General features: G+C 42.4%; 2 protein-coding genes across 8 annotated transcripts; both read right to left on the bottom strand.

Moving 5' to 3' along the window:
* Window positions 1-11,434: 11,434 nt before the first annotated feature.
* On the bottom strand, window positions 11,435-113,611 carry MTCL1 (microtubule crosslinking factor 1). Of its 7 annotated transcripts, XM_058038923.1 has the most exons (16): window positions 113,476-113,607; window positions 101,927-102,151; window positions 100,265-100,423; window positions 60,207-60,266; window positions 52,988-54,313; window positions 51,895-52,050; window positions 44,375-44,467; window positions 41,300-41,530; window positions 39,519-39,707; window positions 33,278-33,445; window positions 29,176-29,424; window positions 24,800-25,105; window positions 22,527-22,558; window positions 19,333-20,887; window positions 15,696-15,753; window positions 12,606-12,695 (listed from the first exon to the last, which is right to left on the bottom strand). In XM_058038923.1, the coding sequence occupies exons 2-15, from the start codon at window positions 102,122-102,124 to the stop codon at window positions 15,715-15,717; spliced, it is 4,761 nt and encodes a 1,586-aa protein (XP_057894906.1). In that variant the 5' UTR covers window positions 102,125-102,151; window positions 113,476-113,607; the 3' UTR covers window positions 12,606-12,695; window positions 15,696-15,714. The 7 variants fall into 7 exon arrangements, with proteins under 7 accessions (XP_057894899.1, XP_057894890.1, XP_057894873.1 ...); XM_058038916.1 differs by lacking the exon at window positions 15,696-15,753 and having other exon boundaries at window positions 11,435-12,695; window positions 113,476-113,611; XM_058038931.1 differs by lacking the exon at window positions 44,375-44,467.
* On the bottom strand, window positions 113,188-114,360 carry LOC131083565 (microtubule cross-linking factor 1-like). Its single transcript, XM_058024409.1, has one exon. It carries the CDS (start codon window positions 114,358-114,360, stop codon window positions 113,188-113,190), a length of 1,173 nt encoding a protein of 390 aa, XP_057880392.1.
* Window positions 114,361-127,859: the final 13,499 nt, after the last annotated feature.

The following is a 127,859-nucleotide window of genomic DNA, read 5'->3' on the forward strand; positions in this document are numbered from 1 at the left end:
GAACAGGTGCTGATGAAGGTATTGCTAAGTTCTCACCTTCCTCAGCTCTCTGCACAGCCTGTGAAGTAGCAGAAGTACTTTTTCATCTCCGTAATCCTTGTACTGTTCATCTTTATCAAGCAATGCCAGTTAAGCTACAGGCTTCAGGTGCAGCCACACATAGGATGGCTCAGTTTGGTTTTTTTTACCTGGACACTTAGCACAGCTTAAGTAGTCTTTCTTCTTTTCAAATGTAATGTAAAATGGAGTATGACACCCCTGATGAGTAGTTTGGATGCCAGTCTCAAAGGCACCATGAAATGCCATCCTTCAGGCCCGAGCAGCTTTGTGTCCTGCCCTTGCACTGCTGCTCAGCAGGAGCAGGGAGTGGGTTCTGTTTCTGGGCTCTGGCACAGGGATTGATTTGCTGTGAGAGCCACAGAGCTGTAAATGCTGCCAGCTGGGGGCCCAGTGGGAGCCAATTTCTTTATACTCTGCATGCTGCCAGGGCCTGATCCCATATCCTCTTCCTTGCTAAATCCCTTGTGTGCTTTGTGTACATGCAGCATGGAGAATCGGGGCCCAAGACCATGGAAGAAAGGGAAGCTGAGTTCTGTGAAGAAATTACAGATTTACCAATACTTCTAGAGCCTAAGCAGAGTAACTGGCCAGAGTTACTGAATCACACAAAGAGAGGAAGATGCAATCTATAATATTCCATATCTGCCTTCATTTCTATCTGTAATTTGAATGCTTAAGACTTAAATGAAGAATTATGAAGAAATATGAGGGTGACATTTGAGAGGAGTGGAGAAATTATTATTAATTTTGCTCATTATTAATAAACAGAGCAAAATTATGTATAATGATGAAGAATGTTCTAAACCCATGATCTTTCTGCCCTCCTCAAATATTAAGGCAAAAAATAGGCTTCTCTTCTTGATACTAAAGGAGAATAAGGTTGGAATATCATAGGTGAACTGCTCAGCCATAAACATACGAGGATAATTTAGAACATTTTGTCTTTTAAAATTGTGCCCTGATCTTATTGAGAATATGTGGAGGAATTGTTTGATGCTTTGACACTACTAACAGCAAACCTTTCTCATTTCCGAGAACAGCACTGGATTTCCAGGAACAGTTTTGCCACATTTCCCTCTAGAGGAAGCCAGTGCCCACAGAATCGATGCTGGAGTGCTTTCACTGTGCTCAGCAGACAACAGGCACTGCATGAATCCTCCTTTTCCATGCCAGGCCCTGATGTGCTGAGTGACGACAGAGCTGGGAAGGACAGCTCTGCAGGTACTGAGGACTCTTTCAGCAGCTCAATCAAAGCCTGTCCCAGCTACTTTGCTATGCTGGTTCTCACCATAAAGAGTATAAGCAAAGCTTCTGGGCACAGACAAAAACCTGGTGCTACCCACAGAACTAAAAGGAACATTAAACAAAGCTGACCTTTTAGTTTTGTTCCTTCTTTTTGCTTTAAACTCAGGTCCCACTCTCAGTGCAGGAAGCATAAAGAAATGGTTCAAGGTGATTCCAGATTTCACTTTCCCAACCTGCAGCACCCTACTTGCTGTACAAACAGCTCCACACAATGTCCTGCTCCTTGCCAAATTGGCCTTTAGATGTGCTGAGTGGTGGCAGGAGGCCAGCACCACCTTTGAGACTGATGTCACTGCCAGTCTGTGACATGCCTGCAAGCAACACATTTTGTAAGGATCCATGCTCCTCAGTCACCGCTGATACCAGTTCTCATTTGGGTTTAAATCCCTCTGTATGGCAGAGTGCCACCTGCAACTCCCAGGAAATCCTCAAAGATGTTGGCTGAACTGAAAGGTGTTTTCCATCATTGTAGTCAAGGCATGTGCATATTTCACACTCTGGGTGCTAGGAAAACAGTTAAAATGTGGGATTTATGGTGCTGCTGTTTTGTGCTGTCCTTTTTGGCAAAAATGGGAAACATCTCCCTTGTGTACCAGGCATGCAGCACAGCAGCCTGGTGGGAGTCAGGTTCTCTCCTCTGCCTCTGGGGAGCTCAAGAGAGGCAGCAGTGAAAGCCCATGGCCAGGATCCTTGCAGCCAGGGCTGCTCTCCTCATGGAGAATGCCCAGCGGCACCCAGAGCTGGTCTCTGGACAGTTTTGCCTTGAACAGGATGGTGCAGCCCAGGGGAATCCAGTCCAGGTCAACAGCAGCTGGAGGTTATGTCTGTGGCTGTAACACTCTGCTCTCACTGGTGAAGCTTTAGACATTATAAGATGAGGCTCACTAACTTCCTTAAGGAATTTACCAACTAAATTATTTGGCAATGCGAAGACACCAGCTCCATAACACCAGAGGATGCTCTCCTCCTGCAGACTCACCTTCTCTAGCCTGATGGCCCCTTCTTGCTTCTTGGAAAAACTCACAGGATTTGGAAACTTTTATTAAACCTTGCCATTGATCCACTGGAAAGGCAGCCTGGTGTACTCAATGCCGCCTAGGAAGGAACAGGAACTGGTGTTTTCCAAACCCTACTGCACCTCCTTAAATAAATAATTTAACATCTAAATGCCTCAGTTTCTCAGCTGGAAGAACAACAACCATCACAGGAGAGCAAACAAACTTCCATATGTTCCCAAGAAGCAAATGGCTGTGTAAGCAGTGCCTGAGCTCATATAGAATCTGAGCAGGGAAGCCAGTATCAAAATTCAGGCAGGTACATGCAAAGCAGGCTGACAGTCAGACACAGTCCTGCTGAGTTCTTCACCTTGGCCCCTGGAATTTGGATGAACAGCTGTAGTTTCTTACATCTGCCGTCACTTATTTTCTCTGTGATGCTGCCTGACCCCTCCTGCTCAGACTTGCTGAGCTCTCTGGATTAGCACCATTTCCACTGCTGGATTTTCCATCCAAGTTAAAAAAATACAAATTCTTCTTCACAGAGAGCACACACATCTAGAAAAAATGGGCAAGAGCATTCCTGTCTTCAGTCATGGGACACAGACAGCTAAAGGGCACCCAGCCTGCATTATGACAATAACTAGAAGCTGATAATTTCTTGCACAGCATGGCTACTGCATTAATGTATTTCCTGAATGGCTATGGATATTCCCTATTCAAAGAGGCCAGGTTCCAAAAAGCTCCCTGTAAATATGTTTCTCTCACTGCCAAAAACAGAGAGACAAAGAAATTCCTTTCTCCTGCCTCTGCTTGCTTAAATTTAATTAGTATCAAAATTTCTTCCTGTACTAAGGAAATGGCTTCTTCTTCTCCAGGTCACTCCAGCACAACAGACACTGCTATAAAAACAAATTCCCAGCAAAATGCTGTAATATAGAGAAAACTCCTCAAAGCTGGTAACTGGTATATGATAATTGGCCAAACTCTTTGGGTCCACATTATCAGATACTGTATGTACCAGCTACAGCTAAAACTCATGTAATACTCCAGATTTTCTGTAACCACTCAGTCACACTGGTCACCAGGAGTGTCTGGTTGTTTTTGCTGCTAAAAACAACGAACACCTTCCTGACACAGCTGTGGTGTGTCCAGGAGAAAGGTGAGATGTGGCTGGGCAGCCCCTTCAGGGGACCCTCCTAAGCCTCAGCCTCCCCATTCTTGCAGAGCGAACCCCAGAACTCCCTGCCCAAGGTGTGAGCCACATTTTCTTTCATCTTCCCCTCTCTGAGAAGCTCACAGGGACATGTGTGTGCTTGTGTAATTGCCTATTTTTCAGGGTGCATGCATAAGGAAAGCAGTCTCCAGCGCACACTGGTCCCTCCGGAGGGAGATGACGAGCAAGCACGTTATGAGACAGATGTACGTCATGCTGCTTATTAAACCACAGCATGGTAGTGCTCAAATACTGAAGTGGCAAGAGTGGCAGGACTGAGTAGAAGAGGGAAAATTATTTTCAGGTGTCTGTTTCTAATAACAGCATTTTCAGAGGGGGTGAGCACACAAAACGTCTTTGATTTTGTTTGGGACATAATGTTCCATTCCCATTGCTCATTTGGAAAACGCTGGGACAATTGAGGGCAGCTCTGCCTCAAGTGGTCCCTTCCCATGCAATGCAGTTTTTCCAATCAGGTGCCCCTTGAACTTTTCAAAACCTCCCAGTGAACACTAGTGCCTTCCTAACATTGTTTTCATCTTGCTGCGAAAGCTGGTTTGAGAAAATCAGCCAATAGTCTAAACTCCAGTGAACATGGTTTAATCTGAGATTTATGCCCTTTCCCTCTGCTTTCTAATCCATAAAGCATAGGAACATTTAATTGCTGTTACATATGGCTTTTGAATATACAGCTGAGGGCATAGGTGTTCCAGGGAAGGTTTTGCAAAACATCTGCTCTGTGAAAGCAGTGCCTGCCTGTTCTAAGGAGCCATTGTGCCATAGCCCTACAGAATTTGTCAGATGTTTTACATTTTTACAATCTGATGGCACGCTATAAACCATGTCTTTGGTGGGGGAGGATTTGCATGCTGTTTGATGTATGTGCCAGCTCGTGGCCTGCTGCTCCCTAAAGCAAAGGCTTGTTTGCATAAAACATGCATCTAAAGGAGGTTTACTTACGTGGGAGCACAGTCAGATGCCTGCTGGAAAAAGGGAACTCACTGTGATGGAGGTTGAAAGCCTATGTATGTATGTTTTGATTGTGTCTCTATGCTCCATCTGATCAGACTGATACAGGAAAGAACCCAAAATTTATCAAAGTAAATGATTTAGAAAGAAAAGAGAAAACAACAATACCAGCCGTGGCTTATGTGCTATTCCCCAGACATTTCTTCAGTGACCATCTTGCCTAGTCCCTCATTAGCACAGAAAAAATTGCTAGACTTTAATCACAAAGACTTCCTAATTTTCACTGTCCATTTAACTTATCTTTAAAGCTCTGTATTGTATTTCTCTTCTTAATCTCAGCTGAGCTTTTGCCCACAAATGCTGTTTAAAAACAGGAGAGCAAATACTATGTGGTGACTGTTTCCAAAGACCAGGTTTGCAGCAGTCTGTGGTCAAAAGTTGTGTGATGCTGATATGGGATAAAAGACAATTCTAGGAGGGCTGGGAAAGTCCATTTGGTCTGAAGAACATCTCCTCCACTCTATTGTGGAAAAGGCCGCTTCATAGACCTTGCAAATTGCCTGTTATTAGGTTCTGGTGTTACCCCTGTATATACACACCTGCATTGCTAGATTCCAAAAGATAAGACACTTTCTGTTTTACAGATAGACAGAGAAATTGATGGGTTTTTTTCCCATCTTCCTTTAGGAGACTGTTTTCAATATATACATTGTTTTATCCTCTGTGACTACATCACTATTGGTCTTTAGCAGATGTACTTTTATAAAGATTTAATGCCCAATATGCTGCCTCATGTGTTTTACTTTTGCATAGTGCTGTGGAGGTGCTGCCTCTAGGCAGCTGGCAATGAACCTTCTGCATGTAATACATAATTTTCTGTTTAAATGATTGTTTCTAGGCTGTAATTACTGTGTCTGTGCTGCAATATGCTCCAAGCCTAATCAGTTCATCTGTCAGCATTGTCTGCTACCCTGACAAGAGACTAAAACCATTGCAGGCCTGACCTAATAGATGCCAAGCTTTAAACATGTCCTACTGCTTCTTCAGATTGACTGTTTCTGCTACAAGATCAATGGAGGCTTTGGAGAAAATGTGTGGATTTTTAAACTAGATTTAACTGAGTGACCCGACTCCCAGGGAAAGAAGCATTTCCACGTATCCAAAGCTTTCTAGTATGTAGGTCACAATCAATTTAGTTAACTTGCTAAGTGGCTCAAATGATAATTTAATTTCAGTGTAGGGTGGTGTGTTTTCTTTTTGCCATTCAGGTCAGAAGTGGCCTCAGGTAACAGTGGTCTAGTTCCTCACTCCATTCTCCATCCTGGCTCCATTGCAGTTTCAGAGTTGCCTCTGCCCAACCTGAAGAACCAGCAGCAGAAGAATATTCTGTGCTTGTGCAGGGATGATTTCTGGGTAACTAACTCCTCTCAGGGAAACCAGAAACCCTGGTCGTGGGACAGCTAAATAAACCAGTTCTGGTTCTGGGAGCCGGCAGGGGCTATGTGAGACAGGGTCCATAGCAAGTGGAGGTTCTCCCAGTTCTTCATGGAGGATTGATGTTGATCAGAGGAGCTGCTGGTCACCTAAACCAGGCCTGCTCACCGAGAGCTCAGGCAGACTCTTCTGAGTGGGAAAATTCCAAGTGCTAAATTATTTAGCTCTGTGCTAGGAAGATGCACTAATTATTTGCTGAGTAAAAGTAACCCACATACCTGAGGAGGTGTTATCCCATAGTGCTGCAGTTTCTGAATAATTTTGCTTCTGTTCTTGATGTGAAAAATGTTGCATAATTCAGGGAACAGTGTCCCACCATGTCTCCTGCACTGAGTGTCACTGTGTTTGTTCCTCAGGACTCACAGTGTGGCAAGTCAGTCTGTCCTGCTGAAGACCCTGGGTCTTTTTGAGAAAAGCACAGCACAGTGCAGCTCATCAGCTGCAGTTTCCCTGTCACCCAAATGTGGACTGCTGCTGAGAGATGCTGTCAGTGTCATAGACAGGCAAGGTTTGTCCCTTTGTGTGTCCTCCCATGAAAGTGACACCACTCAAGGTTCGCTACAGCCAAGGCACAGGTCTGGGGCTGCTCTCCAGGAAATCAGAATGAGACTCACTGTTTATCAAACACAGTCCAGTTGGTTTCCAGGGGCTCTGTCTTTCCCAACTTCTTATTGTTGTTTCCTTCCAACTATTTAATGGTCCTATTACTCAAAAAAAATTCTTTTGTTTGAGTACACATCAGAACCTACTTGTAATATGTCTAGTATGACTGTGCAACATATTTAACTTACATTTTTATGTGCACATTATGAAGCAGAGGTGTTGTCAGAAGCATCACAGACTAAGAGGAACACAGATAATTTGTGAAGCCAGGGCTTTGTTTTTGTTTGAAATGTGATTTCCATGACAAATCACAGTGACATTGTAGTAAGAAAACTCCCTCTCAAAAGTCTTTGGTTTTGTCATGGAAATAGCTGTGACAAAATCATGGCCTTTATTGTTCTTCCTCTCATTCATATATGCAAAGTGGATTTTTTTTCAGTCCTGACAATGCAGAGTGCAGAAAATGCAGTGAGTAACAACACAATACCTGTCTTCTCCCAGACAACATCAGGAATTGAGGCTGTACTTTAAAGACAAACACGCTGAAGCTGTAGTCAAAGATTTGTGACAAAAGTTCTCCAAATGTCTTAAGTTGCTTAAGTCTCTTCCCTGAGCAGAAAATCAATGAGATTGATGTTCTAAATTGCTAAGCACTTAACATTGCAATTCTTAATAGCTAAAATGCATTGACTGCTCATCTCCTATTTCAAAGGGGTAATTTTTTCAACCCCAGAATGATGCCCTATTCTATTATGGCAGGGCTTGATATTTCTGAGCCAGGTGGGTTCCAACCAGCTCAGTGAGAAAGAGGCACCTGCTGAGCACAACCTGTGGGATGAGCCTATCCATTTGCACTCAGCTCTCTCCTCTGCAGGCTAATCCAGATGGATCACAGTGGGAGAGAGGAGCAGCAGGAGGATTAGGAGAGTACCTGAGTCCATGACATTTTTGTGTGTAACAGTATTCTAAAGTCTTACTGTAGAAATTATAAAGTATAATTATAGTATATAAAAAAACAACTCAAACCCCAAACAAACAACCTAGGGATTTTAAAGGACAAACCAAAAATTGCTATTTGCTATTGCTGAGGTTTAACAGGATTCACATTTCATGGCCTAACGGCACTCTTCCCTTTTAGTGCAGTATCTGCTTACATAGCTCAGCCAGGCTTGTTGCCATCTAGAGAATCATATAAAACTCAATATCCAAACCACCTTCTTTCTTCTCCTCATTGAGATATCCATCTGCTTGCAGCTGCCAAGTACACTGATTTTTTCTTTTTCTATGACCTTCTCTCCTCAGATCTCAGTCTACCGCCCTGGGCTCCCCTGTCCTGTCCCCAGGAAGGGCACATTCTGCCACCCACCTCTTCACCACCTGCAGCTCCAACCTGCAAGTGATGGCTGTCAAATTGGGGACTTGGCTGCCAAACCAGGGACTTCTGAGGAGCTGCTTTGGGCCTGTGCAGCCCCAGCCCCAGCTTTGCCTCCAAACACTTGCTCAGGATGGAGCATCACCTTTCCTCAGGCCAGCTTCAGGATGAGAGTTTGCACTGCCTTTGCTGAGCAGCCCATTGATCCCTCCCTCAACAGTGAAATCCTGCCCAAATCACCAAGTGCTCTCAGGATTTTTTCATCCTCTGAAAAAATACATGAGAAATCCTGAGAGCACTTGGTGATTTGGGCACTGGCCTCCAGAAAGTGTTGGTATGCCAAAAAAAGAAGATTGAATAATGAGAGAAGTCCTAAATCTGCTCTGATAGGGAATAAAAAATGGTTTTCAGTGACAGGTTCTAGACTTCTATTCTAGAGGCATCTATAGCAAGGCAGTAACCTCTCTCACCCAAACCTGAGGCACAATGTCTCATACTCCCACATGATGGATAAGGGGATGATAACAGGGAAGGGAAGCAGACTTTGCTCAAAGCTATTATACCTCTCTGTGAAGCAGACTGGGCTGTGTGGAGTCTGAAGACATTAGCTGTCATTTTGTATGAAAATTATATGTACTCAGCAGCTTAATAATACTCCAGCAGGTTACAATGATTTACATATAACGAAGTAAAAACTGGGGAACAGGGAGTGAGTGAGAAATGGGATACCTCCAAAGAGACCATGGAAGGGCTTGGTGGTTCAGATACTCAGGAAAGGAGTAGGAATAGCCACAGCCCTATCTGATACAGGAGAAATCAGACCTCAATTGAGAAAATACATCCCTTGGGGTACTGTATAGTCATGGAGATTGGCTCTGTGCAGAGGAGGATGTGAAGGGAAAAGGGTAATGGGGAAGGATGGTCCAAGCCTGGTCATTTTCCAGGCACTGAGGCACCACACAGGTGTGGTGTTGCCAGGTTGTCCTGCTTTGGGTCAGCGAGTTAAGAGGCCATACACCATTGCCACTGGTATATATCCATGTGTCCCTGGGGTGCAAAGTGGAGCACAGCACGGGCAGGTGACTGTGGAGAGGCAGGAAGTGGGAGAAAGGGGGGACTTCTCCTCCTCATGGTACCCCCATGGACACATCAGTGTTGTGACATGAAGGATATGCCATCACCCTGGGGTGCCACAGCCACCTCAAAAGTCGTCTGGGCTGGGAGGGATGCCACAGGTCACAGTCCTGCTCCTGATGCCCTCTGTATTGCAGGAGCAGGCGATTTCCCAAAGCCATTGTCTCTGGCACCACAAACCCCTGGGTGAAATCCAGCTATTTCAGCCTTACCAAACAAAGCTGTGACACATGTATTCACATCCCCTTACACTAACTTGTGTGCTAATCTGTGAGGCTTCTCCTGCCCTGATTATTCATGAGGCAACAATTCAGATACCCCATAGACACTGAGCTGCAGACTTTCTAAAAAGGCTTTTTATTTTCTCTCAGAAGATTGTAAAAGGACTTCAGATGGACTAGAGACTTGTCATTTCTTTTATGATTTATGTAAGTAATGATGGAGCATGATGGAATAATGTGGAGGTGGGTAGGAATGTCCCAAACCCCCCAGCAGCTATATTGGAAGAGAAAAACGCTGCTGTTTCCAGAGTCAGTAGAAACATGGGATATTTCTCGATGTCACTGTATTCACTAATTAGACTAGAAAGGAGATTATGTTTCATTAATGTCATTCTTTTTAAGATTACCCACAGAATCTCTATTTGTGCTTAACCTTCTCCTTCTTGCTATTGCTTGCTCTCTGGCTTTTGTTTCAGTGATTCCTGCTGTTTCAGAAGCACTTTATCTGTCAAGCCACAGGCAGCTGCTTATCCTCGCAGATCTTCAGGATGGCCAGCAGCTAATTCTGCAAACTGGGGTATCCTTGACTTGAAAGGCAAATACCATCCTCTGGCATCAAAGTAACAGATTAGTGGCCTGAATTTTCTGGTGCATCATTAACAAAAAAATTATAGCTGTCACAAGAAACAGAACACAATTTTTACTTGCCAGATGTCAACAGTGCTCATTCATTTGCAACTTCCAATTGCTTCATGAAGGAGAAATAGCTTTTAAGGAAGCAGCAACCTTCCCCTTATTCCTGCAAAGCTACTTTGAAAACAAACAAGGAGTTTTCAGTTGTGGCTTAGTCTTCTCCAACAATAATTGTGACTCTTGTGGCTCACCCTCAAAACACTTCTTGCCTGTGCTCCTCCTTCCCCTCCCAAACCCAAATTAGTGCAACAATTCAGCAATGTGTTGCAGGAGGAAGATTTTCAGCAAACAGGATGGCCACCACGGACAATTTTAGACATTCAGACTTGGAGATTGTACTAAACTCATGAACAAGCCTAGCAGTGAGGTTTTTGAGACAGCTGGGAAGGCAGCTATCACTAAGATGACTATTGCTGCTCTGCACTGGCCCTGGACACCCCTTGCTCTGACTGTGGCACCAGAGAGCCATCAGACAGCAGTACTGTCCATTCACTGCCCAGTTTTGTAATGATGACCCACAGCTGGACATTTTGACCTCGGGTCAATAGCCACAGCCCTACCTGATATGGGAGAAATCAGACCTAAACTGGCTGTGATCTGGGAGACAGGGAATTTGTTCTTATCCAACAGCTGAATTAAACTTCCTAGAAAGCTGGCTGTGACACAGCAGGACAGGATGTGAAGGGCTTATTTCTTGACAGAGCTAACCAGGAAGGCTTCTAGGGAGCCCAGATGGTGCTCTTCAGCAAATGAGCCTCAGAAAACCTCAGCTAAGGAAACAGAATGGGAACAAGCCAGTTCAGCAATGGGATAACTAGTCAGAGCAGTTCTGGGGCTCCAGAGAAAGCACGTGGCCAAACAGATGGTCTTAGGCAAAGTGGCTTGAGAGGTTTCCACCTCTCAGAAGTGTGAATTCTTGGCTGCATTTACTTCTCATTGTTAGCCTTCAGTTTTACAAAAGCCCTGTTTATTGGTCTCCGTGCGTAATGCAGATGGTACATAATCTTAGATTAATACTGGACGTGTCATATTTCTGGTGTTCCATTTAGCTGGCTGGTTTTCACTCCCATGAGTGAGAAAACAACAAGCCACAGGGCCACAGAGAAACTGGGAAGATGGGTCCTACAATCCCTGTGAGTAGATGTCTTATGGAGTTCAGGGATGGAATTTAGAAACCTTCCCACGGTCTGATCCAGTGCTCACAGGAGTCCGTGGAGCACAGCATAGTATTTGGGTTTGCTGTGATTTATTTCATATTAGGAAGCTTTTTTCTCTCCTTATGAATAAAGGAGGAGCTCAGGGGCTTTTATGTCCCCCTGTTAAATGAACCTGGGAAGTACCATCATAAAAAAAACATTATGAAGCACTCGAGCAGCTTGTAAATATTGAGGGTTTTATTCCACTTCACATGGTCTCAAACAGACTCTTAAACAAGACCAGTTACAATTTAGTATGCCCAGAGATTTCCATGGTTTTTCCAAAACGAAGGAAGTTCTCAGTAAATGCTGTACATAGCCAGTTGAACTGCTAACAATAATTTAAAAACTCTTTTTTGTATAGTCATTGCAAGAATACCAACGATAAAAGTACAGTACAGGTAAATTCACAACAATATTACAGTGGAACAGATTGACTCACATTTATGTGATGGTACAGTAGCAGTATGTACATGCACTAAAGTGCGAGGACCCAGAGGCATGCAAGTCAAGTATTGTAGGTGTATTTTACAGCTAACTCTGTAAGACTTTCTGAGGCATTCTTTTCTCTTTTTTTTTCACACATTTACTTGTGTTTACCTGTATTCCCCTCCATCTCAATTAATTACAAGTCTAGTGAACGAGCTTAATGGCTTTCTTCACTACTTAAAAGGTATCGCTTCAGACAGTTGAAGCATCTTTAAGAACCTTACCTTTAAAAACCGATAACACTGACATTAAAATAGAATAAAATTAACTTAAGACCCTAGTTTTACATGAAATTAAAAAAAAACCAACCCAAAATACCCAAAACCAAAACTGAAAACGTAACAGTGCAAATATAACCAAAAGGCAGTCAGTATTTGGAGAGAGCGCGAGCACGTATTCAAATTCCCTTAAAACTTAATTTACATTTTATTTTAAATCTTACTTTATATCATTTTAACCCTTTTTTTTTTTTTGCTGTTTTTGTTAATATACTGTATGTAGAAAAGATGGAGACAAAAATAGTTTTCTCGGCTATGAAAAAAATTAAGTTATTACAGGCACATTAACTGTTTCATTCTAGAAACACCTCTGTTTTCCCCAGGTTGCACATTCAGCAGCTGTGTCTGAGAACATTCTTTGACCTCTCTCTCCAAGCGGACCTCCCTCCTGTCGTGGCAGGGATGGCTGGCGGGCGGCCTGGTGGAGGCGAGGGGTGTCTTGCCCTGCTCCCGTGTGTGGTCAGGCCGGCTCGCCTCCCTGGCCGGGGGTCTCTGCCAGCAGCTCCTCGCTTCCGCGCTCCTCTGAGGACGCCGGGTCTCCGGTGGACTGCGACTGTGAGGCAGTGGGGGAATGTGAGGCCCATCGTGACGGTGGGCGCCGCTTCGCTGGTCTCTCTGGCCGGGAGAAGCAGGGTTGGAGGGACGGGGCTAGTGCAGAACAAGGCAGTTCCTTGGCAGCCAAGAGAGCAAAACAGCGGTTAGTGACTCGCGTTAGAGACCGCCGGGGTGCGCGAAGAATTGCGAAACAAACCCGCCAAACTAAAGCTAAGCGTGTGCCGTGGCGCGGGACAAAAGCAAGCAGCGAACACCCGGCTGCGTGAGGGCTCCAGGTGTGTCCGTGATTTATGGAACAGGTAAGGAGACAATGAAAGGAAGAGGGTGAGTTGGAGTAGCTGAAACACTTTCAATTGCTATTTGTCCTTGTGCTAGAAAGAGAAGAGCTGAAAAGTACATTTGCATAATAATTCAGGAAACTCCGCTGTTCAACACTTTAAGTGCTGACCTGGCATAAAAAGCCTAGGTTTGGCATTCGCAAGGCAGGTGAAAAATCAACCACTGTCTCCTTTTTTTCGCCTTCAGAATTCAGACTTGACATGCAGGAGACTTCTTAGCACAGAATAATGACTACAGGGGTAGTTATGATCTCCAGCTGGGTTAAATATGAGGCTTACCTACCGATTTCATTTTCTGGAACACCATTGCTAACTGCCAGCTGCTGAAGCCTGAGTTACAGGATTCAGAGTTACTCTTTGTTAAAGGCAACATTCACAGAAACAGAAGAAACTGGAAATTTTATTCCTTCACTGAGTTTCTGCTGTTCTGGCTTGGTTAGCTTGCCTTTGCAATTAGAAACAATCTGCAGCTGTGATTTTTCACCCTGTCACTAAGATGGTAATGCTTTTAATATTCACTTTGCTCAAAGTACAGGTGCACTTCCTGCCTTGCTCTGAATGTTCCCTACATCAAGATAAGTGACTGTGGAAGCAAATCTGTCTCACAGGGCCAAAGCCAAACTTCTGAATTTCACTGCATACCTTGAAACTTATAAAAGCAAATCAGAGCAGTTTGCCAACATCTAGCAATGTGTACACCAAGCAGCAGTCACTGGAATGTACAGAAGAGTTCAGTAAAAAGCAAAGTCAGAATGCAAACTGATGATAGATGAAGAGAGAGACCAGAAATGATACAATGCAAAGGAAAAGCTGTGGCACAGTAAGACGCAGGGATACCAGGGCAGCAGGGAGGCCGGGATTCAGCACACTGTTTCGCATGGAGAAGGAGAATAGTCACTAAAGGTGGAGAATATTGGAGTAGGTAACATGATGTGATTGACAGTGAACAAACATGTGATACAACATTGAACTTCTCAATTGCAGTGGAAGACCAAACATGAATGTCATAGGACAGAAAGACCAGTTTTGAAGACATAGAGCTGAGGTATGAGAAATGGAGCTGGTGACACGTGTTTTGGAGAGAGTGCGTTGTTGGACTTGGGAAAGCCTCAGTGAAGGGTCAACCCAGGTGTTTTGGGCAGCATGCAGCCAGTGGGGTGATCTACAGCTACACACCAGTGCTTGAGAAAGAGCTATGGCCAGCTGCCCTCAGCACTCACAGAGCACCTCAGCCTGCAGCCCCTCTTCTCTGCATCCTCACCCCCCATCCCATCTCTGTGCCATTAACTTCACAACCCTTGCTAAAACAGCAGTAAGGCTGAAACAGAAATGGGTGCTAACAAAAAGATTGACTGTGTGTCCTTACTTCACCTTATCCCATTGTGCCTGGGGCAGCATATGGTCTGTGAAAGCTGCCACTAGACTCAGATTTGTTAAGAGAAATCCATCTGTGCAAAAACAGTCATGGGCAGCACAACACAGTGAATTGAGGCTATGAGATTTGTGGGTTTTGTCTTAGCCTCTTTCAAAAAGGAGGCTTAAAATGATATCTTTATAGTGCTGCTTGCTCCTGGCTGCTTTATCCTAGTTTTGGAGCAGTAAATCAGAGTTAGCACAGCGATAACAAAATTTATTTCAACTGCTGCCTCCCTGTTCAAAAGCCTCTCTCCAGCACGCCTGCAGATGTTGGTCAGCTTTTACCAAACATCAAGGTTAAGCTCATCTTATCTGTGATGTACACATGCCCAGCAGCACACAAGGCTGTGCTGGTGATGGATGTTGCTCCAGGGCCAAAAGTGAGTGGCAGCATAATCTTATAAAGTGCTGGCTGCTGAGTCAGTCGTCCCCACCTGCAGTGTGGAAATGCAGCCATGACAAGGAAACTCTGCAGAATGGTTTGTGAAAACCCCTCCTCCCTTACTACATGTAGCTGTCATAGCTAAAGATGGTTTCAAAAAAATAAATAACCTGTGGGTAATTTAGTTTGGTAGTTGCTCAGGGGTGTAGGTGGATAGGCAGCATTTCTTAGCCTGAGCACTGAAAATGGGAAAGATGATTTCAGCTTCAGTTTCTAGCTATTTCCTAAAACAGACTGTCAGCCAGCATGGCTATGTCTATATTAATAAATAAGGAAAACAGTTTTCTCTTCTGTCTGAGGCAGAGTGGATGGTCACAGCTTATGTCTGCACAGAGTCTTCCCTCTACTGTGGCAATTGCAGACACTGGGCAGGACTTCTTAATGAGCCAAAGTGACTTTAGCCTTTAGCCCCAGGCTGGTGCTGAAGCCCCTTCCCAGCCCTCTCCACCTACTGCTGTAGCCAGAATTGGAGGGAAGGCATTCTGCGGCAGCCAGAAGCCCTGTGCAGTGCTGTGCATTTGTCAAGAAAAAAAACAACAACTTTGAAGCTTGTCACAAATCTGAATCCCTCCCCAGCACTTTTGCATACCTTTGTGTTGGTCTTAAATGTTGCCAATTTTTAAAAGCTTAGCAAAAAAACCCCAACAGCACAAATTTTAAGTGTGACATCTTCACAGCCTTTGCTGCTGCAGGACAGGACACAGCAGATATGCTCCTGTCCTGAACTCTTCCTGACTGTCCCATACAAAGAACCCCAAAGGGATGTCAGGTGTGTGCTGATACCCCTGGAGTTGTGCTGAACCCCACAGATGTGTGCTGATACCTCTGGAGCTGTGGCCATTTATTTCCCTCTGTTGACCCCCGTGTTCAAGAATGACCGCTTTCGGAAAGCTCTGGAAACAAGGTAGAAAGGACTTACAGCAGTGAGGCAGGCAGGGTTAGAGTCCCCAGGGGGTAGTTAATAAGACAGTTTGGTTCTGGACAGAACAGACAGAAAAGAAAAAGAAAGCAAGTAGGTTGGAAAGAACTGTTTTAATTGATTATTTTTTTTTAAAGTGAAGGTTTCATGTCAGCAAGGAAGAAGTCTCCCGATGTTACTACTCATTCAGATCATGTTACCAGTGTTATCACAAGGAAACTAATAATCAAAAATAAAAGCCAAGCCACTAGAAGAAAAAGACTTAGAAAGAAAGGAAGCAAACAAACCAACCTTTTACAATCCTAGCACAGTTTCAGAAGTGGACATATCAGTATAAACAAACCAAACATTTCTACTGAGCAAAGAAAGATGTCTGTTTTTCTTTGCCAACCTTGATTTGGGCTAGGGAAAAACCATATTACTATGAGAGGAATAAAGCTGTATTTTTTTTCCCCTTAATTTGATTTTAAGAGAGAGTTTCTGCTTAGGAAATCTTTAACAAGCAAGAAAATGGCTGTTATTGTTTGTTGCTTGCACTTCTATTTCTCAGGTTTCATGGCAGCTCTTTGCCTCACCTTTCTCCGTTGTTTCTCTTCAGCAGTGATGCTGGACGGGAAATCCAAGGTTAACCAAAAGCCCTTTAATTCTGCCAACACCCCCCCTGATTTTCAACATTCTCCCTCCCATACTGAGTGGTTCAGTGGCAAGCCTGTGGCAACTGCTTTGCTCTGGCAACCAGAGGATGCAGCACCTGCTCTCTCATCTCTGGGTCTGTGTGGAAGCTCCTTTCACAGTGTTCTCTCCAGAAATGAGTCTGATTCCCAGTCCAGGACTGTTGTGTAACCTCCACAATCTACACCCTTGCTAGTTATAAAAGCAAAAATGTTCCTAAAGAGCTTATGTTGTTAGTTACATAATGCTAATCTGCATTTTTAAGAGTAAAATGGATAAATCCTATGATACACATGTAAGTTAGGGGGTTATTCAATTAACAGAATAAGACACTAGTAGGCCACACTATGTGGATTATGAATTTGCCTGTAAGCAGCTCTGGGCAAGTCAGAAAACACAAAGTTATTGCTGCTCTGTATGCATATACACTCACATGCACATGCATTTGTATATAAATAGATAAATATATGAACTAGATTTCATATTTGCAGCAGGAATATAGAAGAATATAGAAGAAAATTATGTAACTAAATAACTCAGAAGCTCAAATTGAGAAAAAGTCACCAACAGGTGCTGCATGCAAGTTTAAAAGTCATTTATATGCCATGGCTGCAGAATCTAGAAGGCGTGTGGTAGTAAGAAGGGCACTTGACTTGGCCAGAAACCAACAGGTCAGAGGGAAGCAGAGCAGGGATCTACTGGTGGGTGGAAGCATTGTGTCAGTGCTGCCCCAAGCACAAACCTGCTCCTTCAAGATCATAACTCCCTGAACAGCTGTGTCTGGCTTTGTACAAAATGTGCTAAGAGAATTTGTACAAAGTGTAATTTGTGTGGTCAGGATAATCCACAAATAACCCAAGGCACCTGCAGAGTCTAAACTTATTTGTGGGTGCTTCTTTTCAGCAGCAAACCCACGCTTCCCTTGAGTACATCTTCCAGAGCACCACCTCAGCTAGGAAAAGCTAAGCTCATTGTGTGAATGCCCACCAGTTTCCTTTTCAATCCACATTCCTGAGAAATGCCAGGACCAGCCAAAGAACAAAACCTGTGCCTCTAGACTAGAGTCATAACAGTCACATAGGAGTTGCAAGGAAAAACGAGTCTTAGCTCTAGGGCTCATAACTCAAAAAATTAGGCAAAAGATACTGAGAATTCACAAAAAGGAGCAGTTTTCTGCCAGTTTGATAGTCAATGAGTTTTTGCTAAATAGCATTGACCCAAATCACTCTGTGCATCAAACTCAGGTACCATTGCTAGTTTGTGTTTTGCCAACAGCAATTTGTGATCATCTGGGATGACATCTATCTACCTATATTTGAAATCTACTGAGGCAGTTAAAAGATACAGGAGGAAATCAAGAGTTTCCAGGGTTACCTTGAAGGCAAAGCTGAATTGAACTTGTCAGAGTAAAAATATACTTCCTAATACAGACCAGTAGCGTATTCCCAGTATTTCAAACTAAGGACAAAATACAGAGTTAGCTGGAAAAAGTCAAATAAATGAGGCTGCTTCCCACCTTTATTCACTCTGAGGTTTGTGCACAAAGACCACTTTCACTTGCTAGTATTTATAATGTGCATGTGGTTTCTTTTCCTTTTTTAATTGAAAAAGTTCCCTGCTTTTATCTGTTTAAACTGCACATAGGGAATAAACCTAATCCAAACTTAGGTTTGGATTGTCTGTTAGGAAAAAAAAGATTACATCCTCTGAGCAATACCTAAAAAAATAGGAACTGACTGTACATTGAGAACCACCCACTAGTGCAAGGAAAACTGCAGAGCAAAGGTTTCAGCACTCAGGCTCTCAGAAATCCTTCATACCAAATGTTGAGTTAGAAAGTGGGGTTTGAACCTTCCATTTTTAAGGTATCTGAGGCAGGGGGAGTAGGAGTCTGCCCAGAGAAGGCAAAGAGCATGTATGGGGCGTGCAGGGGTGTATGGGGTGTGCAGGGGTCAAGCAGCTGCTTCCCTGGAGCCAGGGCTCACCACAAGACTAGGATGCCAAAGGGGCAGCACAGGGCAGAGAGGATGAGGAGCCTCTGCCCTGGGGACTGTCACCAACCAGCAGCGCACACCCCTTTTCATGGCTGTACCAAGAAAGGCAATATATGCATGTAAGAGCTGGGCATAATTCAGCTTTTCTGGGCTTCTTAAGAGTAAGAGTCTCAAGTGCTCTCAGAGGTTCACCAGAAACAGGAGGTTTAAATACTGGTAACTGAAAGCTTTCATCCATCATTATACTTTCTTTTTTTGTTGATTGCTGTTGCACCTGAGACTGACCCCCAACATGTGGGCACACTTGCTGAGACAGATGATAACTTGACAAAATATCAGCAAGGAGTTCTTAAACACTAAATAGGTATGTGTCTAGATTAGTTGATTACATGTGTATTTTTTGCTTTTTGTTATTTTTGTGAGGCAGCAGCAGTCAGTACCAAACATCATGCCATTCAATCACATTCACAGACCTGAGCCAAACTTAATCAGATACATTCAGAAAAGATATGCTGAAGGCCCTGAAGTTTTGCTCCAGGGTACTGTAGAGACTATTTTTCACACGAACTTGTTAAGGCCCATTCTTGTGTAGGAGAAAGAATCTACCTTTCCATCCAGCATAAAAAATTTATTCAAACCTAGTGTTCCTAGAGTATCTGTAACATGTGGTGCATTTTGTGACAGAAAACCCTTATCCCAACCATTTATGGAAGAACAATTTTTTATCCCATAAAGGATAAAACTCTTCTGATGCTTTCAAGCCAAATAAGCTGCCAGGATAGAAATTCAATTCTTTCATGCATTCTTCAGTGACTAATCCAAAGTTTCATGACTGGAAATTGCTGGTGGTACCAAGACAGGACTAGGATATTCACTGTAAATACTCAGTAGGACTGCAAGAGAACTCATAATACATTTGCTCAAAGAAGAGTGCACTTAGCTATAGGAGGAAAAACAAGCAAATTCATTACCTCTATGGACCCTGGATCTACTTTGACAATTTCTCCTGTGCTGTTGTCATTGCTAAGATTTGGTGGGCTGTGTGAACGTAGCCTTCTCTCTTCCTTTAAGGCATGCTCCAAAAGTTTCTTATTCAAGATCCTGGCAGCATTTTCTGCAAGTGTGTACCCTGGAGGAGCAGATAAGTCCTGCCTAATACTTGTCACCTCAGATCCTTCTTCCTTTTGTGTCTCTGTCCCCAGACGGAGAGGACTGGGTGATCTGCCACGGGCATTTGTACACGGCTCCTGCAACGTGCCCAGTTCTGGCCTGGGTTCGGCTGACCTGGACCGGCTGCCAGATCTGGGGCATTTTTGGAAGGTCTCATGAAAGATGGGGCTATGGTCGATGATGTTGAACAAACTGGACAGGCCATCGTTGATAGTGGTGTGCACAGGACTCTCCCGCGTGGTGGTCGATCGAGCCCAAGCGGACTCACTGAATCCTTTCTGAGGTGTGCCAGGCAAAGTCCGGTTATTTGGCTGGTCGGATTTGGGAAGGGCTTTCCTTTGCAGCTTCGGAGAGCCGTATTTGGGGGAGCAGCATGTGCGTTCAAACTTAGCCTGGACCTTCTCAATGACGGGGGTCACCTGCCTGCTCCTCAGGCTCCTGGATGGTGAGGAGACAGGCGTGGACCCCCCCTTTGGTGTCAGACACTTGTGTGGACTGCTGGTGATACTGCGCAGGGTTTCCGTCTGCAGGCCAACGCTGATGGTCTGGGTGGTCTGTGTCCCTGTGGTCCTCATGCCGTTGGTTTGGCACGCCGTGTCCTTGAACTGCGGCTCCGTGGAGTTGGAGCGTATCGCGTTCCGGACAGAGAAAGCGACCTCCTTCATGTCATCGCTCATGTTCTTGGACATCTCCAAGCTGTGCAGGGGTGAGGCAAAGCCCACAGTAGTGCAAATAGGACGTTCAATGGGATGAAGACCGTTCTCCAGAAAATCTTTGTGGTGTTTGGCCAGGTCACAAGACCACCTTCCAAACATGTCCGAGGAAGCACCTTTAGTCTCAGTGACGTTCCCCATAGCTTTGGTCACAGAAAAGAGGAAGTCTGGCTCAGCCTGGTTTTTCCCTTCACTGCCAGCTATCACTGAGTTATCGAACCTACGGACAACGGGCGGGCTGTGGAATACCCGCACTCCCATTTTGTCAGTAACACTGAGACTCCTCGCTGGCTGCTTCTGGCAGTGCTCTGGGCTGGTCATGGTGTTGGTGGTCATAGTGACACTGGTGGTGAGGTACCATGAGGATGCCTGGAATGGATCTGAAGCAGGATCCTTCCCGGCTTTTCCAATTTCTGTCCTTTCTGCCCAACCCTCTGCAGGCTTCTCAGTTGCCCCACCATGGCTCCTAGTGTCATTGTAATCCCAGTTTTTGTTGAACTCCTCAATGTATTTCAGATCATCAGGAGACAAGGGAGGTGTTATATCATCTTTGCTGCCAGATGAAGGCAAATTTTTTTCTGGTAGAAATGGAGAAATGTCCATCAGGCGCTGAAATTCGGACATGGAAGAAACGGACATTGCCCTAGAGAGAGGAACACAAAACAGTCACTCATGCACCAGGAAATTGTTGCAAAGTAACTTCTTTTCAGCAGCAAACTCTGGAAATCCAACATTCACCATCTGCTTACATATAAAGCCACTTCAATCACTGAATCATGGACTGTCCTGAGTTGAAGGGACCCACAAGGATCATCAAGTCTAACTTTTGGTCCTGCACAGGATACCCCAAAAATGACACCATGTGCCTGAGAGAATTATCCAAACACATCCTGAACTCTGGCAGGCTTGATACCATGACCACTTCCCTGGGGAGCCTGTGCTCAAGTACCCTCTGCATGAAAAACCTTTTCCTAGTTTTCCTTCCTTTAGCTCTTTCTTTCATTTAAGTCACCTTTTATTATCTCTGACATAGCTGTGAACACAAACATCTGTGATGTGCCATTAAAAGTACCAAATGGTTTAGTAGAGGTTCTTAACTTGCTGCTTTCTCATGGATTACTGCTAGGCAAATATCTGTAATGTGGAGCAGTAGGATGCATCTCAGAATTATACTGTTCACAGGAAATGACCGTTTGTCACAATACGAGGCACCCTTTTCAAAGCAAGTGTAGAGTATTTCTGACCTGCTGGGAAATCATCAACTCTACCCCCACTCCTGAGAACTGCCCAGGCTGCACAGCTGGTGTGCAGTGATGTGAGACATCCAGCAGAAATGCTGCTACATGCTGAAGTTTAACCAAGGGAATCTCTCTAAGTGATAATGCTGAATTCTTGGCTCTCGCACATTTCACTAATTTGTACAAATCACAGGCATTCAGATGAGTTATCCTACTGCTTTATTTTAAGAAAAAAAAATCAAATTTTTTGAATGGCACTAAATAAAAATGCAAATGAGTGTACTTATCAGAGTTGGTTCAATGAGGTAACTCAAACTGGATGAGAAATCAGCAAGCAGTGGTTTTCATGGATCAGTGATCCAAAGGATACAGCCAAGTCACACTGTGAGTCACACTCTGAATCAAGAGCTCCTGCTGCAGTTTGGGTGTGTCTCTGTTAGGGATTCAGGTAAGTATGGTTTCTGAATGGATCTCATGGACCGATGCTCTGGTTTGCATCAGGAGGGCAATGTCAGAGAGCACAGGCTTCATTCCTTTGGGATGAAAATGAGCTGGAAGATGCTCTCCAGAAGCACAAGTAATGCATTCTAGAGTTAGGCCGGTATTCAACCATGGGATAAGACTAGAACCAGTCTAAAGCAAAATATTCCTGACATGCAGCAGCATATCGTGTCCTCAGCAACCCAGTGTTTTCCTTTACTTTTTTTCCCTTACGGAAAAAGTTTTAGTTTCCTTTCCTTATGGATGTCTGTAGTGTGTACTGCACTGCTTGCTAAGGCAGGCGTAGATTTCACTGTAAGCTGCAGCTTCACACACTTTCATAGAGTTTGGTCTTTGTGCATGACAGCTGAATGTGGCCCAAGTTAATCAGAGTAGAACTGAAGCATATTGAGACAAATTAATCCCTGGGTGAATCCATTAATCTGGCTTGCAGGCTGTTTAGGAGGTGGCATGGCTATGTCCTGGGCCTGTGGCTTGGGTGCAGAGAGTCCCAGCTCCAGCAGCTGAGTATTTGCTGGGCTTTCCACTGCAAGTTTTACTCACCTTTGAAGATTTCCTTTGTGTGTTTCTTCCTCCTGAATGAAAACAGAAACAAGCAGGAAAAGTTATTTCTAAAGGTGTTGGCGGCATTAGCTTATGGGTATTTCGTCATTCACTTCCCATTAGTTGCACCAGGTATGTTTGTCTCTAAAAACTGTCTGATTTTCTCTCTGATATAGATTCTTAAAGTGCCAGTGGGAATATTCTTCACTTTGTACATAGGCAGGAGAGTGGGCAATGCCATCAGGACAACACACTGCACAGGTAAAGCCTGTATGCCAAATCTACAACAGCTTTTAACTTTTATATTTCCATGCATTCACAAATAGATGTGGGCCAAAAAAGGTGCTTTTTTTGACAATATATTGCTTCAGAGTATATATTTTTGAGAGACTTTTTTCTGTAGAGGCAATCTACTTTATACTAGAGGCTAGCTGTGCTGAAATAAAAGATAAACGGAGTTTCTTTGACATAATATTTCATTATACATTTTCTAGGAACCAACAAGTGGCACCAGATGAAATTCCTTAAGCTTGATATATTAAATGTGTGGGAAGACTTGCTTGTTTCCTAGATGGAATACCTACAGCTTGCTAACAGTATTAATATGTTTTTATGGCAGTTATTTCCCTGTGACAATTCCCATAATGAGTTAGGGTTTTAAATAGCTACTTCTGAAGCATTTGCTACAGTTATTCTGTTTACTTATATTTCTAGTAAACTACAGGGAATTCAAAATATGATCAGATGGGAAAAAAGCATTGGTACTGTACATATTTTATTTGACCTCGTGAAATCAAGAACATTACCAAAAGTCCATTTCAAATTGGGACTGTTTAAAAACAGTACTGCTTAGCTTAGCAAATACCTTTCTGGTATTTATCCTGGGTCAGGGAAAAAAAATAGTAGTGAACTGATCCTCCTTGCATTCTCTGTGGTATAATTCTGGAATAACGTCGGTGGCTTCAGTGGAGTTACTGCAGAGTAAATCTGACCTAACTGAATGCTTAATCAGGGTGAAGGCTGGATTGATTTCTACTGCAGTCAGTACCAAAACGAAAATACAGTGGAAGGTAGAGTCAGCAAGCTGCAGTTGCCTCTGTGCATCCTCAGTTAAGCTACTCATTAAACTCCAATCAGTCTCGCTTCAGCAAACCCTCTGAGGGAAAATTACTTTGCCCAGGTTTCCCCAAATCAAGCTTTGAAGGAAAGAAGCTATGCAAATATCACCAAGAACAAATTTTGCTGTCCACCCTTTTGTTAATGGTGGTAATATCTGAAAAACAGAAAAGGCAAGAGATGTTTTCTCTGAATATCAGACTGAATTTGAAGGAATGGGAACAACAATCAAAATTAGGCACAAAACTTCGTTCCCTGATAGTGTTACCAACATTCTTCGCTGAGCACTTGGACATGTAAGGAAAAAAAGTCTAAGAAATAATAAATATGGGATCCCACACTGCCAGCAATACACTTATGGCACTGAGGGAAGAAAATTTAACTGGAACACAGCTACCTACAGCTATGTAACAAGGACAGTCACATTTCTTGCCTCTGTAAATCTTTTTTCTCTTATTCCTTTCAAAGAACTTGATTTCTCAATCTTTCAGTTTTGTACCAGCATTTGGGGACAGGGATGCTTGGTTTCACTCAGAAACAATAGAAACAAACTGTGAAGACCTGGAACTGATGAAAATAAGCCTGCCATGGTGGAGGACACAGACTTCATTTGCCATTTCCTGCTGTCATCTTTTAGCACTGTGTTTTATATCTTTATAGCTTTATGGTCTGACTTCAGGGTAGGTACTTTGCTGATAAATAACTTCATCTTTTTAACGTCTCACTTACTCATGCTGATCTGCTCAGAAGGCAAATGTGGCAGAACAATCAGAAGTGCCTCTCTACAGCACTTACTGCTTTACTAACAAAGTAAAGCCCACGTTTCTTCATAAATATGTATCTACTTATAATTGGAAATGACTTAAGACCTTCTAAGCCAATATGTTTTGTCAAATATAGTTCTCATACATAACATAAATGGCCACAAGATGAATTAATCTTTGGGACCTCCAGGCTGGCTCCCAGTTGTCAGGTGACTGACACTGGTCTAATCAGCTTATAAGAAGGAATGAAAACCTGTCCACACCAAATTTACTACTGGGTAACTGTAAGCAGTGCCTGTGACACAATATCTCACTTCCAACAGCAGGGAAGCTGTACTGATTCTGACAGAAGAGATACCATGACAGCACGATAAAATGCAGAAGAGCTCATACTTCTGTTAGTCCAGTCAGGAATTTCTCCCTCTCCAGCTGCCGAGAGCGATGCTCCTCAGGCTCGTCGGGCGAGTCGAGGGACAGTGACTCCAGGAAGAGGTTTTCCGTGCCGCTGCAGCGGTCGCTCTCCTTCAGCTTGGACAGCGAGCGCTCGTCGAACTGGATGGTGTCGGAGTCCGAGTAGGAGCGGGAGCCCATGGGACGGGGCACGCGGAGGTTCCCCTGCGGCGCAAACGGCCGCCGGCTGCTCTCGCTGGCGTCGCACGCCAAACCAGCTCCCCTGCGTGGGCTCGCTTCCTTCTGCAGCTGGGGACAAGGCACACCAAGAGGAGCAGCAGTTACTTCTGCAGTGCATGGCGTGTGGCAGGGCTCATCCTTCCCCGGGAGCAAGGCACCCATGCCCTGCGGATTACAGCCCTGCCCCAGGGGTGCGCCTCCAGGGGATGCTGGCCTTGCTCTGCTGGTCCTCCACAAAGGGAGACTTCTCCAGAACTTTGAGGCCATTACTCATGGGATTTTGGGTAACTAAATGTAGATATCTACAGTTTTGCTTATTTACACGTATATGTATACATATATACACACTGAATTTATACGTATATACAAAATAATGCATCTGTCTGTAATCTGGTTTTTAAAGAAACAAATCAACACAGACTGTTATTTAAAAGCAATTTTCATATCAGTACAAGTAGACGCTGATGGAAGGGTGAGCGAATTGCCTTCTCATCAAAACAAAGACATTTTTCTAAAACAAAGACATTTTTCTTCTGCTCAGCAACACAAAGATTGCTCTTTTATGTATACCACTTGTTTCCAGAGGTGGAAAATTATGCTTAAAAAAACGCAAAAGCTTTGTTTTATATATGGCCTAGCCTGAATGCATGGCTGAAAAGTTGAGTATTTGTACAGAACAACATTGTCAAAGGGATGAATTAAGCATGCAGAACATGTTCCAGGAAAACATGTATTTATAGAAGGGGCATCAAAGCCACTAACTCTACACTTTTCAAAAAGTGAACCATTAGTGAAATTGCCAATATTAAAATTAGATTATGTGGTCGACCTCTCTTTTAATTGTAAATACAACAGGATGGATGAAGTAAGTGATAATTTCAAACATGATAAATGACTGCAAGAATCTGATAAGAACTCTGATGTTTTGCTCGAGCAGCATGTTTGGATCAGTGACAATAAACTGAAAATGCAAGTCATTCACTAGGGCCCTGGAAACTGAGAACCTACAAAACATATTCATCTTACTGCTCTAGTTTGGAAAAATAAACAGACATTATATTGCTTAATTTAGACCAAACCATTTTAGGTCTCAAATGATTAAATTTACACTTGAGCTGAAAATAGTGAGATTTTTTCTTGATTCAGGTCTACAAAAAGGGAAATGCATCTTCAGTGTTTTGCTCATGATATACAAAACCTGAAACCGTTTTATTAAAAGGAGGTGTTCTATAAAGGCAGGGGTTGGAAGGCATATATCAAGAGATCCTGGGGGCCATTCCTGAGCATATGAGCAAGATTCAAAGGAAGGAGAAATGGTAATTCCATGCTTTCTTTATAGATAGCTCCAATTACAAGCCCTTCAGAGTTTTAGGGATCCTATAAGGACAATGGAAACATTTATGAGAGAACAGTACTGATACTGCCTTACTCTCTGAACCTCAGAGAGCTGACAGGAGAATTAAAGTGACAAATATTGTCCTAACTTTTTAATAACAGCTTATAATTTTGAGTCCCCATGTGTTTATACCTTTAAATATGCAACTTTTCATACAGGTGATCTTGTGGGTTGAAATACTTGTCAGTGTGCTCTGTGCACAATTAGTTCTAGGAGTACAGGGGAGGGAGAGTCTCTAAGGGAAAATGAAGTGACAGAGTACTTAAAAAGAAAAAACAACAACTGTGAGCTCTGAAGAAAGTAGGTCATCACGTTTTTCTATGTGAGCAGAATTCCCATAACCATCCAGAGTAAAGTACTTTATATATTTTATACATTGGTGCGACTTCCCTCTTATCATACATGTATTATTCAGGAGCTATGTGAAAGCAGACTGGCATAAAGCATTAGAATGAAATGTGGCCCACACACTTCTGCTATCTCTTAGACTTTGTTTCAAACATACACAGTGCGTAGTCTCCTCATCCTCAGTGTACTGCCATACATGGAATACACACACCAAAACCCTGGGGAGTAGGACTTCAGAGATACACTAATTGTTTCCATATAAAGCAGAGCACAACTGCAAGCTGAGAGGATATTCAACTAAAAGCCTGCAAATATTTGGAAGCTTCCTGTCACACAGGGAAATGTTTGATTATAAGCAAAGATGGAGTTATGAAGTTTTGTAGGCAGGTAGCCAAGACTTCAAATGCTGTTTCTGGTCATTTAGTCCTCTGAAGTTAGCTTGATATAATATTTTTTTATTTCCCCTATTCATTGCCAATTCTGTGTACAACTCTGTTGGCACAGTAAATATAGAGTTAAAGCCCAGAGGTTTCAGAAACATAACAAAAGGAATCAGTTCCAGTACTAGCTAAGAGCTGTTTTGTAGCCTCTCCCAGAATGACACTGAGAGGTTATGTCAGGTTTTAAGAGAATTAAAAGCTAGGTAACATCAACAGGGATTTCTCTGTGGCTTTCTTCAGTGTGCCCCATTCCCAGGGAATGGAAAAAGCAGTCTTTAACCAAATTAAGTCCCTCAAGCTATTGAGGATATACTTAAAACCCCACTATTTATAAGGACAGGAAAAGAAACATCCAGATAGGTACCAGTGATTTTTCAAAGAAAAGTTTCTGTCTATGTCCTTAGTATATTGGAAAATTTTCTGAGGGCTATTTAATTCCCATTGTGCATGAAGATTCCATAAGTGGTAGTTAGAAACCAGCCCAGTCAAGATATGGAGAACTAACTAAGCACCTTCTGCCACTGGACCTTGCAAGCCAGGAGCTTTGCATGTAGAGCTTTGCTATAAGGCTCACAGGCTTTGATGGTTTTATCTTAGGAGATGTGCTACTGTGTCGCATTATAATGGCTAGGTCAAAAAGCTGCATGAAGTACACACAAAACCCCTCAGATATATAGGAGATTAAAAAATTGAGAATATTGTTTGGTGATATTTTGAAATTTAGAAGCTAAAAAATCACCCTTCTTGGTCTATAAAACCTTCATGTTTGGCATTGCCCACGCAGACCTACACTTTTAGCATTGATTTTAGAAATATCCACATGAGCATGGGATTTTCCTAAGAGCTTCTCTGTGGGTTTAACAGCCAAAGCTCAAACTGAGGTTTAGTGTTGTACTCATATTGTTTCCAGCCTAGTCTCTTTTTTTTTTTAACTTCTTGTTGCAGCTCTGACATGGGAAAATGAGACACAGACAATGAATCCTTTGCAAAAGTTGGTCATGAAGTTATACTGGGCTTTCACTGATTTAAACCTGTGAGGCCACTCTGTGCTTTTCTCAAGTATAATGCTCTCTAAAGGGCATGCACAGGGCTGGTGTGGTTCCATTTTTGCTGTCCTAACGACAGAAAGCATTCAGTTAGTTGAGGACCCACAATTTCACTTGTTTCTCTTGATTTTCCTGGAATGCATGACTCAGATCTGAACAATGTTCAGTCAGAAGCGGTATTTTAACTCCCCCACATAAAACTTCATTTTTTGTGTGGCTTCCAGGCTGATAATAAATTCATTAGGTATTATTTGTCTCTAATACTAAGCAGATGAAAATACAGATAGGCATGAAAACAAAGGGGTAGGTATGCATTCCCAGATTTGCTAGTGATAACAGAGGTTTGCACAAAATTCATGTGACCAATATTCTTCTGAATGTTTAGTACTGGTAACTGTGTTTGTTATCAGTCAGGGCTCTTCATGTTAACCCCTGTGTTCCTTTGTCACAGAAAAAGCATTCAGTTGAGACTGAATAGTTGCAGCAGCTGCATCTTTGGTGGCTAATCCATAGATGAACAGTCTTTTTCAGCAAGAAGCTGTGTACCAAACCCTGAGTAACTCTGTGGGTTGAGTGTTCCAGCACAGAGATGCACTAAAGCTTTCAAACAGAATGTGTCCATGCTTGTCCAGGGTAATTGAAATGGGGAAATGACCTCTAACCTAGAGCTGATTTCTCATAAGTGGTCTTTTACAGGGATTATGAGCATTTCCCTTTTACTCCCTTGTGTATATAAATTGTTTCATAACATGAGAAACATCGATGTAGCCAAGGAAGAAAAATCATTCCTGCGCTGCTTCTTAACGCTGTCCCTTGAGCTTGGCCTGAGTGTAGTAATGGTACAATGGCCTCATTCTTTCAGGCAGGCACTGCTGACCCGAGATGAGTCCTTACCTGGCGGCTCCTTACCTGCTCTATCCGCCTGAGCAGCTCCTTCTTCTGGCGGTCCCATTCCCGCCGGTCTCTGTCGAGCCTGTCCAGGAGCTCCACCTTTTCCCGGTTCCAGTTCTTCTCACTGTGCTGGATTTGCCAGCGGAGGTCCATCACCACGCTGTGACTGTCAGCCAGCAGCTTCTTGTGCTCTTCTCTTTCCCTTTTAAAAGCTCCCTTTGCATCTGAACCTGTTTCTCCAGAGGTGTTCTCACTCTTCCCTTCCAGCTGGCAATAAAGTCAAATGTTACTAGGATGTTAAACTTTCTGCAATAAAAACCTGTGCCTGACAATAGATTTAAGACCTAACTTCACAAAGGTAATGGCAGAATAATAGCAATTATTACATCTTAGGACCTCAATAAATGATCAAATATGTTCAGAATGGAAAAAGTTCTAAAATCAAGACAGTGAAAACTACAGGGAATAACTTCTCAAGCTCTACCAGTTCACGCTCCTAAGGCACCAGTTATGATCTTTCTGATGGAAATATAGGTACCAGTTATGAAGGAAACATGGAGATAAACTCCAACCTCATCATTGTCTCTGAGGCAATTTCCAGGACAATGTCCCCAGCTACTGCTCTGCCTTTGTGCTCTTGCTCAGTGCACCTGAAACCAAAGGAGAGTGAATTCATCCCCTGAAGAGGTCTATCCCACAACAACCCTCAGCAGTGGTGCTCTTGTATGACTCTCCTGCCTTCCAGCAAGAGAAGGTGTTAGTAGCAGCAGCAGTAGGTGCACCAAGATCATGCCCCCATCTCTGAGCTTCTGGACCCTGAACTGATTTCAAGGGCAATTGTCTGATGCCACCTTCCCTCCCTTCTTCAATTTCATGATCAGGGGTTAGTTTAAACAGATCAGAAGAGCTGGCCCAAGGTAACAGATTCATAGGAAAATATAAGCTTCATGAGGTGTCAGGAAGTCTCTAGTTGAACCCTCTCCTTGCAGCAAAGTACACTCTGAGGTCAGAATGGGTTGTACAGGACTTTGTTCAGATGGATCCTGAAAACCTCCAAGTGCAGAGATTGTACAACCTCTCTGATCAAGCTGGGCCCATGCTGCACTGTTGTCAGAGGGAAAAAGTGCTCAATTGTTTTGCGTAAGTTCAAGTGAGTGAGGAATTTATCCTTGGAATCTGACCTTCTGTTGATGGCTCAGTAGATGTGTGTGTGACTCAGAATGGGATACATCTCCATCCCCTAGCTCTGCAGGTGAAATGGAGTGAAAAGCAGCAAAAACTCATTTCCACCTCTGGAGTTAACATTGTCCTTGAAAATGAGAGGCAGCAGGTCTGCTGGGAAGCATATTACTCTAGCAGGAGAGAAGGACAACACCTTCACCTTGACCTATGTGGAAAATAAACCCAAACTTTCTGAGCAAAAAAATTTCAGACTGGATTCAGGAGTGATGCTTACTAGTTCCTGGAACAGGCTCCCCAAACAATTGACTGAGAGATTAGTGCTTGAGTTACTTAAATTGTACTGAGCTGCAGGGAACATCCTGTTACACCCACTTGCAGCAACAGGGAAATCTTAAAAACACTGGCATCTTCTACCACTAATTTCCAGGGTCCAGTTGTTTTCTTTCAAATGACTAAACAACCAAACAAAAAAAAATCAATTTTGAAAGAGCAGCATCCTATTTTAACAAAGTTGACATGACATCATCTTTCTCACACTTTGTACCATATTATATGATATATATGATATGATATGATATGATATGATATGATATGATATGATATGATATGATATGATATGACATGATAGATATTATATATTTCTATTCCCCTCAGGCATCCTGAAGCTGGACCCTTGGTCATAGTCCTAGTGAGGGACTCCCATATCCTTAATGGGTCCCCTGTCCTCGATGTAAATTCTCAAAGCATATTCAGGGTTTGGCCCCTAACACTAACTCCCTAACAAGTAACACCCATTGCCCAGTAATTAGCAAGTGTTGTATATTATTTCCAGCGTAGCAGTGGAGGTAGCAAAGAGCCTGGTAAAAGCCCCAGAAGGAAAGGTGGAAACCCCTGAGTAGGAGTGGCAGCACCACCCTGGGGTCAAACACCAACCAAAGTGGCAGCCTGGAGGCTTATTGCCCATGCAAAGGCAAAGTAGGAAAACTTGGCAGTCCTGTGGTCAGAATTTCTCCAAGTTTTATTCTTTGTTGCCATCTCGAGCTTAAGGTAAATCTGTCACCAAGATATTTCAGAAGGTGCCAAAACAGGAACTGATTTTGTTTCATTTTTCAAGTGATATATTGTTCAGTTATGCTGGTGCACTGAGAAGCAGTGGAACTAGGAATTTGAATCTTCTGGGAGAAGATTCTGCTAAAAATGAAAGCTGCCTCCTTCATTCTGGGAAAGCAGCCCACAGTACCTGGGCAGGAAAAGCAGTGCTCACATCTCAGCTCTGTGTGTCACAGTGAGCCTCTAAAATTTAGTAAATCCTTCTAAATGTACCACCCTTCCAACAGTGAATATTTTTATTATATTTTACTTCTGCAGAGAAGCTCTATGATTTTTCTCAAGATCTCAATGTACTAATTCTCCCATCCCTTCCCTCTTCAATGTGTAAAATAAGAGCTTTTATGTCATCAGCTTTGGAAATAAATTCTTGTGGGTTTTTTGTGGATTTGTTTTTATGCTGCTTCAGAGTACATCTGTGTACTGTCATATATGACACAGAAGCACCTGGCACCATGTTTTATACAAATACTTCTAACATATCCCATGGCAGGTAATGAGAGCTTTCTCTTCCATCACTAACCAGTAGCTTTGAATGGCTGGTTTAATATCAATATATTGATCTATCACTTCAGTGTTGTTGAATCACTCTTTTCTCTGCTATAAATCAAATACTGCAGCTGTTAACACACCAAGGCACAGTGATGAACTAATTGTGAGCATGCCAAGCACAAGACATTTTTCTCTTCAATAAATACAGACACCCACATCTCTCATTACCACAGCTGATACATCACCACCCCGCTCTGCTGAGAAAATACAGCAAGAGGTTTGGTTCCTTTGTTCTCACCCACATCACACAGTGCCCACTGCATGGGCCCTTGTACTGGGACAACTGGAAATCCAAGAGGCAACTCAAGTGGCAAAGTTTTGATCAGCCTTCAGGTGAGGGCTGGACACCAGGGTAAAATGCATGACTAAAGTCTCTTTTCAGTTTGTCGTAAATTGTCGCCATGATATTTTCTGAAAAATCCCTTTGCCCAGATTTTTCTCCTGAGAAGCTGAGAAGCCTCAGAGGAAAAGAAAAACAATAATTATCTGCTGCTGTGGAATGCAACAGGTGCATCTTTGATTGGTCCATGTTGGTTGTTTTTAATTAATGGCCAGTCACAGTCCAGATGTCTCAGACTCTCTGGTCAGTCACAAGATTTTATTATCATTCTATTCCTTTCCTTGCTAGCCTTCGGATGACATCCTTTCTTCTATTCTTTTAGTATAGTTTTAATATATCATTTTCGTTTAATATAATATATCACAGACATTTTTATGAAAAGTCCTTTCTTTAAGATTTTTCTTCTTGAGAAGCTGAGAGGCCTCAGGAACAAAATGTAAACATTGATCATCTGCTGCTGTGGAATGCAACAGGTGGACCTTTGATTGGCCCATGTTGGTTGTTTTCTAATTAATGGCCAATCACAGCCCAGCTAGCTTGGACAGAGAGTCCAAGACACAAACCTTTGTTATCATTCCTTTCTATTCTATTCTTAGTTAGCCTTCTGATGAAATCTTTTCTTCTATTCTTTTAGTATATTTTTAATATAATATATATCATAAAATAATAAATCAAGCCTTCTGAAACAGAGTCAAATCCTCGTCTCTTCCCTCAACCTAAGACCCCTGTGAACAAGGTCACAATAATATATATCATAAAATAATAAATCAGCCTTCTGAAACATGGATTCCAGATTCTCATCTCTTCCCACCTCCTGGGACACCTGGGAACACCACCAGATTCAGTGAGGCCTGAGTGAGGAACATTGCCAGAGTAAATTTCCTGTTTCATTAAGCACCTCAGCTGTCCTTTCCAGGTGTTGGACTCGGGGCACGTTACCTGTTGGAGGCGGCACTTGAGCTCAGTGGTTTCCACCTCCCAGGCTGCCTTGTGCAGGGCGTACTGCTGCTGGAGCCCCTGGCGCTCCCGCTCCTCGTCCCGCAGCTCTGAGCGGAACTCATCCAGCAAACCCTTCAGAGCGTTCAGCAGCTTCCGGTTTTCACTCGCCTGCCACAACAAAGCAGACAAAACGCTGTCATTGCACGCTGGCTTTAATCCCCAGCTTCGTTTTTTTTAGGATGAAAAATGACTGTGCGTCCACTGCATGGGAGAGAAAGTGCCTGGGTTAACTTTTGCATGAGAAAACTAAGAATAGCAATGTCTTCTCTGTCAACAGGCTGCTCAGGAAGTGGTTGAGTCACCATCCCTGGAGGTATTTAAAAGATGTGTGGATGTGACATTTTGGGATGTGGTTTAGTGGTGGAATTGGCAGCATTATGTTTACAGTTGGACTTGGTGATCTTTTCCAACCTAAATGATTCTGTGATTCTCTTCTCGTTAGGCCTAGTGCTGATGCTTCCTGAAAGCCAAAGGTACTTTAGTTACTCTGAAAAAGGCACTAAGCATCTTTCTGGACTGAGGAGATCATTAATAACTTTTTTTTAAATACTGTAAACCAAAGCCGGAGTATCATTCCTGAGGTTTGTTGGATAGTTACATGTCTGTCTCACACATACAGTTGTTGCTCTGTATCAAATGCCAAATATTTGTATACTGCATAAAAAGAAAGGGGATAACTTTTCAATGTTTTTGTATTATCAGATAAAGTTGATTAGAGAAATACAGTGAGGCTTTGAGCTGAGTATCTCAGCTAAGGTGTTTAGTAGTCTGTACTTTATATTCCTGCTCCACACCAGGCAGCTGCACCCAGGTCAGCTTTGCAGCAGCACCTTCTGGGTACCACAGGCTTGAAGGCCAGGGAGGCCACTTTCCCTCTTGCAGAGAGGATCAAAGAGCAAAGCCCCATTCATGTCCTGTTGAGAGTGTCATGGCCATGCTGAAAATATTGTCAGAGCTCTTGTGGTAGCCAGAAGCCAAGAGTGGAGCTAAGCTGCAAGTCTAGCCCAGAGCTGACATCACATATTCTTACTCAAATCTTATTTTTTTTTCCTTAATTTTGGCATTTACCTTCTGCACATTCTCTGATCACTTGCAAGATCTGCCATTTTTATGTTAAATATCAAAACACATTTTCTAAATATTCATTCTGGATTAGTAAAAGAAAATGTTCCCCACAATTCTTTTTTTGCAGTCATCGAATCAGAAAACAGAAATATATGATTCATTTGTCAAAAATTTAAATCAAATATTCCCAATGAGTGTCTCAGACACCAGGGAGTAACCAGAGATTATATCTGACAAGTTATCCTGACTAGAAAATACTTTTATGAAAATTATACTTGACTAGCAGACACAGCAAGGGGCAGAAAAATGGGAAAGCTTACTCAAAAAATTTAGCATTTAATTACCTGGTTCTCAGGAATGTGTTAACTCCATTGGGAAGGCCTAACTCAAATTAGTTGTCTTCATCCTTGCATGATAGTCTAATAAATTTTTTAAATTTGTTTTTAAAGTGAAGGCTTCCTGCATTCCCTCTTATTTGGTATTTCATGAAGTAACTACATGGAGGCTTCTTTGAAGACAAGTCAAGTAAACAGAAGTATGCAAAAATCTAAATAATTGTCATGTGCTTTTTTCAATGGCAATACTTACAAAATTTTATGCAGACAACTAAGCTGACTTCATATGCTCATCAGATTTTTGGCATCACTGAACCCACCTCATCCATTTTTGTATTCACTAATTATACATGCCAAGGTATAATCTTTAAAAAACAAACAAACTTGGTCTACTTTTTCCAAGCCATTTGATGCATCAGCAAAAGTATGCTAGATGTAGGGAAATGACTGCAGGTGCTCACTGACTGACCTATCTGGGCTAATGAAAAGTGATGCTGTACAAGATGGGGTTTTGCAAGAAACATACCCACAGAATCAGAATTAATTCCATTAACATTTAATACTAATTAGCAGTTTCCTGCTATCCAGTAGCAGTCTCCATCATGCATATAAGATCACCTACTATTCAATATGCAATGAGATTTTATGTTTCCGCTATGCATTTTTATTCTACCACCTAATTAAGGCTAAATTCTCCAAACATTTCAAGCCCCTTGTGTAATAATCAGAATAAGAACTCCTTTGAAGTTTTGCCCTTAATGCCACAACAGGAGCTGCTGGGTATTGGAGGCATCAAAATCTGGTCTCATCCTCTTTGGAAACCCTGACTCCAAATGTCTGGGAAGTGCTTTCATTCAAGAGCCATGTTATGTGTTTTCTGGTGTGCTGTACAAACCTTTCTCTGGCAAAGCAGTCAAAAGGCTCCACAAGAGAAGTGAGGCAGAAGAAAAGCAAAACCAAATGACACCAAAGCAAGTTACAGCTCTCATTCCTGTGCATGCATCTGATAATTTTATATCCTATAAAATTTGGTTTGCAAAGAAAGAAGATATGGACTAGTTCATAAAGGAGACAAAAGAGCCTCATTGCAGGTTTGTAGCCTATTGTGTTGAGGGCATTTCTTATTTCTAGGGGCATTACATCAATGTCACTGGGATGAGATAAGTACCTCAGGTGCCCCCTGGCTTGCTGGGATTTTAATTACCTTGCCAATATAAATCCAATTTTGGTTACATACTTTGTACTCCTGCAGAGAAGTCTCTTCTGCATGACTCTGTATTTATAGTCTGAAGCTGGAGAAGTCTGTGAAATTATTTTTTTCTCTTTTGCCAAACTGGAGTGATTTTGGAGAGCAGAGAAAGTACTTTTGAACAAAGTGTGCTCTGAAATACAATGTTTACATCTAGCCATGCTTTAGATTTTGTTGACAAAACAGTTTATTCATAAGACTAAGTCCTGTAAACACTCAACAAGTATTATTATAGTCTTCCCCTTCCTTTCAGGCATGTTGCACAGCAGAAATTTGGCATGGCTGTGATTCTCTGAACAGTCTTCCATGCGAGGAGATGGCTCTTTAGCTCCTTAGCTGTTTCTAAAATTTAAAGCTCAGAGGAATCGCACTGATTCACAGCTAATCTAAGACAAGATAATTACATAGGCTAAAACAAGATAATTAAAAAGGCTTTACAGAAGTTTAAAGACTTGTATCCATAGCTCTGGATTTATAGAAAAAACAGCTGACAACAAACAAAACTTTTATGCAGCAAACTCCAGTTAAATTCCAGAACACTGGAGCATTTACTAAGTTGAGTCAACCACAGAAACAGGAGCATCCAGCTCTAGAAAAGTTTTGGACAAGAGCAGTTTGGTTGTGCTTTCAATCACAATTCATTTTTCTCTGAGAATTTCCCTTGAGGATTTCACTGAAGACTTCAGCCACAGGCTGGTATTACAACCAGTTTAGTAGAGCAGTCAATTAAAAACACAAGGTCAGGAGCCTAAACAGCAAACCAGAACCGTGTATTTTTTCTGTCTAATCACAGATCTAGGCAAAAGATAAGCTGACTCTTGGTGCAAACCATTTCAGTATATTCAGGGCTTAATGACTGTTCCTTTGGCGTTTCTCTCAGCTAAGCTTTGAAAACAAACATTGTATGAAAAAAAAAGAGATTTATTGGGGATTTTCTTGACACTCCTCCCAGCAACACTACTGTATTGTTTTTTAATGCTTTTTCCACTGGACCACAGATAAACTCTCTACTCCTTATTCCCTTATCTTACACCATCTAACAGGCATAGCACCCTTCATACTCAACAGAAACAAAGCTCTTCCTTTATCCACAGGCTGTTCTCCTCTGCTGTCCAACTTGCTTGATTATCTCTTAAATACAAACAAACTTCCAGCCTGGCTCTTAACCTTGCCTGGCACTTCCTGCTGTGTCCCCCAGCTACCAGCCAAGGGACAATGTCATACAGGAAAAGATGAACTGACCCCTCTCAGATCTACTCTGCCTCTTAGCAGCTTACCTTTTTCCTTCCCTTTCCACTCCGCCTTGCCTATATCTCTCCACAGTGTCCAAATAAAAATCCCAGACAAGCGTGACTTTTTTCAACCAGCTGAGTATCTCAAATCATAGCAATATAAAATTAAAAGTTACATGTTGAGATTATGTCCTTTGGGTTTATATTTTTTCTCAAAACAATTCCACTTTCCAGGCAGGGTAAAAAAGTCAGCAGCAAGAGTGCAGTCTGAAAACACAAGCCATTAAATATTAACATTAAATGTTAAAAATAAATATGGGTAACTTCAGGTTACTGTAAGCCCTTTCTTTTTTCTGACCTAGTTATCTCAGCCACTCCTAGACTAGCTAAAAGTTTCATTCCTGATGTGAAGTAAGTGCTGTTGCATTTCATCTTGGAGCTTGTCAGGCAGATCCAGCAGCTTTGGGTTCTTCTGGAAAGGTGCAAACCTTGGAGACTTTCAGCTGCACCAATCATTCCAAATTCCCTGTATAAACAGTGTTTTTTCCGTTTATGGACTTAAGGAACCTGCAGAAAACCCCTCAAAACTCAGTGTGCTTTTCAGCACAGCCGTACTTGTGGGAAGATGCCGTAGTGTGTGCAAGCAGAGCAAATTATAGTGCTTAAAATGAGAAATATTCACAAACTTATTCATTCTTGCAGTGTTGAAATAACACTTTTTTCTGGTTGGGAAGCAAGGACTCTGTTCTACCCTGACAAGTTCATTTGGATATCAAGCACTATTTATCATCATGGGGAGTACCAAGATGTGGTCAGTTCCTATAGATTTATTCTTCAAGCAAGATTATCTGGAACTGCTGTGATGTATATAAAAATGAATCATAATCAATTTACTGCCCATTTCTGCCACCTTAACTGAGATTAATGTCTAAGCAATGATTATTTCAAAGAGTACATAATTCATTTGAATGTTCTTGGTTATTTTAAGAGTTCTATATGGAAAGTTAGTACATGATGGAGTTTGTAAAGAAACAACATTTTGGTATATATTTATTTTCCTAATTCCAGAATAAAGCAGTCTAGGAGATAGAATGCAATCAGATGATGTGTTCCTGAGCATCTCTTGCATGGCCTTCTACAGTCTTTAACCAGCAAAGAGCTTGCTGAGAGGAAGACAGTGGTGGGTCTGGGTGACCAGCAAGGTAGAAAATGCCAAACCAATCAAATGAATACTAACTTGGTAGCACTCTTCACAGAAAAGAATAGTTAGAGAATATCCTTTTTATGGGATAGAGACTTTCTGTTGCCTGCAGTGACACATAGGCAGTTAGAAAACAGGTTGTCCATAGTCATGAGGGTCTGGGGAATTCAAGGTGAAGAGCTCAGAGGCAAAGAGACACAATCCCCAGGCCTGCAGTGGCTCCAGCCGAGTATTGTGATCATAGGGAGCACATGTTTGCCTCAGAGCTGTCACTGAGGAGCAGACTCCCAAGTCAAAGACTTGGATAAAGAAGGGATATCAGAAGACTAAAGATTCTTTTACCCCTGAATTTGTTTTTCACATAGAATTCTTGCTCCATTCTATTTATGATTGCAAATAAATCCATGTAATGGGATGGTCTCATATGAATGGTTTTCATTTAAAAAAAATATAATAAATCTGTCTTCTTTTTCTATTTGTATTGTTACAAATAGATTAGGATAGTTAGTACAAATAGATTAGGATAGTTAGTATATTAAATGTACAAAGGAAAAAGCTAGGAAATATGGCAGTGCTCCGACACACAGTCAGGGTACAGGAGATGCCAGGGAAAAGTTAATATGATTTGATTTCAGGCTTTTAAAAACAAGCCCAGTGACAGGAAGGAACTCTTACACTGTTTTCCCATCATCTCTAAGGGAAACATTAAATACATGTGCTAGTTTCTTAAATTATTTAAAGGAAACAAAATCACATGTTCTTGCTAAAAGCTTGACAGTAGAGTACAATAGATGTGCTCAGACAAGAGGAGGCTGTAAATTCTGCAAACCATCACATACTGATAGATGTTTCTGGGCAAGCAGCCACAAGAGGAAATAGGATTTTTCACTGATAGCATCTGTCAACAGAAGAACAGTAATCACGTGGCTCGTGATTAAATTTAAATATAAACATAATGGATGAAATCTACTGTAATTGCTGTGTAGCTAGAAGTATTTACACAAGTATGATTCTAGGTGATTTAATACAGCAGCACAGAGCTCTCTTGAAAAATCCACAGTTTCCATTCCCAGGGCAAGATATACAAACGGTGTAGTACCTGCTTCTGCTGCTGCAGTAACTCTGCAGTCTGCAGCTGTGGTCCATGATCAGTGCTCTCCGTGGTGGGATGCGGGGAGAAATCTGCCAGAGCAAACACAACATCCTCTTCCTCCTCCTCTCGCTCTGCATCATTTGCCTTCTGCTCAGGCTGAATGCTGAAGTCTGGCAGGGGCTCAGGGTGCTCGATCTAGAATGCAAGAACACAGGAATGCAGGAACACAGGAATGCAGGAACGCAGGAACACGATTTTCCCATTTACCTCTGGGACCAGAAATCCACTGAAGGACTAAGGGAAGGGACTGCATCTCTGTGGTGGCATGTATTGACCTCAACTCAGGCCACAGCGCCGATCTTTGGGTGATACATCACCTACTGAGTATGTGAACACCCCACTATGCAGGCCTGCAACACCAGGGGTTGATGCAGCTGGGGTGGGTCTAATGTCACATGATGGATATAATCCATCACACACTGATCAAGAACTATACAAGACACTGGTGCATTGTGTGATGAAGTAATGGAGATTAGGAAGTATCCAAATCTATCACTTCATTTTCTGTAAAGTGTGAGCAAAACACGACTCCAATAATGATTAAAGCTGGGCTGGTAATAAATTACCCAGTCAAAAAATCCAAACAGTCAATAAATGAAAGCTTTTAGGTATTAGAAGATGAGCTAATTTACACAGAAGCAAATTAACAAAGCTGAAGTAAAGTAGAAGCAAATTATTTTTAAATAGATACTCATCTCTTGTTTCTGACTCATATTACCACAGCAGATGAATCTAAAGATGTTCATCAACCATTTATCTAAGAATACAAAACATTGGAGTATTCAGCTTAGGCACACTCCAACCAGACCTGAAAGATTACTTGTACTGCCAAATGCAGCAAACCTTGAAAAACACTACATATAAAAGGACCAGAAATATTGATAAAAATTATTTTGTTGCTTACCAAATGGCTTCAGAATTGCATGAACCTGCAAAACAAATCTATTGTTCTCAAGAATTTAGTGAAAAATGTCAGAATTGGAAAACATTTTATTTTTTCCTTTAGCTAAGAAGCAAATGGTAATGCTGGGTGTGCAACTCAACACTTCCTTCACAGTGTGTGTTGGCTGGCAACCACGCCCCTGCTGAGATGTGTCAGCTTGGGGATTCCAGGTTGTTATGTACTTCTGAAATTCCTGATCTTGATTTAGCCTCTACTTAGAAATGCACCATGATGACGACCGATGTACTGCTGCTGACGGCGACAGACGTGTGTGTGGAGAAGGGGAACAAATAAGGATGATTCACTGTAAGTTCCCACATGAAGCTGTATAATTCTACTGCCAACACAGAAACAGAGCTTCCCTCCATCTGTGTTGCTGAAGGCTTTGTAAAGAACACACTGTGCACAGGATGAGAAAAACAACAGCACTCAATCCATCTAAACAGATTTGACTCCCTCACCTTGCTAATGTGCTTTTTTTCTTTCAAAAAATTACTCAGGAGTCATATCTTTAAGACCTAATTAATTTTTCATTTACTCTGTGAGAGTATTTTAGGGCCAGCTGTTTGTACTAGTTAAGGGTTTTGCTTTAAAGATGGGTGATCTGTAATGTATCATGCAGAGTATAGCTCAGCACAAGCCAACACCAGCTTCATGTTTAATTTGAATCCCCTTCCAACATATGTGCAATTTGAAGGCTGCTGGTGCCCCATCACATTTCAAGTCTACACTTGAAGAAGGGAGGTCCCAGTTCTCATCTGGGTTATTAAGGTGGGACAGTTACCTCTAACGTGTCCTCCCCTTCCTCCTCCATTCGCTTGCCTTGCCGCCAGTGTTTCAGCAGCCACTTCAGTTTGACGTACAGGAGAAAGGTGTCCTGCTTGAAATGCCTGAGTTCCTGCTGCAGCAGATTCTTCTCCTGACTCCAGGTCTTCTCCTCCAGTTTGTTCTGCAAAGTCAAGCTCTGCACTTCCAAGTCTTTTCTCCGCAGGGTCTGCAGATGCTCCTCCTCCAGCTTTAATGGAATAACAGGCAACATGTCAACAGAGTGGTGTCCTGGGGCAGTCTCCAGGAGCTGTTCTTCACTGGGTGAAACAAACTGAAATCTCTAATTTTCACCAGTAGTGAGCAGCTATTGAGTTTGGTTCAATAAGTTCTTCAGCAGTTATGACTGCTGAGGAAATTAGAGGATAGCAGATGATAAATTTTCTTAGATAACCATATGAAAGTAACCTGCTGTGGAAGTGGATATTTACTTCAAAGATGCACAAGAGCTCTGAAGCTGGTTAAACATTTTACACCACTCACATTTTCCTCCCTCTCTTGATTGTATCTCTGCAGTAGGTTCCCAGCAGAGGCACCAGCCCACACTGCTGCACATATCACACCTATTAAATGCATTTGCAGCCATTTGTACAAGGTGGGACCACAGCTGCCCTTCAGAAAACCCAGAATATTTGCCTTGCAACTTCCCCCCACAGGCACAGGTTCAATCTGTCCACAGTTGCTAAGTCTCCCTCTGCCTCTGGAAGGGCAACACTTCTGAAGAAAACAGCTCCAGTACCTCAGATACCACTACTGGTCCCTCACTTCTTGCAGTTCATACTTGAAGGCATCTGAATGATACCACAGGAAACGGTCTCTCATTCTGGCATGACTTTATCTGGGACACAAGCAGGAACTGAAGACACAGGAACAGACTGCAACCCAGCATTTGACATGTCTCAGCCTTAGTGTACTAAAATCACCGAGAAAAGCTCATTTTTTAGAGGACATGTATAACTACACCTGTTTCAATGCAAGGCCACCTGAAACATCATTCTTTAAATGTGACCTTCCCTCAATATATTAAAAAATCAAACCATGGCATGACCTGCACCCAACAGAACTTGTACAAGTTAGTTGCACAATATCTCATATTGTGCATAGATGAGAAAGTGTTTCACTTCAATCAAGCTGTGGCTTCTTCATAGATGAAGAAAATGCAGATGGAAAATGAGTACAGAGTCACTGTTTACAGATGCCAGTTTCTGTTTTCCATTCTGCAGAACAACAGCCCCTCCTTTTCCCAACCAGCTCCATAGATAAAATCTATGAAAGCCACAGTACATTTATGACTACAACAATCCAAACCACCGGAACACGCTCTGCAACAAACAATGCTCATATAAGAATAAAGAATATTTCAGGGATTAGCACTCCCTAGCAATAAATACCACTGAGAAATACATGTGTGATTTTCATGGCAACTTCGAGATGCTTCTGAAATAGGCTACCAGTCCACATGAGATAGTTTCCTAAGGACTTGCCTGCCTTCTGAATGATGTGCTCCAGCATAATGCAAATTTTTAGTGTCTATGCTACTATGCCTTAAAAAGTTCCTGATTAAATTGAAATTATTTACAGTAGTGGCTAGCTTAAATGTGTACCTTAAAATGAAGTTTAAAGGCAGTCTTGAACAAAATTAGCCATAATGGCCCAAAAAAACTTACACACTACTCCTAATAACACTCATGGAGATTGTACACTGCTAGCACACATCAATTTGATGTCATTAAACATTCCTAAAAATGAAAAAGTAAAAGAAGAGCTGATTTTAAATTTTTTTTTTTTTACAGAAAGAAAGATGTACATTTGGTGTTGATGACCATTCTTTCACCAAATAAAGTTATGGTTAAATACAGCAAAAATCTGAGTAATTCCTACCAGAAATCTTGGAAAGTGATAAAAAAAGGAACATTATCAACAGAACAGGCATAATCTAGGAAAAAAAATAAAGAATCCAGAAGATGCTTTTATTCTTCTATTTCTGCTGGCCATCAACATGAACAGCTAACTTTGATTTTGGTGCGTTTTTCGTCATTTTGACAAGCTGTTATATTTCAAACCCCTGTGGTCATGAATTCTTGCAGAAGACCCTAGTGGAGGTAGATTCATAGAGTGCTATGCTTTTTCAATGGATAGCAATTGCAAAAGAAGAGAACTTTAAGAGACAAGCATAGCTTCCAAAAAGCTTTCACAGCTGAGGCAACTAGGAAGGAAATCAATTGACTGGTTGCCTTTAAAAGCTCCAGTGGAAAGCTCCTGTGGAGATCAACTGGAAATTAAAGCTAGTTATGGAAAAAAGAGAGATACCACTTGGGCATAAAGAGATTAGTTGGCACACGGAAAAAATTCTTTACACTATGCAACAATTATGCTGAATTTAGTCCATGAAGTAAATTTAAGAAGAAAACTTGAGTTAAGAGCCAAACAGCCTGCAGAAATTAGCAGCAGATTTTTTTTTGCCCTAGGAGCTAGAGATCAGAAAACGATTGACTAATCTGTTCCAGCCTTCAAAAGAGCAGGGAGAGCTCATGTAAAAAAATATGATTTATTCACCAGCTATTAATAAGAAGATTGGAAGCACTGAGTACTGAGAAATACAAGAATGAATGCCCTGATTTGTTTCACAGCTATGTGCACATAGCATCTCCTCTGACTTCAGAAAAGTGCTGGATTTTACCTCAGCCAGGAGGAGTCAGGATAAGGTATGGAGCCAAACTGAGCTCCCAGGGATCCAACACATGCTTGCCCAGCTCACAGAGAGCTGAAGGGTGACAGAACTCTCCATGCAGTATTCCACGTCTCTACCATGATTTCCTCTGCAGAGGGGAGGACAAAAATTCTCTCCACCAAGCAGAGAAGCCAGATTCAGTGGCAAAATGGGCTTGAGTTTAGATTTCCCCAGATTCCAGATTCTTCATTTACTCAGAGGAGGTCGCACAGGCACAGCCATGTTCCCACGGTCCTGACAAACAAGGCTCACGTCACACATCATGGTCATGCGTCTCTCCCGGCAGGTGGGTTTGGTATTTACCTGGATGATCCTTTCTGAAAACTTTTCTTGCTCCTCTCGGTGAAGTCTTGTCTCCTGCTCAAGCTGAGCCTGAAGCTCCTGTATCGATACATTCTGTACAGGTAAAACATGGGAATCCCTGAGCTGATCAGCAGGACAAAGGGAAAGGTTTAGCAGATAATGTGTCTCAGGGGTGTAAAATAAAAATGGAAAAGAAAAGAGCCATGGGACAGACATCTGCACAACTCAAGATTATCAATAGTTAAAACCAAAGCACAGTGTGCAAATAAATAACAATGTCCTAAATCTGTGTGGGAATTTCCTGTGTGGCTTCTTCTGGAAACTAAAGCTGGAATGCTGATGTTACATATTGGATATTCTCTTCAGGCCTCTGCTCTGGATTTGGACTTGATAGCTGAAACTCCTGTTTGCAGGATTATGTATTTGGTGGTGCATTTTTTCATCATAATCAAAGCTGTAAAATTGTAACACCTCTGCACAAGATTAATCTAATGCTTGCATGTTGAACCTAACTATTTATTCATTTGCAACAGTTTTGTTAGGGCAGTAAATGCGATAGCATTTATTAAACCAAGTATACATAAGATCCCTTTCTTCAGATACAAGACAGTTCTTTGCACAAGTCAAATTCACTCTGTGATTTCTACTCAAAATAATTACAACAAAAATGTCACAGTGATAAGCTGTGTGAGCTTGAGATCTGACCAAAATAATTAGGTATTCCTCCTTTCAGGTCCAATACTGTTTTAATCTTAATCTCTTCAATTTTATGTTCTCATTAAGTTTGGCATCCCTCAGCTTTACTCATGAAAGTTACTTAACTCAAAAATAAAGACCCAAGAAGGCAGAGTCAGATCTCATTATTTATACTACAGTAATTAATCTTGTGGCACTTATATTTCTGATCAGAACTTTCTGTGCCCTTCACTTTGTGTCTCTCACATTGGTGCCAAAGCTGATTTATCTGTACAAAAGTGATGCTCGGATGGATGCCATCCTCTTCACGTGTGTGACCACAGAAAGCACCACAGCACCAAACTCCCACTTCCCAGAGCAAAATTGTACTTCATGACAGGGTTGCTTCAGGCTTCAAAGTGCAATCCCAAGTTCACAGCTGGCCCATGTCCTGCGTGCTCCAGCCTCAGCAGCTGCAAGGACACAACAAAGGTCGTGGGACTGCTCTCCTGGGCTGCATTGCCATTTCCCCAGCCCCTGCATCCATCTCCTCGCCACTCCTCCCACCTCCCACAGCAAAGCCAGCAGCTGCTGCTGTTCAGGCCACACTGCCCTTGTCGGAAGATTTTGGTTATTCAAAATGTAGTTCTCCTTGGAACAGACACTCCTCACCCCTCTGCTAGGGAAAAGTGAGATAAGGCAAATGGAAGTATCCCAAACACTACCTGCAGGACCACACTCTGCTGGAAACCAAAGCAGACCTACACAGACTTTCTGGGCCCTATCAGTTCCTTCTTTACTTGAGTCATTTATTGACTTGTGCATGTCTGTTTTGTACCTGAGGAAAAGACACTTCCATCCCTCTGAAAGGTACACATAAAGTGACTAAGAGAACATTATCTGCCTTATCAATTTCATCTGTCTCTGTAATGTATCTGCAGACATTTTGTAGTGCATAAGGTCAAAATCTGGATTTGAAAAGAACTGCTTGTGATGGGATTTGTCCGTTTTGCACAATCATTTGTAAATTCTTTATTTAATTTTCTCATGCAATAAAGGAAAAATTACTTTCATCAGGAATTTCTGCATTATTTTATTCTGATCAGGCTTCCTTAGGAATATGCCAAACAAAAACCAATGTATCAGTACATTCATGTACAATTAAAAAAATAAATTCATTCCTTTTCTTTATGAATTCAAAATTATCAACCCATGCAATTTTTTTTACAAAGATGTAGCCCATGAAAAGCCAAATTTCAGGAAACTTCAGTGCTAGGATTATGTGGGAACTGTTGGAATTACTGAAAAGAAGTGAAATATATCATGAAGGCAGATGCAGTATTAAATGCATGCTAAGGCAAAATCCCATCATGACTGCTTTGTCTCTTTAAGGACAACATATTTTTGTAAGTCCTAAAGTAAATTTGAGTTGGAAAGCAGCCTGTGCATGAATGAAGAGCTGCACACCTTTTCCCTTCCAATGCAACCTGAGAACTCTTCACAGTCTATAATAATTTATAATGTAATTTCTACCAGAGGCATTGGGATAGCTTCACTGCTGAAATCATGGAAGGTAAGGCTGTTTAAGTGCCTAATAGATTGCTGCTAAAACAATCTATTAGGATCATGAAAGAATAATAATTATAAATGTAAAATGGAATATTTGTGTTTGCAGTTCAGGTACCTGATACTGTTCTGATGGATGTCTGGATGCTCATATGTGGAAATCAGTCCCCTACCATACAACCAGCAGGCTGTAGTCTGTGGCACAACTGTGGTTTTGTTTTGTTTTAAAGGAACATTACTACAAAATGGACACAGCAGTTGATAACCTGTTATATTCCATTCTTTGCTTCCTTTGCTCTCATGAAGGAGTGTGCTACACGAGGAACAGGAGACACCCTGCACACGACGGCCACTGCACAGTGTGCTGACACCACAGAACAGACACACACTCACTACAACAAGACATACAAACACAGTACCACGGGAACTACGAGCTAGTGCTACTCTACCACAGCACCACGGAAACAGCTGCACTTCATCCATAGCCCAACACCAACTCACAGCTTCCCGTGTATCCCAGTTATTGCACTACCAGACACACCGCCACTCCTGTCCCCTCAGACAGCACTGCCAAATCCTTCTGCTCAGTCCTTTTATCTCACCTGTTATCACTCCAGAACAAGCTAATCCATGCTGATGCCTTCACCTCAAGAGGATGCACAGAGAAAAGTCATCCTGGAGACTTCACCACTGCTTCCCCACTGCACAGACCCTTTTCCCCCCTCTCAGAGTGTTGACAGCTTTTTAGGTTACTTTGCAGCTCACACAATCCCACATATCTGCCATGACTTGCTTTTACAAGATTGCCATCCAAGACAAGGTATGGCTGGCTTTTATTTGTCTGCTTTCTCCATTTTACCATAGCTAATTGCAACCTCAATTCGCCTGCAAACTTAATCAATTTATATGCAACAACCGTGAACGTGAAATTTCATGGAATCTTTCTCTTAAGCTTTTTTTTTCCCCCCCAGAAATGATCAAACAAAATAAGGCCTGAGGAGGCAGGGTAGAATGATGCTCTCCAGCATTTGCGCGCAATTTGAAGCAAGTTAGAAGATGAATATTTTATGCTGCTCCTCTAAAGCTACATTATAATGCTTTGATATTTGGACCTTATGTTTGAACATACAGTTTAGAAATTGCTACTTTTTCACAGATTGAGAGCTGGCTATTGCATTTGTCAGAAAGGAATTTCCAGTGCCTTTTGTAATATTTTTTACATGCAATTCACATCTAACTGAGTTGACAGAGGCTGCTTCTGAAGATGCACTATTCTTCTCACCCCTTAAAAATAGACGACATATATTTCATTTGCTAGTGTAGAATAGGCAGCTGTGTGGTTGTTTGTCTGTGCTTACATGAAAAGCCTCTGAGTTTGGGAAAACACAGAACACTTCACTCCAAGTCTTTAAAAATCCATCTCATTGTATGGATAGTACACAAAGTCTCACCAAGTTCGGTTAGGACTCAAATATCCAGATTTACATCATAAAGGGTCTTTTAAGCCATTACACTGTCAACCTCTAAGAATCTTACATAGTAAGAAAGAATACAATACATCAAAGTAAATTATTCTTGCATCCCCTGATCTTGGTGGGAAGGAATAATCACAGCATCAGTTTATCTTTCTTCTTCCCACAGCTTTGCATGGGAGGAATAGTGAATATAAGATATGCAATTTTCTGTGTGGTTCTTGGTTCTGGTTGCTGGTTTGTTTTACCAGAAGAAAAAAAGTCACAATGTGTAAACCGTTCACTGTTTCCTTTCTGCAAAAACAAAACCTTTAACCAGAGAAATGCAAGTGCAAATTTTCAGCACATGGCTGGGAGCTGCTGCAAAAACCATCCAGCTGAAAAACACTCACATGGAGTTATGAAAATTGCACAGAAACAGCACCAGTTAAAAAATAGAACTGTCAAAATATAGATCAAGATTCTCCTCATACATCCAAAATGGATCCATACAGAAGTTTTAATTCAAAGCAGGTGGTAAATTGACTTACCTACGTTGCACATCACTGTATCTGGTTGGCCCACACTTAACCCAGTAATTAACTTAGACTTATACATTCCTTATTGGCATGAGAAATAAGGAGAATGGATAAACATATTAAAAGTGGCTTATATGCTACTCCTATTTTATTACTAGACCTTGTGGGAAACATGTTGTTTAAGACATGCTCTCACCTTCTCCAGCATATCTGCTTTTATTTTAAATCTCTGGTGACAATTCACTCCTTTTAAATGAATTCCCTTCAGTGGTTCTTTTTCCATAACCTATGAGTGTCAGAGATTTTATGGCATTTATCTACACAGAACTAAATGTGTAAGTCTTTAAAAGCCATGTATGAAAACAATCAGAATTTGAAATGCAAACTGCTTTTGCCTTTGATATACAATTGTTCAGGAAAAGGCAGGACTGAGATCCTCTGAAGGAAGAGAAATAAGAGATATAGCTCCAATTTAGAGCATCAGATATCAAATGTACCAAGCCATATCTGGTCATTTGAAAGAGTGAAATTTTTCTTCGTCTGAATGTCTTCTTGCTTCTGAATAAACAGGAAGCAATTGCTTGAGAAAACTGCCTTTCCTTTACAGATATTCCATTGGCAGAAATCACCAGGTGAAAAATTATTTACCATTTTTCCCATTGGTTTCCATTTGTTGCCATAAGATGTTTGCTCCATGTTACCTGTTTTAGTTTTCCTGTTTTAGTCAGGGCAATTCTTACTAGTTCACCTGCTTTTTCCTTGGATGGTAAAGAATGATTTCCCCATCCCACCACAACAGAGCTCTGCTGAAATCATGAATAATGGATTGAAAATCCACCCCAATGGGCTCCAGCCTCTCACAACAGCAGCTGAAAGGCTTGTTTCAGCAAGAAAACAAAGCCCTGCTCTTAAGGCAATTTCAAGATATAATTTCCCTTGGACTGGGACTCTAACCCACCTCTTTAACATGCAAATACATTCTAATAACCCTGTTGCACTAACAACTCAAGTGCAAAGCCCAAACAACGGCACATGTTTACAGTTAGGCCACAGGGTAGTTTCAAGCACAAGTCTGTCTGCATTTATTGTATTTAATAAAACAATTAAGCTCCCATGGTGCTCATTTTTAAAACTAGAAGGAATAGCTAAATGGAAGCTGTGTGGCATTGCTTGTAAAATTTTAATTTAAAATTCAGCTTGGAAAAAATAAATTTAGACAAATGAGCTTGCTTGAATAAAAAGAAAACATTTTCCTCAGTGAAATGAAAGGCCAGTGCATATATTTTCACTTCTTAAGTCGAAGCAGATAAAGACTCATGTATAGCCATACCCACTGTGGGCATTTGAGTCTCCGTTTGAAAATTCTGTGGTAATACAAAGACACCTTTGATATTTGAACAGTATTCTTTCCTGCTCATTCATCTGGAACAAAAAAATACAGTTTTTGATAGTGCAGTGTATGAAATTTTAAAAAACCAATTTAAAATGAATTAAAATATTTAAAGTGAATAATAAAATTAAATTGAATAATGAAATAATAAAATGATACCTTCCAAAATTATTTTGAGAAATCTTCTTCTTCACTTGACAACTAGAGATTTTAAGATTTCAAGATTTCAGTGGGTTGCCTTCCCACTGAAAAGTTTGAGCATAAAGCAGTGTAATATTCTTTTTGCTTAAGTGATCATGGCATGCTCTAAACTGGTTATTCTCTACCTTTGATTATAATTACTGGTTTGCTCCTTGCCAGGCTATGGTGTGAAAAATTTCCCTTCTCTGTTCAAGTACAGTTTTCTGTACATATTTTATACCTCATCCCAACCTGGGAGAGGGAAAAAAAAAGGTATTCTGCCAAAATTAGCCAAATCCCTAATCCTAGCAGAGGGCATACATATACAGGCCTTAATATAATAACAACACTGATCTAAGATAAGGGGCAACCAATAAATATGACAGCATTTAAACAGAAATATTATAATATTGAAATATTGCTGAAGTAATTTTCTAACCCTATCTACCATAACTGTCGAGCAATATCAATTTCTGATTGCAAAGGGATCCATGCTGAACAACAAGATTTCTCTACCTCATTGGCCCCTTTCACAGCTGAAGAAGAATTACTTTACCCTTCAGTGAGAGGCTTATGGTGTTCTATATTTATCAGATATCCTTCCCGTGGTCTACTATCACTGTTGCAGGTGAAAATTGGAAGCGACGCTGCTGAACAAATTTACTGTTCTAATCCTGCCAAAGATCTGTGCTGTCAGGATATTTTAAACCAAACCAAACAAAACCAGCAAAGAATTACCTGTGTTAAGATGAAGGGCCACTTTCCCTTTCATATTCACATCATCATGCTGCTTGGCTACCAGCTGCCCTGAAGTTTTTGTCTTCCTACCCCTGCCTTCTATGCCTTGAAATTGCTCACTCACTAACTCAGCTGTCCTAGCCAGCAGTTCCCTTTCTCCAGACTGAGTTAGGGTTTCAGATCTATTGACTCTTCTCCATGTGATTTTAGAATTAAAAGCATTTTAAAACTCATCCCTCACTAGAAGCTACTCTAACCATCACAGTTTCAAGAACTGGCTTCCCAGTGGCCAGCAGAAAAGTTTCTCCCTGCTCCAAGCCCACCTTTATGGAGACAGATTCAGAGTTGTTTTCTTCATGACCAGTGGCATTGTCCAGACAATCTGTGTTCATGAGAAAGCAGCTAAGGAGATGTTTACTGAGGCAGATATGGCCTCTGCATGAATGAAAATTAAAATAAAAACTGATTGATGTTTTTGACAAATGGAAAAGTACTCAACAACCCAAAAAATGGAGACCTATGCTTTAAATAAGCTTTTTTTGGAAGCTGCATAGTGTTGTATTCCTGCATGGTGTTGAGAATCACCATGCACAGCAGCATCTACTGACAGGCAAAATGCAAAGCATTCTCTATTTGTAGACTTTCCAGATTTAAAATATCCAACAAGGTAAAACCTAGAAGCATGATCAAATATCAGGGATTGCAACCTCTTCTGGAGACCTTTCATTTCTCTACTCACTTGTAAAGGGTCCCTGAGCTCTACTTTCTCCCTTGGCAAAGCTACTTGGAGCAGGGCGATGGCTTGAAAGCTGGGACAAATTTGCTTCTCTGAAACTGCGCAGGGCAAATGAGATAAATTACAAATTTCACAACAGGGGTGCCGTGTTTGGTCTAATTTACTCCCCCAACCCCTGGCTTCTGTTACTCATCTCCTGGCTAAGGCAGCAGGAGGCAGTGAGTAATTTGGGCTGCTTTGCTGACCTCTAGACTGAAACAGCCCTTGTCTCCTGGCCTGTAGAGTTTAATGTCTCCATCAGCTCTGCGGTGTGGGTCGGTGGTGGCTCGCTGGTGGCGAATCTCTTGCTCCTCTCCACGATCTTGTTTGAGCTGCCACTCCATCTGATCCCTCAGTTTGGACTGTTAGATGCATGGGCGGTTTATAACAAAAAAACAAAAGGACAGGAGGGAATAAAGAAAACAAAAATGGGTAAGGTAGACGACTGAAAAACTACAAGACAAAGAAAAGCGTGAACAGAAAAAACAACTTAAATACAGTGGCATAAGAAAGTGAAGAGAACAAAACCAAAATGAGGATGAGCAAAATGATGGGCTGAAACATCTGAAAAGCAAAAAAGAGAAAGAGAGGAAAAAAGAATGCAAACACTGGTTATGAGGCGCATGCAATGAGGATGCATGAGTCAAACCAACAGCAAGCATACAAGTCATGAAGGATATGGGACACAAGGCTCTTCCTTCCTTACTTGTGCGGTGCAGAAAAGCCATATCCAGTGTGGCAGTTGTGGCAGTTTAGACATGCGCCCATGGGCAACGCTTTAGGCAAGGCAGTCCTTCGCTGGCTACAGAGCTTCTCACTCGCTGCTCGCTTAGGGGAGTGAGCTGTAAGCAGGCTTTTCAAAACACATCACTTAGAAAACTGCATTTGGTTGGGTTCTTTTGGCAAGGCTTTTGAGAACATGCCTGACCCTTTTACAAGAGAGCATAATAAAGACCTCCTCACATTTCTTAGCAAGGCTTCTAATTTACATTTACCAGATTTTTTTTTTTAATTAATCTCCTTTTTTTCATGGGGAAACACTGATGTTACAGACAAAAACAAGACAGATCTCTTTAACACCAATGGATTAGCCTTTTTGCCACGAGGAACCGCCTCTGAATCAAAGGAGTTGTGCAAATAAATAAAAGAAAAAAAAACCATAAAGTGTTTGTTTAACATTACACTGCGGGTCTGAAATCATAACAAAGCAGCTGTGAGGAAAATTAGCTCTAGGGTAGCAATTGCCAGAGAGAAAGAGAAACGATAAAGAGAATGAAGGCAAGTAAGAGGCTGACCTACCTGGAAGTCAGTGATTAGTTCCTTCCCCAGGTTACCAATGGGAGAGTCTCGGGACATGGAGGTCATTGTGGATAGGAAACTGGAAGACTCTGTGAGGTGGGGAAGAGGGGAGAGGTCCTCCATCTGCTCCTTAAGGCCCTCTCCAATGTGATCAACCTTTTCCAGGAAGGTCTGAAGCTCCTTCCGGAAAGCTTTCATCCTGGAGTTGACAGTGTCCAGAAGCTCTGGTTCATGCTTATCTTCTCCCCTTTCCTCACCACTTCTGAAATCCTGTTCTGTGGATGGGCTGCTGGTTACGTGCACCTTTGCATCATAAATCAAGCTGTCCGTATCGGTGATAAGGCGCTCCACAGTCCTCTCAAGTCGCTCGGCCTCACGTTTGATGTTAATTAATGACTCGGTGTCCTCTTTCACTCTCATGAGCTCGGTGGAGCACAGGTCACTGACTTCTGATGGCTTCCCACTCCCGAAACCCGACGTCTTCTCATACACTTCTTCGGAGTCACTCTCGCCCCCAATGGGCCCCTCTCTCTTTGGCTGTGGCGGACGACCATCTTCGCTGTCACTCTCTTTTTTCCCAGCATCGCTGTCGGCGTCGCTGTCCCTGGGGCTGGAAGTGCGCAGGCCCAGGTGAGAGGCCAGATCGTAACGCTGGACGTTGGACATCAGGACCCTGTTCTCATACTGGAGCTTCATCACTTTCCCGCTCAGCTCATTGATTTGTGACCTGGCCGACTTCAGCTCCTCTTGCAAGGTCCCACCACCCTTGGATGCTGCATCATCCAACCAGCCTGGCTCTTGGCCCGGCTCAAACTTGAATTTGTTCAGCTCATTCGTTAGCTGCTTGTTGTGATCCTCAATTTCAGAGATTGACCTCCTCAGCAGCTCTGCTTCCTCTTCCACAAACTGCAGGTGCCTGCGTAGCTCTGTGGCTGACTCCACAGAGTCTCCGTAGGGCGAGGTAGGAATGCTTGAAATGTGGTCCCTGCTGAGACACTCTTTTTCGTATTGGCACCTCATATCCTCCATCTCAGCTTTAATCCCCCTGTTCTCCACCTCCAGTTCCACTATTTTTCTGCCCAGTATGTTGGCTTCCTCCTCCACCAGCTTCAAACGAAGCTTCAGCTCAGCCTCCCTGGTGCTGGGTGGGCCCCCTGCTTCCCCAGTAGGCAGCGGACTGTCCACATCTCCATAGATGGACTTGTACTTCTGGAGCTCCTGCTCCAGTTCGTCCTTCTCCCTGCCCAGTTTGGCCATCTTCTTACGCATCAGCGCTGCCTCCTCTTTGGCAAACTGGAGCTGGCACTTCAAATCAGCACTGTCCTCCTGCCAAGAATAAGCACCCCCCCAAAACCAAGATTATATTACAATAGAAGAACAACCAGCAGCTTATTTTCCAAAATCTCCACTTCTCCACCCTCTGAGCTGTATCTGTTAGGTATGCAAACAATTCACAGACACAGCTGCACAAACCACACAGTTGACACATTTCATGGCTTGGTCTTGGTTAAATTGGCGAAGCAGCTTGACCAGAGTTAAAGAGGGGAAAAAAAAGTGTGCCTGTGCAAGTGTTCAGTGATGCAAGAGTGCCAACACAATGTTTTTTCTCAAATGCTGAGTAAATTTTGTGGAAAATAATGACTCAAACAAAAAGGTTCCATGATTTCCTGGCACTTTTTGTTCCATTCACTTTTTGTTCCATTTACCTTTAATGACACGCTTGTTCCCCTTAAGCACCATGAAACAAAGACTACTCAGACGAATTTGCTCCTCATAATCTCAAATTTTGTGCTCCTTCAGCTAGAAAGCACAACAAAGGTGTGCTAAACTGTATGGTTGCCTTGAAAAGTGAAGACTTTAGTTACTGTGATCTCATAATGCTGTGAAATAGACGAAGTTCCTAACTTGCTTTCCAAATAGGAAGCACACTGTTGTGTCTACTGCTGTTATTATTAGGACAGAGCAGATTGTGATCTCTGTTTCTGGGATGAACAACTGTTCACAAGGGAGATGGGTGAAAACATGTGAAAAAGGGAAGAAAAAATCATTAAATCGTGTTTACACCCAAATCCATCCCATGTGAAAACCTGCATTTTTCAGGAAGTACCAGGGTATTGAACGGCTGTTTGGGGTTTTTTGTGCATGTCAGGTACTGCATCTCATCTCAAATGAAAACTCCAGTGTGTATTGTGCTGAAATAAGAGACAAGGTTAAGTAAATTCTAAGCCAATGAACAATTTCTTTGCATGAATCACTCTTATGAATTGTCATGGAGATACAGGCACTTGGCCTCAAAAGAGACACATTTATCAGCATTAGCAGTATAATGGAAGGCAGGCTTTGAAAGATGATCTCCTGAGACAGCAGATTTTATCGTTGTTGGTAGGCCATGTGGACATATGTGCAATTATATATGGAAACTTCATTTCAGTCTCCGCAGCACTGTTATCTTTCGCAAGCACCATTTTGTTTTAATTCCTAATAATGGAAACCAAATTCAGAGGAAAACACAACTGACTTTAATTGTTCACCCAAATCAGGCTATGAAAAAAAAAATTACAAAACTAATTACAGCTCAGTAATCTGAGGAAATTATTTAATTTCTATAGCACGGATCCTAGCACACTAGTCTTCTATGTTACCTAGATTAATTTTGCCACATTCTATATACACAAATATAATTATGACTTAATTTCAGCTAATAACTAAGCAGACACAAAAGTGTTTGGTTGTATACTTCTGAACCCAGTTAGCTTTCTGATTGATGCTGCCTGCTGCAGGTTGCCACTTTAAAATGCTAAAGAGAAAAAAATGTTAAATTACATGTTAAAAACATGATAGAGGTAAAAATTAGTCAAACTTTCTGTTAATACGTGTTTTTATTTGACAACCAAGAGGCAAACACAACTGCAATCAGCTCATGGGTTGATTAAAATTTTGGTCATCATGTCTCTGGCATCAGAAATACAAATTTTAAATTAATTCAAGCAAGGTACTTATGATTGATTAGAAGCAGAACCTTTAGAAGATAGACTTTCTATCCTCTCTATTGTCACCTTGCATACACATTTCTCTTTTTCATACATATATTTATAAATTGCTTTTCTCTTTAAAACTCAAAAGTGCAAATTAAGAATCAAATTAAAACCTGGGAAAATCCTATGCAGCCTCTAGGCAGTCACTCTGAATTTTGGTTGCTCTGGCTGGATAAGATTGTATGATGAAATCATCAACTTTGTCCAGGGCTGTGCAACACATTACCTCTGTTTTTCCTATCACGATGAATCAGTTCATCCCCAGAGCTCAAGGTTTTGCTTTTAGAGAAATACAAAGATCACAAGGAAAGGTACAGCCAGACTAGTGCTGCACATCAGAACTCACAGGTGGGGTGATTGCTCCTGGTTATTTATTTATTTCTCTGTTAATAGCTGGTCTGACATGTTCTTTATTCTGTCTTTGTAATCCTGCATCCTTTACTCACTCCTTGTCTGCCTTTGGCTGCAGGAGCCCAGCTGTCTGTGGCAGTAGCTGGTGCCTTGCACCTCCCTGGCTGGAGCGATGCCTGGCTGAAGGGGCATTGCCTGCCCCGTTCCTCTGCTCTGCCTGGAGCACCAGGGCCCTGCTGCCACCCTGGGCTCAGGGGGACCTCCAGCCAGACACCCACTGCCCTCCAGACAGTACAAATAACAGCACTTGGGACAACACACTCAGAGCTTTGAAGCTTTTGAAGAAAAGGGAAAGGCTGCGATGGGTTCAGGGTCAGGGCCCCAATGTTTTTGCTCAGCATCACTGCACGACTCAGTGCATCTGTGGAGTTAGTGTGTTATTATTGCAGGACAAAACCACTTTTAACTCCTTCAATGGCATCACTTTATTGCCAGGTTTTGTCTTAGCTATTTAATTTTTTTTAAAGGATCAAATTTTCAAGTTTTGTTTTTTCGCAAGAGCTGAAACAAGCAAGATTTTTTCATTAAACAAACACAAGCCTCATACAAAACAACAGAGCTGATGGATGGTAATCTTGCCTGCTAAATATGGATCCCATCTGGAAAGGTGAGAAAGCTCTAGATCTTCCTCACTTCCCTGCCAGGGAACATCCCATTCCCCTGACAGCATTTTTTCCAAAGGAAAAGAATGGTCAGGAGAGATTTATCAGCCAGATCTAAGCATGCCAGAAGGGTAGGACTCCAACCTTCATGCATCTGTCCCTCTGAAACTTTGTGTACAGAAATATCACTGATTTCTTGATCAGTTGAAACCAAGTAGAAACAGTGAGAGAGTGAGACACCCACACAGGCAAAGCAGAATTTTGACATATAAGGCAAACTAAAGAAAGGCCAAGTCACTGAAACTAAGAATAGCTCATTATTAGTTAAATTGTAAATGAAAAGACAGGAGAGTGGAAAAAAGAAAAAAGATAGAGAATAGCCTTTCCATGGCTTTGGAGGAACAAGAGGCTCAAATCCCAGGGGCTGAATATGGGCGATGGCCTCCTAACTGTATTAAACATCCAGTATGTGCATGCTTTCCTAAAATGTGTACAGAAGGCAAATCATAAAGAAAGAAAAGAAGGAGCAGCAGTGCAAAGATGTGACAGTCACGGTGCTCTGTCATGGACGTTGAGAGATCATTAAGGATAAATGGGAGTTAATGATTACCGATGGTGATAATTTGCATGCAATTGCACTGCAGCTCTGCATGGCACTTCAGAAGGATGTTAATGGGTAAAAAAAGGAGAAGAAAAAAGCCCAGATCCTTCCCCACAGAGTCTGCTGTCTAATTTAGACAAATGTAGAATGTGGAGATAAAGAAATGAAATGCATAAGAAATAAATTAACTTAATTATGCAATGTAAATGCATCATGTGTGAGAGATGTGATGAGAATGAAGAGCTGATCAAAAATTCCCCAATACAATATTTCTTTTCTGGCAAGAAGACACAAAGCTAGATAGAGGCCAACACCATCTCCTCTACCACCACCACCAGCGCAAGGGAACTGCCAGGCAGAAGACTGGTAAGCAATTTTGGGGTTGCAGGTCTGATGACAAGGCAGTACAACCAGCACCCAAGCATCTGGCTGAGTGCCAGCACTCCTACCTTGCGCTGGAGAACCACTTTTCTTTGTGGTTTGCCTGGTGCCTGGTATTTTCCAAGAAGCTCCGTTTTGCAATTCTGCTGAATAAAAACTTTTTTTCTTCAATACTGCCAGAGGTGGGAGAGTGCTACTATAAATTCTGCTTTTACACAGCTTCAAGACAATCAACTCCATGGGTATTATTTACTCGTTGTGCTCTGTGGTGGGTGTGAAGTTCCAGCTAATTTTCATGACTTGCAGTAAGTAAAGCTTGCAGTAAGTAAAAACAACAGTCTTGCCACATGCTGTATGTATCTGTACACATGTGGATGCACAGAATCTAAGTTTGAGACCTTCTCAGTCACAAAATATATAATGGGTGTTCATTCTAGGTATTTAAGGTATCTGTCCCTGAAGAGCAGCATTTTGAACCTCCTGGGCTGTGTCTGTACCAACCCTTTTGGGCCATGCCCAGGACGTGGCAGCTGCTTGACCAGGTCAGGCATGTGCTGTGATGTGCCTTGATCTCAACCAGCAAATACCTCTGAATGGATGCCTGGGTTTGGAGACATTGGAGATATTGGTAATATCCTAGAGTTGGGAGAAAGCCAGGACATGTACATATAGGCTGGGCTATGTTAGCATATAAGGTTATTTTCGGTCTTTTTTACCCTAACGAGTTGGTGAAGAAAACTGAATGGCCACCTTGCAGAGTGCTGATGCAAAGGTTTTCATTTCCAGCCCCAAGCCCTTTGCTTGCAGGAGTTATGGTGTGTGTGTAGAGGGTAAAAGTTTTTCTCCCCATGTGGCTTCTGGGATCACTTCTCTTTGTTGAGAGAGGTGCTGAGCTCACACTTAGTTACTCAGTTCATTTTGTGAAGTTAATTTTGTTAATTTTGTGAAATCTTTTTAAGGCTTTCCAAAGCAAACTGTAGCTGCTCTGGATTTGGGCAGAGGAAGCCAACACGAGAATCCATTCTCTTTGCACAGTTCTGTATTTCCAGGAATGAGGAAAGGAAGGACAGTGCTGCTCACAAACCCCTATGGACAAAATTGTGCCTTCCTGTATCTTCATTTGTAATTTGCATGTGTGTGGGCATGTGCATATATTTCATCTCTGTATTTTACATACTTGCAGAAAAACAAACTCTGACCTGACTGACAACCTAAATAACTCTCCATAGCAAGAACCTCATTTTAAGGTATGATTAAGCCATGCTTGTGTCATCTTGGCCAGGACACCCAGTCTGCTGTGGCCTGGGAAAGCAGGCTGAAGTGCCCTGGCCACTGGCCAGTCCCCCAGTATGCCCACTCAGCTGCCTGCCCTACCCCCTCAAGTTCAACATCTTGTAGTGATTTATGATGGTTTCAATTACCAATCAATGGACTTTAGGACTAGACAGCCCCTAGGACTCGGCTGTGTATGCTGAGCCTGCCGAGGGGCAGCAGGGGAAGTGCATCCCTTCTCTAATGAAGGCACAATGTCTCTCCTGGCTCCTTTCCCAGCAAGGTGAAATACTATCCCCATCTCCCTGGCTATAAACAGTAACTGTGCTGGGAAAGGCTTTAACTCCTACAGTCAGCACAAAAAGCAGAGGAAACCAGGCAGACTGCTTTCCTGAGAAGGACTGACCAACGAGATTTAAAATAAAACCCATGTCCAAAGAGAGACTGAGTGCGAAATTGCGCTCTCTGAGGTACCGCAGCTTTGGGGAGCACAAGTTCCTGCAACATCAGGGAGATCAAAGGAGATTTGAGAGCTCAAGAGGTGTCACTGCAGTGTGTGAACTGCATTCCTGCCAAGACCCTCATTAGCACAAAACCTTTGGCACAGTGTATAAATTTAGTTAGTCCCTAAGCTGTGATCCAATTATTTTGTGAGGCAAGGTGATTTGCTCCTCTTGTAGCAAACCTGCAGCCTCAATCAATGGATACAAGCACAATGAGCCTGAGAAGCTGCACAGTTTAGAGACTGTACTTTTGTCCTAAATTGCTTCTACATTATCTCTGGGAGGTCTCAGTAGATTAAGGCCTAATTGCACTCAAGTTAATATACCTGATGGCCCTGTCAAAACCCATAAAAATAAATCTTGAGTTGTATCATGTGATTTTTGCTCAAAGTTGCATGTTCATGGAAACCATACCTGGGTAAATGTCTTCTTTTCTTTGTGGATTTCTCTGCTGCCTCTCCTCTTCAGGGAACTCTGCAACAGAAACAACACTGTGTTATGGATAAGCTAAATGCAAAGCCTGCAAGTTTGGCAGGTTTCACCACTATACAATTAATTAAGGAGAGAGAAAGAATATTCTCCTGAACAGCTGGGGATTTAATTTTTCATAATAATCCTTAAAAAGAACAAGATGATCAGGTCCTTATTGGTGATTCTTTTAATGTCCAAAATTTCCCACCAAAATAAGGAATAAAATTAGTTAAAACTTCTATGGACCACCACAATTTTTGGCTAAACTTTCTTTTTGCATGGGGCAATGATTCATGTTTGATTAATCCAGGGCAGAAGTCCAAGAATCTTACTCACAGTCGATGTGAAACACGTGGTGGAAACCTCAGAGGAAAGCAGCCCCCCAAAAAACAGGCAAGAACATGCATGTTTAAGCTATGTGGCATAACATTATTTATTAATCCATGCTAGCAAGCATACTGAGGAGCCCAGATAAAGACCAGATAATTCTCCAGATATTTTTGAATTTACTTCATAAACCAGATTTCATTGGTTTTGCAAATCTTTATATCCCTTTATAAGAAAATATTTTTAAGACATGGAAATGATGTCAGCATTACTGCTTCACTGAGAAATTTCTAATTTCCCAAATGGAAAAGCTCAGTGTTCGTGAGAAGTGAGAGGTAGAGCACCATCAGGATGTTACCAATGTTTATTTGTGTGTCAAGACTGGTTTCCAAACTAGTATGAGCTGGGCCTATTTAGAAAAGGCATACATTTGACACTTATCAGGTTGAGGGGATCAATAGTTATCAGAGAAAAAAAAGGCAGAAAGCTGGGAACTGCAGAGTTTGAATTCAAAGCAGGCCATGTTGCTTTGACTGTGCCCAGAGCCCAAAGGACGATACTCCCCAGATCCCCTCGATATTCTGGGGTTTTTTATTTATTACTTCTGTTTATATTTGCTCTGTGGAGGACAATTTCCAGCTGAGGTAAAGCCTAAGCTGTCATGGGTTGCCCACAGTTGGCAAGATGGGTTGCCCTGCTCCTCTGGTCCATGTGATGGAGCAGTGTCCCGGGACCAGAGCCCGTTCCCATCCCAGGTGAGTTAATCCCAGTCTCTGTAACCCACACTGAGCCAGCACTGCAAACCAGGAGCAAAGAGGAAGGGACAGGAGGGAGAGGCATCCTGTTAGTTAGCTAAGTCCAGCCCCGTGCCCAGCCACAAGCTGGCAGAAAACAGGATGTGAGCTCGGGGACCAGCACACACACCACACACAAATCTGAACCAAAAGCTTTCCCTGGCTTTGTGGTTTCTGCCTGCTCAGCTGTGCAGCTACTGCACGCTATAATTATTGCACACAAAGACAAATCTCTCCTTCTACTCTTTGTTTTACACAGATAAGTAGTTAAAACCCATTCATACACAGCACCATATGCCCAAGACATACTCAGTTTATTTTTGCTAATCTGCTCTCTACCTTAATCCAGTGATTTCCTATAACTAATGAAGCTGAGTAAGAGAAATGTCTTTTTCTGGATACTGAAACAATTCAATAAAAAAAGACTTTAACACTAAAATCATCATATGAAAACCTGTTACACAAGCTTAGGCAGGATAAACAGTTGCTGTTTTCTCTCCCTTTTTTTCTTTTCTTTTTTTAATGTGGTGTTATTCTAGAAGCTGATATGCAACTGAAAGCAATCACCAGTCAGCAGCATCACTCCCAGGCACACAAGAGGGGTCATTCTGGTTGAATAGAGATGGGGCATAGCCCTGGTCCCCATATGTGACTTCTTTTCCGTGTGACTTCAAGCAAGAACAATTTGGCTGAGAGGAGGTTGTCTGGATACTGCATTTAATTTGTAAGCCCTTAGAGTCAGGGATGAGGCTATCAATTTCTGTAGAGGCCTCAATGCCCAGTTGTAGCAAGTAGCTACTCATCATGCTAAAAATGAAAAGCCTTGTGCCAAATGCTAAAAACCTCTTGCTCTTACCTGTAGGTAAAAGGTTTCACTTGGACAAATCCAGCTTGAGAAGCTAAGGGATACAAACACACGGACTATGGTGTGCAAGATAAAGTGGTAAAGACTTTGCTGTGTAGTATGGGACAATACTTGGAAAACAAGGGGAAAGGAATTAAAATAATGGTAGATGACATTGATGACAGGCTGAGAAACAGGTAGGTAGCAATCCAGCTTTGGAAACTGTAAGCTCCACTCCTCACTGAAACAATTAATTTCACAGATCCAGACTAACAGGTTTGTAACATATTGCCTTAGATGAGGCCTCATTTCAAGCATTTTCACACTGTGCTGTTTGGATTTGCATAAGAACAACTCTGTAATCAGTGCTCAGGTGGGAGCTTTGTATTTCCATAAGGCAGAGACTCAACCTTAGGCTGAGTCTGTGCTCGGTGTAAGAAAAAGATGGGAACATTTACCTTTGGGGACTGCCAGCGGATTACAGGGAGAAACTTCCCTCACATGTATCAGTGGAGGACTTGAATACAAGCATGGCAACAAGGAACTGCCTGCCCATAACCCCCTAAGCCCTACATGAAAACAAGGCAGTATCTCCATTTCAAGGCAGTATCTCCATTTCAGCACTAGGGGACCAGGTTACACATGTGTATGAAACACCAACCAACAACAATACAGCTGCTGTTTTAGCTGGGCTAAGGGCAGAGGCTGCTGCTGCTAAAAGCAGGGGAATGTGCTACAAGCTTAAATTATTTAAAATTAAAAATGGTCCAATAAATGAGCATTTCTCTCTGATTTTTTGATGTACAGGAGATTGGCATCAGAAGCTGATATGAATTAGTGCTAGAAGGAACATTTCTATACTACTTTCTATACTCAAGAGACCAGCCAGGGTTGGCTGTCTACCAAGAAGTCTTTCAATGATGGTTAAACGAGATTTTATTAGTCCTTTGGTTAACAGAGTCTCTTAAGGAAGTGGTTACTTGTGCAGATATTTCCTACCTCTACAGTTTCACTGCAATTTATTGATGGACCTCTTGGCTACCAAAGAGAGCTCAAGTATGGAGACCCAGTGTTTTAAAAGTTAAACTTCCCAAAAGATTATTGGGTGTAGGGATTACAGTATTAACAGTGGAAAGAGACACAATGATTTTTACTTTCCCTAGGAGCCTAGCAGGGATGGGAAGAGGGAATTTGCATTTTCTGGTGAATTCCATTTTTGACAGGTCAAAGAAGAGTCCTGCAAACTGAGCAGTGAAAGTGAGCAGGGAAACCCACATGGGGGACAGCAAGCAGGAGTCAATGCACAGGAACTGGTGGTTGAGCAAAATATGGAAATAAAATGTGAGTTAAGAGCAATTGTACATGTAAGCACATGACAGACTCCCAGTTTTCTTACTGAAGCAAGTGCCGAGCAGGATGAGAATAGAGCTGCAAACAGGTGTTGGTAGAGAAGGATTTGGAAAATGAGAGAACCAAGAGTCCCTAAGAGCTGCCATCCTGTCACTTTATTCACTGCTGCTGAGAGGAGCAAGTAATTTGGGTGGCAGTCTGATATCTGCAGGCAAGCGTGGGCTTGCTATCATATGTGCATCAAACTGAACCTGCAAAATTCAGTAGCCAGTCACTGCAGTGACAATGTCTGCAACTCAAAAATAGAGAAGCTGGGTTGGAAAGTCCAGCCCTGAAGGCAGTTTCTATTACTGGGATGTGTGAGGAATTATACACCAGCATCACTGGCGCTTATGAGCTGTATAAATAATGTCCTGTGCCAGTGATGGTTTGCTACTGATTGCTTTGAAATGGATAATCACAATTTTCATTTGCATGCATTAGAAGATACTGCCTGTGAGGAACCTGAGAGTATTTTAAAAAATTATGCACAATTGACAGAATCCTCTTGCTCCAAATCCAGCAGTAGGTGAAGCAGACCACTTGCAGATTACCAGGAACTGCAAGGCCAACAGCTTCAGAGCTGCACATTGGCATTTCATAACAAGAACTAAATTCTGGCTAGCTGTTGGGGCCTCTCATGTTCAAGAATGAACAAACCATCCAAAGGGACATAATCTCTGCCCCACACAATGTGACTCATCAAGAGATCCTGCCAATGGACTGACTTTTTCATAGCACTTACTCTCCAAGAAACACCAGTGGTTTAAATGAAGGTAATTCTGCTTGGCATCTATGTGAATCAGAAGTAAACCAGATCCTCTTGTTAACAGATGGTCAGAGGGTGGATTTATCCCCAAGAGATGTAAACCAGTGTTCATTAACTGCACCGCTAATCAGGAACATTTCACTGCAAGCGTATTCCAGGCACTGTGCAGTACCACATATGAAGATTCTGTCAGGAGATGAAAAAGGAAGGGGATCTCCATGTTCCTTCTCCAGCAAACCTCCTCCACACAAATGAAGCTCTGCTGGCCACTGCAGGTTTTTTCCCTCTTAACTTTTTGCAGCTTTGGACTTGCCAGACCCTGACACTGAGGACATGCACGATTCTCCTTCATCTCACTGTTTTAGAGCTCTCCCTGTTTGTAGAGTCTTGCCGATAAAGGAAAAAAAACTTTGTGCAAAGTTCTGACACTCTTAAATCAGTGATGAATAAACTCTTCTAAGAAGAAAAAAGCATGTCCTGGACAATGACCAGAACCTGTTTCTTTAGAAGGGGCAGATTTCAGCTATCACACTGCGCTGTCCTTTATTGTTGCTAGCCCATTTGGGAAAAGGAAGCATTTCCCTTTTCTGTAAAAATATCATCTATTTAAGGTAGGACAGGGTGACTTTCCATTCTTTCTTTAGCCCTGAAGTGTCTCTAAGTCCCAAGTATTTGAGTGAAGATCTGCTTTGCTGCCATCCCATTCTTCTGTATTTCAACAGCTGCGCAGTGAAAGTACAGCTTTTTCATTGCGAACTCTTGTACATATCTACAGGATGGTTAATGGAACTGGAAAGTACAATGAAATTCTAATTGCTTTTCAATTGCTGTAGGCCCTTGAAAAAGATATCTCACCAGCCCCTGATAAAGCTGGGCTTGACGCAAGTGATCTGTATCTCCATTCATTCCCGTGTGCGTTTCCTTTGCTAGGAACCTCTAAATACCACGATACTCATCATTCACATGACCTAGCAAAGCAAGCCATGTCTGAAATATCATAAGCATTACAATTCCGGATAAAAGACATCCCTTGAGTAAAAGAGCAGCAAAGCACACTAGCTTTCAGCACCAGCTTAAATTTCCCTAACGCTGCATTACTCTATTGTGCTCAGCTTATGAATAGGAGCCTCTTTCTTTTGCCTCTCACTGTGAACACACCACACTGTCTGTCTCATGTGGCTTCCTGGTGCCCTTCACATGCAGTCTGTGATATTAGCTGCCTTGGTGTTTACAAATAATGCGGTGTGACAGGTCTGGGAGCATGCTGGGGAGGGAAGCAGCAGGGTTGCACCTGCTGTCTGAAGCCCTAGAAGGTTAGACAGCAGCTCTTGGGAGGATGGGAGACAGCTGGGCTGGCTATGTGTTCAGCTCACAACACTGAGCCATTTCACTTAATATTTGGTCAGGGCAGGCTGATGTGGGGACCAGAAACCAATATATTCATTCTTATTAATAAAATAATTACTAAATAATTATGGAAATAATTGGTAAAAGATATAGTAAAGATAATTGATATCAATAGAATAAAATAAATCCTGCAACAGACAGCTGAGATCCTAACCACGTGTAGTGATCCTAACGCGATAGTGATCCTAATGTGTATCACTATCTTACACAGTTCTTCTGCCCAAACATTTCCCAGTAACTTGTTAAATTAATTAAAATATATTTTAAAAGTCCCTGTCTGTCCCATTTTGTTAAGATGTAATTTTGTATACATTTTATTACAATTTTATTACTTTTGTCACAATACATAAAGAAAATTATAACACACTGAGATCAGACTTCTCTTTCTTAGGGAAGGGTCTTATTTCAGGTGAAGGAAACAAGAAAGAAGCCAGGCAGATGACTGCAGCTAGTGCTGCTATTTCCCCTCCTGCTACACTAGTAGAGGGACACTGATGTGCCAGGAGTAAACATTCCTCTGAATGGGATGAACCTCATCACCCTTCCACTTGTGCAGCTGTTAAATGTGAGTTCTGCACAGCACACTGTGCCCATTCCTTCACCCTGCACCACAGGCACGTGTGCTAACCCTCTGCCTGGGCATCTCCTGAGCCTGAGGAGGGAACCACGGCCACCACATCCCTCACAATCCTGCCAGGCAGGAGCAGCACCCACGCCAACCACAGCAGCAGGCTGCTGCCAGCCCTCTGCCGCTCCACCTTCCACCACACTGCCTGTAATGCCCATGGTAACCTTTGCTAGAACCACCCACTCTCTCCTCCCCACTGGCACAGGAGGCAGAAGCAGCACCCCAAATTCCTCTGCATTAGCTGAGCTGCAGGGACTGAGCACCAGCCTGCAAAAGGGAGCCATGTCAAGCTGCACCCCTTTGGGAAAGAACTTGTGGAAGAGTCATGCTTAATCCGAGTGGCATGTGCTGCACTGACACTGCCTGAGCCCTCCAATTACCTTGTTAGTGTAATCCCTGAGCAGACAGCCCGTGAAAAATGTGCTGGGCACTGTGTACACACAGAAACAGACCTGTCCTGGAACAACTTGGCGACAGGAATGGTGCTCACAGTCAGCCACGAAACCCCACAGAAAGACACACGCCTGGTGCTCATAGCCCAGGCACACCTCAGCATGCCCAGAGGCAAACAGCATCTCTCACTGTGAGGGCAGGCACCCTGCCAGCCCCTTGGCCAGCAGTGGCAGTTTGGGCTCCCTTCTCCACCTCTCTGGACCAAACAGGCATTGTAAAACTCGCTGAGAAGATGAACCAACTTTAACAACCATTTTAAAGAATTCTTCTTCTCTCTTGTGATGATTCTTACTGCAGTAGCCTGAGCAAAATAGACAACTGTTGGAAAAAGCCTCTCCTGGCATACCTGCCCTGCCATCCACCATCCACCTGGCACTGCTTGGCATCACCTGCTCACCCAGTGCTAAATGTAAACTGCCCCAAAAACAGAGGTTGATTGTCCTTCCCTCCTGTTCTCCATGAAAAAAATGCTTCCCCAGAATGCTTTACTGAATGGCACTGCAGGCCAAGTAGTGCTCAGAGATGGGATTGGGAGTTTGCATTCCCAAAGTAAGACAGTATGACAGCATCTGTTGCTGGTCACTGCACACCCTGTAGCACAGCTGACCCATTACAAGTATAAATGTTGTTTGTTTGTGTGTTTGTTTCCAGAAGAAGGGTAAGTAGGCAGTATATACCCAGGGAATAGACACCTGCTGTCCAGTTGCAGAGGTAGACTCTGCTAATTCTCTGCACCAACACCTTTTAGTAAGTAATACTATGTAAGCTGGCAGTCCCATTATCAGGACAGACTTCCTGAGGACTGGAGGAACAAACTGGAGAGTTTGACAGTGAGGGGACAAAGCAGAGTTAGACCTGATTTGGACAGCGCTGATAAATGGGAGGAGAGGAGCTGAGTAAAGCTCCAAACCTGTACTAGGTCAGGAGGTTCCTGCAACCATTTACAAAACTGGGAGGGGGAGAAAACACACAGCTCTGCAATCTCTGTAGTGTTCAAGGCATGGGCCTAAAGAGCAAATTTCACATAACCTAGAAAAAAGAAGATTTTTGGAAATCTTTTTGCAGAGAAAGATATTCACACCTGCACGACATCTGTGCTGTCCACACTAATAGATCAACAGCCACAGGATTGTTCTTTACATTGGGGATGGAAAGGAAAATTTTCCTTGAGCAGACACCTGTGAGTACAAGCATCTTCAATCTCCCCTGGATTAGAGCAATTTGCTGTTTCTATGAAGTATTAAATGAAATTCTAAAGAAGCAGAGAGATTAAAGGCCAACTTCAGTGATCCCCAACAAATATATCCCAGACAGTCTTTGTAATCCTCGGCTGCCCTTCTATTATTTCACAATTTTAAGGACATTGCACTCTGAAAAAGGGGCTTATAAAAACAGAACAAAAAGACAGCAAATTCACATTTGGATAGCTGCTGAGATTTTTGAACTTTGGATAGCTGCTACCCGTGGTGCACTTTCCTATAGATCATTCAATGCATACACCAATTTACTGCCAGGTAATGGGTCACCCCCAAGACATTCATATTCAGCAAGCCATAGGAGCCACAGTTCAAGCCCAAATAAAGATAGTTATGCTACAATGAACAAGGCCATCAATTACAGGAATGAAATTCAAGCCAGAGTGTAGCACTTGTAACTAAGAAACAGTGAAAGCAGGGCAGGCACAAGAGACAAGAAGGGGACAGAGCTCCTCCAAGCATGTCAATGCAATGTCCACCCACTCTCCCAGCATTTTCTGTGAAGGAAGAGTTGCCCTCATGGGGGAAAAGTGCTAGGCTACCTATGTGCCAGACTGCAGCTGGAAATGGACAGGAGGGAAAGAAATTGTTAGGAGAGCATGTAATTGCAAAATCTGCAGTTCCTTAGTGAAACCAGTCCACAAAGATGTGTCAGCAGCAACCCTGTAAATATCAAATGAAAAACTCTACATGATTGATATAACTTCACAACAATGTGCATAGAAAGGAGTATGACTAGCCCAAGTGGGAACACAGTGCTTCAAACACCAAAATTAAAAATGCACAGAAAAATTATTAATATTCCATAAATGCTAACAGCTAAACTGTTGTGAAGCATGATTCTGAGGAGACCTCAACCTGTACAGGTATTTGAGTTACCCTTAACTATTTTGCCAGCTCCTGGGGCTGGATTGTGATTGCCTGGGAATCTCTTTGATTGCCTCTGGGGAGCTGGGGTGACTCTGCAAGTGTGCAGGGGCTGCTCTCTCTCATGCTACTGCTGCTTTGAAGCCTAAAATGAGCTGCCTCAAGCTCCTTGCTGAGATTCAGGGTCTCTGCCTCGCATACAGAAGGCTGCTCTGACTCTGTGGACAAAAGCACAAAATTAAAGAGAAATTGTGCATTACTGGGTGTTATGTGGGAAGCCAGACCCAGGAGAGGGTCTCAAAGGTCTCAGACCTCTGAGAGATGGGTGAAAGCAGGGCTTGGGACAATGCTTCTTGGTTTGCTCTGCAGCTCCTGGGAAGGACAGACAGCTTTTCCATGCCTTGACAGGGGAGCTGGCTGCTCTGAGCCTCCCCATTGCACTGCCTCAGTGCTTCAAAGAGCTGGTTTCTGAGGAGGCAATGGTGCTCAGCACTTGCCCAAAGGAGGAATTCACAGCTTCAACTTTGTTGCATTCATCCCTGTCTAAATGCATCCTACTGGGGGCCTAAGTCCTATACTTTGTTTTGATACAAATTTCTTTAAAATGACAATGTTTTATCTCTATCTCTTCTCTTTTTCAGTGCAGAACAGAAGGAAAAAGAGGATGACCCATTTATAATCCCTCAAATGAGGAAAAGAATTCGTTTCCAGACTTATTTGAGAACTTATCCCACTGTTTTCCTCTCTGCCTTTCTTGCTAATATCAAAACAAGCACAAGAAGCCTAAAATAGTAACATGGGTGCACTTAAAAAAACACAAACCCGACCCACCTAACAAAACAATAATCATAGCACATTTGCATGCTCTTGTGTGGGGTGAGCTGCAGTCACACAGCCAGGGCTGGTTTCAGGAGCTGCTTCTGGATAAGAAGCCTTCTACCCTCCAGAAACTGCAGGATCCACCGGAGCAGTGCAAGTCACCACAGCCATGGTCACCACAGTCCCAGGACAAGGCAGTGAGCAGGAAGGGACCATGTCTGCACTGTCAGGCAGCTTGGGAAACTTTAACCATCCCTCTTCTTTTGAGGGAATGAATTTGTAACCCCAGTCACACTGCATGTGGTATTTTTGTTATGAAATTATTATGATAACAAATGAAGACTGACAGCTATTGGGTCCAACCCCAAGTATAGAATAAAATATGAAAAAGGTGAGCAGCACTGTTGACTTCACCAGTCCCTGAAAAAGATGCCAGTCCATGTGTCCTTGGTTGTAACCACACACCAAAACAGGAGGGAAGAGCTTAGGGATCCCTTTGCAGAGCTTGCTGCTGTGGCTGCCTAGTGAAAGAGCTTTCTGAAGATGATTTGCAAACCAGCTTCTGAAAAATCATTTTTAGACTGTAACTCCAAAGACCTTCTAATCTCTGTGCACTTCTCATGCTGAAGCACATCAGAGCAGGAACATCCTGATGTGCTTTGTATTTGGTTTGCCTACTCCTAGGAACTGCTTCCTATGTGGAAAGCTTTGCAAAGCATTCAGGTAGAGCAAAGCAGCTCCTGCTGGGGACTGCAGGCTGGGAAGATAATCAGGGGAAATACCCTTTTATTATACTTCTTAACCAAAACATAAAGTAGCACTTTGATTTTCTTACTATAAATCAGCATATGAAGTACAGGATTTTACCATATACAAATGGGTAAATACCTGATACCAGAGTGGAATTTAATTCTCTGCCAAAATCATACCCATCCCTACTTCTTTAATGCCTTTTAAAAAACCAAAAAGTCTCACATTTTCATTAACTTCAGTGAGGCTTGGACTAAGGCTTCAGGCAGCATAAGGCTCTCATTGTCTCCACTGAAACACGAGTTTGTAGGAGACCAGGCATCATTCAGGGGTTGCTGCAGAGAGGTATCTAATTAGGACCAACTAATCCACGATTACTGTTGTTCTGCTGTGATTAAAAGCGAGGCAGCAGGGATGCCTGATGAAAGGAGGCGACCAGGTCACATCCTGAAGCCCTACCAAGGTCTGACAGGCGAGGATACAAATCTAGGATTATTCTACAAAGCCTGAAGAAAAAGCAAGTGCAGATTTGGTAAGGGACTTGATAAATCTTCACCTTTTTTCTCTGACTAGCAAAGCAAAGCAAAAAAGGAAAAGAAGAAGGAAAACTTCAAACCATGAGCTAAATATTCTTTCTCTACCACTGGTCAATGCAAGAACTCACAAAAAGCTTTCACTCTCCCAGGAATAACAAAATGGAAATGCCTGGGCTAGATCAGTGGAAGAGCTTTTGAACTGAAACATGGCAGCTAATAGCAGAATAGGCTTTAGACCAGCCTGGCTGCAGGAGAATAATGACTATGAATAATATATATGCATTAGAGTGAATAATGCCAGCCCTGAAGAAGGACTGGCAGAAACCAACAATTTTTTTTAGATCATTATTTCTCAGATGACAGAAACTATTACCATGAGGAAATCATTGCACTTTTCATTTTTCTAATTAAAACACAAAAACTGCTTCTCTCTACCACTTAATTCACTGCTGGCTCTTTCTGCCTCTTTGGCCACCTGGAAAAAGCATCTCCTCATAGGTAAACTTTCCTTCAGCTGAGGGCCCAAACTCAAAGGGTGCTGTTGTGTCAGTGCTTAAAGTGAGGGCAAAAATAGCTGTGTTAAGGATTTCCACAGCAAAACAACCACATAATTTGAATTCTTGGTGGTTCTAAAGCAGGCTTGTTAAGGTCACTACACCTGGGTACACGCTCTGCCTACTGACCAAGAAGTAAGGGGAATAAAACTGCTTGTGGGACTGATCTTCCCACGTGCCTGCTCATGAACAGGGCCAATTTTACATGATTATAGGTTTTATGGAGGATTTTGATAAAATGTTCACTTCTAGTCTGTTCTTAGAAGTCTCAGTGTGGTAATTTTTTGCTTATTTGAGAAACCTGAAGTCCCTGGATCCTTTTGTAAGCTCTTTTCTAAGATCCTACCAGTCGTGATGCCTAAAATATTGGGAGGGACAGACAAAATAAAACCACAGGCAATTAGCAGCTGGTCTCAAGCAAGGCATCACTTCCACCACTTACCTCTCCTTCCCTGGCTGCCCTACCTTGCCAGGCTCCTGAAGGGAGCTCTGAGATATACAGAAATGGAAAAGCATCCATTTTTTCTCTCTGTAAATCACTAATTGGACTCTGCTTATTTGGATCAGCAAGTGAGGAGTGAAAGACCTCAGAGATCCACAGCAGCTCTTCAAAAAAAAAGCCCAAAACCAGGAAAAAAAAGAAAAAGAAAAAAAATAGAAGAAGGTAGGAAATAATTGAGGGAAAAGTTTGCAGCATACGTAAAGCACCATGAAAAAATACTGACCATTCAACACTTGCACATCTTTAAATTCATTAAGGGACGTGAAGTTAAATAAAAAACCAAAGGGATCTCAGACAGGCACACAGCATTTTCCCTCTCCCATACACAAATACATCCCCATGCTACTTGGCTCACCTGTCAATGCAGGAAAAGCTCTTCCTGGCCACACCAAATGCCCTGAATGACACCCAATTTCCTAATCTGGCTTTGTTATTTTCTCCTTATTTTGCATATAACTAGAGTATGAATTTATAACATGTTTTCATTTACATAGGAAAACTGGAGAAAGCAGTTTGTGCCCCAGAAGGAGACAAAGAAACTTGAAGTAAATGTAGATCCAGAATTAGGCAAAATAAAACTCTCATTGGCATAATTATTGTTAATGACTTGGAACTGAAACTCATTTGGATGAATCCTCTTTAGATTTTGCCTAATAATTTCCCTAACTGTCAACCTAAATATGGCAGGTTTTAGCCAAATAGTCTAGCCTTATATGAAAATAGACTAGAAATAAAAGAAATAGAATGAAAGTTTGCTGCAGCCTAAATTCTAAGAGGAACAAATTATTACTTTTATTAGAAGGCATATACTTCACTGAAATCTCCTCCCCACTTTTCAGATAATAATAAAGCTACTTACACTTTAGAAATAGCAAATGATTGATTCTGTCTGGTGCTTAGAAAATAGTTAAGGTTTTTAACCTCACTTTTGCCACTGGGCTCTCTACAGCCCAGTGTACACTCTGTCACTTGTCACACTGCTGTGGTTGCAGCAGTGCCTTGCAGACACTGCAAGATGAAAAACGGTGTCTCTACATTCCTTCCAAATGGTTTAGCAGGGATTCTCCTTAAAAACAAAACTTCTTGAACACCATTCAGCAACACTGAGACACAAAAAGGGTTTTGGCCACAAATGAGAGAAAAATAATATCAAAATAAAACTAAAAAACCTGATCCACCCACAACCCAAATTCAATACCCCTTTCAATTTCTGCAGAGCAAAGTGAATCTCTAGCATTCACTGCAGCTATTCATGCTCCAAAGTGGTGCTGCCTGTATTGATGTGAGTGGTTCATTATTCACCCTGCAAGGCATCCCACTGACCTCACCTCTGTAGGGACTGCAGAATCACAGCCCTATTATGGGCAGCCCCAATATTTATGCACACTTGTCAGATTTCACACAGCTCCTCTGAATGACGTGCTCTCCTCTGCTCCTGCCTTTCTTCTCTTTAGGCTCTTCTTTCTTTCTTCTGCCCTCTAACTTCTGTGTGCCTTTTCATAGTAAGTGTGAATTGAACCAGTGAGCCTCCCCACAAGCTCACACGTAGGACTGTTCAGCTCTCACAAGCAGCTCTGGACATGTTCATTATGACCCCAGGCTGAAATATTCAGTCACACAATAAACCTGTGAGGCCAGCCAATGCTAAGGAGCTGAGCCCAGGGTAAGGGCTGAGCCCAGGGTAAGAGCTGAGGGAGTGGAAGATTTTTAAAACTTTGCAATTACTGTCTTCAAATAGTCTGCAGAAAATACTCCAGGCCTCCAACTGATTGTAGTTCCACTAAATATTTTAAAAAGCTGCTTTGACAAGATTTCCTCTGAAACCACTGCTCTTCTTCCTGTTTTTTCTTCTAGAAACAGTTTTCTCCACAGATGCAGGGAGCTCTGATTTCCCTAAGAATAACAAGGCTTTATTAGCAGAAGATTGGAGATTAGAAGCAATGCCAGGTGTCCCTGCACGCTGCATGCAGGGAGCAATGTCCCCAGTGCTGCTGTTGCATTAACACATTCCCAGCACAGAACAGCACTTCTGGATACATTTCACAGCAAGAAACTGCATGGGGCCTAATGTGGGTATAAGCTCCAAAAGCAGTATTTTCCTTTTGGCTGGATTTTAACAAAGAATGTGAATGCATATAGGCTTTTATAATCTGAATGTTTCTATTCCAATCTTTTCATTCAAAGGCCTATTTTTTCTCAAACACTGATCATGAAAGAAGAACCTAAAACCCAACCAGTCCTTTTCTGAATCAATATTCTGGGTACAACAGTGCAATAATATCACCTAAGGGGTTACAGTTTTTAAGAGCATCACTAGCTCTTACATTGTTACTTGGTTATTTCAGTCTTTTTGAAATGAAAACAAAATAACACAAAAAATGCAGTTTTGAGGTGTTTCTTAGGATACTGGCTTGGTACTATACAGTCAGATGGCTGCTCCCACATTAGAGGCAGGGTGGTATTTTCAGCTTTTCTGGCAATTTTTTACTGTTTTATTTCCTTATGCTCTTTCTGTCGATTTCCTATCTGTCAGTGTTTCACCTCATAGAGATTAACTGATATTTCAGACTCCATTGAAGCCTCTTTGTCCTCTCCCATGTGACACAGTAGCTGAATACTGACAAACAAAAAAGGGCAACCAGCAACAAAGTGGCCCACACTGCTGATGCAAATTTCTTCAAATTATGAGCTCTAAACCTCATTATGCTTGGATGTTTGTGCAAATGTGCCTGGTCTTTTTGGACAGTTGTAAAAAGCTGGTAAATAAAGAAAAGCGATATTGATTTTTCTCTCTTCCTACAATTGGATATTTATGATGCAAACAACCCCTAAAGTACATAGACTTTCTTGAAGAGCCTTGAAGAGGCTGCACTATCAGCAGAATCCCAAAGTTCAACTGCAAAGGTCAGGCAGACACATAGAAAAAGGAAGAAAAATGTCCTGGGACTACACACGCTTTGGATAAGAACAAGCAGTTTATTCTGCAAGAAAGGTCACAATTTAGATTTCTTTGTAGCCCCCCCAAATGTCCCCAAATTTGCAGCAAATGCAAACATGGATGTGGTAAACAAGAATACTGAGATTTTGTTTAACACCAATTTCTGTAGGGTCAAACTTCTAGTGTGCAGTTTGCTCATGTATGTACCTCACAGAATTTTTGCAAGGATTAAATCTTTGCAAGGATTAACCTTTAAATCTGTGTTTTGAAAAAATCTGCATATCATATTTAGAGTAACAGCTAGAGTTAAGGTCACTTGATAACTTGCCAGGCAATAGGAATTAAAAGATAAACTGTTGTGTAATTATCTTATGTTGCATTTAGAAAAATTCTCTCTTATTATCCTGGGATAAAACCTGCATATAATTTGTCATGAATTAAAAATCACGCAAGTATTGAAAATAAATATACCTTAGACAGTTCCACAGTTACACAAACAACAGTCACAACTTATTCTTTGATTCCATTTGATGTTGCACCACACTGCAAACACATGTGTAATTTCATGTTGTGACAGTGTGATGGGTATCCTGGGAATGAGCCAAATTCAGCATCAGTGTTAAGGTGCAACCTGGCATGACCCAGGCATGATATGCACAGCTGCTGCCATAGGGATGGAGTTCATTGTATTAAACTGGGAATGTGCCAGGTTTGCACCTTCCTGGTCAGTGTGTGCAGTTCTGCTCCTCTATGTAATTGATTACTGCTGTCTTCTTGAATGTGAACCATTAAATCAAAGAGAAAGTTAAAAAGTGGCGGTATAGATAAGGAGTTTGCCACAAAACTCAGCTGTTTTACAGCTCTGAGGGGCTACTTCTCAGCTGTGGCTCTGAGGTCAGAACTGCTCAGGTCTCCCTGTTTTAAGCTCTGAAAAAAGACAAGGACCTTCAAAAAGAGCAGTATGTTGAGGCCATTAGAAGAGGCAGGAACTGGTATGAAGACTCGAGCAGAGAAAGAGGCATGCCACAGTGGAAAAGGAGCTTATTCTCACTGGGAACTCTCCTTGGTGACCTCCGCTTTTCAATGTGAGACCATAAAGGCTGCTTTGGGTGGAGGATTTTTTTTCCAAGTCCCTTCTTTTACTTATTACCAGTGGCTTCCCAACAGCTTGTAGGGTCCAACTCCCAGGGCTGGATGGCTGCAAAGGTTAGGACACCCACAAAAAAACAGCTCTTTAAAAAAAAAACAGCAAAGGTGTAGCCCAGGAAATAAAAGGTTTGCAATCTGGAAACCCCCATTAAGGAAAACCCCAAGAAGAGATCAGCTGTAAGACAAACCGAGTGACAAAAGCAGGAACAACCAGGGGTTTGTCTAAGTGGAAAGAATGGCATGACAGCAGTGGGGACCACTTGGCACTAAGAGAAAATAAACACTTAAACCACACTTATACTTGGAAGTAACACTATGACTGACCATGGAATCAAGCTGCATCAGAAGTTCAGATTGGACATTAGGAAAAGGTTCATCATGGAGACAGTGGCTGACGTCTGGAACAAACTCCCCAGGGAAGGGGTCATGGTACCAAGCCTGTCAGGGATCAAGGAGCATCTGGATAATACTTTTAGTAATACAATTTAGATTTAGGTGGTCCTGTGAGGAACTGGGAGTAGGACCTGGTGATCCTTATGGATCCCTTACAACTCAAGATATTCTATGATTCTAACAATTAATGAGGCTAAAGCCTCCCAGCTGCTGTTGATCTAGCCCGTAACTAAATTCACTCTCCCATGTCCTACCAGTTCTTCCAAGTCACTTCTGGAAAAGCGAGAGAGTGTGTTAGTCAATCACATCATTTGGTAGGGAAATGCACAGTCCTGTCTGTCTGTAATCTCCACATCACAAGAATAGCAAAACACTCTCCCATCTTATCTGCAGACCAAAGTCTGACATTAGTCCCATGCTGGCCTGGGCCCTCAAAGCTCCTGCTGGATTCCCAGGGGTTTTCTGCCTGAGAGATGATTGATTAATCCCCATCCATCTAACAGAAGGTCACCAGCTCACTCCATGCTCTCCTGAATACTGTGCAATCACAGGATTCAATTTAAAGTTTCTAAGGACAAGCAATTGGCTCCTGAGACACTGATCTACTAAACAGTAGGGTGCTCAGCTACAGAATAAAGGAGAAGCAGGAGAGGGCATTTCAGGAGCCTATTGCTAATGAGTGAACCATCTGTCTGTCCTCTTTGTGAAAATTAGCTATTTATTCTGACATTTTCTTCTCCCCAAACAGTTTTTCTGCTGATGACCTTATTATTTTAAAGTAATGAAATCTAATTTTAATACTAGTACTTGTCAGAATTATTTTAAAAAGCAATAATGATAACTGTAGCTATCTTAGCAAAGAGAAGAATAAAAATGTACGATGCCTCTGAGAGAAAAGGTGCAAGTCCCACCACAAACAAGCCTCACTGGTGATAATTATACTCATTATTCAGAAAGAAAACCATGGCCAGCTGTGAAATGAGTGACCAACACTGAATTTTTTGTATGGGATCATTCTTCCATCACAAATGAAAAAGAGATGCTGAATAAATAAATAAAAAAGACTCACTGTTGGCAAAAGCTTAATATAAATACATAAGCTAAGGTGGACTCTCCCTGGTCTGCCTTACCCAATTTGTGTCTCTCATAGGAATGTGTCCATTTCAGGACTGCAGACTGTCCTTGAATGCCTCTAAATGTGAACACCATTTTAGCAGAAATGCAAAAAGGGGATACAGAGACTAATTGAGTTGTCCCTTCATCTTCCAGTATCATGTCTCTGCTGCAGACATCACCAGCTGCTTCACAGAAATGGGCAAAAAGCCTGATGGTAAGCTCACAGGGATAGTCTTCCAAGCCAGGAAGTCTCCTTATTCTTACCAGCTATAGATTCATTTCAGAACTCAATTGTGAAATTTTGTGGCCCTTCCAGGACTTTCCTTCACAGTTGTTTTTTGGGGCCTTTTGGGCTGTTTTCAAGCAGTGCCATTGCAATCCTAAATCTGAGCAGCTAGGCATTGCCTAGGCACTTCTAGTAAACAAGAATATTCTAAAATGTAAAATACCCTGAGTATACCAAATTTAAAATGACATTTCACCTCATGTGAGTGGTTATTCTCCCTTTTATCTCCTGTCTCAAATCAGCAAGCATGGGCCAATTGAGACCTCAGAAATGAAGTCACAGGAAAGGCAGTTTCTTTGGATGGGCAGATAGAACTTGATAGTATCTCTCCAACCACTTTTGATATTAATTTTAATCTCAGCTGGCCCTGTATTTCTTTGTGCATGGTTTCATGCCAGGCGAAGAACACTGCATTTGGATTCATATTTTTTACTTTTGGTGAGGCAAGCATTTACCCCAAATGAACACTTTGCTAAGGAGCTTTGTCAGCAGCAGCCTTTTCTGATATTTAAACTGAAGTTTGCCAGACGTAGGGAGTGAAAGGAGAGATTTATTGAGAAAGGCTGATACATCCTGCTGCCATGAAGGTCTTGCAAGTACACACAACTCATAATTACATGTGACCCCTCTTTCTTCAGCCTGATGCTGTTCCCATCAGCCTTTGAGATGCCTCTGACATACAACAAAAAGAGAGATAATGAGCCCTGAGCTAGTACTAACCTAACACCTTTGGGGTGCACACCAGCCACCAGAGATCAGCAGCAGAATAACAGAACAACTAAATAACAGCAGAATGTACAAATCAAAGTGGTACAAGAGCTGTATCTTTTTTAATAATTTCTCTTTAATGAGTGCCATCCTAAGATGAAGAAGCTGGTCATGTCTGGCTTGTACAATGGGTTAAAGCACTGCATAAAGTAAACAATAAGCAAAATCTTTCTCAAATCAATCAACAGAAGACATACAAAAAAGGAACTCTTGAGGGAAACCAAATTGGAACGAACTTCTCTTCTGATGGTAAAGATTGAGTGATTCCTGCTTATCTGGTGGTTTATCTAAAGCACCTTGAGTATGTCCAGTGGTCTCTAAAGGCACTGTGGACAAAGAAGCTCCAAGCAAGGCTGCTTCACTAAGAGGGGACTTTGAAAATCATGTTGTTAGCATTCATCTGTTCCTCATTACTCCAAGACAATATTAAATCTGAACAGATCTGGAAAATTGTACCTCCTACACAGACATTTTTTCCTCCTTATTGTCTTTGCAAGTCCTGAAAATGCAGCTGAAGGCGTGAACAGCTGCAATACTGGAAGCTACAAATATGCTGCTTATACAGTAGCCATGCTGGAATAACCAGAGCATGGTGCTACACTTTTTTCAAGAGGAAGAATTTCAAGAGGGAACTGGTTAAGCAGATTTTCCTACTCTTCTAAGAAAAGTGACTGCTCCAGGGCCATGTGTTCATCAAACAACAGGACACATATTTCTGGTTTTACAATCTAGTAGGAGATGCTAAAGGCCTAAAACCTTCACAGCAACTCAGAGTATGTCTCAAAGACTCTGTTCTGAGTTTTCCCTTCTGGGAACATTAAAATCATGATAATTTGGTTTATTTTTATTTGTATTAAGTGATGAACCCAAGTGTAATTGATGGCATTGTGACATGGGGAGGAAGACTTAAGACAGCCTACTGGCATCCACTACCAGATTGCTCATTTTATTTGGTCTGAGAGTGACTGACCTGGAAATATAAATGCTATTGTAATAAAAAAGCTACAGCTCAAAAAAATTAAAAATTAAAGAACAAAAAATAAAGGTACAAGGTTGTCTGACTAAAGGCTTTATCAAAATAAGCATAGACACCTGGAGAGGATCAGAGAAATGACAAGGGGTGGAGGAGCCCAAGTGACTGAATCAGTGAAATCAGAGCATGACAAAGGATATTATTGAACTGTTCTCCCTAGAATGAAACCCATGAAGAGCTGAGGGAAAGAAACTTTCTTCTTGGACTTCCATGCAGAATATGAGGGTTACTGCCTAAGGGGACATAGGGCTAACTATGGAATGTAGGAGGAAGGAAATTTGTGACTGGTGTAAAACTTATCCAGTTGGCAGTCTGTCACTCTAGGAAATGCTGTATTTTGCAGATCTGGTTAAAGTGGGCAGAGAAATAAAATTAGGGAAAGAGAAGGTGCAACTAGACAGTCCTGACACTTATTGTCTTTTTCTAGTTGGATTGCTTATATATCTTCCTGCATGTGCCCACAAAGTCATCAAGTACATAATGGCTGTATGTCCTCTATACCATACACCTGCATATTTTATTTATAAGACTGAATAAAACAGCACAGATGCTTTTACTTATTGATTACAGTCTTTACTGGCTGTGTTCAATTTCACTTCAGCATCTCTTTTTGACATTAATGGGCTGTAGTCAGGCTCACCTATTCCATGCTCACATTGAGCAAAAGACCTCACCATGTAAGTTTCCAGGAATAAGAATTTATTCAGAGAAAAAGGATGAATGGGAATCACATGCCTGTTTCCAAAACTGGAAATCCCATCCTGAAGCTTCTGACATTCTGGAGAGGAACCCAACAAAATCTAAGATTACTTCAAGCCATGAATGTCAGCTTACAGAGGGACTGTGAATCAAGAATTGTTCCAATGGGTTAAGAAAATACACAGCTTCAAAGGCCTAATTGAATCCCTCTTCATATAATTCACCAGTATAGTCAGACCATGAGAATCACAGGAATTTAACTCATTCTGGCTTGAAATTATGCTTTCAATGCAGAGCACCAGGTGCAAATGGAAAATGTCTGGAACAACCTCTACCAGAATGTAAAAAGCAACTGAGCCGAAGACAAAAACCAAGGTTTTTCTATTTTAGATCTCATTACATGAGGTCTCTCATGCAGGAGGCCAGCATGAAACTTCTTGGTTTGCAGAGCTACATCATCATCACTAAATTAAGAGAGTCTTAATGCTGCAGCCATGTTAGAGGAGAAAACTGGAAATGAAGAGACTGCAAACATTGCCTGTCTTTTCACAGGTGGCAATACCTTCTCCTGACTCATGCATATGTAGGAGACCTGCCCACAGACCAAGTCTAAGCAGGAGCTTCCCAGTAAGACCTTATTACAATCTCTTTCAGTGCATGCCCATAAACAAGTTTGTCTTCCTGGCATAAGTCTTTTACATTATATTTATGCTCCACTGCATGTCTCAGGAAAACACCAGAGGGTTTATCAGTGCTAAAATTTCAGATATACTACAGCCAATGATTCAGAAAATTACTCATTATCTTTTAAAACAGTTAAGGTAAGCTTCACTTTTAAACTGTACATTCTTTATAACAAAGAACTTGTCTTCTGCCTTTTCTGTGAAGTATTTGGGATATTTTTGGGCCTCATAAAATTATAATAACACCCTCACAATCAAGGTAATGAAACTTGGCATTTTATAATGGTGTCTCTTATTGAAAAAATATTTCAGAAAATTTGGACATACCTGCCTCTACCTAGAAGTTTTAATTATAATAAAAAATGTTTCTACTTTGACACTTCTTGATTTCACCCCTTTCTACATTTAAACAGGTTTTCACTTTAAATCAGACTTTCAGAGGAAAAAATTGCTTCAAGTTTAAATCTTCTAAGTCTTTGCTTTCAACTCTCCCTTATGACAAAAATACCATGGAAATAATGCAAATGTCAGCCTCCTTGCCATAGGTCAGAACCAGAAAAATGTGAAAGTCTTCAGTTTTTATATAATACTCCTTCTGTCTGCTACATACATTAACATTTACAATGGAAAATGCTGAAGACCTCCCACCTCCAGTTGTTCAAGAATTTCTTGTTTAGTATCCACGGCAGACTGTAAGAGATTTGCTGGAATACGCATCTCTGCATCCTCAGATGAATGCTCCGTGTGTTTGCAGAGGTCTATGAGATGGGCATGCCAGAAAGACAGGCCTGTGAGCAGCTCCAGACAGTTCTCCCTGGAGTTTCTGTGTGCCTCTCATACACACCTCAGTATTCACCCTGAGAAGACCACATGTAACTTCTCTGCACATAGCCAGAATCTGTGCAGTGGATCAAAAGAGCCTTGTGGTTGACAGCAGTAACTTCCTGCTATTCCATATCCTTGAACATTGGCTCAGCCTCCAAGGAAGTTCAAACTTTAAATTTTTCTGCCTTTCTCAACATTTTGGTAAAGAATTCCCCTATCACCTTTTGCATCTAGCAGTTCAATTCCCACAGAGCACAATGAATGTGAGTCAGAAGTACACACACACACACAAAGCATACCAAATTCCTGAGGAACAACAAAGTTGCATCTCTCCACTAACCTGATGAATCTTTGCAAATCAGAGATTAAACCCCCTTTGTCTGACCAGACTCAAATGGAGGTGTGTGATGGGAGGGACACATTTTCTTCTCAGGTAGGTTTCAACTTCCAGATCATTCGTGGCATCACCTGTCCTATGACATGTGCAAGGGCTTCTAAATCAGTCCTACCCCCAAAGATGGCCACAAGGCTAATTTCAAGAATGCCATTGGTCCCAAGTCCCCATCTAGTACTAAGAGAAGTGGATCCTGTCTGTTTTTGGGGCTGTTTGGGTGCAAACAGCAATGCTGCTTCGAGCCTGGTGCTGCTAGCTAACAGAGCAATCTTTCAGGAAGGGCAGCATTAGAAGAAGGACATGATGGATGCTGCCTTTGCAGGGATGGGTGCATTGCTGCTTCCCAGGGGTGACACACAATTTGGGCTCAGGGGTGGCTTTGGGCCACAGGGTTCCCAAATCCCTGTTCCCCACCCACCAGGTGTGCAGTCCCACACAGGCACCATCCCAGTGAATATGGGTGAGGGCACGAGGGCACTCTGGCTCCCAGCAGGAGCATGTGTACAGGCACTGGGAGGTTGGAAAGCAGGCCAGCAGCATCTCCTGAATGCTATAAAACAAGTTTAAAAACATCTCCTGGGTTGAACTTTCCCAGCAGTGCTGAGGTGGCATGGGATTAGTTCTTGTCCTCATCTCAGCTCCTCAGCAGTGGCACCAACCTGCACACACAGCACCTGGTCTGTCAAATTCCTTCCCTCCAATTCTACTTGATCTGTAGAATTCCTTCCTTCCTTCCAATTCCCACCTGTGTGAGAACAACTCCTATACCCTGATCATACTTACTGCCCCAGTTTTTTCTACATTGTATTGATAAATGTAAAAGGGCACCAATAGATTTTATATAACACCTGCCCAAAGGATGTGAAATCTTGGAGGACATTTTTAAATATGGTTCAGTGAACAAAGAAAAGGACTACACACATTCCTGCATGGAGCTCGACCCTTGCTAGGTTCACCTTCTCCAATCCCAGCACAAAAAGCGATGCCAGCGGGCTGTGCTGAGCTCTGCCCCACCGAGTCCCTCCCTCCGTGCCCTGGGGAAGGAGGCTGCCTGAGGCTGGCATGGAGTGGCAGCTCTTCCCCTGCACCAACCCAGAGCCCAAATCCCCCCACAATGCTGCAGCCCACAAGTGACTACAGATCTGTTATGCAGCTGTTCCTTCACATACTACCCACACAAATCCTGGTGCTCCAACTTTGCTCCACTAAATCCTATTTTATTACAGTCAGGATTAAGTTTACTCGTCCATGATGGCACTGTAAACCTTGCTAAAAAGACTTCTTAAAACCATGCACCATCTAAAAACTGGACTCTCAGGTTTCTTAGAAAATCTGTAATATTTTCTTTCCCTCACTTGCCTTTGGGAGAAAATATCAAAAGTAAAGGCCTTTCAGTTGAATTACTGAGTAGATGTTAATCTGGCAATTTCCATTAAAAAAAATTCCATAAGTAAGCAGCAAGATGATATAGCCTACTGTAATTTATTTTGTCAGAGAAAAATTGCACAAGCAACTGCATTATTACGATGGACTATTTTTAATTAAAGTTCCTGAGGAGAAGATAGGCATCAACTAAGAAAAGCCACCCATGTCTGGAAGCTATATTGAAAATAAAAAAATGAAAAGCCAAAACACATAGAGAAATGGACATTTGACATTTGAATGAGGATTTCTAATAGCTCAGAGGAAGGAAGAATATGAAACTGGAGTTTCAATTCAGGGCCGATTCAAACATAATCCCTTCTGTTAGGGATTTGGGGCTGTGAAGCTTCTCAACTTCAATGAGTATGCTTTTGCAAGGTTATGTATATCAGACTGGCAGACACCTGCATGTTCCCTTTGGGAAGCAAGCTGGGGATGATCACTGACAGCGCCTGAAAGAAGAAAGTTCTGCAGAAAATCTCTTCAAGCTAATGGGACCCCAGGCAAATCTCAAATTAAATGCATTCTTAAATTCTAAATCAAGTTTTGCCTTCATTCCTAAAACTGGTGGTAATATTTGCACTTGTAAGACAGGTCTGGTTGCTCACTTTATACAGATGCCAGCCTACTCTCCTTTGAGTCTTCCTAAATCCTTGCCCTTCAGTGATAATCATGTAGCAGTGAGATTCACAGACTGGTGACTTGTTTACGCTGTCTACCCAACAAGTTATTCTGTAATAGCTTCTGCCTCCGGCAACTCTCTGTGCCAGTAGAAAAGTCACTTTGTCTTAGACTGGGGAAGCAAAGTCAGCAGCCAAAACACTTTTCCTACAGTAAACACCAAGGAGAAATGATGGGGGTTTAAAGATTGCTGTCAAGAGCTGTGATTTGGAGGGCAGCCAGTGAAAGCATACCCAACACAGACAGTAACTCTTTAAGCACACACATAGATTACAATTCTAATCAGAAAACCAAAATAAAATACAAAGCTGCTTTCAAACGTATCCCTGAAGATTCTACTGTAATAGCAGTTAAAAAACAAGAATCCATTGCATAGTAGTTAGGCCTTGAAGTCCAATGTCCATTCCTATAGGAATAAACAGACAAAAGGTAGTGTATGTTTTAAACAATCCTGTGCCTTGCTTTCTTCCATCATAGACCTGGAGTAAATCACACAGATAAAATAACTTCATGATGTAATTTCCTGAAATTACAGTGAGAGTCTCTGGCTAAAAACATTTAGATGGCCCCAAACACATTACTAAATGTCAGTAAACACTGAAAATCCTTCTTTTCATTTTTGTGATTATGAAAGAGCTACTAACTTGAAGCAGTTATACTGGCTAAAAATTTGTTTAAGATTACTCAAAATCCTTGTATATACAACAGCACTGTGCATTCATGATTTTTTTTTTCAAGGACTGTTTTCTTTCTTGTATCTGTAATAGTAACCAGTGATAATTTAAATAAATTTTTAGCATAGTTTTTCTTTATTTATCTTTTCTCACTACTGTTTAAATCCCCCTGGAACTCAGTGGAAACAGTCCTCAAGCTCGGTGGCATTAGCAGAGAATCTGGCTTGCCTGAAAGGAGTCTCAGGCTGACATCAGATGGGGCTCCCTGGATGTGGCTCACCAGCAGTTTGCATGTGGCTGCTCCCTGCCACACCCAAACATGAAAACAAGGCATCAGTCACTGTTTACAACACTGCAAGAAATGCTGTAAACATAATGAGATCATCACAGGAAATTCACATGGTAAAAAACCAGGGAATTAATAATACAAACAGAGGAATAGTTTCCAAGCAAATAGACTTAATGCGAAATAAAAAAAGAGGGACAGTGTTTTCCGACCTCTGCTGCACCAAAGAAGAAACCCCAATTGCAAACTAAAATCAGAGTGCTTGTATTTCATTAAGGTTAGAAAAAAATTCTGTCTGCCCTCTGATAGCTGTTTGTGCCAGCCAAAAGTGAATTTATGGCATAATTGAAATGACATTCTTTTTCTGCTACTCACTTGCTTCTGATGAGCATCATTATGCTGAAGCAATTTATCATGCTTTATATCTGAAAGAGCTGTTCTCTTTCCACAATCCTAGCCTTTGTACCATCATTCTCTAAAAATCTGGGCATTATAATTTCCTTCCTCCTTCTGCTTCTCTTCCATGAAAACTCTGCTGATAATTGTGAGACAAAATGCAGAGCATGCACACAATCTCAGATAACTATTAAATCCTCTGAGAATTAAGACATACTTTCACTGCCACAGGTGAATTTTCACTTTGAGTCTTCAGTTCCAGTGTCCCTCATCCAGCAAATCTCCAAAGAAGAGTGGGAGAGAGACAGCCACCTGCAGCTGGTGTTTCTGTAAGTAGGCAAGCAGCTGCCCCAGGTGCACAGCAGATCAGGTGACTGCTCTGCAGGAGGAATATTTACACATGTAGCTTGGCAAAGAAAGGAAAGGATCAATTTTCTTTTCCACTCCTCCTGGAAGATGAATGAATTATCCCCTACCAAAGGCAGAAGCTGGTGGGTTGGCAGGTGCCCTCAGATGTGCATTTGCAAGAGTTGTGCTACCTCTGCTTATCATAGCAGAGAGCAGCCAACCCATGCCAAGGAATAGAGTCTGTCAGCAGAACATTTTTGTTACTGCTGTTTACAAACAAACCTCATTCCATGCTGAGATTTCAGCACTGGCAATCAAAAGGTAGATTAAACAGCTTTACCTTGAAGGTTTGATTGACCAAACAGCAGACCCAGATGCTGAAAAAAACACCATCTGCAAGAACAGAAATACCTTTTAAACTTTTAACTGCTCAACCTCACCTAGCTGAGATTTTAGTTCATTACCTGTTGCCACAATGCTGAACTGACAGTCTGGAGCTGACAAAATGCCACCACATAAGGGGAAAAGGGACGGTGTGGTTGCAGGACCCCACACCCTGTGGGCAGGAGTAGACACTCCACCGTAAGGCTCTGATCAAAGGATTTTTAGCTAACTTTTGACAATATCCACAGTTGCCAGATACTGACGCCTCCAAATTTTATTTGGCTGCATCCAAAACACTTCATTAAACCTCAGGCACTTGTTTGCTGGAAGACATCAAACCAAAATATTTGGTGCTTTGATGTATATGTATTAGTCTAAAGGATTAATTAGGTCTGCAAGAATAATCAACAATTTGAGACAGAAAAAAAATCTCTTTGCCTGGAAGTCTGCCTCTGGAGATAGCCACTGAAGGCTTGACTTGGCCTCACCACACACCCAGCTTCTCTTTCAAAACTACACACAGAAATCAGAGCTTTGACTCCTCTCAAGGTCCAATTCCCCTACCTCCAATCCCTTGTAAATATATAAGTATTGTCATCTGTTTCTCCCATCTTTAAAAATTCCTATGAACTGAATGCTAAACTCCTAGAAAGCTTAACATGGATATATTTTTTCCTACCTGGGCAGTAATGGGATATTTTACTTTTTGTTTCATCATCTCACTCCCCAAGGCTGTGTTTGTAACACACACTCAGCCATGAATAAAAAAAATAATTCTAATTAAAGAATGAAAACCAAGTAAAAAGCCAAAGTTATTACCCCATGAGTTAAAAAAAAAAAAAAAAAAAAAAAAAAGTAACACATGTAGCTACGATCATTATGACATTTTGATATCTGCTCAGTTCCGGACAAATTCTCCATCTCCTATCACAGAGGAAAAGATAAATTGTCACTCCTATCCATGTCATACTGGGAGAGACTGACTATCTGGCTATAGTAGTTAGGAGTGCTGACAAAAAATCCCTAAATGCACAGTCACTAATGATTTCATTGTGGTACATCTTTCACTTGAAAATAATAGTCAGTACTTTAATGGAGAAAATAGAAGCTCAATAAATCCTTAATGATGCTGAGTCTCTTTTATGCTAACAGTTTTACATGGCAAAAACAATTCTTGGAAATGTCAACCTGCCAATCTGGTTTAAGGTTTTAAACCTTTATTATGAATTTCAGAGGTAGACTAGAAATATTTCTGTTAATGGCTTTGTTTGAAATGTCTTGATTATGGATAATCAGGTATGAGCAGTAGATTTTTGCAATACAAGAAGCCCCGGAATAGAAAATTAAAGCTAAATCAACATTATCCCAAGGCTTTCTATTCCTCATTTCCCATCACAAGGTTCCAAGCGGTTTCTGCCACATCCTCCTCACCCAGCAGGTCTTCATATGAAACAGAGGTAAAATGACCCTTTGGTGGTGGGCGATTTATCCGAGCTATTTCCTCTCCTGAATGCCCAAGAGGAAATCTCATATTCTTCCCCTTCTCCTCTCTGAGCTGCCAAGAAAAACCCATCTCCAGCAGCTCAGAGCAAGAGTTAGAGAGTCCAAGTGAGAAACTAAATCAGTTGCAGGCCAGGAATGGGGAGAAAAGATGGCTTAGATTTTAAAGCCCAGATTATAACATAGAATAACCATGCTCTTGTTATTCTATAACATAGAATAATTAGTGCTCTTGTCGTCTTCAATTGTGTCTGCTGATGACCTAGAGTGAAGGTGCCAGGATCCAATCAACACCCCCATTTAAAACCAGTTAACAGACTGTCAGGTTTAGTTGTGAAAATGCCTTTATTAGTAACTGGTTTGGGCGAATCCTGGAAAGCAGTGTCACTCTTTATACACTGAGAATCACATGCTGGTTGGTTGAGGAAACTGAAGCCTTCAGGAGGGCTTTCTTTTTTCCCTCTCTCTTGATTTGTATTCATAGTGAAAAATCATGTAGTAGCATGACAAAATCTTTCTTTAAATACTAGACTCTTTGAAGAAGTGTGGTACTTCTTGTGGAGCATTACATTGTGGATACCTGTGGTTTATTGTGTCCAAAGCCTTCCTCTTCCTCTCACTTTTAAGGAAAGCATCCGTGAACACACAAAGCATGTGTGAAATGTCCATACCCAAATTGCTCAACCCCCAAAGGCTCCCTCTTCCTTCCCTTTGACTAAGAAAATTACTGTCAAATTTTCTCCTGATCATCTTGTAGCACAGAAACAACAATGCTGAAGTTGTCCACGGTGTTTATTCATACCAACTCAGAAGGACAGCAATTCATGCAATATTTCCAACAGCCTGAGAGCACAAAACCATGTTCAATGAAAGGCAGCTTGCAGGAGTGCCAATGGCTCGTCTTCCTGTGCAGAACCACAAGAACTTTTTCTATTTTTTACATTCTCCCCCCCAAAGAATACACAATTTCTTACATACAGTTATTTTTGTAAGAGTTGTGTCCAAGAGAAGCAAGAGACATCTCTGAATTTGTGTTATTTAAATTACAGTCTCCTCTATGGCTGTGTGAACTGGTGGACTATTCATTCAAACAAAACTGAACAGATGCAAAACTTCACCCTAGAGTGAAATCAACACTGTAGGATAAAAACCATTTTGTTTGGTTTTTTTGCACTTACTACAGTCAGGCCCAGAATGAAAGTGACAAGTTATCCCACTACAGGAATGTTCTCACAGTATTTTTGGGGAGATTGAGAGCAGGTGGAGCCACAAATAGCAGAAAAAGCTTCCTGTTTAAAGATTTTTTTCCTTGCCTGAAGTCCTGACCTAGGGGAGCAGCTTTTGGCAGCAGCTGTAAAGTAACTTTTCAAATAGTGTAGCTCAGCCCCCAGCACCAGAGACTGCTGTCCCAAGGTGTGTCTGAAGTCCTGCACATCTCAGCTGTCCCTAACCTCAAGAGCTGGTTTGCATATACTGGAGAATTTTGTGTTCAGCTTAGCACCCACATCTGAAAAATGCTGAGGAAAAACCTAAGGTGAAGAAGAAAAGGAAGGAACAGAAGGTGAGAGAATCCCACCAAGGAAGAACCTGTAGAAGGGGAGAGAGGAAAGCTAATCTGTTTGCCACTGGAAGAGATGGAGGACATCAAAAGAGATTTTTGTTTAAGGAAACCAACTCTAATTTCTTTTTCCTTTCTCTTGTGAAGGCAATCCAGAAACTGAAGTCACATACCCTGACAGCTCACAAGAGTGGAGAACATAGTAGCTATCATTCTATAATTTTGATTCATGATGGTCAAGGTACAACAATTAGTGGTTTTAATACAGTGGTCAAGGAAGCTCCTTCCAACAAGTGATTCCCACTCTTTCACACCCTTAGAAGCAATGTAGGACCTACATTTCAGTTCCCCCCCAAACTAATATGGCAACCTTCCCCTATAATTGCCCATAGCTTATGGTACCTGTGGCAGTATGCACTACAACTTCTGCTTTGGAAATAATCAACTAATCAGTAAATTAATCACAAAAGACACATGAGTATGCAATGGAAAAGCAGAAGGATTCCTAAAGAAAGGAGGACTTTGGGAATGACCAAGCTGTCAGCCTCACCTGTGTGCCTGGGAAGTGCATGGAACAGATCCTCCCAGAAGCTGTGCTAAGGCACATGCAGGACAGAGAAGTGATCTGAGACATCCAGCACGGCTTCACCAAGAGCAAGTCCTGCCTGAGCATCCTGATGGTCTTCCACTGATACATAAGTGGGCAAAGGAAGGGTTAGCCCAGATTATAACATGGCAAGAATGATAACCTGTGCATTTTCTCCAAGGAAATCTTTCCCGAACTGGTCAGGGGTAGGGGCTGCTGGAATTTGCTTTCTAGAGGGACTCCATTCAGAGGTTGCCTCCCAAATTTTCCCTAAACCAGGCCACCCACAGAGGTGGTAGATGCCCCATTCCTAGAAATATTCAAGGTCAGACTGGGGCTCTGAACAACCTGATCTAGTTGAAGATGTCCCCATTCATTGACTGTGGGTTGGAGGAGATGACATTTAAAGATCCCTCTATTCTATGAAGGACCAGACTCTAGAAAACTGAAATAAGGGATGAACAAAAAAAATCCCCAATTATTTTTTACAGACAAATAGATGAACAACGTTAATGAGGAAAACAATTTAAGGGTTTGCAGATTTGCATCTGCTTTAGAACTGTTTTATCATATCATTTAATAACTTTATTCCCTCCTCCATCCCTTCAAAGTCTTTTGTTTTGACACCACTGAACTCAGGATGGGAATTTATCCCGAGCTCCGCACGCAGTGACAATGAGGTGAGCTGCCTTCACCAATCTCTGCACAGGACCCACTTTCTCTTGGCACAGCTCACTGAGGCAAGAGCACGCTGCAGAGATTGGGCTGTAACTATTTTGGAGTGATCCCTGAGAAAGAGCCTTAAATAGACCAATACGTCCATCTGTCAGTCTCAGATGGATCCTTGTGCTTCTTCTGCCCACGTAGGCATTATGCTGATGTCCCTAAATATCAGCACAGCTTACCCTCCCCAGCTCTGGCTACTATTGAGGGAGCAAGTCCTAAAATTTGGGTAGGAATATCTTGTAATTTTTGTATTCATTTTGGCTAGAGCTTCCATCTTGTGACAAAATATACAGTAAAGAGAAAAGGAAACAGAGAAATCACAAGCAGTGTACCCATTAAGGGCAGACTGTGTCATTTTCTAGAACGAATGAACCACCATGATGGGCACTTAAAGAAAATTCAGGCTTTCTCCTTCCAAGGACATCAAACCCAAACCCAAATCAAGTGAAGGCTTTGCCCTGCCTCCTCCCACAGAACAGATACTGTCTCCCCATCAGGCATTTTTCAGCAGGCTGAGTGTAGGAACATCTTAACCTTGCAGAGAGCTCCCAGCTGATATAACTGCTGGCAAAACCAATGGGGGTATGGGGATCACTCTTGTGGGGATGAGAAAGAGGCTGAAATACTGCACACACCATGGCTTTGGCATGGATTGGGTTTGCAAAAAGAGCAAGATAGGAGAAAATATTCTCATCTGTGGCCTGAAGAAACAGGTTATTTACCAAGAGCAGCAAAATGTGCTGATTACATATTGCTTGAAGAGTCACAACTGCATAATTCCACCTCTTTACCACTTAAACCTTTTTCCTGACCTACTTGCACCAGCTGCCTCCATTTTTCCCTTTCAGAGGAACGGAGAACTTCTTGACAGATCCAGGCAAAGTGTGGCACTCTGCCGAGCTGGGCTGCCTTTCAGCCAGCCAGGCTTTGGGCAGTGGAGCCAGGCTTACCTGCACAGTGCCAGGCATGGAGAAGGAGGAAAGTCCAGTGCCATGGCATGTGGCAATGGAAAGCTTGCCAAGATGGTCAGGTCTCTCTCTGCCCCTCATTCATCCTCTGACAGCTTGAGTAGTGCAATGTCAATAATTCATAAGTTATCTCTGCAATAAGTTACGTTCTCCTTTTAAAAATAGAGCTAGAGAAGCAAGTCTAAATAATTAATTTCAGAAGAAAAACAATCAAGCAACCCTTTCAAAGAAGGACAAAAATCAATAGCGCTGACTTTTTTTCACCTTGCTAAGCATTTCCGGAAAATACCGTCCCCTGTGGATGACAGTGCCCTGGTGTGACACATATTCCTAAGTGCAGCACCATCACAACAAAAACCACAGGCAATCTGCAAAATTTGTTTAGAATCTATGCACCTCACAAAGCTCCTCTTCTCGCCCTGACAGACTGCCTCTCCCTCTTTTCCACGGTGCTACGCAACGCTCCAGATGCTGGGATGAAATTACCGGCGATGTGAGATGAAAACAGTTGGCGCCGGCTGACGGGGAGCCAGCCAAAGGGCAGGGAAGCTGTGCCTCCCAGGAGTGGTGCCACTGAGCTGCCCACTGATGCCAGCTCTGCACTGAGCACCAAACGCAGGGAGCCTCCTTACAGGTTTGCACACCGTTTCTCCTTCAGCTCCCTGACATGCACAAGGCTACATTCACCTGGGATCTGTGCTGGCTCCTCCGAGCCCGGCGAGGAAAGCAGGGATACCAGGGCATGAGATGCCTCTGGAACTACAATGCCCTGGTATCCACCTCCACCTCAAACACTGCATGACACCTCCCACAGGAACAGTTGTCAGATGGTTGCTGATCTGAATTAGTTTCACTGGAGAGTGGAATAGCAATACCTAATCAACTTCAGCATTAATTTAGCTGTGGACACTCCAGCTTTAAATCACAGCTTCTGTTCACAGAAACAGCAGCATGCTGTGACACTCTACTCCTCCTGAAACAAGTCTTGTCCCCACCTTGGCAAGGAAAACCAAGGGTACTATCTTCACCTAGGACTTTTACCCCAGTTGAAACATGATTTAGAATATGGAGAGCATGCACTTATTTCCCCCCCGCCCCCAAAACAGCCCTTGAAGGATTTGCTACTAATATTTTGCAAGGGTTTGCTGCATAAAACCTTTAATTATGTTAGGATATATTAAGGGAAGGAATAAAAACAAAAGAAGGTATTTTTCAAATGAAAATGTCACAGAGACTACAGTTTGTTTGCACTGTCACTGCTGAAGCCCATGTGACAGACAGCAGGATTATTTTTGGTAACTGGGTGGAGGATGGGGAGACTGATACACTATTTGAACTTCTCCACGCCAGTCTCTGCTATTGAAAAGTCACCAAAAGGCTTCTGCTATGTAGTAAGAAAAATGAATTATCAATGGAGCACAGAGAAATTTATCATACAAAGAAGGTTTGCTTATAACTAACTGGTATCCAGGCAGTCATGGAGCTATAGTAGGTCACTTTTCCTGCTGTAAATGCCATCAACTAAACATAATTTCTCCATATGCAAAGGCCAGTTATGGTTCTTCAGAGTATTTGGGAGTAATGGAGGGGGTGAGTCAGCAGAAGTCCATGCCTGGATTGAGAAACTCAGGCTGAGTAACAGAAGAGATTTCGCATGAGACAGATCTCTGGATCTGATCAACAGAATCACTGTTACTTTATCTCAAAATCACTCACTTCAAAATTATAATAGGATTTGGAAGCAGTGTCAGCTGAGTGCTGGCCAGTCTGGACAAATAACAAATACGTATTAAATAAAGACTAATCAGAGCTTGGTGGTATCTTATTTATTAAATAATAATTCTTAATTTCAGATGCAGATACTGCTCAGGGAGGGCATTTATAACATAAGAAAAATATTTGGAAAATGTGAGGGGTCCTGTGGTTAAAAGATATTTTTAAATTTCTAAAAAAAATGTGGACAGTGCATTAGAAGATGTATAATACAATCACTTAAAAAAACTTTCATTCACTTAATGGGTTTAGTTATGATTATTGCCTAGGACTTCATTACTTAAAACTGTCACAAGCACTAAATTCTAAACAGGGTTATTGAGTCAACATATTGTTCTTGCTTAGTCCTTTTGGTGTTACTTGAATCCTGTCCTGTTTCTCATAAATTTCCCTTCGTGTAAACTCACTGATAGCTAAAAAAAGGCAATGTATTACAAAAATCAAGGAATTTTCACAGTATATCCCTACATCAGTGAGTAAATTTTCTTTAAGAAATATCTGAAAAACACTATGTGCCACTTTAATAAATATGTATAAATTCCTAGCTTATGAAAACATAGGGTAATGTTTTATGCAAACAAGTGTGTTTTCACCAAAAATAATTTCTTTAGCACTTGTGTACCACTTCACACCAGATCTGTATTTATATCAGAGCAAAAAGTGGGAAATCTGATTTCAGCTTGGGATAGTCACACTTTACACACATGCAGCACGTGTTTTGTCCTACTTACAAGGTTCATGGCAATGAAAATCACTGTCACACTCAGCTCCAGATTCCACACACAGCAGCTTCCAGATTTCATTTTGCTGTGTTATGCTTATAGAGCTGAATTCTTCTATGAGCAAAATGCACCCCACCCCTACTGATGTTAAACAGAGTACTGCACTTGCACTTTGGAGCAGAACTTGACTCAAAATAATATGCCTGAAAGACTTGTCAACTTATCTTGTGTATTTCTATCATTTTTATAAAGTTCTGAATGTAGGTTTTCACTCTGTTATACAAATATTTTAACAGAAAACTTTCTTTGACTCTTAAAAGCAGCACTTCTTGAACAGTGCCTCAAAAATAAGGTGCTGCAGGGGAGGAGCAGAGAATGAGCTTAGGCATTGCACCATCCAAAGCCGGAAAAGCTCTTGGATGAAAGAGCATTTATAGAAGTCACTGTCCTAAGAAGCCCACAGGTAACCTGGGAAAGCCCATTTACAGTAGGTACAGGTTCTCATCTCAGTCTGTGTCCTGAAGAGGCACGTTGGAGGCATTACTATGGGCCAGAGGACTTGTACTTCTTCCCTCTTCAGCAGAAATGAATGGAAACAGGATTTCTTGCCTTTTGCCTCTACCCTTATTTGTAAGAACACCACTGAACGTGAGCTGCAGCCATGGCCCCCTGTCAGCTGGAAGTGGTTTCCTGAGTGAAGATGCCCAGGGAACAGCACCTGGGTCTCTGACAGTCCCAACAACCTGAAGGGCTTGAAGCACTTCAGCTGAAGTTAGGAGCTGGCCAACACAACTTCAGTGTCACAGGTGAGGCTGCTGCTACAGCAGAGGTCCTTGCAGACACAAAGGAACACCTCTGGTTGCTGCCCCTCTGGTCCTTCTGCTTTCAGTGGCCGTAAGAAAGATTGTCACCTGCTCAGTATGGCCAACGCACAACCAGTAAATTTCTTCCCAGTAAGCCCCTTTCTTCCCAGTTACACAATTCTCATTCATTTCTTGCTAGCCCATTTCACAGTACTCACACTAAATCTCCCAGCAGCTGCTGCCCCTGACCTTATTCCTCCTCTCCCTTTGTCTGCTCTGACAGGGCTGCCCATCCCCAGCAGTGTCACTGCTGCCACAGCTCTGCCTTGCTCTCCACCCTGGCTCACCCCACCAAACCCAGACAAAGGACATGGGAAAATACACACTTAGCAGCTGCAAACAAGCAACCAACTCATTGTCCTCAGGGGGAACAGGAGCTGGTCCCGTGCCATCTCAGTGCTTTTCTTCAATAAGTAGCAGAAATGGTTTGTTCTTCCCCAGGTAGGGAGCTCTCAGAGACAGGATTATTCTGAAAGGTACTGCTGGCAGGGGAATTAATGACTGCTGTACATAAAGGCACCCAGCACTTGCCAAGCATGATTTCCTAGTTATTTACACTTAGACTAAATATAGATCATCCTTTTGTGAAGTATCTTTCCTGAGAAAGTATAAGGAAGAATTCCCTTAAGGATGCCCTGGTGGCTCCAAAGAAATGAAGTTTGAGGTGAATTAGATGTTGAGTGGAGATGTTGAGTTCTCAAAGAAAATCCACTTGCTATTGTCAAGCCTTTGAGTAAAAGCTCTGATGTGTAGATGCTCAGAAGAGAATTGGTAAGGTCTTTGCACTGCTGCAAAGGAAAGGAAACTTTGAAAAAAAGTGTTCTGAGCGCTTTCTGGTTGATTGATTGAGAAAAATTCTTAATACACATCGATATTTCTCATGAGGTGCATTAGGATATTAGGAAGGGAGAAATGACAGCTGCAGGGATGTTGCTGAGGTAATTTGTTAGTGATGGAGTCATTTTTTTTCTGTCCTGGCAGCCTGCTGACTCAAATGGCAATGTTAATAACCCAGACAACACGAGGAAAAAGCAAGCAAGCCTTGGCAGGGATATGTGTTCTTATCAAATCTGTGAGGGCACACTGCCTTTGCTTCCAGAGTTGTAAGGAGGAAGCGGCTTTGTTAAGTCACAGAAAATCCTAGCAAATTCCTAGAAGGGGCAGTTCTCACAAACATCCCAGGATATGCTACAAAAAGTGTTCACAGCAGTAGAAAAACACTGCAGCTCTGATGGAGAATGCCACAGAAAAAGGTATCAGAGGGTGGTGCAAAACCAGTTGAAATGTTCATAGTAAAAAGGACAGAAAGGGAAGATTTGAAAAATGAAAACTGAAAAGGTAGGTGAGTGTAATCATGGAAAAAATCAATGAACCACAGTGCTTCAGCAGATAGAGAAGACTGACACACAAAAAACCTTGCTACAGTCAGTGAAGTTAAAAAGCATTCAGTGAGAAAACATTATTAGCCAGTGAAAGAAGTATCTTCAAAAGAATCAGTGACAGTACTTCAGGCAAGAGTAGCAGATGATGAACAGTGATAAATGAGTAATATCTGAAAAATTTAGGAAGTATTATGGGAAAGGAAAGAACTATATTATCTTTTGGCTGAGAGAACTGAAAGCAAAAAAGGAAGTACAGTGGCATGAGTAAGCAAAGTGAATGCCAGGATACTGATGAAGACATTCAGAGAAGAATGATGTCTAACTGGAAGACATCAGAATTGGACAAAATTCACAAGCATCTATTAAATATCTTTATCAACTCATATCTTAGCTCAAAACACAGGAAATGCAGCAAAAGGCTGAAGGGATGGAGCACATTTATGAAAAAAAGACAAAGGGAAAGAAGGAGGTGGCATCCTAAAAACTTGCAAGTGACTCACCAGTTATCTGAGAGCTCCTTAATGAAACAATCAGTGAAAATCAGAATATTTTTTGATGGGGAGCATTTGGCAGATACTAGAACAGACAAGGGCCAAGATGCTGTTTTGATAGATTATGCAAAAGCTTGTGAAAGTGTGTCATGGAATGGGAATCCAGAAGCACCTGGGAAAGGAAGTGCTTTAGCAGCAATTCGCAGGGAGAGAGGAGAGGAGAGGAGAGGAGAGGAGAGGAGAGGAGAGGAGAGGAGAGGAGAGGAGAGGAGAGGAGAGGAGAGGAGAGGAGAGGAGAGGAGAGGAGAGGAGAGGAGAGGAGAGGAGAGGAGAGGAGAGGAGAGGAGAGGAGAGGAGAGGAGAGGAGAGGAGAGGAGAGGAGAGGAGAGGAGAGGAGAGGAGAGGAGAGGAGAGGAGAGGAGAGGAGAGGAGAGGACTGTGAAGGATTATTTTCACAGTAAGACACATTGAGAAATATTATTTAGTGACAAGAGAGGAAAGTCTCTCTTATATGTACTTAATAAAACAACTTGAAATTACATGGTCAGTAGGAGGCAAAAAAAATCCCAGTTAAAACTGTAAGACTTCCTTCTTAAGGAATTAATTTTTTTATTTATGTAGAACAAGCCTATATACCCAATAAGTCCTGTTGAAAATATCACAGGAGATCAAAACAGGTAATGGTGAAAAAAAACCTGAAAAAACAGCACTAAACATGATAAATGTTAGAAATTCTTCAAAAGATTATGATAAACACCAAAGGTGGCTTTAAAGAAAGAGTGCTTTCAGAGACATGTACAATTCCTAAAGGTATTTCAGCATGCAAAATACATTAAAGATAATCAACATATATGCCATCCACTGCAGTGAGAAATGGGAGCCGAGGGAATTGCACGGCACGCCAAAGCAGAAGCGAGCACTGAATTAAGCAATAAATATGAACATAGATGGGAGAAAGCCTTTCTGTCGATCCAATGATAGAGAATAGTCAAGGATATTGCAGAGAATGAGCATATGGTTGCAGGAAGCTATATCAGAGGGTGAATACTGTCTAACTGGGTCTCAGGCAGCGCTCCAGGACCAGAGAGGAAAACGCTCCTTGTAACTGTCAGCCCTTGGATAGAAGAGATGCAGAGTCAGGGTGGACTGGGGAGAAGCTACATGGCTTTGGGGTCACTTTTGTCCTGATATATAAAGCACTAGCTTTCCAGTGGCGTGCCCATAATATATTCCTTGTACACATTAAATGTTCCTAAAGAGGCACCGCTTCTGGTAGTTATTTGAACGCATCTTGAGTGAAGAACTTATTTTTTTTAGCGATGTCAACAACACTGCAAACACACTTATCTGACACATGCGTAGCTGTGTTTCTGCAGCTTTTGGCTCATCTGTCCTTGTGTGACCTGCAAAGGACTCCAACCTCATCTTCTCACCTCCAGTGACCTTGTGAAATTGTGACTGCCAGAGAAACCACAACTCACGGCATGTGAAACCAGAATTTCTCTACTACTACTACTACATCTCATGATCCCTCTTATGCCCTGCTTTATCTCCACATCAGCATGAATACATCCCATCATTCTACCTGCTATCTCTCCCTTTCCCTACCTGTCCTCCAGCTTTTGCCTCTTACTGGCAAGCAATGCATACAAAGTAAGGGTGCATTCACCTCATCTTGCAATCCAGCAGAAAGACAGCTGACAGCTGCAACAATCTAAGCAGGAAGGTAAATTCAGCCTGGTTAGAGCTAGCTTGAGCCTTCAGCACTGCTGGACCATTTTTTCCCTCACTTCTCACCCACAATTTAATTTCTGCTTGAACCCCAAGGCCATCAAGCAGTACCCAGTGGACCTGCATGTTAATCAACAACAAGCAATAAATTAGGTACTGTTGATGAGATGGCATTTTTTTTACAGAGCAGAGACTGCAGACCCTGTAATATGGTATCATGTCCACTTAGCACAGCATTCACAAATAACATTGAAGAAGGAGAAGAATAGCTAAAACATAATGCAGACTTTATCTTTTGGGCCAGGTTCACAAGTAATCTAAGCAACACTGATATGTGAACCAGCTGATGATCTGCTCTGTTAGGTACAAAGGCTCCAAAACTCCTGCACTGGACTACTCATAACTCCAACGCACAGAGAAATTAAATTGGGACTGTCCTTATAAAACTGAGCCAGGCTTTGTGCCAGTTGACTCACAAGTAATGTTGGAAAGATTAAAATAACACATAATTGCACCAGCTCTCTAAATCTGACCAGGGCTCAGCGGATAAATGTCTTACCTCATTACTTTTAAATGCTCTATCTCAATCTGGTTTAAAACAGAGCAGGGGCTGTGAACTGCCAATCTGCTGTTCTGTTAAGAGAACAGAAATACCACTGCAGATTGGGATGTAGGCTCCAGCAAAGAGCTGTGGCTTAGAATCTGGCTTCCCTTTACGGTCCCCTGCTCCTCAGCTCACTTGCTTCCAAGGATCATCACTTCACCCAGTGTGACTGTGTGTCAACACCAGTTGAAATGATCCCCTTTCTCAAGAGACAGCATTTCTGTGCCTGAAGTGCAATGTTATTTATACATTACAGACCACATTCTGGCTGCCCAGCTCATGCTGATAGCTCCACCACTACCATAACTGAGGAGTACCAGCCAGAACAGCGGCTTGCCTATCTGAGCCCTGCTCTCAGAGACAAGTCATGCACAATTCATTTGACTTTCAAGGAGGTGGAAGTCCCAGTCTGTGTAAAGAACAGCCAGAGCTAGCTGGAGTCAAATCAGAAAGAGCAGGAAGAGAGTTCTTAAGGAGACAGTTTAAAATGGGACAGAAGCCCTGTGAGAAGCCCCCAGACAAGAAGTGGAGCATCACTCATCTACATCTCTATTGATTCTAAATTACCAATGACGTATCTGGGACGTATAACAAAGGAGACCTTTGGGACAATTGTACAAGTAATATCAGCAAGCACTTCATGTAAGAATTAGTAGTCTAAGACATCTCTGTGCCAAATTTCCATTCTAACTCCATGCTCTGCATGGCTTTTCTGACAATTGCTTACCTCTTTTAACTTGTCCAGCTCATTTTGCAGCGTCTGCTTGGATACTTCCACCTCAATGATTTGCTGCCGAAGGACTTCATTTTCATCTTCTGCTTTGACTCGTTTCTCCTCCACACTCTCCAGCTCATGGTGCAGTCTGACAGAAACATCTTTGGCTACCTGGTCAGAAAAGCACAAATGCATGAGGATCATCCACGAGGAGCAACAGCTAGGGTATGTCTCCTACAGTAAGAAGCACATGACAGCCCTAGACAGCCAAGAGATTTTTAATTCAATTATGACACTGTTGATGGAACACTCCAAGCCTTCCAAGTACCAAAATGAATATTCATTTCTAATAAAGGAATCCAGAATTAAAATATATTTGATTACCCATCTCCAGCTCCCTCTCCACATTATGCTAAGGCAATGTCATGAACAGCAGGAGGAAACAAGCAGGCACCAAAGCCGCCCATCAAAGTCCCAGCACATCACACAGATAAAGCCAAAGACAAGGAATTGTGCTGTAATGCTGACAGGCCATCCATCAAAGCAGTGTGAGCAGCAGTCACAGCCACACAAACTGGCTGCTCTAGCAGCAATCACCACTAGGCAAGAGTGATATGAAAGCACAAAAATATATGCTAGCTTAGGATTTCTGAGTCCAGCCTAAAAAGAATAGATATTTACTCCAAAAACATCTATAAAGGTGATACATCATACAAGACAAGGAATTATGGAATTACAAGAAGTCAGTAATAAAAACACTCAATGTCTCTTTCATTGAAATCTAGGTACAAGATTTTTACTGAGTAATGTATCATTGCTATTGTTATAAGGTTATAATTTGGTTTCCATCATAAAAGAAAAAATGAGATCTGACATATTAAAAGGTTTGATGACTGGATATGCCACTCTCATTTCCTCTGCTGACAACAAATCATTCTGGTTTCAGAAGGTTTTATGTTTTGCACTTATAAGTACAATATTCTTAATAATTCTAGTTGCAAGCAGTCCTCTCTACAGAAGATATTTTAAAAACAGCTGCAAGATGGCAATATCAAGAAAGATGAGTAAAGCTAGATAAACATCATGTCTACACAAAGCTTTACTTGGTCTTGATGGAAGCATTTCTGAAAGATACAAAAACTGTTTCAGTATGAATATAATTTTGACAGGTATTTGTGTTTGTAGGGAATGAGCATTTTGATTCTCTATCTGCCCTGCAAAAATACTATAACACTCTGTTCCTGTTACAAGTAACTCACTAGACACCAAGAAATGCACCTTAGACTATTTTTTCCCAGTTACTTTGCATAAGCAAGAAGTGAAAAGGAAGGAAACAGCATGAACTGGAAAAGGCATATCAGGTTTTGTTTACACAGTATTGCAAAGCTAAGGTTTTCAGTAAAACCAGTAAATCAAGACCCTTTAAATCTTTCAAATGCAGAAATGTAACTTGACTGTATTTCTTTCATTTTGAATCTGAACACATGTTTTTTTACTCACTGACACATCTTTTTATGGCGATGAGCTGAATATTTGCTCTCCACCACAGCAGAAGGAAATTGGTTGTGACGTTTGGAGAACTACTGCTTGTTTCATGTGTCACCCTCACTTCCATTGCAGAGAGCCACATCACAGTCTGCTTCTTTTGCTGTGAGTATGAATCTCTCAACCCACCTTTAAATCTTGTTCCAGGCTCCTAATGAGCTCTCCATCCACATGGCCTGTTTGTGCAACTTTCAAGCTTTTCTGTTCTGCTTTCCTGAGACGATATTGCAGAATGCGGCAATTCTTGTTCGCCCGGTCCAGCTCTCGCCGGAGCTCCTGCAGCTGGTAAACATCTTCCTCTAAATAGCTGTCACGCATTTCTTCCATCTCAGCCCGAAGTTCATCCAGCTCATCCTGTGAGAAGGCAAAACAGTGCTCCATCATACCTCTAAATCTCACCCATGGGAGCAAAATAGGAAACACGCTCGCTAGGATACCACATTATTGAAATGATACAGATTGCAACGTGCAGCTCCAGAAGCCACAGGAACAGAAGTTTTAACCCAACACTGAGTAATTATGCTGAACCAAATTAATGGATACTTGTCATATTTCTTTCAACTGCATGGATAATTAAAAACAAACCAGATGCTCATGTGTCCTGAAACTGGTAACCTTCATTTTACCATCTCAAGTTAAAATTAAAACTGCACAATACTTTACCACGATTTGAACTGATCTCTTGCTTTACTTAGAATACAGTAAACCTACTTAACCAAGCACTCCAACAGCTCTGTGTGGTGTGCCTTTTTAACAACCAACACCTCCTAAAAATGAAATTTTTAGGAAAAAACGAGTCCCTGGCATGAAATACTGAGATGCTTCACATGGAAATGCTGTCCCATCTGAGCCTAACACTGTGCACTGGCTTAATGACACATGGATTGTGTGCAGGAGAAAGTGTGGTTTTGCTGTGTGCACACACATCTCAATAACAGGACCACAGGAACCAAACAATGTTTTCCCATGTGTTCCTATGTGCCCATGGGAATAACCTGCTGGTTCTTTTCTGGGCACCATGAACTGTCCCAGTTCCCTGTTGTACCATGTGTAGCACTTGCTCTCTAAAGTCAGATTAAAGATTTACAGCTGAACAGGATAAGCTCTACCACTGCCATTTGTTTAATGCCTGCGTGACTGAAGCTCCAAAGCTAGAACTGTTGTAAAGGTCCTCCAGGAAGAGGGGTACAAAGTATTAAACTACTGCATGAGAGAAAAAAAAATATGATTCTTCAAACTGAACAAAGTTGGGGGGGGATCAAGAAAAAGAGCTAGGAGGAGAATATTTGAAATTGACTATTCATTTTTTAATTGGTTTCTTTAAAATTGCATTCGATATTATAAAGACCAAGTTTTCTGTGGAAAACTTCACTTAAATAAGATTCCAGGAGAACTGGTACTCTGGGCTGGCTGCACTGTGACCCCACTTCAGATCTGTAAATCACTCTTGAAATACCAAGGACGGCTGGAGATTATTTCACACTTGAAATTCCAAAGGTGGCCAGAGAATATTTCACACTTGTCTCAGGTGGAGGGGGCACTGCTATGAAGTCAGCACTCTTGACAAAGCTCCCCTGCCCCTGGCTCAACCATCCCTGTCCAGTCCCTGCAAGAACACATCTGCCCATACTCTTCTGGCAGTCCTCTCAACCATTCCCATGCCCTTCCCATGGCATAACCAGATGACATATTAATCTTACTTCATTGGAGCTTAGATAACCACTGCAGGGCAGATCTTGTCCCTGAGCACAGTCCTGACCCAAGGAAGAAGGGTTGATGGGTTCTTTAGCCTTGTCGGTTATGTTAGAATTAAAGTGTTATTCTTACCAAAATCCCATCCATATATAAAAACTCCAGTATTTATACAGCCATGGTTTAATTTCAATTAGTTGAGCCAGCATAAATTTTGGGTACACACAAGGCCTGTTATTTCCAGAATTACAGCTCTGGGCTCACCAGTGAGGCTTTGCTCCACCAGCACAGCCCACTCAGGACCCTACACCGTTCTCCCTGGATGCTCTGGAAGGACAGAGGAGTTTTCTCACAGGCCCACTATGTCACTGTACATCCTCAATATATTCAGATGTCTGCTGCAGGAGCATCCAGTCCCACAGTCTCTCTGGGACAGGGGCAGGATCAGGATATTTGTGTGGATGGATAAACTCAGGGGTCACTCCCCAGTGAGCTGGATCGTGCTCACACCATACACTGTCTGGAAAGGAGTAGTGTAAGCACAGTCATTGAGGTTACCCTGCAGCAATAACATCCTCACAAGTTCCAAATACATTAATTAAGCACAAACAGCTGACTTCAACGAAGCAAATGAGCTCTGCAGACCAAACCCAGCAGGATTATTTCAAAACAATTTAGGGTGCAGGCTCTATCTACTGCTCCTCAGGACGCAGCCAAATACTCTGGCCAGTTTACAGCCAACACACTGGTGAACTTTTGATAAATGATGTATATTTTTAAAAAGAAAAACATAGCAATGCATGCTTGATTGGACTGGAAATGAGCCCTGCTTTTCTTTTCTGTGTACACACCTGTCACTATGCTTCACATTCATAGACACTTTCAAGAGGTAAAGTAAAAGTTTACCCAGTGAAGATAGGAGATGGAGAAGAAAATGTCAAGGTTTCAGAAACTGATTAGAGAGTAGCAGTGGCTTTTGAACCTAAGAAAAGGAGTACACTTGTGCATTATCAGCTTATTATTGAGGTATTTTGGCTAAGGCACTCATACCAAAAGTAGAGTCTTTACCAATCAGAGCTAACACAGCCCTGTGGAATGAACAGGACCAGAGTTACTTCTTAAGGGTTGTCTGCAGACTCAGGTGTTGAATTCACCTCAACTAGATTTAAGTTCAATTAACTTTTTAATGTCATCTTCAGAATGCTAATATTAGATTAGTAATTAGGTTTTAAATTAAAATTTTGAAACACAAATCCACAATAAAGAAAAACAACTGTCATCAACAAATTAATGGGATCTGGTTTATAATCTGCTGTTTACATTTAAGAACTAAGCAATGGCTTTCATGTATAAAGTAGCCTGCAATTATAATGTCATTGCTCATCTCTTAAACTTCCTTCTTATCTTTATCAAGTTTTGTTGGTAGTAAATTTTGTTGGTTTCTAAAGACAAATAATAAACAATATTTGATTTCAAAGCATTTATTGCAACCAAATTTGGAAAGTGAACTTCACATAATTTTAAACAACCAAATCCCTGAAACACTCATCCCATTGAAACAAATATTTCCAAATCCTATCTGGGCATGGGAGTTCTCCCAGCTGTAAAAGCCACTCTGTTGGGGACTTCAATCCAAAGTCTTTCCTCACAACAAAGAAGTTCCTCAAAGAGTTGCAAGCATTGGCATGAGTTATGTTTTAGGAGATAGGACTGTATTTAATCTCCTGGTAAAACAAAGTTTTCTCAATCTCTCTTATCAGCATAACCATGACTTTGCAAGTCAGTGTTGTGGGGTTTTATTCTGCTTGGTTGGTTGTTTGGTTGTATTTCTGTTTTGGTTTTTTTTTGGGGTCTTGGGGTTGTTTGTTTTGGGGTTTTTTTTTTTTTTGCGCTATGCTTGCCTCTGGTTTTGGTTATAAATACAAGGTTTGTTTTTCTCTAGTGCTCTAGTGTAATTTTACAGATAAATTAAAATTTAGAATACAATGAAGGAGGCTGTACTTTACAATCTCACACAGTTCTCCTCTCTGATATTTTTTGACTGACACAGTTTCTTTTCCACAATTAATTTCTTTTCTTCTTCCAAAATTTTCACATGGAAAGCAAACTGTATTCTGACTTCGAGATACAGCACCCTTTGAATGAGCCTTAAAGCAAGGCAACATGAGGCCACAAACAGTTTTGACTGTATAAGGAGCAGAAACCTCACTGTACAGGCTGCATGCAGCATCAGCCCATATTCTGCTGTATTGCTGCAGAGCTTGGGGCTTGAACCTATAAATTCTGTCCAGCCCAGAGAGGAAAAGCACCAGATTAAATCAGACAGATTAAATCTTTTTGAATAGCAACATGAAGTTCTATTATTATATAATAAATATATAGAGAGGAACATGCCATCTCTGGAAAATCTGGCTCAGATTTTGTATGTCAGTCAGCACACAATTATAGATGTTGGGATAACCTTTAACTAAACCATAAAAATTTAACTTTAGTTACAATAAAGACACCATCTTGCTTTCAATACAGGCCACAAGGCCAGTGACAAGAGTGTAGATGCTTTCATTTATTAACAGTTTATTCTCCTTTTAATTCTGCTGTGGACACTGAAACTGTATGGTGAGAGATCCTAAGTCAGAACTGTTACAACGGCACCTGGAAAACCAGAACAGCTTTAACTCCTCCTCCAAAGTGATCCATGCACAGAAAATGAAGGAAGCTAAGTTAAAGACCCATGGAAGGGGAAATTACAACTGAAACTATGATGGTCCTGCTTACTAAACTGGCAAACTACTGCTTTGAAGGAAAACATGTCAATCATTTGTGAACTCAAAGGTAAATGCAGCAAAGCCAAACTTCTCAGCGTGGTGGTTTGCAAAAAAGGGATGCTCTGGCTGCAAGGCAGATGGAAAGAACAGATAAGCCAAACCCTTGACTTCATTAAAATCTATTGTTCTTTCTACTCTTATTATTGTGAGTTAGAATTAAAGCTCTTTCTCTCAGGAAGTATTGAGCTTCATACCATAGACTTTAATATTGTAAAATTGAAGAAAGAGATCAGAATAGGCACTTAAAAGTAATTAAAACAAACAGGCAAGAAAGCAGCCATTCCTCTTTGTTCATCTACAAATGGAGAGTTGCTCCCTTCCCTAAACAGGGAGGACCTGCTCCAGCACTCCAAAGTGGCAATTGAAATTGGGAGGTTAAGTGCTTCAGAAGCTTCACTTTGCTCTGCATTCCTGAAGGGGATGAAAGCCTCCTCTCGATCCCTTTTAATTTAATGGTAATTATGCTATTATTTTCAGTAAGAACAGCACGAGGCAGAGAGTCCTGAAAGAAGGAATATTGTTTAGGAAAAGCTAAAATGCTTTTCTTTCCCTGTGTCACTCTGGTCATCAGAAAAAAATTAATGGAAGTCTGTTTTCTAACTGGCAGCTCTTTCCAAATTTGCTGTAGAAATCCAAGTTGTACCAGCTCCTGAGCCTTTCAGCTCATGGTTTCCCTTGGCCCAAATGAGTTCCTAAAGGCCAGCTCTTTGGGGTCTCACAGGAACCACCCATCTGAGGGTCACAGGTGGCTGTATGGATTCAGGGCCACACACAAACAATGCAAACAGCCTCTCTGTTTGCAGGAGTCCCCGGGACTGCAGTGCAAAAACAACAGAACCACAATTCCCCATTTGCCTGTCAGTGTGCCAGGCCAATGTGAACTGGCTGGGAAGGGGAAAGCCTTGTGTGCAACTTCCACACTGTGTAGCCCAAATACATACTGATGGGTCATTTTCTGTCTGTACTGTGCAAATTAAACACTTGCCTGTCAGAAGGGAAGCCATTATCTCATTAATACCTTTACTGATGTCATGCTTGTTTATTATTGATTTAATTACAATGAAGTATAATTAAGAACAAATTATAGGAATATGCCTTGTTTATGATTCTTTAAAAAAAAGAGAGAGAGAGAGAGAGAAAGAGAGAGCAAAGGTCAGGCCATGCAGCTATTACACTGAGTAACCCATACTCATCTGAGTCATTCCCACTGAAATGACCAGGAATACTTGCATAACTTATGCGCTCTGTCCACCCAGCCAGTCTAGTTATGATCTGTAATAAGGTTTGAAAATGAATTTTCCAATCATCTCCATCAACTGCACACTCATTCTGTCCCCAGAGCATGCAAGAAACGGATTCCTTCCAAAATCAAACAGAGAGCTACACTCTGTAGGTGCATCAAGATGCACTCCAAGCCTCAAATGCACTCCATTACTTGAGTCCTCTGGACAGCTCTAAAACATATGCATGACGGGGATGTTTTGTTCAAGGGACCAGACTAAATGCAGTCCAAAGCAAGACCATTAAACTGCACATAAATACAGAGGAAGGGTCATCTTCAGCACGTACATTTAGGTCAGCCTGCTGATCTATCTTCACTGAGAGGAATTGCTGCCTAAAATGAAAAACGTCTTATCTCAGAGCCACTAAATAGTGGAACACAATTATGAGTCAAAGAAAATTTGGAAATTATTATTAGGGAGAAATTACATGCTAAAAACCAGCATAAAAGACACATGAATACTGAATTCATTACTCTGTGAATACAGTTATACACACTAGCAAAGTCCTTAGGTTCCAGTGAGTTAAAACACATCAGTATGCAGAAGTGTTATATTAAGTTGAAAATACCTGCAAACTATGAAGACAAAAACACACGAAATCACTGAATTGTACAGTATTGAAGAAAATGAAAATGAATCAGGACTATGTAAAAGATATGTCTATTAATTTACCCAAAAGTCATATTTATAGATTTTGTCAGTACCATTTTCTAAACAGAATGTTATTTAATATAAATTATATCAAATGAGGGGAAAGTGGGGAAGGGAGAAAGAGTGGCAATTACAGGGGGTAGCTGCTATTGCACTGGCAAATCCAGAGCTTCTAGAAAATCCTTGATAAATCTAAGATTCATGAACTGTGATTTTACATAATCTCTGTTTTCATGATTTAAATATCTCAAACCGTCTATATGTAGGAGATGCTGCTGCTGCTGCTGCTAAGGAATACACACATCCCCCACAGCACTTCACAGCAGAACTGCAGCAGGGATGAATATGCTCTGAAAGGCTTTGATTGGGAAGAAAGCAACAACCATTATTTTTGCCTCTTGCAAAATATGTTAATGAACCCGAAGTCCCAGGGCCCCTGATGTTATTATTTAGCTCTCAAATCAGACTAGTTTACAAGTCATGCACCAATCCAACATGGTCTGAAGCTTGTGCGCAAAACCGAGATGTGAACTGAAAAGTCATAGGACCGTGCACACCTGTTGACTCGAGGGCTGGTTTAACTTTGCAGCATCTGAGAGCAGCATCTGGCAGCTTTTCTGCCACATTCAAGCATTAGCTACAGTATTGTTCCGACACATATCCTTGACTGGGGCTGCTGAAGCTGTTGGAGCGCTCATCAAAGGCACCATCCATAGCATGTCTTGACGGCCACCGAAGCCAATGCAGCACAGAGCTCACTCCTCCCGGCAGGGTAGGCGCTGCCAGGACCCAGCTGGAGCTAGCCAGGCACGTGGCCTCGCTATTGTCCCCCCAAAGTGACATCCTGCTCGGCAGCTGACCCCCAGCCACTGGGGTCCGTGCCCCGGGCAGGGCTGTCACCTTCCATGCTCTCCAGGTGGGAAAAGCAGCACTGAGCAGGGATGCGCGATGAGCTCCATCCTGCTAACCCTGGCAACCCTCGCTAAACGGGAAAAAACTGGTGCCGTCACTGTGCATCACTTTTGCCCTGCAAAACCCTTTGACATCCACAAATCCCTGCAGGTTAATAAGAGAAGCGGTGGAATTACTGCCCCTGAGTTCAGCGCAAGGCTGCAACTCAAAGAGCTACAGTTTCAAGTGAGTAAAGAAACACAATGTAACTCATATGACACACATTGTGATTTCAAACAAAAATGAACATAGTTTAGATGCATCAGAGTGGAATACAGGCCCTGCAGTGGTCCCTTAGTCAACTCATATCCAGAATATGTCACAGTTACAAATGAATACAGAAAGAAAAAAAGACAAAGCAAGACAAAAAAGCCAGTTATCTAATAAATCCAAGATAGTATATTGTCTGTGCTAATCCACACTGCAGCAGCATTCCCAGCATATTGAACTTGTACAACACAGGCCCAAAGAGAAGGGCAGTAAAGAAAAGCACAGCAAGCACCAGGTTTATTTTGAGGGCTGTAGGAAGTGTCACGCCTCGTGTAGGAGGCGGCTTTCACAGTAGGGCCACGAAGGGTGCAAAGAGAAAAGGGGTGTGTGTTGTGACTAAAACACCGCTGCTGTTTCTGCCACCACATTTAGTTAATTAAAACAGTCTTAACTAAAGCTGGGCTAAGACAAATAAAAACCATCTCTAATTGCTAAAATTTGGGCCCCTTTCCTTAAGATTCCCCACCCTTCAGAGGGCTCTACACCACAAAGGGTTTCTTTCTGAGTTTCCCAAGGACTTGAATGCTGAATGACACTTCTCCGTGTGCTGGACACTTTAAAGCAAACTTGAAAATCAACCACATGTGTGGGCAGTGTTTTTCTACTACTAGCAGGACTGATGAGCAATAACTAAAACTTTATTTACTACCAGCAGTTACCAAGGATCTCCTGATCCTGCAGAGTCAGGCACATCATGACAAAATTTCTCTTTTTAGACATCAACAACTAAGTGATATATTTTAAAATGCTGCTGTAGTATTAGTCTTCCCCACAGGTAGCTGAAATAAGGTCATGCAAGGAATACATGAAACTGAAATCAGTGATGAAACTTCACAGAGGTAGTAGAAGAGAGGTTTCTCAATGTAAACACGTCTCCTCATGCACTTCACCTACAGGCTTAGCTTTGCAGCTAGTTAGCTATGGCTAGAGCCAAATTCTTATCTAGGGTGAAGCCCTGGAAATACATAAGGTGGAAACTTGATACAAGTTAAAATCTGGCTCATGGTATAAGAAGTCTGAGATGTTTGCAGAAGCAGCAGCTTGCTCTGCATTCTGGGAGACTTTCTAGTACTTAGTGTGTAGAAACAAAAACAAATGATTTGGTTTGTTTTGGATTTTTTCCTTCTGGTAACGCTTTAATCTCTAGTAATCTTTTACACCAAGTCTGTGTGTGTGTGTATGTGTGTGTGTGTGTGTGTGTATCTTCTATAACCTGTGTTACAGACACATGAAAGATACATGAAAGACCTTCCTATGCAAAAGATAAAATTCCCTGAAAAAGACTTTATTATGTGCACTCAGGGCTGCACTCCAGCTGCAGGGAGGGATAAGGAGGAGTGAAACCCACAAAATTTGGCTTGTGGCCATGCTCAGGAAATTAACAGTTTCTTCTGGGATTTATCGAATCATTTGTCTATTTACAGTTGACAGCATCCCTGTTATCCCTTAGCCCCCTCTGGAGAAACACAGCTCACTCCAATGCCAACCAAGGGAACTGCATTGGAAAAAACACATGGAATAAACCCACAAGTAAACAACGCAGACAGTGATGTGGTTTTAATTTACAGACTTTTTTATAGGTTTTCCTAGGAAAAGCAAATGAGGCTTGGGAATTCTCCTGATAATTTTTGCATCACTGGGCTGTTTCCAGCCATTTTGAGAGAGGAGCAGAAATAAGACCTCGCACACCAAGGTGGCCAAGCAAAGCAGACAATGTATTCATTTCCCTCAGAAGAGGCAATAGTGTTAGCTCATGGCTTTCCAGGCACCAGGACATGCCCACCAAAGAAACCAGTCTGTATTATCCTACCAGACTCAGAAATACTTTTAACATGATGAAGTCACAATCTGAATCCAAAAAAAAGGAGAAAAAGAGGAAATAACTGCTGCAGATGACGAAGACATCAAGGTGAAAGATCTGAAGACATTGTTGCACAGGGTGAAAAATTGGGAAAGAAGCAAAATAAAGTTCTTCACCTAAGACTTGCCCTTGTAAACTAGGTCCCATGATCACAGGGTTCCTCAGGTGGGACACAAAAACAAGGGTCTGTCCTAGACAATTCAAACACACTCTTTTTTTCTCCCAGTTTCCCATAGTTAAAAATCACTTTCACTACAAAGAAAGAGAGCTTGACACACACTTTGTATAAGTTTAAGTATATAATACTCATATACTTGTTCAAACCCTGTAATGCAAAGAGATGCTCTTGGACTTCATGACTTCCAATGGCAGTGCCAGTTACCCACTGCTTAAGTGATTCCCATTATCAATTCTGATTTCACTACATCTTCTTTTGCTTCCAGGCTGTCAAATAAAAGAGAAGCTTGTGATAAAGGTTCTCTATGCTGCTCATCTTTTTATAGACTGTTACATTTCCCTACCACACTCGAGTTTTCCATCCAGTGAGTGCTATAAAAGCTTTGCTACAAGCCAATAATTTTTATTGGTCTGGTTTTGTACTATCCTTTTCTAGATGACCAGCAGTGCCCACAGTATTTCAGGTACACTCACTGACCTGTGTAACAGCTACAGTTCTATAAAATATTGCCAGACCTTCTTAGTTAGTCTCTCTTCAGTTCCCTCTGTAATCTAACAATTTTTGCAGATTTTAATTTCTCCTTCTCTCATTATGCTCCTGAGTTAACACAACACACTTAAACAGAAAAGTGCATACTTATTCCCTCCAAATACTTAAGATTTTGAATATTAAGATTTATTTGCCATCCTCTGCCTTCATTTTTCACACATTCCTCAGGGGTTAACTTTATGATTAAGTTCTGTCTGATCTTCGCTGGACTTGACTTAAGCTAGAAAAACTTAATGTCATCTGAAAATTTTGCTGTATCATTGCTTGTTCCTTTTTCCAGTTCACTAAGCAGCACCAGACCTGGCAAAGAACCTTGCAGCACCCCTGCTGTTACCCTTTTGCTATGCTGAATATTGTTTCGTGTACCTTGGCCAAAACCCCTTAACGAGCCTAGCCTGTGTCTTTATCACTCTTGTTTCCCAAGGTTATACACAAACCTGCAGTTCTTATTTGAGTAAGAATCCTAGATTTACATGGATTTCCATGGTTATTTTGCTTGACAACAGGGAGTCCAAATATCAGGCAACAAAGATTGTTTTCACCAGAGGCAGAGTCAGTGGCTGTGGTTACAGGATTATCTCAGTTTATCTTATTTATAGATCTTTATGGATGCATCTTCTTTGCTCTGCCAAAAGATCAGATTGTAAGCACAAGTCCAACTAAAGGTTCCCACAGGTCAACCCAGCTCAGAGCTCGCCTGAATTTAGCTTTCCTGTTTCTCTGAGGATTCCTACTGATATAGTTTTCTACCTGTACAAGGATGCAATGACACTTCTTTCTTGCTGCTCTTGTTCTATTAGTACTTCACAGCGAGTGGCTTCACTTTCCAGTGATAAAGTAACACAATAATCAGAGCACATAATGCTGTCATCCTTTCCACATCAAATGAGGGAACCTGTTCCTTTGGCTTTTCCCGAAGGGTGATGCTGAGGAAAACAGTTCCTGGAAAGCAAAGTTCTGCTAACCAGTTTGTTATGTTTGCTGTGCTTTAGAAAGAGTCGGGGTTTGTTGAGCTACCACCACGTCAACCAAACGCAACATTGCCACGGTACATGTTGCATCGGACTGACGTTCACCCAGCGCCCACAATTCGGGCTTTGCAGGGAGCCGCGATCATTCCCTGAAGTCCCTTAGCTGTCCTCAAGCTGCGCCGCGCTCCCGCTTCGTGGGGCGGGGGAGGAGGGGGCCGAGGCTCCCGGCTGGCTCTCCCTGCCCCTATTTCCCTCCTGCGGGTAAAATTCGGCATTTGGTCCAGCGAGGGCGGGGGTCCCATGGGAGGTGACTCCAGGCAGCGCGAATGTTCTTCCCCCCTTCCCAGCGCGGTCCCCGCATTCCCGGGCAGGAGGGGGCCGCGTTTCCACCGCTGCCGCCTCCTGCCCTTCCCATCCCTTCCCATCCCCGCCGCGGGCGATGCTCACCTTGAGGTACTCGTTCTCCGAGCGCAGCTCCTCCACCTCCCGCTGCAGCTCCTCCGGGGCTGCCGGCGGCGGCTCCCCGCGGCTCGGGGCTCTCGCCCCGCCCGTGGCCGCAGGGAGCGCATCCCCGCGGGAGCCGAGGGCCGCCGGAGCTCCGCGCCCGGGGCCGGGGCCGGTGCGGGGCTGCTCGGCGGCAGGATGGGCGGCGGGATGGGCGGCGGGATGAGCGGCGGGCTGCTCCCGCTCTCGGTCGCTGGAGCCGGTGCCGGACTCGGCGTCGCTGCTGGCGGCCGGGGCCAGGCGCTGCTCGTCCGAGAGCGGCTCGGAGGGGCAGTCGGAGAGGTCGGAGCTGCTGTCCGTGTGGCCGACGCGGGCCAGCGCCGCCGCCGCATGGCCGCTGCCCGCCGCGGCTCCCCGCTTCGCCTTCCTGCCCTTGCCGGGCGGCGGGGCCGCCTCCCCGCCGGGCTGCCGCCCCGCGCCCCGGCCGCCGGGCCCCGGCTCCGGACCGCGGGCCGCCCGCTTGGCGCAGGGGGCGGCCTTGGCGCCCGCCCTGCCGACGGCGGTGACGGGGACGGCGGCCGCCTTGCCCCCCGGGGCGGCGGGGCGGCGGGAGAGGCGGCCCGGCGCCGGCAGCAGCCCCGCCGAGGGCTGGTGCGCGCCCGGGTGCGGCGACGAGGGCGCCCGGGCGGGGAGGCCGGGGGACTTGGGGGGCGCGGGCGGCGGCTTGGCGGCGGCGCGGGCGTGCAGGTCCTTGAGGAAGGGTCTGGCGGGCGACGGGGCGCGGTGCGGCCGCTTCTTCTCGGCGTGCGGGTGGTGGTGGCCGGGCGAGGGCGGCGGCGGCCTCAGCGCGTCGCCGGGCCCCGCTGCGGGGCCGTTCAGCGCCTCCATGGCGCGGGCCGGGGGCGGCGGGGCGGCAGCGGCGGCCGCGGGGGCGCCCGGCGGCGGCAGGAGCGGCGGTGCCCGCGGGGCGCGGCGACAGGACGGGCAGCCTCCTCCAGCCTCCCTGCTCGCTCTCTCATCACTTCTGCTTCTCCCAGCCACAGCCCTCACACTTTTCTTTCTCGATCCCCCTCTTCCTGCCCCCCCACCCCCACCTTCTCCTCCTCCTCCTCCTCCTCGCCGCTCTCTCCCGAGCACTGATTTGTTTCAATAAATCGAGCCCAAATCCCCCGGTGGCAGCCGTCGCCGTCTCCTCCTCCTCCTTCTTCTCCTCCTTCTTATTCCCCTCCCGCTCCCCTCTCCGCCTAGCTCAGCTTGATGCTGCTCAAGTTGTGATGCAGCCCAAAAAACCGATCCTTTCTCCCTCAATCCTAGTCAAAGGCTTGTTTCCCCGGCTGCCTTCGCCTCCTCTTGCAAGCCGCCCGCTCAGCCCACCGGCGCCGCGAACCCCATCACTGCCCCGGCTCCAGCCGCCGCCTCCGCCCGGCTCCTGAAATAGCCCCGCGGCTGCCGGGGCCGCTCCGGCTCGGCGCTGCCCGCCCGTGCGCAGGATCCGCCCCCTCTGACAGCCAGCCAGCAGCTCTCCTCCGCCCGGCAAACTACTTTCCTCGCACGCTTTATTATAGGGACGCCTCTGCCAGCCTCTTCCTATCAGAAAGCCTCATTTGGGGAGAAATTTTGTTTTTCCAGTCATGAGCTATATAGTGTTTCCCGTTTTGGTTGTTTTGGTTTTTTTTTCCCCCGAGCTAAGACTTCATGGAAACGGTCTCTCCAGGGACCGACAGCAGCAAAACAGCAGCCGCCGCATTATCTCCCTGCTCAAGGCAGATACAGGTTCACCTAGAGGCAGAGCCGAGTATCCGAGGATATCGGCAACTTCCTGGCTCGGGCTGAACTACAAAAGGCACGGACCCGTCCTTTTGGAGTGCGGGGCTGTGAAATTGCAGCCCTTACATTTGCAAAGCACCCGGAGAGTAAATGAAAGGGAAGAGAGGCTGGGGAGGGGGAAAGAGGCACAGCATTAATGGGGAGAGCAGAGCAGCCGCGGTCGGGATGTTTGCGACTCTTCCGCTGGGACACAGCGGACCTTGGAGGAGCCGCGGCGGCTGCCTTATCTGTCAGACGAAAGCAAACGCGTGCTTCGCTTCTAAAGTCCTTGGGAGGCGCGGATCTTCCCCGTCTCGATATCGGGGACTGCAGCGTGCCGGACGTTTTGGGGGGCATGGGAGACTGGGCAGCATCCTGCGGGGCTCCGGGTACCCCTCTCATCTCATCTGGGCTGAAGGCACTGCCCCTAAAAGGCAAAAGCCCGAAGGTCTGCTGGAGCCGGAGGGCAGCGGGCACCTCGGGGCGGGCGGCCAAGGCGAGACCGGGCAGTGCCAGGCCGGGGCCGGGGCCAGGCCACGTTGCCCGGAGGAAGAGACAGGACCGCTGGGGCATCCCCGGCTCCTTTCTCTCGGTAAACGAGGGGAGCACTGATTTATCCTGAGGAATAGCGCTGCCGCATGAGTATGCAACAGGTAGTTCCTACTTTGTAAAGGCTGCAGAGGTGAACAAAAAACCATTCAGAACAGAGCTGTATTTACAGGTCTCCAGGAATTGGGAGCAGCTCCACGACAGCGCCCCGGGCAGCGCCAGCCGGGGGATGGGAGAGCGGTGACGGGCGGGATGTCGGCGGGGCAGGGGGCGAGGGCGGCTCCAGCCCCGGGAGAAAGCCAGGTCCCTCCCCGTCCCCAGAGGACACATCTCCTCGACAGGGCGGTGTGGTCCTTCCGCGAGTGGGCAGGCGATGAAAGCTCTGCTCCGGGGCAGAGCGGTGATGCCAAGCTGTGTTGGGTGGTTTATTTTTTTAATCTCTTGGAAATTCCACTTCTGTTAGTGCTCTTTATTTCTTCCCCCCTTGGCCTGGCTGCCAGACGGCTGTGCTCCAGCATCCAATGTGCCTTCCAGGTCACACGGCAAAGTACCCATTGCGGCAAAGATGGCACTGGCTGCTGCCGGTACGTCCATCTACTACAGCCACCGGCAGCACTTGGTGGGACCAAGTCCTTTAAAAAATACAGAAAACACTTTGGGGAGAGTCAAACATAACAAACCTACTCACAGGTGTAAGTCCCCTTATTCTACTTATTCTCCTGTAAAACTTTAGTAATTTACTTGTTTGGGTTAGACAATCAGTGTATAGAAGCAACATGAAGTGGCTCAGCGGATCTAGAAAAATGGCTTATAAAATACACACTACTGTTACATTTTAATGACATGGCATTCCTATCAGGCCATCACATATTATCAGTGTTCCCTATGGAGCTGTTATGCTCATAGTTGTTGTTGTTGGTTTTTAAATTATTTTAATTTTTTTTTTTTGTCAGTACACTGCTGAGCAGTTCAAGGAATTCTCCTTTATGGAAATGTGAAAGAGAGTGAAAGAAAGTGAAAGAGATGGCAAGTGCTCTATTTCATAATGAGAAATAGTAATTATTATGGAAGCACAAAATATTATAGATGTTGCCCTACATGGGAGATATCAGAATGGTTGTTTTGCACTATTATGTCACTCCTCTTACTTGGTTTTGGCTATAAATTCCAAGAATAGATGGGAATTCCAGCTTCACCTACTAGATTTGCAAAGTGTTTATGCCTGTGATGAAAGAGGAACTGCTCTGTGATAATTTATGAGCAGCCTGTTTTGACTTTGCCCCATGAACAGAATGGTTCAATTCAAAAGGAAAATGAAAGGAAAAGTATGGCTCAAGATAAGCCACTTTTCTACAAACAATAGCTGAGGGACACTGCCAGGCTTCTTTGCACTGGAGGGGAAAAGAATTAGGGATGTGAAAAAAGGAGCACATTCACAAAAGGCTGGGAATTGTCTGGGAGAATTAATCTGAGACACTTAAGTGCCTGACAGAGCCCACTTTCCTGTGGTTACCTTGTAAATTTTACATTGCAAATACATTAATAAATGTATATTTTTTCTATCTTACTTATCTTTTTCTCCCCCACTAAACACCTTGTTTCAACTGCTGAATGTTTTACGTTTGAGATGTCTTTTGTATCACTGTGCATCACCGACCACAAGCTCCTGCAGGCAAAGAGAACTAAAACTCATCCTGGCTTCTGAGGAGGTGCCCTTGACAAACAGAGACTGAGAGTAATGAAAAGCCCATGACAAGGCAGGGTGACCTCAGATCAGAAAGGAGACTGGAGAGCAAATACCTCTGAAAACGCCGTGTGTCTTTGTGCACAGGTGTTCTGTGCACCTTCTCATTGCAGCATACAGTGATGCTCTCTGTCCTGGACAGCACCAGTTCAACCAGGCACCTTAATAAAGTGATTTATTCGCATTAATGCTTAAGCAAAGTGGGGCTGCAGCAGAACACATTAGAGGGAGAGGAATGCTCAGTCACATCAAGATCCCTTTATACTGTGCTGGCAGTATAAGACATTTAATAACAAAGAAATGCAGCCCCTGTAGCCCTCCCTGGGCATGTGGCTGGCTGGGTGCAGATGGCAGATCTGTGTGGTATGAGGCCAGCTGTAGGATTTTGGCTGTGTTCCTCTGTCTCTGCTGCCGTGCAATGCCTATTGGAGACCCCTACGAGGATGGTGTAAACAGGCATGGAGTGGATGAGCATAAGGCCCTAATATGAAAGCTAAGTACATACCACAGAAATCTCCACTGGGCTAGGCAAATACCTGGTAAGAATTAGTGGTATTATATTACTTATTTATTTATATCAAAACATTTTTTTTTTCCTTTACTTAAAACTCATTATAGGAAAATACAGTCACAGACTACCATGAGCCCCTATTTCTCCTCTCTCTTTCTTTTTATTTGCTTGTAATGTCCAATTGTTTTCTCTTATCGTAAATTAGTCATGCACTCCCTCCTGGTGGAATGGTTGCTTATGTGCTTGTGTAGCTCTTAACATAATAGGACATCTGGGTGTTGGTTGAATAATACAAATAATCAGACACAACACTTTTACAACATGTTTATTTTGGCAATGCTGATATCCTTTGTCTGATTAATGCTGACATTTGATAACTGAGCTGTATTTGCACAAATAATTATGAAAAGTGCATGCTAAGCCTGACTACTTAGATTAGCTATCACACATCTTACAAAGCCTAAGACAGTTTTTGGCAGTGCAGGACTGCCTAAATTCTTTTCTTGGGCTGAGGCACAAGAGAGTTTACAATTACTTAGAGAAGATGTGAAGAGGCTCAATCTAAATGTAAATTTGCCCCTCAGCCAGCCCAGTTTACAGTAGCCTAAGTCTAAGCTGTTATTTTCTCCTATTTCAAATCCCTATTTGAGATCTTCTTCAATGACACAAGAACAGCCAACTTTTAATGGCCAGGCTCAGAGTTATAAGGGAGCACTGGTGTTTACAGAGCTAAATCAAAATAGTAAATGAAGACACAAAAGCATCCATACAGGCCATATGTATGGATAACCCAGCATAATCTGGTTGAGTCTATTATTATTGCCCCTTTATATGTTGCAGATCATGAGCTGTAATTTCTTTGTGGCCACATTGTGCTCTGTGATTATACCATCCCAGAGGAATCCTAATCAGGGCCAGCAGGTGTTACAGTGACATGTTAACAACAGCAATGAGGCATAGCTTCAACAGAAAATTGTGTGACATTTCCAAGTTCACAAATTCACAATTTTTTTTTTTTTTTTTTGCAAGCTCTCTCTCAACGGCTCTCTCTCCCTGAGGGACTGATTCAAAGCCCCAAAGATCTTTTTTAAAAGATTTATTCCTGCTCCCAGGAGTTATATCTAGATTGTCACTTCTTGCTCTTTATTTGAACGAAACCTGAATATTAGAGGTCTCAGTTCTTTACTGGAGCTTCTGTCCTACAGTAATGATATTACTAATTGCCATAATCAGGGAATGGAAATAATTGCATGGCCAGCTCCTGCAAGGGACTTTAGCAGTAGAAGAAGAGCATGAGGAGATGTTAGGCACATTTATCCAAAACTGTGATCCCCAAAACCCATTCAGCCAATCTCACAGTCTCCTAATTCCATTGCTGAACTTCATTTTGGCCATAAAACTCTGTGGATTACCAGAGCTTTTTCCTTGTCCATGCCTACTCATTCAGAGGCAGCAATGGAGCCCCTGGGCATTGTGCAGTTATCACCAATGCTTTCTAAGGGGGTTTTTGGGGTCCACACAAAACACAGAGGCAATCAGCTTGGATGAGAGAACAGCAGCACCTCACCTCTTGCAGAGGTGGCCATGTGCCAGGGCAGCAAGGGAGAAGTCTGACTTGGAAGCTTCCTCAGACTGCAGGGATTAAAGACCAAAGCCTTAAACACCAAGGGGCTGACGGGGCTCGCTGGCTGCTGTCAGTAATTCCTGCTGGTGCTGAGCCTTTGTGTGAAACATCCTGGGATCAGGCTGGGAAGCAAACATGGCTCTTGCACCCTTGCCGGAGAGGAGCTTGCGCCTCCCTCTGCAAGCAGCAAGTGGTTCCCATGTGAAGTTCCCATCCTTACTCTTCCCAAACAAAGATCTACCTCCCCTCCCAGTCCCTCCGGCTCTGGGTTAGTCGCTGCTGCCCAGGCTGAAATCTACAACTCTGTTACAGGTGGGTGTTCCCAAGTGTGCACTGTTCCTCTCTCAATATCCCAGGAAATGTCAAAGAGCCAGAATGTAAAGTCCTTTATGTTCAGCATCACAAAGGCAGAGATTTTCCAGTCTGGTGCCTGCTTGAGAGTCACAAAGTTCATGCTGAGGACTGACTTGGTCTGTCACCCACAGTCCCATCTCTGCCGAGTACAGCCAGTGTCATTTCCAGTGGGAAAGTAACCTCCAAATTTATATATCATGCTATTGTACCAAGGAGCATACAATCTGCTGTTACAGTTATTGCCTTTTTCAGAACTAAACAAAGAAAGTGTGGTTTCCAGTATTAATAAATTTGTACTTTTTCTCCTTACAAACCACCTGTGATATCAATAAACACCCACATGAAAAGTTTATCATCTGCTTCCCATTGTGGGCACATGTACTTGGGATCTGCTATTGTCTGTAGCACACCACCATGTGCCACTCATTTTGCAGCTCCCTAACTTCCAAAGGATCACTTATGTTTGATGAGATGCAACAGGGAGAGACCAAATAAGTCAAGAATCATTGAGAATCAAAGGCTGTCTCTAATCATAGGCACCAGAAGAGGAACAGCTCATTTTGGTCTTCCTCCATAGACAGTGTAGAGCTGGCACAGAAAGGTAGCATTAATTTATCAGTGTTCAATGAGAAAAAAGAAAGATGGGTCATATCCTTGGTACTTCCTGAAGATGGATGCTTTTCACAGTTTCTGGTTATTGAAATTGATATACATTACTGGATACACTGTTTGTGAGATACAGTCTGATAGAACCTCAGCACCAGAGACCTTTCAAAGAATTATGAGGCATTTTAAAAGCTGAGGAGCCAGACTAATAAGATGCCTTTTGGTTGGCAGTATGATTAGCTTGGATATCCTGCAAGGAAAGTGTCGCCTTACACTGAGTAAAACATAGAATATTACAAATTATCCATTTCTAATGGTAGAGTTGGCCAAAGAAAGCTACAGAAAATATAATTCTGCACACACACATACCTCTAATAAGTAACCAATATCCCAATATAGCAAACATTCAGTAGGATCAACTTCCTAGATATATCTGTGCCAAATTTAGCAATTAGAGTCAGTATTTTTCCACAGTGCTTCATTCCCACTGTATTATTCCCTACCCTTAGCACCTCTTCAACATTTTTTTTCTGACCATGACTAAGGAGGCTGCTCCCAGAAGAAAACAACCCCCAAATTTTCATTCATTCACACTTCAATTCCTCTTAGACCCATGGACAGACATACTGTATTTTTTGTTTTACCTCTTTTCAGTAATTTCTATAAATCTACCTCCATTTTATCCCAAACATTTAGGACCTCTGGCTTTAGTGCCAGCTCCCTTCAAGGCTGTAGCCATTTTGATTTAAGACTGTTTTTTGAGACAGCTGCTCCTTAGTTTTTTTTCCCTGTCTCTGAAAATCCCAAACAATTGCTTCTTACAAGTACTCTGACTGTGATGGTTTAGGAGTTCCTTTGTCCTCAGTGAATCTGCTGTTCTCTTAGGTTTCAGAAAACCTGTGTTTCCACATGGAATTTCCTCTCCAACGCTCCCATCCAAATCTGGGGCATGTCATTGCTTTCCCACATGACACACAAGCTCTCAGCTTTGCAGCACCTTGGAGGCAAGCAAACAAGTTATCTCCTGCAGTTTACACTCAGCTGAGAAGGCTCCACAATCAGTTGAGGAATCAGGGATTTTTAAGGAACATGCACACAGCGTTTAAGGATCAAAATTAAAGGCTCAGAAGAAGCAGAGCCAATGAGCAGGAATGCATTATTCTGACATAAAGAGAAGTATTAGCAAGTAAGACCGATTTCCATTCACTGGAGGAATGTTTGGAAGATGAACCATTGATTGTGGGAAACATGGAAGAATACAATACCTACAACCTCAACACATTATAACTTGCCAAGAATGGTATTAGGGATATGTTTGGGATTCCATGTTCTTTTAGTGTGTAAGTTATTGACTACAATTTTTGAATTCAAATAAATATGCTAGCACTTCCTGTTCAGAAGACAAAGAAGCAGCTTTGTTTACTTTCTTGTCTTGTAGGGTATTACAGTTTGTTTCTTATCAGTAGCAGAATGGAGACTGGTGTTTCCCTTCACCTGTAACAGAAGGTTCAACAATAAAGGTGTTCACTAAATCAGGGAGTTAATATTCACAGAAAAATATTTTTAGATCAGCAGACACTTGTAGCACATCGAAGAGGTGTCCTTAGCACTGAATTATTAAAATTTCAAAAGAGGCTAAAAACCTTGACATGTATCTTTAAAACAATTCCGGGGTTTTGTTTTTTGAAGCTAGATGAAAGCAGTTCTTTATATAATTTAGTATCAGAAATGATGATGTTTTATAAAGAATAAAATACAACCTGATAACTAATTGATTTACTGCAATTCAGGTTGTAGAGTCGAGCCCTGAATGGAGTTGAAGTTTCTTGACATGGCAGGAAAAGCAAGGAAAAAGAAAAGTTTTCTGGTTTTCTTATCTTGTATAAAAGCTTAGAGTCTGTACTACAGTTTCTGAGAGAAGAAATATCTCTTTGTCAGCTTCTTACCTGGCAATGGAATTAGAGCTCTGCTAATCTTTATTTAAAATTGTGAGGTGACAGCATGGTGCTAGCACTGTCCAGCCTTGTGATGTTAAATGGATTTAAATGCCTCAGCTGGGCAATAATCAGTCCAATAGTCATATGAAGATCTTTTTACATTAAAGAAAAGATAACCCAAAACCTCTGTTTATTGGATATGTGTCTTGGTCTGGGAGTGATTACAAGTTCACAGTGCTGTCCTTACACTGATGCTGCAGCTTCCTAAATTAATTTGATCCTGACCCTTGCTCAGAGCAGGCACTTGTTGGAGGGATGCCACAGCAGCGGGTGTCCCAGGAGTGTTTCTTATATCTGACCCAGCCCCTCAGCGCTGTGCTGAGAGGAGACAGGCCCTGGGTTTGGTTTCCCAGCCTTTCTCCCATCTGTGCAGCTGTGGGCTTGGCTGCCTGTCCCAAGGGCTCGTGTTCTCCATCCCCAGGGAGGGGCTGGGAGCTGCTGGTTTGGAGCGTGGGCTGGAGCCCCGCACGTGCTGCCTCTGCTGCTCGTTTCCCTGGAGAAAGCTACATCCACCGACTATGGCAGCACAGCTTGTGACTGCTTGGGTAAGACTAGATTAAGCCCAGAGGAAAAAAAAGAGTAGGAAGATATGCCTTCCAAAAGGGGATGTCAGCACAGAAGTGAAATCACAAACCAGCTGCCGCTCTGTGTGAGTGCGGAAGATGATTCAGCATTGGATGCAGCATAGATATTAATTAAAAGTAATAAAATGAAGCCATTCCATAGTAAATCTAAGCGTCTTCTAAACACCAAGAGCTTATGAAGTGCACAATAAACCATTTAGTTGAAAATTTTCTGAAGAGTTTTGATAAAATCTGACTTTGGAGGTACTTGACGGTTCGTCTTGTAATGAGCTAACAATTTGCTGCAATGTGGAAAATATGTAGGGATGGCTGGAATAAAATGAAAAGCTGTTAATCATTAAACTTGACAGGGAATATCACAATAGAATTGGCATTTTCAACCTGTTTATTAGCAGTTTAGCAAAGAAAGGGAACATCTTCATTCACCAAATTTGCTCATAGCAAAACACTATTCTGGTGGCTCAAGACTGTGACAGACTCTAGGAAAACCATAATTAAATTACATAATAGAAAATTTTATGGTACACTAAATTTAGACCCATGCAAGACTGGGGACTTGAGCAAATAATTATTTCTAAAACGTATTCAGCATATATAGCTTTTGTATGTGTTTGAGAAATGCTGAAGACATTTATCTGAATATGATAAAGAGAGGTTTCCAAAATTTTAGAATTTACTGAATTGAGTGACGTGAAAAAGAAATTACATTAGAGTTGAAAATGTGACAGTTGAACACAGAATGGGGGATGAGCTTTTCTTCACCAGTTTTGTATAAGAGGGTACTCTACAGGATTTTTAAAATATAAGAAAAACACATACTCTGCATCATAGCTTATCAGCAATAAGAAAAACTAAGCTAACAAATATAAAATTAAGTTTAGGATAACAACAGGAGTAAATACAGAATGGGGGAGAAAAATCCTATATTGAAGGAAAATGATAGAAGGTCAGTAGAGAAGCTCAGAGAGTTTGTAGACCCAAAATGATCAGTTGATTATCACAGGAACATCTTTAATTTTTCTCTTTATTAGGACAGTAAAGAAATATTTCCGTAGTTAAAAACATAACTTTAGTTTGCTTTGAAAGTATTTACTCTGTGGGTTAAAAGTAAGAAATGTGTTGGTCAACATTATCTGAAACCCCAGCCAGTGGGCATTGTAGCTGTGTGTGCTGAGAAAAATGCAGAGATGAGAAATGGATTCACCTTTTATTATTTTTATGAAGATCTGTGCTGAGCCTGTTTTGGCACACCTTACAGATAACTAGCGTCAGATTGTAAGTTACATTGCACACCCAGAATTCTGCAAATTTATCATCATCACACAGCAAAGTGGAAAATTTGGGAGGAAGGAGACATAACATGGATGAGGAGAAAAAGAAAAGCTAGGTTACAATAAAATCACCTTCCAACAATTACCTTCCTACCATAATAAAATGTCCTAGGTTTAGGACATCCTTCCTGTTACAGTATATTTGGAAAACTACCCCAGTGCAGCCTGACAATGACTTGTACCTCCCTCTCTTCCATGTGTCACACACCCTTTCCAAGTGGATGAAGAGTATGGAGGGTAGGGAGGAGGAAGGAACTGGTGGAGGCTGCATGAGACACTGGGGCTGTGTACAGCACCTGCTGGCTGTGCCTCCCTCCAACAAACCCACCCCACACACCACAAACCTTCCTTGCAGGAGGATGTCCCTCTGTTTCTGGATGCAATCATGCAGAAGCCTTTCACCCCTCTGAGGGGGAGCAGCTTTGCTCTGAGGAGTCTCAGCATAACGTGGCAATTCATGAGGAACACAGCAGTGCAATTCCATTTCAACAACAATGAGTTTATGTTTGCGCCACCTCTCATTTTTAATTCATGAATACATTAATTTTGTATCATTTGCATCATAACTAGAGCCTTTCCTGAAAGGAACACTAAAGATTCATTATTTTTATCTTTTTTCCCCGATATTCTGCTTTGCTCTTAGGCACCTGCTCTACATGAATCAATATTACTTTTCCCAAAAAACAGGCATGTGGGATTTATTCAGGCAAAGTGCTGGTATTAAAACTGGGACAATTCCCTTTAGCAATAAACAGTGAAGAATAATGTAAAACATTATGGTATGACAGCCATCACCTGAGCGAAGAATACACACCTGACTCATCCTTTTTGCTGTCTGTCAACAGCAATTCATTTGGACGTGGCAGTACCTCTGTAAGGCACACAACAGGATGCCTTCTCATTTCTTTTGGACTTTTGTACTAAAAATCTGGTTTCTCCACATTCCAGAGATGTTTATCTGTTTTTATAAAACTCCTGCTCTTCACTGAAGGCCAAGAAGGATTTGTAACACCTTTTAAACTGGAAATTGTTGCTGATTATTTTTAAGTTTATTACATTTTTTAACTTTAAAGGTCCCTTAGTTGCTTTAATTTTGGGGTCAGTACACCATCTTTTTCCCATTCAAGACAGGAGTTCACTATCTCAGGAGGCAAAGCCATGCACTATTTTAACAGACTCCTGAAGAGATGAAAAAGTTATCAATGGATCCTGTGCTCTAGATGAATACCTATTGTGCTGATGTGACTGTATGAAACACAAAAAGAGGATAAAAAGTGAGGTTCACTTTTGGCATTTAGATGCTTTTCCTTTACTACACTTTCCCTGAAGCATGTCCCTGCCTTTGTTTATCTCCATCTCCTGCTTTCTCTTCTCTTCCAACGCCTGCCCATTCAGAGTATCAAAATCTCCTTTGTCCTTTTGGCCACATTACTCCTCTCACCAAATCCTTGTTGCCTGCAGCATAATTTTTAAGGTCTTATCCTCCCATCTTCATGGGGCTGCTTGTGCTTCATGCTTTTTTCCAAGCATAAAATATAATCAGGGTAAGAAAGATGCCAGAGGCTTGCAGAGTTTGAAACCATTGTGTTTAAGTCTGGCAGTAGGTCAAGGCAGAGATGCAGCTGCAGAGCTGCATTTTGGTGGTTTTTTTAATGTCTCATCTGTAGCAGAGGTGAGCTGTGCAAACCACCTGTTGAAACCTTTGTGTGATGGAAAATCAGAGTGCCAGTAAATGCACCATCAAAAAGAGAGCAGGGAAGGAGAGGGAGAAAGATAAAAGCTGCTCAGTGAACTCATTACCTTACTATGGGATGAAAGGTGACCAGGAAAACCGAGTCATGGGTCCTTGGCAGTGCTTTCCTGCCTCACCTCCTCAAGAGCAAGTAACACCATCCACTACAGGAACAGCAGTCACAGCCTTCTCTGATGGATATAAAATATGGCTTCAATTTATCTGTTTTTTCCTCCCCAAAATGATATATTTATGGTGTTTATCCCTGAAGAACTCTCAAGAATATGTACCAATTAATATGCATATTTGAAATTTTACGTTGTATTAAAAGAAGAATATAAGCCAAGCAAAACTATCAAATATAAGGTTAAGAACTGAAATCTATATTTTTGACTCAAGGCTACCACACAGTAAAGAGCAAAACCTTTTAAAGAATACCATACAATGCATTACAGATCTAAGCTTTTCAAAGCAGGATATGCAGGATTAGGGCTACATTTAAATCCAAACACGATAAAAGGGAAAAACCAAATAGGCAAAACAGGACTACTTTACAGTGTTACATAAGAACTCACATAGGAAAGTAATTCAACCCCTGATTCTGTTTTGTAATGGTACCAGGAGGAAAAACAATATTTAAAAACATGATTTTTTTTTAATTTGTCCTTATCTGATCTGATACCATAAATATCAAAATACTTTAATCCAAACTGTATGGCTGTTGCCATCACAGTGCAGAGCTCATTTTGTTTGTGAGAGTCAGTCCTGTATTTTCTGTTTCAGCACATATCAGTGTCTCTTCAGTACCAGCTCAGCTCTGACATTTTGGGAGTTTGTGGCCACTGAAATACTCAGCTTCGTGACGCTTTTCAAATAACCACAGCATTATCTACGCTATGTTCTATTTTCAAGCTTGTGACAGATATTCTCAGCACTGACTCAGTCTTGAAGTCCCTCGCATTTTCAGGAAAAAATGCTAAGATTACACTATCCTTTGGGACTATGTATACTGCCTACATAATATACATCTATTTTTTAAGCAGCTTAGGGTAGGAACCATGTATTATATAAAGTTGAGTGCATAACCAATGCCCTTATTTAGTAATAACCCATGCTTCCACTCCTTCTGACTGCAGTGCCTGGTGGCAGACTGGGATTTGTTTGTGAGGAGATGAGTGGTAGCACAATAACATCCACTAAAATGCACTTGTTATTCCTGCCTTTCTCATTCAAAGACGAAGACGGCAGGCAGCCAGCGGCGTAACCTCCTCGGTAATTGATATGCGTAAGAGGCTCCTACATCCTACCCATGCCATCCCAGCTTCTTCCTCCCCAGGAAGAAATGCTGGGATGGAGACAGCAGCATCATCCTCAGGAGGGTACCACCGCTCCCTTCCTTCCCTGTCTCCCTCGCACTCTCCGCTGGGCTCTCAGGGAAATATGTTGCTTTTGAAACCCATGTGCCAGGATATTATTCAAAGATTTATGGTTCCTGATTCTTGCTACAGTCCGCTTTTGCCGCTTTGTTTACTTGGCAGGGTGAGGGAGG

The sequence above is a fragment of the Melospiza georgiana genome, chromosome 1 (assembly GCF_028018845.1).
Source record: "Melospiza georgiana isolate bMelGeo1 chromosome 1, bMelGeo1.pri, whole genome shotgun sequence".
NCBI classification, from domain to species: Eukaryota; Metazoa; Chordata; class Aves; order Passeriformes; family Passerellidae; genus Melospiza; species Melospiza georgiana.

What these genes read in the sequence shown, in the direction of transcription:
- MTCL1 (XM_058038916.1), bottom strand. Translation starts at nt 102,124, where the DNA reads ATGGAAGAAATGCGTGACAGCTATTTAGAGGAAGATGTTTACCAGCTG. An exon ending in AACTAATCACTGACTTCCAG is followed by an intron (nt 52,051 to 52,987) that starts GTAGGTCAGCCT and finishes TGCATCTAACAG; the next exon opens with TCCAAACTGAGGGATCAGAT. An exon ending in TGCTCAGGCGGATAGAGCAG is followed by an intron (nt 25,106 to 29,175) that starts GTAAGGAGCCGC and finishes CCTTGTCCCCAG; the next exon opens with CTGCAGAAGGAAGCGAGCCC.
- LOC131083565 (XM_058024409.1), bottom strand. Translation starts at nt 114,360, where the DNA reads ATGGAGGCGCTGAACGGCCCCGCAGCGGGGCCCGGCGACGCGCTGAGG.